Raw genomic sequence first — 141352 nt, forward strand, 5'->3', positions numbered from 1 at the left:
CAGAGCTCAGCACTAGTTGTGCTGTGGCATCAATCAGGGATACTGTTCCTGACAGCTTGTATTCCATCTGTGTGTCGGATGTTTGTGTAGAGAGCCTCTAAATCCATGGAGGCTAGGATGGTGTTTTCTGGAAGATTACCAATGCATTGTAGTTTTCTCAGGAAATCAGTGGTGTCACGGAGATAGCTGGGAGTGCTGGTGGCGTAGGGTCTGAGTAGAGAGTCCACATATCCGGACAGTCCTTCAGTGAGAGTACCAATGCTTGAGATGATGGGGTGTCCAGGATTTCCGGGTTCGTGGATCTTGGGTAATAGATGGAATAACCCCGGTCGGGGCTCTAAGGGTATCTTGATTTGTTCCTGTGTTAGTTTAGGGAGTGTCCTGAGTAGATGGTGCAGTTTCTTAGTGTATTCCTTAGTGTATTTAGTGGGATCTGAGGAAAGTGGCCTGTAGAATTTGGTATTGGAGAGTTGTTTGGCAACCTCCTTTTGGTAGTCAGACCTGTTCATGATGACAACAGCACCTCCTTTATCAGTCTCTTTGATTGTAATGTAAGGGTTGTTTCTGAGGCTGTGGATGGCATTGCGTTCTGCACAACTTAGGTTATGAGGCAAGCAATGTTGTTTTTCCACAATTTCTGCCTGTGCACGTTGGTGGAAGCATTCTTTGTATAGGTCCAGACTGTCATTTCAACCCTCAGGAGGAGTCCATGTGGAGTTCTTCTTCTTGTGCTGTTGGTGGGAGGGTATCTGTGTGTAAGCAGAGTCAGGATGAGCTCCACCCTGCCATCTGGTGGTGAGGTGTGGCAAGTTGTGGAAAAGAACTTCAGGAGCCGATCTCATTTGCATAGGCACACCCACCCCCCCTAGAATGAGGCCATAACTGCCCAAATGGTCACTTTGGCTGTTGTGGGATCCCTAGTGTCTCTGTTATTGGGGCAGGAAGAATAAATTGTTATTACCCTGATTACCAATGGGAACTGTGCTTGGAACTGTACTCGGCCTTTTGTTATGATGGAGGGACTCACCATCAACTAAGTAGCACTCGCTAGGCAAGGGACATGGGTTCCAAAACTCTGTGAATGGAGAGAGGCTTGAGATAGGTATTAGTACCTGATGGTGTGGGCCTCTTTGTGAGGGCCTGAAACACCAATTGCACCTCTGTCTCTCTCCACTGTAGAATGTCAGAGCTAATTTTGGGTCTATTAAGAGTCTTGCTACAGGTACTATGCTGAATTCACTTTGGCCTTATGGTGCACCAGCACTAAGGCTCCCACTACTATGAGCTGAAATCACTGAGAGCTGAAATCACTGAGCACTGTGTCAAGTAGTGGGGAGCCGGAAGATCTAGAGTGCAGTGGTGCTGTTCGTGGATAGGCTGGCGGAGTGTTCGTGAGACGGCAAGGCGAGCTGTGCAGAGTGGAACCGTTCGTGAGACAGCGGAATGTTCGTGAAACAGCGAGGCGAGCTGTGCAGAGCGGAGCTGTTTGTGAGACGGTGAGCTGTGCAGAGCGGAGCTGTTTGTGAGACAGCGGAGCGGAGCCCTGTGGGGCAGTCAGCTTCAGGTCACGTAAGGTGCCCCTTACTTCTTTCCCCCACACACAGGCACGTTTTTAGCCAGACTGGGGAGTAACACTCTGCAGATGAACTTTTGAACTCTGGGGCTGGACTTTTTGGACTTTGGGTGATTTGTGGATTGCTGGACTCAAGAGACGTTTGGGTTCTGGGACTCAAGAACCCGAGGGAAAGGATGTGGCCCAATTTGCTGGGGTGGGTCTTTGCTCATGGTATGGTTAATGAACACTAGTTGTGGTGTTTCCCCAATTTAACACTGATGTCGTTTACCTCATGTTATTAAAGATTCTCTGCTACACCGAGACTCTGTGCTTGCGAGAGGGGAAGTACTGCCTCTTTGAGGCGCCCAGGGGGTGTGTAAGATTTTCCCAGGTCACTGGGTGGGGGCTCGAGCCAGTTTTGCATTTGGTTTGATGAGAGGGAACCCCTGTGAACTGAACCCAGCCCCTGCTGCTATCAACTTGGCCTGGCAGAAGGGTTACATGTGTATCAGTGTGCTGTTCAGTGTTATCTTGAAAGTATTCTTTGAGTCTGAGACTAAAGAGCTGAAGTTACTAAGAGCTGAAATCACTGAGTGCTGTGTTGAGTGGGGGGAGCCCTGAAGACATACTGGGGAGCGGCTAGCTGGACGGCTGGCGGAGAGGCGCATCTCACAGTGAGGACTGCAGCAGAACCCCATGGAGAGGCGTGGCAATTGGCCATCGACCCAAGCAGCGGAGCATGTAAGATGCCCCCATACCTCCCTCCACTTCTACCCAGGCTGGGAGGTAAACTCTGCAGATGAACTTCTGAACTCTGGGGGCTGCACTGACCAAGGACAGAAACTGTGGGAGGGGTGACTGTTGGGTTGCTGGACTCAAGAACCACTCTGGGGCTGCAGTGACCAAGGACAGAAACTGTGAGTGGGGTGACTGTTGGGTTGCTGGACTTAAGACCCTGAGGGGAAAAGGACACTGCCAAACTTACTTGGGGATGGGTCTTTTGCTCATGGTTTGTGTTATGAATCCTATTTGTGGTGTTTCCCCAACAAATTGCTGCATTGTTCCCCTCCTTTATTAGAAGGCTTTTGCTACACTCAGACTCTGTGCTTGCAAGAGGGGAAGTATTGCCTCTGAGAGGTGCCCAGGGGGATGGTATGTAATTGTCCCAGGTCACTGGGTGGGGGCTCGAGCCGGTTTTGCATTGTGTTATTGAAACAGAACCCCTAGATACTGAACCCAGCCTTTGTTGCTCCCAACTCTGATGGACAGAAGGGTTACACAAGCACCGATCCGTTTTGACAGACAGCCACTTAAGAGAACTGCTGCGTGTGAGCACGGCTGAACACAAACCAAACTTCAAGGGAATTGTTGAAAGCAAAGATTGCCAGAAGTCCCACTAAGTAAAAGATTAAGTTGTTATTATTGTTAACTATACATTATAAATGTATAATAAATATACATGATCAACTTATATAATGATTATGTGTGTGTGTGTGTGTATATATATACACACACACACACACACATATACATATACGTATATAATCAGTACATATTACTGTGGCTCTTTTGCAATGTACAATGGTAAATTCTAGCTCCTTCTCAGGCTCAGGTTGGCCACCCCAATATATACATTAACTTGACTGGCATGAGGTACCATTTAAATAGTACCATAAAGAAATTTTCTTTTATTGTGCTACAGACTGAGGTTGCTGGTCCTCTTTTCCAAATCAAACCACATTCCTCTGGGGTAATTTGCTATCCACATCTTTTCCACAGCATGTCATATATAGAAACTTCTTTGTTAGGAAAGCTGTCTGCAAAAATGAATATAAATTTGTTATAATTTTTGTTTCCTAATTGACCAGACTCCATCGCTTCTATTTAAGATAGCTTTCTGTATAAAACAGGTTTTCTAGAAAGTTGAGAAAGATGACGCCTGACTTGGAAGTACTGGTACCAGGGGAGAGTGGGCCAGTTAAAGTTAATTTTGATCTCTAAACAAGTTAGAAAAGTTTCTTTACTGAGTAGCTGGCCAACCATGGGTATTCCATGGTTCTCCTAAACTTTTAAGCTTTCTGGTTCACAATTGGTTTAAGATCTGGATTATTTACATTGGGTGTCTTTGGTGAGGGAAAACAACTGGTTTTATCTCTGGTTCTGTCCCAAACCCATAGAGTAGCTTTTGCTAATGGATGTGTGTAAATGTCTGGAGGGCATGACTTTTTATTAATCCTTGGTAGCCTAGCGATGTTTACATTGAGACAATTTTCTTGTTCAATGAAGACCCAGTGTTTGACTTGGTTGGGAGCACCCCTAATCTACTACTGCTTTCAGCTAGCTGGCTTGATAATACAATAGGGTATTTGGAACAGCTAGCAAGGGTCCTGGAATCTTTGTAGAAGGGGGGGGCACTGGTGCTGGAACTACAGGGGTGGGGTTAGGCCATGTCCCCCACTTTTTAACATGGGCATAGTTTGGGAGGCAGGAGGCAGCGTTGCCCCCCCAAACTGCAAGCGTCAGGTAGGCACAGAGTGGCATCAGCAGGGGCTGCACTTCACGGCAGCATTGCCTCCCCCCACTCCAAACTGCAAAGGTGAGGAGCAGTGCCAGCAGGGGCTGCACTTCGCAGTAGTGTTGCCCCCCAAACTGCAAACCTCAGGCAGGTGTGGAGCAGCACAGTGGGGGGACTGATAACTCATGTCAGGACACTGCACTGTAGGGATTGTTCCAATATAGCCCCCCCCCCCCTTGTCCATCCACCTGTTTCCACAGTGGTCTGCATCTTCCATAGACTAGCCCTCCGCCAGATCACCTCTCAGTCCAGTCCCCTTCTGGGGTTAATAGAAAAGTCCAAAACAGAAAGGACCAGAGTCTAATGGTCTTTGTGCCAGGCCCTTGGCCCTCATCTGGGACTCATCATTCTTGGTGTCTTTTAATCCAGAGGCCTGTACTTCCCCTATTACTTGGAGAGAGGTAGGAGAACTCAGGTCCAATCTCTTCTCTGGGTTCCCACCCAGGACCCCTTGTTAGGCAGCTAAAGACTGTTCTGTCAATCCCTCACCAATTCCCTGGGCTGCTCCTACCTTTTTCCTGCTTGTCAGTGTTTTCCACAGGTCTGCAGACTCTGCTGTTCCCACCCTGGATGTGTGGCTCCTTGCAGCTTCTTCCTAGCCAGTTACTGAGGAACTTCCTCAAAGCTGCTCCTCCAGCCTCTCTGGCACCAGCTGGGCTATATTTCAAATAGTCCTTCTGGTTTCCCTCCTTCAGACAAGAGCCTTCCCCAGTCCTCTTCCTGGAGCTGGGGTTGTATTTCAAATAGTCTCATTGTCTTTCCCCTTAAGGCAACCATCACCAGCCTGTGCTTACAGTGGTCTGAAAAAAAGTATAGGGGGAGGGGCTGAGGATGGGAGATCTATCATAATTTAGGAGCAGCAGCATTGATAAGACAGTGCTTAAAGCCTACCCCTCAACTACCCAGCTAAAAAAATTTTTGGCCATGTCTACAATCGCTTGTGATGCCCCACCATTCCCACTTCAGGCACGGCCCCTAGCTCTACTCCTAAGAGCTGGGGTTTGTGACTTAGACCAGCTGTAGGGCCTTAGCTAGCTCTCCTTCAGCTGACCGCTTTATCACAGTCCTCAGATGATTCAACAGGCAAGCTGTCTGCTGGTGTTTCTTCTACTATAGGGGAGGAGACAGCAAGATGTGCTGGTCTCCTTTCTAAAGCTTATCCCAAATGGCAGAAAGAGAGGAGCCTTGCCCGGCTCACTCTGCAAGGCTGTAGTCCCAGGCACTTATATTAATAGTATCAGGATTTCCTCCCAAACACTACTTATTCCCAGGACCACTTCTTCTCTAACAATATCTCCTAGGTCCTTGTATTTATCAGACTTCCCAAAATCTTAGGGACCATGGCACATGACAGGGGTAGGCTGACCCCTAGGCACCACTACTCTTAAGGGGACAGACTTCCCTGTCACACAATATAGACATAGCCCTTTCATCAGGAGTGAGGATGGAGGTGGCCCTATACCAACAGAGGATCCCTACACAGGGGAATCCTCCCAGGGCCATCTAAGCCAGGGTTTTGGACATATTGCACGGCCAGATCAATGCAAAATGACCACTTAGCACTGAAGAATCAGGACCCCTTGTACTGGATTATGCCTTTTAGCCTTGTTATTGAACCACACATATGAGTGTACTTCCTGTCAGGCAGGCACAGTATGATAATATACACTCTATGGTGAAGGAAAAGGATTATGGAGCAAACTTTCTTCACTGAAAAATGGCATCTCATATCAGGGAGAGTGCAGATCTGGTTCTCCTACAGCCAAAGGAGGATTCAGAATCACTTCTGTAGATTTGTTAGTACACAGGGATTTTCAGTTTTTTGGAGGTCTGCACTTACATCATCCTGGCATAACATTTTAGCTCTGAGTGATGGCTGTGGAAATTTTAAACATCTTAGAATATATCTTGAATATCAAAGTTTTTGCTGGATAATTGAAACTACTGTTCTATTCTTAGGAAACCTAAAACAAGGAATCTCTCAGCCCATCATGTTTGGTTTTCCTTACTGTATTTGAAAGTGAAGTTTTTGCATTGTCACATATTATTTAGTGTACAAAAACTCTAATCAGGATCAATGCTAGGCACTATACCAAAACATACCAAGACACAGCCCTTGCCCCAAGGATCTTATAATCTAAATTCCCAATCCTTCAAAGAGCTCTGCACAGGCAGACCCTTGTGTCTGCACAAAGCCTCTTGCAGGATTGAGGCTTTAGACAAGCAGTGACATATCAAGCGGAGATGGAGAGGGATCCAATCAAATATAAACAATCTTAACATACATTTGCTATTATTATTAATATAAATAAATAAAAATAACTGTGTTCTTCACAGACGCTAAAGGAAAACATATTTGAATACAATAGGACCACCTATTTTATGTATGAAATACATGCAACTATATTGTAAACAAACTTTGCTTCAAGAACATATTTGGCTCTGCTGTGAAATAGTACAACGAGCCTTTGTTATGCTCTCAGCCGAGCTATTTATGTATTACAAGTGACTTGCCTAAGAACTGATTCCTCTGCTGTTGTTCTTCCACACACTCAAAATTTAAACTATATTGATAGAGATGTTTATATGAGCAGAAGTAAGTAAAATTATCTAACAGACAAAGAATTCTGAAGCTAACAGGGGCCTGAGTTGCAAACTTCACATTGAGATCTGTATCAAACTTTCCCCAGTTTTGGAGGGGTGTTCAGCTCCAGGTTCAACTGAAACGGAAAATACAACAAAAAGTTCTGCATAATTCACATTAACTGAAGATGAGTGTAATTAAAGTGAAAATGAGGCTCACAGTCTCTTAAGCAGAAAAAGGAGGTCATGAAACAAAAGAGGGAGATAATTGGATGCTGGGAGGAAAGGGATCCAATGGCAGAAGGGGTTTATGAGCATCTGTCAGTGTCTCATGCAGGATCCTTATGGTGCTGAATAAGGGGAGTGAGCTGCCAACAGCTTCACTTAAATATTCTTAATGCCACTATAGTGAAGAAGTGCTTTCAAAAATCCTCCTTCCAAAAATCCTTGCTGTCACTACCTAGGAAATGAAGGATGGGCCAGTGGCTAAGGTGCAAGTGTTGGACTTGGCACATCTGGGTTCAAAGCCATCCTCTGCCACAGAGTTTGTATGACTTTAGGCAAGTCACTTAGCTTCTCTGTGCCACAGTTTCCCATCTGTAAAATAGGGATAATAGTACTTGCTTACCTGATAGGGATGTTTTGAGGATAAATACATTAAAAGATTGTGGGGTACTCAGTACTGTGATAATAGGGGTAGGTAAGTGCCTAAGGGTATGTCTACAGTACGAAATTAGGTCGATTTTATAGAAGTCGATTTTTAGAGATCGATTTTATACAGTCGATTGTGTATGTCCCCACTAAGCGCATTCAGTCGGCGGAGTGCATCCTCACTATCATGGCCAGCATCAACTCATGGAGCGGTGCACTGTGGGTAGCTAATCCCACAGTTCCCGCAGTCTCTGCTGCCCATTGGAATTCTGGGTTAAGCTCCCAATGCCTGATGGGACAAAAATATTGTCGCGGGTGGTTTTGGGTACATGTCGTCAATCTCCCCTCCCTCCCTCCCTCTGTGAAAGGAACTGCAGACAATCATTTTGCACCTTTTTTCCTGGGTTACCCGTGCAGACGCCATAGCACGGTAAGCATGGAGGCCGCTCAGCTCACCGCTGCTGTTGTGAGCATTGTAAACACCTCGCGCATTATACTGCAGTATGTGCAGAACCTGGCTAAGAGACGGCAGCACAAGGACGATTGTGAGGAGGACATGGACACAGACATTCCTGAAAGCATGGGATGTGGCAGTTGGGACATCATGGCTGCAGAGAGGATGGTTGATACAGTGGAATGTCGATTCTGGGCCCGGCAAACAAGCACAGACTGGTGGGACCACATAGTCTTGCAGGTATGGGATGATTTCCAGTGGCTGCGAAACTTTCGCATGCGTAAGGCCACTTTCATGGAACTCTGTGAGTTGCTTTCCACTGCCCTGACGCGCAGGAATACTAAGATGAGAGCTGCCCTGACAGTTGAGAAGCGAGTGGCAATGGCCCTGTGGAAGCTTGCAGTGTCTGACTGCTACTGGTCAGTCGGGATTCAATTTGGAGAGGGCAAATCTACTGTGGGACCTGCTGTGATTTCAAGTAGCCAATGCAATCACTGACGTTCTGCTATCAAGGGTAGTGACTCTGGGAAATGTGCAGGTCTTAGTGGATGGCTTTGCTGCAATGGGTTTCCCTAACTGTGGTGGGGCGATAGAACACATATCCCTACCTTGGCACCAGACCACCTTGCCAACCAGTATATAAACCGCAAGGGGTACTTCTCAACGGTGCTGCAAGCACTGGTGGATCACAAGGGACGTTTCACCGACATCAACGTGGGATGGCTGGGAAGGGTACATGACACTCGCATATTTAGGAACTCCGGGCTGTTTGAGCAGCTGCAAGAAGGGACTTACTTCCCAGACCAGAAAATTACTGTTGGGGATGTTGAAATGCCAATAGTTATCCTTGGAGACCCAGTCTACCCCTTGCTCCCATGGCTCATGAAGCCGTACACAGGCAGCCTGGACAGTAGTAAGGAGCAGTTCAACTATAGGCTGAACAAGTGCAGAATGCTGATAGAATGTGCCTTTGAACGTTTAAAAGCTCACTGGTTCTGTTTGCTGACTAGGTTAGACCTCAGCGCAACCAATATTCCCATTGCTTGCTGTGTGCTCGATAATATCTGTGAGAGTAAGGGGGAGACATTTATGGTGGGGTGGGATGTGAGGCAAATTGCCTGGCTGCCAATTTTGAACAGCCAGACACCACGGCGATTAGAAGAGCACAGGTACGCATGATGGGCATCAGAGAGGCTTTGAAAACCAGTTTCGTGACAATTGTGTTTCTCCTTGATGCAAACCCGCCCCCTTCGTTGATTTTAATTCCCTGTAAGCCAACCACCCTTCCCACTTCGATCACATCTGGCAAAGGAAATAAAGTCACTATTGTTTTGAAACTATGCATTCTTTCTTTATTAATTTTTGTTAAAAAGGAGATAACTGACAAGGTAGCCCGAGTGGGGTAGGGTGGAGGAGGAGGGAAGGACAAGGGCACATTGCGTATTGTAGCCACACTACAAATCAAACTGTTTGAATGACAGCCTTCTGTTGCTTGGGCCATCCTCTGGAGTGGAGTGGTTGGGTGCCCGGAGCCTCGTCCCCCGCGTTCTTGGGCATCTGCGTGAGGAGGATATGGAACTTGGGGAGGAGGGCAGGCGGTTGTACAGTGGATGCAGCAGCGGTCTGTGCTCTTGTTGGCTTTCCTGCAGCTCCACCAGATGCCTTAGCATGTCCTTTTGCTCCCCCGTGCCTCTTCTCATCGCACTCATGTAATGCTTTCCTGGACTCTACCACTGAATGCCTCCATGCATTCAGCTGTGCCCTATCAGTGCAGGAGGACTGCATGAGCTCAGAAAACATGTCATCACGAGTGCATTTTTTTTCGCCTTCTAATCTGCGATAACCTCAGGGACAGAGATGATAGAGGGAGGATAGAAACATTTGCACCTGCAGGGGGTAAAAAGGGAGAGTAAAATTTAAGATAATACATTTCTGAGAAGAAAAGGAATCAAGCAATTCACAGCAGATAGCACATGTGCTTTAGGTACAAGGTCGCATTTTGCCTTTTATATTGAGCACCTGCCGGTATGGTGACACATCATACAGCTGGGCAACAGAATTTGGTTTCCAGGCAGCCATGGTAAGCCAAAGGGTATGCGGGTTTGGCTTCTAATGCCTTCATAACATGTGGGAATGTTTTCAAACTGCAGCGTCCTCCTTTCCCTTAGCAAGCAATGCTGGTTGGGTTTGCTATTTAAAAGGAGGGACTGCAGTTTTCAGGTGGATGTACAGCACACACCTCCCCCCTACCCCACCGCATGGCTATGGGATGATCCCTTTTAGCCAAGCGCAAACAGCCCAGCATGAACGGGGTCCTTTTACTGTTCCCTTACAAAAATTCCCCTATTTCAACCAGGTGACCATGACTGATATCACTCTCCTGAGGCTAACACAGAAAGATAAAGACCGAATGTTGCTTGAATGAGACCAAAATCCAGGACCCAGGACTTTGTGCTGCAATGATTCCAGACTACTTGCTACTGGGTTGGTGTCGTAAAGTGTCCTACCATGGAGGACGAAATAAGGCAGCCCTTCCCCAGAAACCTTCTGCAAAGGCTTTCAGAGGACCTCCAGGAGAGCTTCATGGAGATGCCCCTGGAGGATCCCCACTCCATCCCCAGACACGTTAACAGACTTTTCCAGTAGCTGTACTGGCCGCAAATGCATCCCAACTCTTCAGGGCAAATCAAACATTTAACACTATTGCTTTTAAACCTTGTACTGTAGTTACAAATGTGCACTCACCAGAGGTGCCTTCTCCGCCTTCAGGGTCAGGGATCCCACCTTGGGAGGGTATTGGCTCCAGGGTGATGAAAAGGTCCTGACTGCCGGGGAGCACGGATTCACCACTTGCCTGCTGCGCATTCTCCTTCTCCTCCTCTTCCTCATCCACAAAATCCTCCTCCCTGTTGCGTGAGACTCCCCCCTTGCAGGTATCCATGGACAGTGGTGGGGTAGTAGTAGGGTCCCCCCCTTGAATGCCATGCAGCTGATCACAGAAGCAGCATGTGTGGGGCTCTGACCCAGAGCAACTGTTTGCCTCCTTTGTCTTTTGGTAGGCTTGCCTGAGCTCCTTGACTTTCACGCAGCACTGCTATGTGTCCCTGTTGTAACCTCTGTCCATAATGCCCTGTGCAATTTTGGCATATATATTAGCATTTCTTCTTTTTGGTCGGAGTTCTGCCTGCACAGATTCTTCTCCCCATACAGCAATCAGATCCAGTGTCTCCCGTTCGCTCCATGCTGGAGCTCTTTTGCGATTCTGGGTGGACTGCATGGTCACCTGTGCTGCTGAGCTCGCCACGCTGACCAAACAGGAAATGAAATTCAAAAGTTCCCAGGGCTTTTCCAGTGTACCTGGCTAGTGCATCGGAGATGAAAGTGCTGTCCAGAGCGCTCACATTGGAGCACTCTGGGATAGCTTCCGGAGGCCAATAACATCAAATTGCATCTGCACTACCCCAAATTCGACCCAGCAAGGTCAATTTTAGTGCTACTCCCCTCGCCAGGGAGGAGTACAGAAATCAATTTTAAGAGCCCTTTAGGTCGACGGAACAGGGTTGCTTGTGTAGATGCATTCATTATAAAATCGACCTAACGCGGCTAAATTCAACCTAATCCTGTAGTGTAGACCAGGGCTAAGAAAGATAGGAGTTTCTCTCCCCAGGATCTTGCTGTAATGGAGCCTACTGAACAAAGACTCTACGCTATACTTATGCGATGGGAGAATCCATCTTGAGAAGCAGAGACTCTGAAAAAGATTTGGGGGTTGTGCTGGATAATAAGTTGAACATGAGCTCCCATTGTGGCCAAAAGAGCTAATGTGATCCTGGGATGGTTAACAGGGGAATGAGGAGTAGAGATTATTTTACCTCTATATTTGGCACTGGTGAAATTGCTTGTTATGGGGCTTATTCATTCACCCACTTACTTCCCTGGTCCTTCTCGCATGAACAGAGAGCAACAATACCCGAAGTCCAAAGGTGCAAACAATTCGATGTTTATTGGGGTGAACTTCCAGCAAGCATGATTCCAGTTTCCTTCCTTAGTGTCCTCCTTCCCAGCTCTGACACCACAGAGCCTTACACCTATGTCCCTGTTCCCATTCCTGCCCTTAGCCAAACATGATTCCAATTTCCTTATTCCCATTCCCTGTTCCCATTTCCCCCTTTAGCAAAACATGATTCCAATTTCCTTACCGCCATTCCCTGTTCCCATTTCCCCCCCACAAACACCCACCCCCACCCCCATTCCCTGTTCCCATTTTCCCCACACACACCCACCCCCCCACTTCCTGATTGACTGCAGACTATATAGTAAAACTTGAGTTCTGCTTAGCTATACCTTAACCAATCACTTTCCTGAAATTTAACTAACCAATCCTAACATATTGTAACATGATTAGCCAACCAATTATATCCCACCACCTTAATTAGTTTACACCCAGCAAAATTAATTATACAGCAGACAGAAACAATCACAGAACCAGACAGAGATTATACAGACAAACAATAGCAAAGTGGGAACTATAATGACAAAACAATACAGAAGTGAGGATTTCACATCCCAGCTATTGGTAAGTGAGTTCTTGCCAGACAGGATGCTATCAAACTAAATTTCCTTTTACATTTTCTAGGCACTTCCCTTTCTCTGGAGGTGATAGACACTATCAGGACAGGATTGTATTCCTAACAGCCCAATAGCACCTTATTTCAATGTGACTAGTTTGGAATGTGAGGATGTGACCGGTTGCTTCCCAGCTTATGGCTGCTTCTGTTGCTTAGCCAAAGGCCTTAGCCTAAAAACAGGGCCTCAGACTGTCACAGTAAGAGAAGGACCTTACACTGGCAGACAGTGATTTTGATTCTTTCTTTTATACCTCTATAACTAGCCAAGTGATAAGAATACACCTAAATTCTTAAAGTACAGGCCTTTGCAGACAGGCCTGAATATCTATATCCTAACATTGCTCCGGGAATATTGCATTGTTCTGGTGTCCACAATTCCAGAAAGATGTTGATAACTTGTAGAGAGTTCAGAGAAGAGCCGCAAGAATGATTAATTAGTAGAGGAAGCAAAAGTGGATGGGAACCTGGGAGGCAGTGACCATGAGATGGTCGAGTTCAGGATCCTGACACAGGGAAGAAAGGAGAGTAGCAGGATACGGACCCTGGACTTCAGAAAAGCAGACTTTGACTCCCTCAGGGAACTGATGGGCAGGATCCCCTGAGAGAATAACATGAGGGGGAAAGGAGTCCAGGAAAGCTGGCTGTATTTTAAAGAATCCTTATTGAGGTTACATGGACAAACCATCCCGATGTGTAGAAAGAATAGTAAATATGGCAGGCGACCAGCTTGGCTTAACAGCGAAATCCTTGCTGATCTTAAATACAAAAAAGAAGCTTACAAAAAGTGGAAGATTAGACAAATGACCAGGGAAGAGTATAAAAATATTGCTCGGGCATGCAGGAGTGAATCAGGAAGGCCAAATCACACCTGGAGTTGCAGCTAGCAAGAGATGTTAAGAGTAACAAGAAGGGTTTCTTCAGATATGTTAGCAACAAGAAGAAAGTCAAGGAAAGTTGGGCCCCTTACTGAATGAGGGAGGCAACCTAGTGACAGAGGATGTGGAAAAAGCTAATGTACTCAATGCTTTTTTTTGCCTCTGTCTTCACGAACAAGGTGAGCTCGCAGACTACTGCACTGGGCAGCACAGCATGGGGAGGAGGTGACCAGCCCTCTGTGGAGAAAGAAGTGGTTCGGGACTATTTAGAAAAGCTGGATGAGCACAAGTCCATGAGGCCGGATGTGCTGCATCCGAGAGTGCCAAAGGAGTTGGCAGATGTGATTGCAGAGCCATTGGCCATTATCTTTGAAAACTCATGGCGATTGGGGGAAGTCCCGGATGACTGGAAAAAGGCTAATGTAGTGCCCATCTTTAAAAAAGGGAAGGAGGAGGATCCTGGGAACTACAGGCCAGTCAGCCTCACCTCAGTCCCTGGAAAAATCATGGAGCAGGTCCTCAAGGAATCAATTCTGAAGCACTTAGAGGAGAGGAAAGTGATCAGGAACAGTCAGCATGGATTCACCAAGGGCAAGTCATGCCTGACTAATCTAATTGCCTTCTATGACAAGATAACTGGTTCTGTGGATGAGGGGAAAGCAGTGGACGTATTGTTCCTTGACTTTAGCAAACATTTTGACACGGTCTCCCACAGTATTCTTGCCAGCAAGTTAAAGAAGTATGGGCTGGATGAATGGACTATAAGGTGGATAGAAAGTTGGCTAGATTGTCGGGCTCAACGAGTAGTGATCAATGGCTCCATGTCTAGTTGGCAACCAGTATCAAGTGGAGTGCCCCAAGGGTCGGTCCTCGGGCTGGTTTTGTTCAATATCTTCATAAATGATCTGGAGGATGGTGTGGATTGCACCCTCAGCAAGTTTGCAGATGACACTAAACTGGGAGGAGAGGTAGATACACTGGAGGGTAGGGATAGGATACAGAGGGCCCTAGACAAATTCGAGGATTGGGCCAAAAGAAATCTGATGAGGTTCAACAAGTTTCGTGACAATTGTGTGTGTTTCTCCTTGATGCAAACCCGCCCCCTTTGTTGATTTGTCCTGCACTTAGGACGGAAGAATCCCATGCACAGCTACAGACTAGGGACCGTATGGCTAGGCAGCAGTTCTGCATAAAAGGACCTAGGTGTTACAGTGGACGAGAAACTGGATAGGAGTCAACAGTGTGCCATTGTTGCCAAGAAGGCCAATAACATTTTGGGATGTATAAGTAGGGGCATTGCCAGCAGATCGAGGGACGTGATCGTTCCCCTCTATTGGACATTGGTGAGGCCTCATCTGGAGTACTGTGTCCAGTTTTGGGCCCCACACTACAAGAAGGATGTGGAAAAATTGGAAAACGTCCAGCAGAGGGCAACAAAAATGATTAGGGGACTGGAACACATGACTTATGAGGAGAGGCTGAGGGAACCGGATTGTTTAGTCTGCGGAAGAGAAGAATGAGGGGGGATTTGATAGCTGCTTTCAACTACCTGAAAGGGGGTTCCAAAGAGGATGGATCTAGACTGTTCTCAGTGGTAGCTGATGATAGAACAAGGAGTAATGGTCTCAAGTTGCAGTGGGGGAGGTTTAGGTTGGATATTAGGAAAAACTTTTTCACTAGGAGGGTGGTGAGACACTGGAATGTGTTACCTAAGGAGGTGGTGGAATCTCCTTCCTTAGAAGTTTTTAAGGTCAGGCTTGACAAAGCCCTGGCTGGGATGATTAGTCCTGCTTTGAGCAGGGGGTTGGACTAGATGACCTCCTGAGATCCCTTCCAACCCTGATATTCTATGATTCTATGATTCTAAAGGATTAGAAAACATGCCTTATAGCGATAGACTCAGGAGCTCAATCTATTTAGCTTAACAAAGAAAAGTTTAAGGGATGACTTGATCACAGTCTGGAAGCACCTACATGGGGAACAAATATTTAATAATGGGGTTGTCAATCTAGCAGAGAAAGGTTTAACATGATCCAGTGGCTGGAAGTTGAAGCTAGACAAATTCAGACTGGAAATAAAGCGTAGATTTTTAATGGTGAGAGTAATAAACCATTGGAACAATTGACCAATGGTCATGGTGAATTCTCCATCACTGACACTGTTTTAATCAATATTGGATGTTTTTCTAAAAAATCCGTTCTAGGAATTATTTTGGGGGATTTCTGTGGCCTGTGCTATACAGGAAGTCAGACTAGATGGTCAACAGTGGCCCCTCCTGGCCTTGGAATGTATTAATTATACTGTATATAATATTTATGGCATTATACTGTATAATTATTATTTATTAATAGCATTATTTTATGTATTTATACATCACCAAAATTGTGCATGGTGCTTTACAGATAAATTGTCCTTCTCCTCAGGAGAATTCATTCTAATGGCTTGCTTGTGCCCATTCTTATGTAACTCTACAAGGTGGAGGGGAGAGTGTAAGAAGTGTTCCTTCATCTCTCGCCCCCCTGTGCAGAGGCTGGGTGCCATGCAGGTGTGGAGCACTGGGTTTGTTCCCTGTCTAAAAAAGGGTGGGGTAAAGTGAGTTAATGACCTTGCCTCCCTCCATGCCAGTCCACAGACATGAATGGAATCCTAGAAGCTCTAGGAAGAATTCTGAGTCAGATGGCCTGATTCTTAGAAGCGCTGAATACCTGCAGCTCTCAATGACTTCAGCTGTTGTTATCAGTGCTGCTCATTGCTAAAAATCAGGCCCTGTATTTCTTCTGTGCACTCCTACCCACACCATTTCCAAGACAGGACATAACTTAAAACCACAATCTGGCCCTAAATTCAACATCACTCAAAAATAGGGGATGACAGACACCAGTTGTGGGGTGTATGTGCCAAGCACAGTACATAACCAAATTAATTTAATAACACTGTTGGTTCTCTATGCTTGTGAGCTTGTTCCTTGACATAATAAATAATTTGAGAATTGATGTATCTATTAAAAAAAGACCACTGGCCCGGGCCTCTGAGTTGAGCATTGTTATTATTTTGCTGATAGATAATATTCTGCTGTTTCTTCCAGAAACCACTGAGGGGCAGCAGGTTTTCACAAAGAAAATATTATTTGCACCTTTCATAAGTAAGAAAACGTTGAATTGTGACTGACAGACTTAATTGTTTTAATGAATTTTGTGCATTAGCTCACAGAAGCTTATAACAAATATGCCATTGTAGGGAGACTCCATAGTAAATGTACATTGTTTTTACTATTTCTATAGTAGCATTGATGTGTATACACTCTATAAACAAGTAAAAAATAAATTGGAAGTATCCTTCAAGAGATGTGTGTGTAAAGCGCCCCTGAATGGCCAGAGGTGTGGTAAGATAGAGTACTTGAGTAAATTTATCAGCTCCCAAACACACAGCTTGGTATTACATTTGGGAATGAAGCCAGGATATTAGGAGACAAGAATAAGAAAAGCTATGATTTATTAACCTGCAGCTAGCCAGATGTGTAATGGAATAGGATGTTACCCACACATTTCTTGAAGCTTTAGATAAATAATTGATTGTTAACGAGTCATTTTATTAAACCAGATATTGTTCTAGATAGATTATTAAACCAAACAATGAATGCATACACAAGTACATAATAGGGAACACCAATGTACCCTGTTCTTAATGTTCCTGCTATAGTTAATTTAGCTATACCTATATATCCTGATTCTCTACTGCCTTGTATCTGTATAGTCTTTTACACCGGTGAAAAGTAGACTGACGTGGCGTACAGGAGTGGAGAATTCTGATTTATGTGCATTTTACATTCACTTTACCAAGTAATAAATAACTATATAAGATGCAAGACAGCAGAGAATCAGACCCATGATTTTTTACTTTTATTTGCAAGATTAAAATAATTAATCAGTTTTGCCCTACAGCTGAGGTTTTCTGTTTGATTCATTCATGAAGGTGAAAATAACATGGACCAGATCCTTGTCTGGCCAACCTGTTTTCTGCACAGGACCCAAAGAGTGGTGTGTTGGGCATTATGACACATATCTGCCTTCTCTTTCCCTATAAAGAGCAGTGACCATCTTCCTGATACAACTTTTCAGCATTGCCTCAGGGCTGCTCTAAATTACATGAGCTGGTAACAGCCTACTAGGGGCCATTCTGCTCGCCCAAGATGATTGGAGTGCAAGGTGTTCTGGCCACACTCCTACACTCTTGGAATACAACCTATGCCAAGAGATGGAGAGGAACAGGTGATATAGAGCCAGCTGTGCCAGTTTTGTGCCCCATGGAGATTCCTTTATATAAGGGGTATCCTTAGCTGACTCTTTAAGTCACCTTTCTGTCCCGTCTGTGCTGCCATAACAGTGCAAAGGGAATGGATCAAATCCATTCATCTCAAACAAGCAAAAGTTAATTGTCTCTCCAGTCAACAATGTGAATATTAATCTACATAATAATATTCCAGAAATGTCACTCTGTGTGTGTGTCACTCTGAAGCCTGTTATGTCTTTAGAGTTAGTGTGAAGCAATGGAAACAGCTGCAAGCGTGGTTGAGGGCTCTTTTGTTCAGACTATCACCATGTTGAATCATCACTGGGTTCCACAGTTTGTTACCATCCAATTTTTAAGCTCTCAGCCATTTTGATTTACAAAGTACACCCATCCAGTGTACAGCTACAGCAAGGCATGTATCTGTGCCATACAGAGAGTCCTGGACCATTGTAATATCAGATAACTCACCCAATCACCACCCTCACTGTACAGCTAATTTGAATGCAACAGGTTCGTTAGTTATATGAAGAACACTGCACAGATGGTAGATTACTTGGCCCAACTGCCACACCTGTGGGCCCAGCTGCCATCCACACAAATCAACACAGATGTCCCAGCACAATCCCCTTAGACACAAATCAACACAACCATCCAGACTCTACAATCAGCACACACAATAGACACAAACACACCTACCCTCTTACCAGAACACATACCTCTCATTCACCACCTGTACAATTATTACAAACATCCCAGCACAATCCCCCCAGACAACAGCATAGTCAGTTTACAGAATAACTCCAAACACATATATCCCTGGAACCAGCAGAACCAGTCATACTAAATATTTAGATGTAGTACAATAATAGTAATAGGGTGGAACAATAATAGTGTGTCTGAGACTAGAAGCCTAACATACATAAAGTCATTAAGAAAGACAGAAGAAGCTTTAAAGAAAATGGTCCTGATTCACTCTGTAGTTCCAGGGGCAGCCAGGGGATTAGGGAGAAATTCCAGTTTCAGGACTCTCCACAGAAAACATACATCACTGCATTCTTACCTCATCACCTTAGTTCTGTCCCATTGTGTGTATGCAGTATGGTACAGTGTTTAATTGTATGATCACATATTATTTTTTCCACAGGACTCAGTGCGCAGACTGAACTCACAAGGGAACAAAATGAAGGTTGTTTGGGCAACCCCTAAATCTTGCATCTACTGACTTCCAAGTACTTGCATTTGCAACCTAAATAATGTTATTTTATTGTAGTTTTTGTTTTATTTATGTAAATAGAGTCTGTTACCCAGTTACCTATTGTTAAAAGATCTTTCACTTCATGTTTTCCCCATTGTCCTCGTCTTTATAATTAAAATCTATTTTTGTAGTGAGTCTGATTGACATATTACGTCTTAGTATTTTTTTTATTTTTTTTGAGAAGTGCTGACTTGACCATGTGGTTTTTCTGAGGCAGGCAAAGTAAGGAGAAAGTAACAACCAAAGGCTTCATGGTTTGGGACTTAGTTACCTATGATAGGTCTTTTAAAGAAAATGCTTCCTTGCACAGAAAAATACATAAGTGATTCTGTTTTCAAATGAAACCTCTTCAATTAAAAAACATTAGTCTCTCTGCCTGCATATGCAAACATGAAAAGCAGTTTGAAATTCATTTTCTTCCCTTTTGTAACCATATAAAAACTCAAGGAGGCAGTGTTGGTTATGTTTTAAAAAACCTTGTGGATGAAAAGAATAACGATATTCAATTTATTGGAAAAAACAGTTTGTGTGGAAATCATGTGATCTGTTTGGGAGGACTTTCAGGAAGTTATACACAAGTGATAATTCTGAAGAAATGCTTTTTAATATTTTAGAAATGCACTAATTACTGCACAGGTAAATGAAAGTAAACTGGACAGTTTGGATCGGGGTTCTTGCTAGGATTGCCAACTATCTACTTGCACAAAACCGAACACACTTGCCCCGCCCCTCCTCCAAGGCCCCGCCCTGCCCTGTCCATTCTCTGAGGCCCTGCCCCCATTCACTCCATTTCCCCCCCCCGCCCCGTCACTCGCTTTCCTGACCCTCACTAACTCGCTCATTTTCACTGGGCTGGGGCAGGGGGTTGGGGGGCAGGGGGATGAGGGCTCCGGCTGGGGGTGCAGGCTCTGGTGTGGGGCTGAGGATGAGGGATTTGGAGTTAAGGAGGGGGCTCCAGACTGGGGCTAAGGGATTTGTGTGCAGGGGGTGTGAGGGCTCTGACTGGGGGGTGCAAATTCCGGGATGGGGCTGTGAATGAGGGGTTTGGGGTACAGGAGAGGAGGGAGCTCTGGGCTGGGATCGAGAGGTTCGGAGGATGGGAGGAGGATCAGGGCTGGGGCAGAGGCCTGGAGCACGGGAGGGGGTGAGGGATGCAGGCTCCGGGTGGTGCTTACCTGAGGCACCTGCCAGAAGCAGCAGCATGTCCCACCTCCAGCTCCTACACAGAGGTGCCCCCTGCCATGAGGTGGCTCTGCACGCTGCCCCGTCTGCAAGCCGCCACCCCCGCAGCTCCCATTGGCCAGCGTTCCTGGCCAATGGGAGCTGCAGAGCTGGCGCTTGGGGCAGGGGCAGCATGCGGAGCTCCCTGGCTGCCCCTATGCGTAGGAGCCGTAGTGGGGACATGCCACTGCTTCCAGGAGCTGCGCAGAGCTCCGCTGCACTGCTGACCAGACTTTTAACAGCCCGGTCAGTGGTGCTGACCGGAGCCGCCAGGGTCCCTTTTTGACGGAGCATTCCAGTCGAAAACCAGACACCTGGCAACCCTAGTTCTCACAACAAATTTTTTGGTGTCCTCAAAGTGTGGCTACCAACTCTTGCTGGTGGCCACACTGACACTTTTCCCTAAAATACTTGATTAACTTTAGGAAAAACAATTAAATAGCACATATACTCATCCACATCATTGTCATTTATTTATGTAGGGGTTTTTTTGCAGACTCAATAGTAAAAATATTACTGTGAAAAGTAATATTTGTAGGTTTGTTAATATCAACCACTTTTCACAGGACACTTAGTAGCTATCTGGAAGACTGTGAAAAGTGATACTTGCATGTTTGTTAATATCAATATGAAGCCCTGGACGTGTGGTGGGGCGGGGGAATGGAGACGGAAGCAGTGGGGGACATGGTGGGTTGGATGTGCGCTGGGGGAGGCAGTGGGGCCCCAGGGCGATGAAGGGGAGATGGGGGGCCAGGAAAGCGGTGAGGTCCAGGGGCGATGGGGAGGGGTACACGGATGCGGGGCCAAGAGAGAGGAGGGTGGGTGGTGAGCCCCGCAGCTGTGCAGCTGGAGCCAAGGGTTGGCGCCCAGGGGTCAGTGGCCCTGCTGTGCGGCCAGGGGTCAGTGCCCACAATCAGAGCAGGAGCTGCGTGGCTGGGGCAGGGAGTTGGGAGCCCAGGGCCACTGCCTCCCACCATGCAGCCAGAACCCAGAGCTGGGTGCTGAAGCCTGGGCCTGTGTGGCTGGATCTGGGGGTCAGTGCCCCCTGCCATGAGGCCAAAGCCAGCACCCATTGCCGCACACCCAGGGCTGGGGATCGGCGCACACCCAGCACCATGGATCAGCGCCTGCTGCTGCGCACTCGGGGCCGGAGATCAGCATCCGTGACCAGTACCTGCTGCTGCATCCCAGGGGTTCGGGCTTGGCACCTGGAGCTGGTGCCGTGTGGCTGGGACTACAGGTCGGTGCTTGGGGTCAGCAGCCAGAACTCGGGGTCGGAGCACGCAGGTGAGGGTTGGTGCCTGGGGCCAGCAGCTGCCAATGGGTTCGGGGCCCGGGGCCGGCGCAGCATGGCCAGAGATGGGGATTGGAGCCTGCCGCCACGTGGCCAGGGGCTGGACCCTGAAATGAAGCCCCATGGCCAAAGGCCAGAGCCGCATGGCCAGAGCTGGGTGTGAGCGCCCGAAACCCTGCAGCCAGAGCTGGGTGTTGACACCTGAAGGGATGCTTTGCCTCCTTCCCCCGCCATCAAAACTCAGGAAGCTGTTGTGGCCGCAGGGAAACCCTCTGGTGGCCGCATGTGGCCACAGTGGCCGCATTTGAGAAACTCTGGTATGGATCATAATAAGTATATCTAGTTGCATAAAATGGAAACAAATTTGGGCTTTGCAAATAATCATGGACTAAAGTCACTTATGCCTAGTCCACACTTACAAGTTTCTCCAGTATAGCGATCCAAGTATCACTATACCACCAAAGCCCTCCTAGTGTAGGGTGAGTGAGCAAAATAAGTGAGTTTGGCAGCTCAGTGAGCAAAATAAGCTATACAAGCAAAAGCACTTTTATGCCACTTTTATGGTTTTATATGTTTGCCATAGGGCTTTTGCTATCATAGAAATCTTGGGGGGTGGGGGAGTCACATGCCTAAATGACATTGCTATGCTGTCCAAAATTTCTAGATTAATCTTGATCAGGATGGACTTTTAACAACAATAATTTGTAATGAATATTTTCACTGTTATAGCACATACCATGGCATCTGAGAATCTCTAAGAACTTTGCAACACTCTGCAAGGCAAGCATTATTCTGTAGATACCAAAGACATTGGATTCCCTCTCCTGGATCTGAGCTTCCAGTATGAGACCAGCCAAGAACTCTCAAAGCTCTGAATGGTGTTTTTTTGTTGATATTTTTAAGGTTTTGGTAGCCGTGTGTCATGCACAGACCAACTGCCAGGTCCACAGGTCACCTTTTCATACCATGGTTGGGTCCTTTCGGCGCAGTCAATGACAGAATTCCCACAGGGACTCGACATCCTCCTCATTGTTCCTGCTCTTCAAAGGTCCTTTGCATTGTTTTCTGGCTTCCCTGTTATGGTTAGTGTCTATTAAAATCTGGCCAAGATTAGGTACTTAAAATGATATTTGAGCACCTGCATAAGTGGCCTGATTTTCAAATGTGCAGAGCACTCAGCAGCTCACATTCACTTCAGTAGCAACTTGTGGTTGCTGAGCCCTTTAGAAAACCAGGCTACTTATTTAGATGCCTATTTAGGATTTAGCAGCCTAGTTGTATGTATTGTTTTTAAGAGGAGAATGTATTTAAATTCCAGTACCCTGGTTTGTTTTTCAGCCAATGTACTGAACACAGTCAGTATGTTCAATATCTTCTTGGGTGATTCCTCAAAGCGCTATTGTTCAGTATATGTGAGTGGTGTACTGACCCTCTTCAAGGTCAGCTGGATTGTCAAGAATTCACTCTTCACTGAGTCCTACTTGGGCTTGAGGTGTGGTTCTCCCACCCTGACTTTGAGTCACTGAGAGATGCATCATTAATGCCAGAAGCTTTGGTCCCATATACATATGAGTCAACACATTTCCATTGAGGCTTTGGCCTCACAACGTTTAAAGTCTTTCCTGTTTGCAGCTACCTCCTTTGTTTGAACTCTAGGCTCTTCTTCCTTGAGCTTTCACATGCACAGATTGTGGTTTATTGAAAACAGTGTTACAGTTGGACCAATCCTGAATTTTTGCCTCAGATCCCAAATGGCCCCCTTAAGGATTGAACTCACAACCCTGAGTTTAGTAGGCCAATGCTCAAACCACTGTTACAGTTGTGATCTCTCACTTTAATTTGGGGTACGGGGAGGGTGTTTCTTGGTCATGTTTGCACACTCAAGGCTTTGTAGGAAGCATGTAATCAGTCTGCAGCCATCCAGCCTAAAGTAAAGTGGGGTGAGTTGTACCTCTCTGTTTTTTAGGGAGCAGCCTACTTTTTTGTTTCTATTTTGGGGTTCTTGTGTGCTATTCTGAATTCTAATAAACAAAGTAGTGTTATGTTGCAACCTTCTAGCAAGAGTATTTATGTTTTTAACCTAACTTCACTGTGTGTTTGCCATGGATATAGAGAAAGCTTCTCTTATTATTTGTTTTGCAGTAGCACCCACATTGTCTTTGATGCTTTCCATTCATATAAGAAAAGGCAGTCCCTGCCACTAAGACATGATTTTATGGACTGAGTCATGCTGGCAGACACTTTGCCTGTGCAGATTCTCACGGAAGTCAATGGGGCTCTGCACAGGCACAAAAGTTTGGTCACACAGATCCAACTGCAGCACCCAATCCTGCAAGAATGTGTGGTGAACGCTGCTGGATTATTTCTTTGACTGATAACTACGAGTCATGCCTTGGAGTGCATACTCCATCATTAGTCGTTACTGGCTGGGATGCAAAGATGTCACTCCAATCTGTCAGCTCCCCAAGATTCAAAAGGGACTCGGATACGTTTGACCCATATGTAGATTTCAACCTTGTTGGAATTGGCAATGACAAGTTCTATGAAGCTGTGGCTTGCTTTACCCAACACCAAGAATTTTTCTGAGTCAGTATGACTCCTGAGCAGGTAGAGTTCCAGGGGCATGGTCAAAGATTCTCTGGTATGACTGCTTCATAGTACTGCCAGTCCAAATTGGCCCTAAGGACAACATAAAAAGCCCAGGGAGCAGCTCTTGGTAAAGTAGTTGCTGCCAGGATTCCCTTATGTCATACCAAACTGACTGTGTTTTTCGGTTCCCTGGCCAGTTTGCAGCTCTTCTAAATCAAAGGCCTCTTAGACAGTTCTGACTTCAACCAGGAAAAGGACCTTGTACAGAGCCTGTAAATGGATCAAGAGAGTGTAAAAGTTGTTTTAAGCCACCACTGCATGTGCACCTAACTTGTGCTGTGTACACTTTAACTGTAGCCAAAGATATGGCCCATGTTGTTTCTAAGTTCTTATGTCCTCCTGGTTTCTGGAGGAAGCCTTTCAGCAGGACTTAAGATGAGAAAGTTTGCAGTGTGGTTCAAATATACCTAAATGTAGGCTTTTAAGTAATCTGCATAAAAACTGTTTGGATACTTTCTTCATCTGTCTGAAGCTGTCTTAAAACAAAATCCTTGTACAGCAGCTATTTCAACCTATTGAAAAACATGCTGAAGGGAGACCAGTTTCTCTGCAGACTCTTATTGCCAGGTGGATGTGGTGCTCAAAGTAGTACCTGAAATTCTCTACTAAAAAGTTTCTCTGAGTTGTAGTCTAGTAATATGATTGTGACTAATGTGATGAAAAGCTTCTTTTGGACTACTCATTCCATGGAAACTCAGGTGTCATTTGTGAAGTGCTGTTTTCCTGGTGGTAGCGATTGTTTGCAGAATGCACTTAATGAGGCTGTAGTGACTCATTCAACTGTCACCATGTTTTACAAGGATAAGTTGGTGCTAGGGCTGCATCCGAAATTGTTTTTGAAGGTGATGATGAACTTTGTCATAATGAGCCAATCATCTTGCTAACACTTCTCCTGGGCTTGCATGCACTCATCCCTACGAGCCCCTTCTCCACTAGTTCAATATCAAAATGTCCTGGTTTTTTTTTTTTTTTGGTTTTTTAAAAAATCTGGAATGGTCTAAAGTTTCCACAGAGCTTTGTTTCTTCTGACATTAACTCATAGAGCTTTGCTACATGACCAAGAAGTCCATTTCTAAATGGCTCTCTGATTGCCACTCTCCCTTCTATGATCTCCTGGGCTTGTTGCTCAAAGGTTATTTAAAGGCATATTTCATTCAGAGGAGAGGCTTTGGCTTCAACCTCATTTGTTTTGGTATAGAGGGTTTCAAAGCAGCTGTACAGGCTCCTCCCACATTTCCAAAACCATACTGCTTGGATTTGGAATCCAGACAGAAATCTGGTTTAATTTTTTGGAGGACTACAGAACCCAATTTCTAACTAGGTTTATCCAAATTTTCCTGCCCCTTGAGTTCTCTATTGGGGGGGGGGGGTGTCTCTACTTGAGAGAGTCACATTGTAAAAACTTTCCATGGAGGTGTTTTATTCCCTCCAAATACAGGACAATTTTCAGAAGTGTCATCTACTAGGGGGAGCTTCAGTTTGAGTGCCACCAAGCTGGAGAGAATTCTGGATCATGGTTTACTGGAGGTATATTATCCCTTCATAGTAATTTTTTTTTAAAAGCTCTTAGTTCATATGGTTTTAGGCATGCTGGGTTAATACCATTACTACTTCTGCCTACTGCACTTTGACATTTTTATTTTGGAAACTGGAGTAAAAAAAGTTTACTTATAATTTTTGTTCTCTGAACATTTAATTAGCACTGTACTCCTTTTAAACCATCATGTTACCAAATAACAGCACTAAACAAACCCTAATGGTAGCTTAATTATTAATATGTCAGCCTTCCCTACCTTGTGTTAAATGAATTTCTAAAGAATCAGAATCACTGTCTGCCTGTGTAGGACCTTTTCTCACTGTGACAGTCTGAGGCCCTGTTCTTAGGCTAAGGCCTTTAGCTAAGCAGCAGAGGCAGCCATAAAGTGGGAAGCAAATGGTCACATCCTTACATTCCAAACTAGTCACACTGAAATAAGGTAGTTTCGGGCAGTTAAAAAGATGATCCAATCTATCACCTCCAGAGAAAGGGAAGAGCCTACAAGATTTAAAGAAAACTTAGTTTGATAGCATCCTGTCCGGCAAGAACTCACTTATCAATAGCGGGGGCATGAAATCCTTATTTCTTTGTTGTTCTATCACTATAATCCCCATTTCCCTATTGTTTGTCTGTATAATCTGTCTGGTTGTGATTGGTTTACACCCAACAAAATTAATTATACAGCAGACAGAAACAATTAAGGTGGTAGGATAATTGGTTAGATAATCATGTTACAATAGGTTAAGATTGGTTAAGGTATGGCTAAGCAGAACTCAAATTTTACTATATAGTCTGTAGTCAATCAGGAAGTAAGGGGGGCGGAAAAATGGGAACAGGAAATGCAGGTGGGGAATTGGAATCATGTTTTGCTAAGCAGGGGGGAATGGGACAGGGACACAGGCAAGGCTCTGTGGCATTAGAGCTGGGAAGGGGGACACTGAGGAAGAAAATTTGAATCATTGCTTGCTGGAAGTTCACTCCAACAAACATTTAATAGTTTGCACCTTCGGTCCTCGGGTATTGTTGCTCTCTGTTCATGTGAGAATGACAAGGGAAGTAAGTGGGTGAAGGAATAAGCACTAGCAGTCTTACAGAAATGTGTTTTATTAAGATTTGATCTCATTTGCAATCAAATTCTGTCTGCATTTAGCTTCTTCCGTTACATATAAATGGATACATGGACATTTGTCTTCACAAGTTATTTTATGTGATGCAAGCACATTTGGAAATTCTCCATACATATTTCAGGCTAATACTTAAGTTACTATATTGGATTTGAACATCTGTTTCTTAAAGAGCTCCTTCAGCTGTTGTTCAGTTGTTGCTTCTTTCTGCTGCATCAGCTCTGCAGCGCCTTTGGTCACTCCCCAGTTATCTGGTTTTGACATTGAAGGACAGTATGGCCTGCCTGAAGCAGGCAACAGATTCTCCCAGTACTCTTTTCTTGCCCTAAAGAAAGAAAAATGTTTAATATTTTTAAGGAATGAGGCTGAGGAAATGTTAAAATATTTTAGACTGTTGTAACAACTAGATCAAAATAGTCAGTGGATTTAATTCATTTGCATAAGTTTCAGCTCAATGTGAGGTCTGGATACAGGAAGAAATTTATGAAGATTGGCGGTGTTAAAAGAAGTGTTTTCTGTTCTTTTAAAGCAACATTTTAAGCCACTTACCAAATAGGTATTAGCATGGTAGTCTATATTAATTCTATATCTTAGAAGTTGCTATGAATAACTTTCATGTTAATCCAAACCAAAACCTATTACAATTCTTTCATTTTAAGGGGCCTCTCTAGTTATATGTTCCCAAAACCAATACAGATGCACTGATTTGTATTAACCAACAACAAATGGGTGGGGGGGGGCACAAATGTCAAGACCAATCCTCAAAGTAGTCTGAGAAGACCCATTGGGCAAACAAATTAAAGCGTAAGAATTTAATTATTTTAACATGCTATAAGGCATTTGTGACATTTCACACCATATTTTTTATGAAAATATGCTTACGATATGACATAACTGAGATGTACTTTATGGAAGATGGGACTTTTAAGATATAATTGGAAAGGTTATAATTTACTGAAATGACAGGTTTCAGAGTAGCCGCCATGTTAGTCTGTATCCGCAAAAAGAAAAGGAGTACTTGTGGCACCTTAGAAGCTAAACAAAGCTCATGAAAGCTTATGCTCAAATTTGTTAGTCTAAGGTACTACAAGTATTCCTTTTCAGTTTACTGAATGTGATTATCCAATGTGTATGCCTGTATTATTTCTGTATCTGAACTTAGGAATATTGACTATGTATCTGTATTTCAACTGTGCTACTTTGGGGGACTCCCACTGCTAACATTTCAGGTACAACAACTGAAAAGCCAGACAAGGGGGATAGTCCATCAGCAAGGACAATGGACTGTGAAAAGACTTAAATCCTATTTAAGGGTGGAAAGGAAGGCAAATGGGACTTCTCCTCTCCATGGCCAGTCTGCCCAAGAAGAAAGACTGCTAAAGCCACCTGAAGGGAGCATATTTAATGTGCCATTTAAGCGAAGTACTATAGTTATTATACATACCTTGCTCTGACCCAGGGTTTGGTATGCATGCTCAAGTTATTACCCCAGCTACCATGTTTCTCAGAAGCCGGTGGCAAAAATCCTCTTTCAGTGGCCAGCTCCTCAGCTATTGCTCTGATGTGATAAGGCTCAAATCCACAGCAGCCTCCAATGTATCGAATCCCTAAGTTATAGGCCTCTCTTGCATATTTTTGCACATCCCATCTCGTGAGAATTCTTGGCTCCAGAGCTACAATGATATGTGTCAGCTTTAACTGTAATACTTAGTTTTAGCAGATATTTAGTAAAATCGCTTTACATTTTCAGCTACAGTTAATTTCGCAAACGTGCAAAGTACAATGTCACAGGCATAATTGGGCTATTGCAGTAAAGATTTAAACACTGTTAATCAGGCTGAACGCTACTGATACAACATTTCATTACATTTCAGCTTTTAGGTGTTGGAATGCTCCTCTGTTGCATACTTGCCAGAAGTTTCCTTGTTCCAGAGGGATAAAGCCTGCCAAATTCTAATCTGACAAAGCCCTAAATCGAGTGCCAGCTACTAGGTGGGTATTTAAGTGTAAATCAGAGGTCACATTTAAAATACAGGCTTTATTCATATATAATTTCTTATTGATCTTTACTGAAAAATGCCAGTACCTCTTAAAATAGTATGAGTGTTTAATTCTACTCAGCTTCTATGTATGTGGAGTAATAGCATCTCAGTGCTTTAAGAAACCCAGTGTTAATGCCTGCACTTCAGAAAAAAAAAAAAAAAAAAAAAAACAAAAAAAAACACACAACCAACCACTTTGTGCCTGGGGAAACAGACTTCAATAACTTTAATCTACTATATCAAAAGGCTATCAACTCACCTGCAACTGGGTGAAACACACCAATAGCCCCTTGCACTTCTCACCTGCTTTTTGAGTGTAAGCTAGGGAACAGCAGATGTGGCCAGCTGCTCTGTCAGATAACAGGCTCAATAGACATTCAATTCCACCTACCACGTGGCAGATGGCCTCTATCCTACCCTTTGTCCCCTCTGCTGCTGCCTGGAGGGGAAGAGAAGACAGCTATACTTCCCTTCTCCCCCAACCGTAAGTTACTTGCAGGGGATCAGAAGTGCCGCATTGAACCAATGTAGATCTAGCTACTGCCTCTTGGGGAGGTGGATTACCTATGCTGATGTGAGAACCCTACCCATCGGTGTAAGTAGTGCCTACATTGAAGCATTAGTACATAAGATAAATTATGACTTGGTGGGATAAATCTCATGACTGGGATATTGGCATAGAGAGGCATAGCTTGTTCAGGAAGCACAGGCAGGATAAAAAGGGACGAGGTGTTGCATTATACATCAAGAATATATACACTTGTTCTGAGATCCAGGTGGAGGTGTGAGGCAGGCCAGTTGAGAGACTCTGGGTAAATACAAAGGGGGTAAAAAAAAAAAAATATTAGGGGTGATATCATGATAAGGGTCAGCCATAGGCCACCAAATCAGGAAGAGAAGGTGGAGGCAATTTGGATGAAAATCATCATGAAATGTTAGATTTAATGATTTTAAAGAAAAAAGGAAGGAGTGAGAGCAGCAGAATAAGGACAACGAACTTAAAAAAAAAAATCTGTCAACTCAGAAGACAGGTAAGGCTCCATGGGAAGAATTTTAAGGGAAACAGGAGTTCAGGAGAGCTGGCAGTTTCTCAAGGAGACAATATTAAAACGGCACAACTGCAAACTATTGCTATACAAAGGGAAAAAAAATGACTAGTTAAAAGCCATTAAGGAGCTTTTTAATGGTCTGAAAAAAAAAATCAAGAAGGAATCCTACAAAAAGTGGAAACATGCATAAATTAGTAATGAGGAATACAAAAGAATAGCACAAGCATGTAGATACAAAATCAGAAAGACTGAGGCACAAAAGGAGTTACACCTAGCAAGTGACATAAAAGAATCTTTTCATATTACCTTTTAATACTTTAGGAGGAGAGACAGGAAAGTGTAGGTCCCTTTACTTAGCAGTGAAGGAGAGCTAATAGCTGAGGACATCAAGAAGGCTGAAGTGTTTAATGTCTATTCTGCTTCAGCCTTCACTAAAAAGGTGACCAGATACTCAACACAATTAATATTAATAATGAGGAAGGAACGCAAGCCAAGATAAGGAAAGTATAGATTAAAGTCTACTTAGACGTGTTAGATGTATTCAAGTCAGAAGGGCCTAATGAAATTCATCCTAGGAACCTTTAGGAACTAGCTGAAGCAATCTGGAAACCATTAGTGATGGTCTTTGAGAATTCATGGAGCACAGGTGAGGTCCCAGAAGCCTGGAGAAGGGCAAACATAGTACCTATCTTTAAAAGGGGGAACAAAGAGGACCCAAGGCATTATATATATCAGGTAGTCTAACTTCAATGCCTGGAAAGATACTGGAATAAATTATCAACCAACTTGTAAAAATCTAGAAAATAAGAGGGTTAGAAAGAATAGCCAGCAAGATCTGGCATAATTTTTTTCTTGACACAACCTACCTAATTTCCTTCTTTGACACAGTTACTGGTCTAATGGATAGAGTTAAGCTGTCAGTGTGATATATCTTGATTTTGGTAAGGGTTTTGACATAAGAAAACTAGGGAAATGTGGTCTAGATGAGATTATTGTAAGGTGAGTGCACAACAAGTTGAAAAACTGTCCCCAAAGACTTGTTACGAATGGTTTGCTGTCAAACTGGGAGGATGTATCTAATGGGTTCCAATTGCGTTAGTCCTCCGTCTGATACTATTCAATATTTTTGATAAATTGAGTGAGTAGGTTTATAAAATTTGCAGATGACACTAAGCTGGGAGGGGTTGCAAGCACTTTGGAGGACAGGATTAGAATTCAAAATGACCTTGATAAATTGGAGAGATTGGTCTTAATTCAAGAAGATGAAATGTAATAAAGATAAATGCAAAGTATTTCTCTTAGGAAGGAAAATATTAGATGCGCAGCTACAAATTGGGGAATAAGTGACTAGGTGGCAGTACTGTGAAGAGGATCTGGGGGTTATAGTAGATCACAAATTGAATTTGAGTTAGTATGATGCAGTGGCTGAAAAGGCTAATATTCTTGGGGGTATTAATAGAAATATTTTATGTAAGACACAGGAGGTAACTGTCCCGTTCTACTCAGTACCTGTGCGGCCTCAACTGGAGTAGTATGTCCAATTCTGGGCACCCCATATTAGGAAGGCTGTAGACAAATTGGAGAGAGTCCAGAGGAGAGCAGCAAAGTGAGAAAAGGTTTAGAAAACCTTAAAAATGAAGATGGGCCGGGGGGGGGGGGGGGGGGGGGGGGAATGACTTGGTAGGTCTTCAAATAAGTTAAGGGCTGTTATAAATAGAAAAAAAAAAAAGGAGAACTCTGATCAATTGTTCTCCATGTCCACTAGAAGTAGGACAAAAAGTAGCGGGGTTAGTCTGCAGCAAGGGAGATTTAGGTTAGACATTAGGAAAAACTTTCTAACTATAAAGGGCAGTTAAGCTTTAAAACAGGCTTCCAAAGGAGACTGAAATCTTCATCATTGGAGGTTAAGAACAGGTTGGACAAACGTCTGCCAGGGATGGTCTAGGATTACTTGGTCCTGCCTCAGTACAGGGGGCTGGATTTGAGGACTTTGAGATCCCTTCCAGCCCAACAGTTCTATAATTCTAAAATTCATTTTGGTTAATATCAACTGCTCTGACTTCCCTTAATTTGAAATTCTGCACAGTAGTGTACGGATTGATGCCACTGCATGCACGGATACCACTGCAGCTTTTTCTTTACTAAACATCACTAATTTAAAAAAAAAAAAAATGGTCTAGGTCTTACCAAAAGGAAATTCTGGAAGATCAATAAAGCCCTGCTTCCCACAGTCAGGGGTATGGAAAGCAAGAGGCTGAGACATCAGATGTGCTTTCAGTTTAGCAGCCTCCAAGCCCTCTTTCATGAGCTTCACAGTTCTCAGGCAAGTCTCTGGATCAAAATGGCAGTTCACTCCAATAATAGAAGCACCTGTGAAGAAGACAACCTTCCAGTTACACGGCTTTCCAGGAACTGGGCAGTGATGTAATAGCAATTAAAATTCTTAGCCTGAGTGCTTTGGAAGCAAAGCATTCAACCTCTATACTACCAGTACGACCACAAGCCAATCAGAGCAAAATCAAGTGGCAGGCAGGAGATAGAGACAATCTGTTAAGATCCTGCATGGTCCCCCCCACAGTATAAGTACACACACACGTTACTTTTCCAGGGAAAAAATTTTCACCAGACAAAAGACTATATAAAAATAAATATATAGTCTTGTCTGGTGAAAATTTTTTCCCTGGAAACCCCCCCTCCCCAACCTCCCCTTTACACTAATTCTTATGGGGAAATTAGATTCGCTTAAAGTTGCATTTTTCAGGCACATAATTACAATGTTAAGCGAGGAGTTACTGTACTCCTAAAAATATATATTTTTAAGGAGTATATGGGGGAGGAAATTTCTTACCAGCCTTTACGAGTTGGACAGCACATTCTCCAGGTGGTACACCATGCAAGTCTCCCTCTGGGCCAATGCACAAGGTAGCTGCGACTGGCTTCCCAGATTCTTTTAAGGTTTCAACAGCCCATGCAGCTTCTTCAACATGTTCAAAATACTGAAAGAAAGTAAATCTAATCTATTTTCTTGTGCATGAGGACCCAGCCTAAGTGTTACACACTCCTTAATCTCTACCCCTCCCACCCAGGTAGATTTCAGGGCCTGAGTCTCCTCATTTACATTGGCGTAACTATTGACTCCAGTAGTTACTCCTGACTTACACTGCTGTAAAGATTAATAGAATCAGACCCTCAGCCTCCGTTACTGGGATTTAGATCACGTTTGTACAATTTGTTCTGTGTAAATGGCTGCGCATAGCACCCCAGAGAAGGAATTATGCCTCGGAGGCATGATTCCTTCCCTGTTCCCCCCTTGCTCCAAGTGGGTGGTCATTTGCTATTGGTTAGTGCCAGAAGCAGATTATTAACCCTCCTATCTCACCAGCTCTGCTGTTCTCTGCCCATTCCTTGTCTCCATTCACTCCCACTTGCCTGCATGGCCCCTGCTTACCCTTCCACACCTGTAGTGGAGATGTGGGGAGATTACACTGGAGCAGAGATAGGAGGAAGGTGTTATGCCTCCTTATGCTCCTGTGTGGCCAGAATCTGGCGCTGAATAATCAAAGATCCTAATTCCACAAGGAATACCAAGAACTGTCATCAGCATCATTTGAAGGATTACGGGCCAAATACTAATGAAGATCTTTCACTTCAATTGAAGTGGACAGGATTGGGAAGTGCTTAGTGCCTCTCTGGATTTAGCTGCAAATGAAGACAAAGGGCTCAATTCTCCATTCTACCTTGTTCTATGGCCCCTTTACACCAGTCTGGCAGCATAAAGGAGCTTTTAAAGGTAGCAGGCCTGCCCAGCAGGGAATGTTGCTGACAGAGTCTTCCCTAGATGGACAAAACTGACAGTTCCACATCATCCCCCTCAGAGGATGTGCTGGAATGTGGCCAGGGGAACGGGACAATGCCTGGAGCACTGCTGCATCCAGCTATTATCAAGGGTCATGGGTAGCAGAGTGCAAGTTAGAACAGTCTTAAGGTTCCTCTAATTTAGAATGGTAGCGGAGAAGGCACACACAGTATGGGGAGGTGCAAAAGTGGGGTAAAGCCCCATCACCCTCCCCTTTCATTTCTGCACAGACCAGAACAGAGATTTGGGGTTAGGATCTCAGTTGCATTCTACACTGCAATGTCTGCCAGTATTGTATTTGGAAAAATATATCTGCTACTATTTTGCATAAGAGCACAGTAGCAAATTTTAAAGGAGGCATCAACATATATGTGAATTCCCAAAAAACTGACTAGAGACTTCAATTCTAAGGAAATTTGATCAGCTGGTAAATTGCATCAACTGAAGGCACTTCGTTTCTTTACAGTTGGATTTACCTCTGCAATTAAGAAGTCCACATTTTTTTTGGCAAAGACATCCAGCTGCTGTCGAAAAATTGCTTTAACTTCAGCTTCATCTTTGCCACTCAGGTATGATGGTGTCTGACTGACTCCTCCACCTACCAAAGCATCTCCTTCTTTAGCCACTTCCTTTGCAATGTCACAAGCAGCTTCATTCACTGTCTGGCCCTAAAATATGAGAACAGACTACATCAGTACTGAATTACTACAGAAATGCCTGCATTTCAGAAGAAAAATGAGTCTTAGGAACCATAATTAGTTTCATGTTTATTTCTAAAACTAATTTAAAATTTTAGACTTTGCTTCATTAAAACATTTTAAAGTACCAACTAATGCAAGGCCATCCTTACCCATACACGAAGTACGCAGTGGCATAGGGCACCAGGAAATTTGGGGCACCTACGCAGCTGCATGCTGCTCCAGCCCCTGCTCCTCCCCCACGCCCCTGAGCTCCGCAGCAGGGCCGGGGCTGCAGTCACCCGTGGTGGGAAGTGCAGAGACCTGGCCGCAGCCGCACCGCAAGTGAATGCTTGGGGGTGGTTCCCCCCTTCCACCCAAGCCAGCCCCCGCACAAAGGCCTGGGGCCCCCCCACAGAGGAGCTGCTTAGGGCCCTAGAATAAAGAGTACCAAGTCTATCTGGTTTCTCACACCTCACAATGGATCATTAAGAAGTCTGTTGGTTAATCTGTTGTACTGAGTACCTGACTGGTTACTCACCAGTCATCACAGTACGGATATTTAAAGGTTGGTTGGGTTTTTTTGGTAAGTTAACTATATATAAAAAGACAACATATTTCCAAGAGATTTTCATCATACTAAGATGTTTTGGATCCCTCATAGTCAAGCCATAATTAAACATAGTTAGTATGTAGACAACACCTCCATCAAGATATTTTATATAGCCACATATAAAAGAACCTCCTATGAATTTTCTGCTTCTAAAATAATGCTTATATAAGCAACTGTTTGGTTTTAAACAGATTCTTTTTTACAGTTCAAAAGACCACCTATAGAGCCTAATATGGATATGTTTATATATATTTTTATAAATTGAGAAGTGTTGCTTGTCTGTGGTTGTTATATTATAATTTGGAAACTCAAATTACTAAACTGGATCTTGTACATACATCTGTGAGAATCAAAATAAATTTTAACTAGTGTAGCATTAATTTTCCCATTGTAAAGATAATAAATCAACAAATTTAAATATATGGTGTGGCAGAGCTCTGACCCTGTCCCTGTGGGTCCTGCGCTTCCAGGTGGTTTATGCTAGCCTCAGAGGCTCACTGTGACCCTCTAGGTAGCCCATCTTTCTCTGGGGCCAGGTACAGTCTACTGAGCACTTTTCATCATAAGCCAGCAAGGAAGTTGGTGAGAGAACTTGCACAGTCTGTTGTCCCTATGGGCTTATTCCAGAACAGTTTAGCCTCCTGTCCTAACAGGGGCCTGTCTTCCCCTCCCAGGAGGCGTTTCTGTAGGGGCAGGTTGGGAGGAACCTGGGCCCACCCTCTACTCCAGGTTCCGGCCCAGGGACCTTAATAGCAACAGCTGTTGGGAGCGGACCTTCCACTGCCAGAGTTGCTACATTTCCCTAGGCCGCTTCCCCACAGCTCTCCTGTTTCCCTCTCAATGCCTTCTTCACCTTTACCGTAGGGCTCCCGTTCCAATGGCTTGAGGGTGTCTTCTTTACCCAGCCCTTCAACCATGCTTCCGCTCCCTGGCTCTCCTCAGCCAGACTGGAGTGAGCCCTTTTATAGTATCAGAGGGGGCCTTAGAATCAGGTGTTCACATTAGTTTAACAGCCTCACCTGACTCTTTGCAGGCTAATTGGAGTCATGTGTCCACCCTAGCCTGGAGCAGCCCCTGCTCCTGTCAGTCAGGGAACAGAAAACTGCTTATCCAGTGGCCATTGTATCTCCCTTCAACTACTCTGCTGTACCCAACTGGCCTGGGTCGATCACAATAGGTGTATAAACGAAAACAGATATCAGTACTTATGGTTGATTAAATCAATGTAGACTGAAAGCCAAGTACCCCATACACCCAAGTTAGCAGTGCAAAGAGAATTTGTGAAAACAGATTAAACTGGGAGGAAAAACAACAATTTGTTTAAAAAGTCATGATTTGGGATTGATTGAACAAATAGCAAGGTTCTCCTTATAGGTATGGAAGCATGTCCAACCAAGAGAAACAGGGATTTAAGTTAAAAAAAAAAAGACTAAAGCATTCATCCTCTTTATGCAAACTCAATCACTTCAATCTGAATGACTTAATAAAAACATAGGTAAATATGGGTCCAATGTTAATGGGGATAGAAGAACTTAAGAAAAAATGTTTATAGCAATGTTAGAAAAAGTCATTTGAAGGCATTCTGGTCATAGAGTAATGTATAGCCACTCTGTTTTGAGAGGGAGTACTTGTGGCACCTTAGAGACTAACCAGTTTATTTGAGCATAAGCTGCTACTCTGAAATCTGTTTTGAGACACTCCCACACTGGGATCTTCTTGTCAAAACAATGCACAGTGCCACAACATGAGTAATGACTCAGGCCTCAATGCTTCCCCCCCTTTTGGGATATAAGCAACTCTTTTAGATCCCACTGGAAATTCTTTGTATCTTCTGGGTAGAATCAGGCTCAGCATATTTATCATTAACTGGATGGAAGTATGAAGTCAGGCTGAATATAAGTTATGACAGTCTAAGTGGGCAAGACCTGATGATGTGGTATAAGAGCAGAACTAAGTATCTCATTCTGATACATGCAGAGGCTTTAGGATAACCTTGATTTGTTAATTAGGCCCCAAATGCTGCCCCAGCACTTAACCTGTTGTTAACGTGTTGTTCCTTGACTTTAGCAAAGCTTTTGACACGGTCTCCCACAGTATTTTTGCCAGCAAGTTAAAGAAGTATGGGCTGGATGAATGGACTATAAGGTGGATAGAAAGTTGGCTAGATTGTCAGGCTCAGCAGGTAGTAATCAATGGCTCCATGTCTAGTTGGCAGCCGGTATCAAGCGGAGTGCCCCAAGGGTCAGTCCTCGGGCCGGTTTTGTTCAATATCTTCATAAATGATCTGGAGGATGGTGTGGATTGCACCCTCAGCAAGTTTGCAGAAGACACTAAACTGGGAGGAGAGGTAGATACGCTGGAGGGTAGGGATAGGATATAGAGGGACCTAGACAAATTCAAGGATTGGGCCAAAAGAAATCTGATGAGGTTCAACAAGGACAAGTGCAGAGTCCTGCACCTAGGACGGAAGAATCCCACGCACCGCTACAGACTAGGGACCGAATGGCTCGGCAGCAGTTCTGCAGAAAAGGACCTAGGGGTTACAGTGGACGAGAAGCTGGATAGGAGTCAACAGTGTGCCCTTGTTGCCAAGAAGGCCATTTTAGGATGTATAAGTAGGGGCATTGCCAGCAGATCGAGGGACGTGATCATTCCCCTCTATCTGACATTGGTGAGGCCTCATCTGGAGTACTGTGTCCAGTTTTGGGCCCCACACTACAAGAAGGATGTGGAAAAATTGGAAAGAGTCCAGCGGAGGGCAATAAAAATGATTAGGGGACTGGAACACATGACTTATGAGGAAAGGCTGAGGGAACTGGACTGTTTAGTCTGCGGAAGAGAAGAATGATGGGGGGGGGGATTTGATAGCTGCTTTCTACTACCTGAAAGGGGGTTCCAAAGAGGATGGATCTAGACTGTTCTCAATGGTAGCAGATGACAGAACGAGGAGTAATGGTCTCAAGTTGCAATGGGGGAGGTTTAGGTTGGATATTAGGAAAACCTTTTTCACTAGGAGGGTGGTGAAACACTGGAATGCGTTACCTAGGGAGGTGGTGGAATCTCCTTCCTTAGATATTTTTAAGGTCAGGCTTGACAAAGCCCTGGCTGGGATGATTTAGTTGGGGATTGGTCCTGCTTTGAGCAGGGGGTTGGACTAGATGACTTCCTGAGGTCCCTTCCAACCCTGATATTCTATGATTCTAACCTGAGTAATTTCTCAGGGCATGGAGATCTCCACAGGGATCAGGGGAGGAATTTCTTCCCCTCATAGAATCCTTTCCACGTACCAAAGGCTTGAGCAGGCAATGTGACCCCCTTCACAGGGAGAAGAATGAGAGGAACCACACAGTGGCAAACCCTCCATTCCCAAAAGACTTGCTATACAGGGCTCTTGCAGAGCCCTGAGCTAGAGTCCACACCCACTCCTATACCCTGGAGGCTCACAGTATCTTTCTCCTCCCCTCTGCAGCACAATCACAGTAGTTCTGCTGTCAGGGCCCCTCTTCACCTAAAGAGGGGGCAAGGTTTACGACCAAAATCAATATTTTGGATCTACTGGTTATTGCTGTGTTGTAGAGGATATGCTCTTAGCACACATTCATTTGTTATCCACATATTTTCTCTGGGATTCGTCATAATTTCTAGGATTGGGTCCTTTCTCCAGATGCTGAAGGATCCTGTTACCACCGATCTTGCTGTTTGTGGATTCAGTCCTTAATGTACCCATGTAAGATAACTCCAGATCAACTAAGTTCTTTAAGTTGAATAAAAATATGACTCAGTATTCTTTCCCCCTCTTCTCACTACTACCCATGATTTTTTTCCCTTTGCCATTGTAAGGCAAAGGTCCTTCCTACCACTTCAAACTATGATATCAAAAGCCACACCCCCCCATTTGATTCGAATTTTTATTTCCATGCCCTTGAATATCACTAAATTAACTCTGACAAGCTGTAAAAAGAAACCTGTGTTCAAACCAGAGAAGAGTGTCCATTTTCCATAGATCACCATTAAAACCAGTGTTTTACTCACAGATATTTTCTCAGCTACGTAGTTGCCCCTATTCTCTAATTTATCTTTGCTGGCATAAAAGGTGAATGTCTGTAAAACATCTGATCCAGCTCTGAGGAATTCCCGATGAAGTTGACGAACTGCAAGATATTAAAAAAAGCAAAAAAAAGTTTGATATGGTTGCTACCATTTTAGCACCTGCTTGCACAGTTACAGGTTTATTGGTTAGGTTATGTTAACTTAGGAAAGGTTCTGAATTAATGGTATTGTAAAAAGACATCTACTTAGTTTTGGAGCAAGTACAGCATCTGCAGCAAACACTGCCACCTTCTCTGTTGATTTACCTCTAAACCTGGGGGGACAATTTATAGGGGAAAGCAGATAATTCAGTCTCCTTAGCCAGTCAAACAGCCTATGCTGAGACTGTCAGTGATCTGTCTGGTCAACCACGGAGGATCTTTTACCCTACAGTTACCCTGCCAGTAAGCTCACTCACTGAATCTTTGGCACCTTGCCTATCTTTTGCTGTACTGCAGACCTCCCAATCTGTAGCCCCCGAATTGACATTTCTGCATGTACCCCAGAACTTGACAGCACTGCAGTCAGCCATTTTGTATGTTCAACCACTGGCAGCTGAAACCCAAACATCACATAACTAGAAATAGTTTTAGGGCCCTGAGAGGCAAAGCCATGCAGCTGCACGTTTGCAGTTTTGCCATCAGAATGGGAGTTTGGGACAGGAAGTTAAGGTTCCCCGAAAAGAGAAGGAATATTTGGACAGCCAACCTCAGTTTTAGGCACTTCTGACATGTAAGTTTTATTGTTTTTCTAATTAGAAATGCTTTTCTGATAAGGAGAATAATGAATTGTTATTGGCTGTTTCTAGGGAAATTGTTAGCCTACCAGGGACTATTTTGAGATATAGGCTTTGTCTGGAGAAAATTTATAAAAAGTTTAATTAGAAAGTGTGCTTTGGAGCAGTCTGAGGAAGTTTTCTTTGGGCAAGGATCTGATAACTAAGTTCCCCAGCAGCTAGACAGAAGGAGGGGCCCCCCAGAAGCCTAGCTGTTGATTCCTCAAGGCCATCTTAACTTTGGTAAATATAAAGTTTAAAGATGCTCTGAACCTACTGTGACAATATTTGCGTGTGCTTAAGATCTAATAAAAAAAGTACTTTTAGGTAAAAGCACTCTGGTTTATATCATATATCAGACAGAGGAACTGTGTCCTCATTGATTTATTCCTGACATCACCTGGAGAGAAACAGTTACGTTACCATTGCTTTGGGTTCTGAAAATCCTGGGTAACAAAGTGTCACTTAGCAGGATTGCTGTAAGGTGGTAAAGTGAATGGGAAAGGAAAGCAGATGTCAGCAAAAGGAAGAGGAAGTATGGAAAGAGATCAGACTAAGAGCATGTCTACACTTCTGGCTAAATCAGCACTGCTGTGATTGATGCAGTGGTGTCAATTTAGTAGGTCCAGTGAAGACACACCAAGTTGATGGCAGAGCACTCTCCCATCGACTTCTGTACTCCACCTCCTTGAGAAACATAAGATAAGTTGGCGGGAGAGTGTCTCCCATCAACACAGTGTTGTGTAGACACCACTGTAAGTCGACCTAAGTAACGTAACTTAGGTTGACTTACAGCTTTAGTGTAGACCAGCCCTTAGATTGGTGTGAGAAAGGGAACACAGCAACTGCCCAGGAAATTAGTCAATACTGAAGATAAGAGAACTGCTCTAGCCTGTGAAAAACAAAATAGTAGTTGTAGCACTGTGGCCACTTATTGCTGCCTGAGTGCCCCTTTTCCCTCTTTCACAGGGCTCCTTAAACTCCACACAGTCTAAAGAAAAATTAGAATATTCTCCACCTGTGGTCCAATTTATTCAGTCCCCAGACACATACTGGCACTCCAAGTCCCAAGCCCAGTTTAGTGTCTCTCTTTCCTTAGTTGGGGGGTTCCTAGGCCTCTTTCCCAGAGCTGGGTCCAAGTTCAATGTCTCTGTAGGAATCAGTCTTGCTCCCTACAGATGCGTCTTCAAGCCAACTACAGCTTCTCTGGTTTCTGTTTCCTGAGCATTTCCCAGCTTACCACCAGGCTTCCTGTGTGAAACAGCCTCTACCACTCTCTCTACCACCCTTTCTCTGCAGCTCCCTGCTGGCTTTTATATCAGAATCACCTGATTCCTCTCAGGTGGGGCTCATCTTGTAATCAGGGCTGGCTTAGCCCCAAACTCTCCAGCACACAGGCAAGCCAGCCTGTCACAGGAATAACTATCAATCTTGGAAATTAAAAAGCACAAAAGCAATATTTTATGTGAAAATGTTAGTGTACTGCCAAGCACCATCCTCTTACAGCCAGCAATTGCTATTCCCCCTTTTCTACCCAAACTTAATACTATTTATTATTTGTACAGTGGTAGCACTCCTGCCCTCAGGAGAGTAGAGTATCTATGTACATGGTCAAGTTTGATTCCACTCAGTATTAAAAAGAAAATCCTGCACTCACACTCTGGAATAACCCAGGAGGCTGCTCTAACAGAACACTGCTTATACCAGCTATTACACGAGAACCAGTCAGGAACATAGCTTATTGCTCAGCTTCAGAGTTCTAAAAGTTCTTCAAAACCTGCATCACCTAGCAGTATCAAGTTTCAATCTCACATCCTTTGAGCAGAGGCAGTCAAAACACTCCAGGTGTGAGCAGCATTTATTTTTAATTATAATTTTAAAAATAGGTCATTCATTCCAAACAAAGGGCTACTTCAGAAAACTTTTAGGATCCACTAGTTTGTTTTTCTATCAGCCGCTTTCCATAAAGGGTCATTGATACAGCTAGTCAGAAAATTGAAAATGCTTTTTACAATTTTCACAATTTTTGTCTAATCTTAAACAATTTCTGGCTAGCTCTCCTTATGGATCCTGTTTCTGCTGTGTGACACTACAGCACACCCTCTTCTAGTGCAGTAATACCCATCATTGTAGTATAGTATGCTGGTGCCTGTGTTACAGGGTAAAATTAGTGCTGTTCCCCTGTGAGCCAGCGGAAGTCGTACCCTACTCTAAAACAGTCAAAACATGTTCAAGACTCACTCCCTTCTGAGGGGTTTGTGTGTGAGCGTGCGCACATATGTGTTAACTTTATTTAAAAAAAAAAAAAAAAAAAATGTATCACAAGAATACAGCCAACCATTCTCTGGCCTTAGAAACTTTAGTTGCAGCTATCTTAGTACAGCTGAGCATTTTGGGATGTATAAGTAGGGCCATTGCCAGTAGATCGAGGGACGTGATCGTTCCCCTCTATTCGACATTGGTGAGGCCTCATCTGGTGTAGTGTGTCCAGTTTTGGGCCCCACACTACAAGGAGGATGTGGAAAAATTGGAGAGAGTCCAGCGGAGGGCAACAAAAATGATTAGGGGACTGGAACACATGACTTATAAGGAGAGGCTGAGGGAACTGGGATTGTTTAGTCTACAGAAGAGAAGAATGAGGGGGGATTTGATAGCTGCTTTCAACTACCTGAAAGGGGGTTCCAAAGAGGATGGATCTAGACTGTTCTCAGTGCTAGCAGATGACAGGACAAGGAGTAATGGTCTCAAGTTGCAGTGGGGGAGATTTAGGTTGGATATTAGGAAAAACTTTTTCACTAGGAGGGTGATGAAACACTGGAATGCGTTACCTAGGGAGGTGGTGGAATCTCCTTCCTTAGAAGTTTTTAAGGTCAGGCTTGACAAAGCCCTGGCTGGGATGATTTAACTGGGGATTGGTCCTGCTTTGAGCAGGGGGTTGGACTAGATGACCTCCTGAGGTCCCTTCCAACCCTGATATTCTAGGATTCTATGAGCTCCAGAACCTAGATTGTGCTAACCACAGGAGCCTTTCCCATGTCTTTTGTATCCTCCATGGGTCAATGGACTGTCAGCAAGGCTGAAATAGCGTCTCCCTGAAGGGTTCCAACTTCTGCTAAGAGTCTGGGTCAATAAGAGAGACCACACATTCTCTTAGAGCTCCTTAATAATGCTTGACTTGTTTTATCTACCTCTCCCCACAGGCTTCGAGTGCTCTTTGCTTATGATTGTGGCATCCCCAGCAGACTACAGTTCACAAAAATCAAGGAATTGGTGATGCAGGTGAACTAATAAAAAAAATTCATGAACATGCAAATTAGATGACTATCCCAAACAACCAGGATCCAAGCAGGATCTTAAATTTGTCAATATTTAGAGAGGAAGGATGGCCTTATGGTTTAGACACTGGCCTGAAACCTCTCAATAACTGGGTTTAATTAATCAATTTTAAGGCCAGAAAGGACCATCACGATCATTTAGTCTGACCTCCTGCATAACAAAGGCCAACAAATTTCACCCAATAATTCCCAGCTGGGCTACAGACTTCCTAGGTGACTTCTGGCATGTCACAATCTCACTGTACATTTTTAAATCTCTTTGTAAAAGTGGGATGTTACTTCCTTTGCCTGTCTTGTCTATTTAGATTGTAAATTCTTTAAAGGCAGTGATTGTTTCTTCCTCTGTGTACAGTGACTAGCACAATAGACCCCATCGTGGTTGGGGCCTCCAGCAACTACAGGAATTTTGACAATAATTTAAAAGTTCTTTGCAGTCATAGTTGAGATGTATTAGCTAAAGATGTGCTGTATTTTTAAAGTGTGTCATTATAGAACTCATTCAACTCACTTTTCATTTCAACCCACCAGGTGGACAAAATCTGACCTCACACATGTGACCAAGCAATAGTATTAGAGATCTTGCAAGGGTTTCAGTACGATGATAGCATTTTAAGTTGTTTACACATCTCACATTGTAGGCATTTAGGGCTCATTTCTGAGCTCTCTAATCTCTGCTCAGGTAACATTTCTCGCCCCTACAAAAAATAAAATAAAACCTTGTCCTCCCTGTCACCTGCCCTGCCTATCTCCTCCTCCCCCCATGTTCTCCTTTTCTTAGTCCTCATCTTTTCCTTCTCTTCCTAGGCTCCCACTTTCTTCCTCAGTTCTTTTTTCTTTCCTGTCCCCTGTCCAGGGCCTCCATCTCTTATGTGCTTTCCTTACAAGGTAGGAGGGATTTGATACTCTGTAGCAGTTCTCATACCAACTGGCCCAGCCAGCTGCTTCCTCCATTTTCCACACCTACTTTCTGTGTAACATGACCATGCAGGGTGGAGGAGCAAAAGTCAGCAGTGCAGAGGAGGCACCACACTGCACAGAAGAGGAAATGTTCATACGTCATATTAATATATTTATAAATAGCATATAAAGTGTTAATAAATGTTATAAGCATCTTATAGACATGAGAAATAGGTTATCAGCACATTAGTAGCAAGTGTCATAGATGGTTTTAAGCCCTGGTTAAAAGACATTGTGAGAAGGCTTCCATATAAAGAAAGAGACTCAAAGAAGACTGGAAGGATTAGAGTGAGGAAATAGGTCTATAAAATAACTAATGTTATAGAGAAGGCTGCTCTGGCACTCCCATTTCCTGTATTCAACTTAAGGACACCACATTTAAAATGTCTCAAAGGAAATACTTTTCTACCCATTGTAAACTGGCTTGTGGAAAATGCTGCCACAGGATGTTATAAAGACTATTAAGTTTTTAAGAAAAGATTGTGTACATAAATAGCATCTACATTACACTTGTTATGCTATAATTTTCAATCCTCATGCTTTGAGGCAGAAGACTGACCTGCTTCTGGGTGTTCTACTGCAGCTTCTGGGGTCCAAGGTCCAGCTTTTACATAACCTCTCTTTTCAAGAGCTATCACAAATCCTCCATCTCCAATCACAATTTCTCCAGCATCTAGACGTTCTAGAATACCCTGAATAACAAAGGAGGAAAGGTTGATGGACTGTAGCTATGTAGTTTTGTAGGCTACACACTTTTCAAGATAGGGACTTGGTCATTCTTTGTTTTTTGGGAACAGCCAAGCATAATTTGGGGGCTACTGCAAACAGCAGCAGCGTCATGTTATTCTGTTTCTTTAAAGCATCTTTCAGGCTTAAACAATGGCAGAAAGTCAGTTGTCAAAAAAAGTAGGATATTATAATAAGCATACATATAGTACCTAGGCTCCCGACTATTATCACAATTTTATTAAAAACTGAAAAATGCACTGTTCCCAAAAATCACAAGTGAAGGGCCCTGTCATGCTCCTGTGAAAGTAAATGGTTAAAATCCCACCCATTATAAGCCCTAAGTGCTCCCAAAAGATTTGTTAACTTTTGGAAGAGAAACACTAGTGCATCAGACTTTTTTAGTAACTCATTTACTCTTCAGCTAAGATAAAAGGTCACCTAGGAAATGCTACAACACAAGTCACTTGTGATACAAAATGATACAATTAAGGTATCATGCCACAGTTAAAAAAGCATGCATGCAACATTTTACTGACACACATATCTCATTTTAGCTTTCTGTGCAAGCTGTTTTCACTTGGTTGGATTTGTTCAGACACATTTGTAAAAATCAAAGAGAATCTTGCGCATTTTGCATAGCCCAGAAGTTTAAAAAGATGCCAGCTTACAAAAAAAATCCAGCTTTTGCATGTTTTTCCCTGCCTCTTGTCTTGAATTGTAAGCTAGTGCAAAGAAAATGTGTATAGTTTTCTTTTTATAATATGAACAATATTGGAGCAAGATAATGTTGTATTGGTTGTATCTGAAAATATTAGATGTCTCAAATTCCTCTCATTGGTTTACGTACCCAAAGACTTCTAATAAGTGTACCACAATTGCACAATATCCCTACATATTAGATTCTGCATTTGGATCTCATATTTGTTTGTATTTTATTGAAAAAAAAAATCAATCAGGTGTCCCCAGACATTTTCACAGTGACTACACAGTCATGGGCGTGTTAAGGCTAGCCACATTACCCTCCATATCTACCCTTTCCAGATGGCATAATACAGTTTATTGTTTTATGCAGTAGTATCTGAGCTCAGGAGGAAAATGAAAGCTTTGTGCAAGTACAGTTGTGTGTGACTTGAAAGCCCTTGGTAGAAGACTTTTTCCACTTTTTAGTCTCCATCCTTTGATAGATTTTCTCTTTGAGAGGTGTAAAGTAAAACCTCTGTAATTAGCACTTCACTAATCCACACACCTCATAAACTGAGTGTACAAAGAAGAGGACCAGTTATTTCTCAGCAGAGCTTTGACAGAGATCTGAGTAAGCTCTCACATTAACTTTGTTCTACAAATTATACTGTAAGAACATTGATTTACATACTATTTGCATAAATATTTCAGACTAAAATGACATTTTCCAAATAAATGAACAAAGTAAATTGAATAATCCAGCGTCCCTGCTATTTAAAAAGAGATTTGCTTTTGCACTGTGAGCCCGATACTGCTCCAGCTAAAATCAGCAATGGAAGTTTTGACATTGATTTCAATGTGAGCAGGAACAGGCCTCAACTTGCAAAATTCAGCAACTCAGAAGGTGTTTCCCAGTCATTAATGTGCATTAGTGAATTTCTGTTGTAACTATGAAAGTTCAGAGCCTTTGTTAAGATTATTGTTTGCAAATGAATAACTGAGTGCCTAGAATGGGCCTGGCCAAGCAAAGAGTAAATCTGCCATGTAGAACAGGGGTGGGCAAACTTTTTGGACTGAGGGCCACACCTCGGTATGGAAATTGTATGAAGGGCCAGCTGGGGCAGGGGATTGGGGAGCATGGGGGCGCACAGGGGGGAATGAGGGCTCTGAGTGGGGGTGCAGACTTTAGGTGGGGCTAGGGATGAGGGGTTTGGGGTGCAGGAGGGTGCTCTGGGCTGGGATGGAGGGGGCTCTTGGCTGGGGAAAGGGTGCACAAGGGCAGGGCTCCGACTGGGAGTGCAGATTCTGGGGTAGGGCTGGGGATGAGGGGTTTGGCATGCAGGAGGGTGCAATGGGCTGGGATCAAAGATTTGGAGGGCAATCAGGGCTGGGGCAGGGTTGGGGCATGGGCGGGGCGCTCAGGGGTGCAGGATCCAGGCGGAACTTACCTGAAACAGCTCCTGGAAACAGTGGCCTCTTCCCACTCTGGAGGCAGGGCCATGCTGCTCTGCCCTATCCACAGGCACCACCCCTGCAGGTACCACTGGCCATGGTTCCCGGCCAATGGGAGCTGCAGAGCTGCTGCTTGCGGTGAGGGCAGCACGCGGAACCCTCTGGCTGCTCCTGCTTCCGGGAGCCATGCGGAGCTGCTGCACTTGCGGAGTGGAGCAAAGCAAGCTCCTGACCCCGCTCCAATTCCGCTTCCCAGCGGGAACTCAAGGGCCAGATTAAAAGGTCTGATGGGGAGGATGCGGCCCATTTTTTGCCCACCCCGATGTAGAAGATCATAATCTGGGTCTCTGTTTCCATGGTCTGCCAAGGAAGCTTTCACCGGGGGAGTTCACTTCAAAAGTTTAATGACGAAGGAGCGGGCTGAAACTTTAAAGGGGAGGAAACAGTGAATGTACGTATCACCTCATGCATTAGTTACGAGCTACTACAAACTACCATGTACACGTTAATATGAAATATGGACACTATGTTTTAATGTGATAAGTTAAATCAAATCATACTCTTTAATGTGAACTTGTAAGCCATTATTCTGTTAAAAATGAATTCAAGGCAGTTTTTCCTGAAGCCAACTGCAGAGGTCCAAACCCCAGCCCCCCAAAACCCACATTTTTATTAAAAAAAATTTTTTTTTCAATCTCTGTGTGTGGCTTTCACCCAGCAAAATCATCATGGAAAACTAACTAAGGCTTTTTAAATTTCCTACCTATGCTACTGTGAGTGGGGGGGTCTGCAGACATTGCTAAGATTTCCAAATGGGTGCAACCCACGTTTGAAATTTTTTAGAGGTCTCCAAATGAAAAAAGTTGAAGAACACGGTCCTCGGAAAGAGCAGGCCTGCAAATTTTGTTACTAAAGGTGACAATGCCTGTTGAACCTGCCAACTATAGAAACTGCTTCTCAGCCTCAAATTCTGGGGCTCTCCTCCCATGCCCCGGGGGGAAAGGGTCTGTGCCTGGAAGGAGGTGGCGGAGCCAGAGCGGTGACTCGTGCTGCTGTTCTCAGAGCAGGATTTAGCCCCACTCAGTTTGCATGACGGTTTTATTTCCCACCCCCTCCCTCAGCCATGCACTAGCAACAGCCCCGAGTGGGAGCAGGGGATGGTGCCCGCCCATGGTAGATCAGCGAAGCGATCTTATTTGTTCTAACACCGCTGCCTCTCCAGACTTTGCAAGTGAGGGGGCTCAAACCCTTAGCGGCAGCGTGAGCTTTGGCGGCCTCTTCTCCTTGGGGCATATCACAGGACAGCTGGAGGAGCCATACGCTGCTACCCCCAAGGGAGCTGCCGGGCCGACCGCTCCAGTCCCCCCAGCGGCTACAGGGAGCCTGCACATGGCACGGACTGGGGACTTCCTGCGCTTTCAGCGGCTCCTAGGCCGGCGCGAGTCCCGGGGCCTTTACCTTCTTCTTGGCGTGCTGGGGGCTCTTCCCGCCAGGCGGCGCCTGCATCTTTCCGGGGCGTTAGGAGCGCTGCCTTTGCACCCAGCTTCTGACTGCCGGCGGCGCTGCGAGACTCGGCGCGCCCCGTCCAGCCCGCCCCTTTATAGCCCCGGCAGAGAGGCGGGATGGGGGGTGGGTCCTGGGTGGCCGGGGCTGCGCCCAACACCCACTGCGGAATAGGCAACACCCTCCCACCCTAGCCCCGCCGCGGGGCTGCCAATGCTGCGTGAGCCGCGGGCGCGCGGCGCTTTGGCCCCTTTCCCCCTCCGACGTGATGTAACTTCACACTCGCTGACAGGGAAGGCAGCAGGGACTTTCTTCGCTGGGGGGTAGCTCTGTGCCGCCGCCGCAAGGCAGCTCTCACCCCCCCCTCGGTCGGTGCGGGGCGGACCCGGCTCCCTCCACTAAGGAGACTGGCCACTGGGGAGGGAGACCGTTTCCATCCCTGCCGAGTGAGCCAGCCCAGCCCAGCGCCTGCGAGGGTCCGACACGCGCCATGCTGCGAGGAGCCCGGAGGCTGCTCTCACCCCAGCTGCGAGGTCGAGAGCTCGCCTTACCGCGCTGGGCGCGCCCCCTTAGCAGCGGCTCCTGCACTGCGGGGCGGTGAGTCCTGCCTGCAGGCTACAGCCTGTGGTGGGGGTGGTTCGCGACGCGCGCTCTCCTCGGGTTTTTCTGGAGGGAAAATGTTGGTGCGAATGGAAGTACTTCGCTAGGCGAGGGCTTCCCTGTGCACAGGCGCTACTCCCCCCGCAGTTGTTGTATGACCCCGAGTGACAGAGGCGAGGGCGGGCGAGCTGACCGAATATAGGTCTTCCCTATCCCTAAACTCTGCCAGAGCCATTCCCTTCATGGTTTTAACAGCTGAATAGCAAGTTAAGTGCTGGAATTCACAGAAAAGAGGCACCCTCGAATCACACTAGTCTGCGGGCTTTGACAGCGAGGAAGCCTTTAAAATACTAGTGAAAAGGCGTCGGACAGTTTTGGCTTCATTACAGGTGAAGAGGGGAATCCATATGAGCAGCTAGTGCTAAAATTAAACCTATTCCTAGCAGCGCTGCATAACTTACACCCCAGAGTCTTAAAGGAGCTAACCAAGGAGCTCTCTGAGCCACTTACTTTTAATTTTTAACAAATCTTAGAAACCTACGGCAATTTCAAAGGATTGGTGGAATGCTAGGGCATATCCAATGCTTAGAAAGGGAACAACAGGCCATTTTAGCCTGAGATCAGTCGTCGGCAAAATAATGGACTGGTTAATCTGGGACTCTTATCAAAGAATTAGAGGCTAAAAATATAATTAATGCCAGTTTAGCATGTTTTTTATGGAAGGTAGGTCTTGTCAAGAGCTACCTTTTTTAAAAGAACAAGATTACAGCAACTATGTACTTGTGGCACCTTAGAGACTAACCAATTTATTTGAGCATAAGCTTTTGTGAGCTATAGCTCACTTCATCGGATGAATAAATAATAAATTGGTTGTCTCTAAGGTGCCACAAGTACTCCTTTTCTTTTTGCAAATACAGACTAACACGGCTGTTACTCTGAACTATGTTGATTTAGTGTACCTGGATTTCTCTGTGGCATTTGGTTTAGTACCAAATGACATTCTGATTTTTAAAACTGCATTAAGTGGAACCATCAGGGTACACCTTAGATGGACAAAAACGATCTCACTAACAGATCCCAAAGTTTAGTTAATGGAGAGATGTTTCTAGAGGGGTCCACCAGGAACTGATTCTTGATCCAACATTATTGAATATTTTTACCGACGATTTAGAGTAGACCATGATATATATATCTTTGCTGATACAGTTTGCAGATTGGTGGGGTAATAAATAACAAGGAGGACTGGCTACTGTTACAGAGTGCTTTGAATTGCTTGGTTAGATGGTCACAATCCAACAAAATGGATTTAACGAAGCTGAATTAAAGGTAATACATTTGGGAACAAAGAATTCAGGTTATACCTACAGGGATACTTGGTTTTGGAAAGCAATGACTCAGAACAGGATTTAGGGGTCATCATAGGTAACCACCTCAACATGAGCTCTCATTTCAAAGCTGTGGTAAAAGGTCTAATGCAATCCTAGGATACATAAAAAGGTGACAGGTTTCAGAGTAGCAGCCATATTAGTCTGTATCTGCAAAAAGAAAAATACTTGTGGCATCTTAGAGACTAAACAAATTTATTTGAGCATAAGCTTTCATGAGCTACAAAAGGTGAATATCAGGTAGAAGTAGGGAAGTGATTTTACTTTTGTACACAGCTTTGATAACGCTGCTACTAATACTGTGCCCAGTATTAATGTCTGCATTTCAAGAAAGATGTAGAAATACTAAAGAAAGTTCAAAGGAGGGCCACAAAAATGATCCAGAAGCTGGGTTTTTTGTTTTGTTTTGTTTTTTGCCTTCCTCTGAAACATCAGAGGGTGGCCACTGTCGTAGATGGGGCACTGGACAGTGTGAACCAGTGTCATACAGACATAGAGTGTGAGGCCAGAAAGGATCACCAGATCATCTAGTGTTATGAGATGGTAAAGAGCAGTGGTGGGCAACCGGTGGTCGCCCCACTGCCCATCAGGGTAATCCGCTGGTGGACCATGAGACAGTTTGTTTACATTGACCATCCGCAGGCACGGCTGCCCGCAGCTCCCAGTGGCCACAGTTTGCCGTTCCAGGCCAATGGGAGCTCTGGGAAGCGGCGCAGGCCGCACGGACTTGCTGGTTGCTGTTTCCCACAGCTCCCATTGGCCGGGTACGGCAAATCGCGGCCACTGGGAGCTGCAGGCGGCCGTGCCTGAGGACGGTCATTGTAAACAAACTGTCTTGCAGCCCGCCAGTGGATTACCCAGTCTGGCCACATGCGGGCTGCAGGTTGCCCACCACTGGTATAGAGGGTCCTCTGCCTTAGATGCCTAGCTGGTGGTCTTGCTCAAATGCTCAGGGTCTTACTGATCTCCAGATCTGGATTCAGGAAGAATTTTTCCCCCAGTTCAGATTGGCAGGGACCTTAGGGTTCTTTCACCTTTCTCTGCATCATAGAGCATGGATTACCAGCTGGTATCATCTGGCATATCGAACCTAATCAGTTACCTGCCATTGCAAGGGCACTGGGCATTGGTAACACCTCAGTCTCTTCTGTTCTCTGCCTGTGTCATATAACTGTTTAGTCTCCTGAGGACTGCAATGCTTAGTCTAAACCAATTTACTGGGCTCAACACAGGGGTGACTGGGTGAAATTTAATGGCATGTGAGATACAGGAGACGAGACTAGATAAAGGTCAATTTTTAAAGGTAACTTTTAACTACTAGCTTAGGTGAGAAGATGAAAGATCAATTTTGTGTCCTGTTTGTGACTTTCTTTTTCCAGGGAAGAAAAGCCATCTTCCTTCTTGGGAACTAAATGGAAAGATACAGCAGAGACAGTGATTATTGGAGGTGGTTGCATTGGTGTAAGTCTTGCTTACCACCTGGCCAAGGCTGGCATGAAGGATGTCATTCTGCTCGAAAAATCTGAACTGACGGCTGGATCTACTTGGCATGCAGTAAGAAAAATCTTGTTAATCACTAAGATCTCAAATACTAAAAGAGATTTCAGATGACTTGTAAAACCTGACAGTAGAGCAAAGATTTTATTTCCCCCACCCCATGGCCTTCCAGAAAATCAGTTTCTCTATTATTTATCTAGATACAAAGGATAGCACTGGATTCTGTTCCTAGATCTATGATAGACTCACTGTCTGACCTTTGAAGAGTCACTTAGGGTATATCTAGACTGCAGTCACTTCTGTGATTGCAGTTTGAGCCAAGACACTTGAGCTACCTTTAATTAAGCTAGATGGGCAGTGCAACAGTGCAGCTCTGGCAGCGTGAGCTTCTGTGTGGGCTAGCCCAATGAGAAATAACCGAGGGTTCTGGGAGGATTTTTACAGCCTGCGCTGAAGCTCGTACTGGCACAGCTTTACTGTTCTGGCTCCCAAGATAGCTAGATTAAAGCTTTCTTGAGTATGTTGACTGTGATTGCATCCTGTGATTGCAGTGTAGACGTACCCTTAAACTACCCATGCTCCCCATCTGTAAAGTAGGATAAGTGTTGGTAAAGTGTTTTAAATCCAGGATATGCCCACACCTTGAATACTGCATGCAGTTCTGGTTGCCCCATTTCAAAAACGATGTATTAGACTTGGAAAAAGTACAGAGAAGGAAAACAAAAAATATTGGGGTATGGAGCAGCTTGCATATGCAGTCCCCGGATTAAAAAGACTAGGACTGTTCAGTTTAGAAAAAAGATGACTAAGTGGGGATATGATCAAAGTCTATTAAATCGTGAGTGGAGTGGTGAAAGTGACTAAGGAAGAGTTATTTACCACTTCACATAACACAAGAACCAATAAAAGATATTACCTCGTCTCACAAGAACCGGGAATCACCCAATGAAATTAATAGGCAGCAGATTTAAAACAAACATAAGAAAGTACTTCTTCACTCAGTGAACAGTCCACTTGTGGAACTCATTGACAAGGGATGTTATAGCCGAAAGTATAACTGGATTAAAAAAAGAATTAGATAAGTTCATGGAGGATAGGTCTATCAACAGCTATTAGTCAAGATGGTCATGGATGTTACTCCTTGCTCTGGGAGTCCCAAAGTCTCTTACTGCCAGAAGCTGGGACTGGACAGCAGGGAATGGATTGCTCCATAATTGCCCTATTCCATTTATTTGCTCTGAAGCATCCAGTACCGGTCACTGTCAGAAGACAGGATACTGGGCTAGATGGACCATTGGTTTGATCCAGCATATTCTTATGAGATTCTTGGAGGGATGATGCCACAGAAGTGAAAATAATTGTTAAAATTTATTATAGAAATGTGGCTATAGTTTGGGTTTTTAAACTTTAATTTTTACTTCTAAAGGAGATTTGTTATACTTAAAACAGCAATGCAAGAGAGCACTATAAATTAGAAGAACAGCTTTTTTCTTAAGTTGAACAAAAATATTGTTGTCCTTCCGTCCAAACCTAATGTCCCATTCTGACACCAGCATTGGCCCTCTGTCAAGTGGTAATATAACACATATGCTTGTACTGTAGCAATACTTTATTGTACATATTTTTTTTTTAGCCTAAGGAGGGGAGAGAAGCAGTGAGGAGGTGACATGGATTTCTTCTTGAATCCTCTGTTTCTGGCATCTGCATATGTGCAGAGAACAAAGCAGGACACAGAGGCCTGGTCTGTATTAGAAAATTAAGTAGGCTTAACTGTGTCGCTCAGGAGGTGTGAAAAATCCCTGAGGGGCATAGTTAAGCCAACCTTACCCCCTGTGTAGACAGTGCTAAGCCGACAGAAGACTGCTTTCATCGACTTAGATACTGCCTCTCAGGGAGGGGCTGTAGCATTTCAAGTGTAGACAAGCCCTTAGAGAAGGGCCCAGAAGTATCTCAGGGTGGGATGTGTGGTAGTTACTGGGCATGCTCAGTAAGCAGTCTCTGAAGCTATGCAGAGGGTTTCCATTAAGGGCTAGAAGTCTAACAGATTCCATACAAATCAGTGTCTGAAAGCTGAGTCAGTCAGAGCTCAGTAGGGAAAGGTTATAAATAAGAGGATTTGGAGAATGCTCTGTGGACTCAGTGGCTGAACAGTACAGGACTAAGATGTGTCTATTGTGAGAGCTGGGTCCCAGAGCCTCTGCCACATTGGATCCAGACTCTCTATCTTGCTGAAAGCGGAGGAGATGACCAACTATGGACACCAGGACTGCAATTACTGCTGGCCATGGGGCTCTTCGGACTGTTGTTGCTGAATTGATTCTGAGGAGATGGTTGAAGAACTAGGTCTGAGGAGTCCAGCTGACACACATACACTTTTGGTGCCACAGTGCAAAATCTTAATTGTTAAATGAGTACCTGGCTTTATGGAAAGCTTATTTGATCTCAGTGAGGGTTTTCCCAAGGAGGAGAATCAGTTGAGAATGGTGGTCTCCCTGTAGAGAGTAAAGGCTGTTCCTCTCAACCTAGCTCCAGGGAGGAGAACTGGGGGGTTTCTTTGTATAAGAATAATAGAAGACTGGTGAAAGCTGAGTACCAGCTTCAGGAAGGAGGGTGGGGGTTCTTTGCATAATGCTGTTGAAAAGACTGCTGTATCACAGCTCCTGGCAGAGAGCTGGGAGTTCCTCACTTTAAAGGAAGTTTCAGAGACTGTTTAGAATAAAGTGTCAACTCGGGAAACGAGAGTGGGGCCAGAGCCCTAAGTGAAGGGGTTTCTTTTCTTGCTTGGTGGACTCTTTATTGAATAAAGGGGTGTTCTCTAATATGAAGCCTATGTTGAATTTATTGCTAGTCCCAGAGAGGGAGGGACTAAAATGGAGTGTCTACAATGTCATGACTGACCACTAGGGGCCAGCAGCAAGCAAGATGTGAGTCTGTTACTAGTCCTCTCTCTCCGTGATTTAACTTTGTATAATATTTTTATAAAAAGAAATCATGAGAGGACTGAGCTCTGGCCTATACTTTAGCCTACTTCTCCGCTGAAGTGCAGGGAAAGGGGAGTATATTAATTACATATATTACCTCAGGACCTGCTAACCCATTGCAGAATATTGGTGTAAGGCTCTGTGGCACTAGAACCCTGGTCTGTGGATCCTAGGTTGGCTGATATTCCCAAATTGCCACTGGGAGAGTGTGACGGTGCCCCCCATAATGTTTTATGGAAATATGCTTATGAATATATATGACATAACTGGAATATGTTTTATGCTGCATCTGCCATGTCACATATCTCTGTAAAGGTTATGATCTACTGAATCTATTAATCCCATTTGTATGCATGTATCATTGTTGTATTTGAAGTTATGAATATTGGCTATGTACTGGCTTGATTTCTAAGTAGCCTTAGTAGAGCATTTGGTCAGCTTCTTGAGAAAGGAATGTGCAAATTAGGTGCCCAATCAAGAAACACTTAAAGGGCAATGAATCTTGTAAGGCTCCAATCCACATAAGAAGTCTACCTGAGGACGTTTAAGGAAGCATGTGAACCATGGCTGCTACCTGTAAGTTCTGAGTCATGCATGGACATGTGACTTGCCCATGTGACTCCAAAACTCTGTCTTGGAGCTGGACTTTGCATAGGAGAGAGGAGGGGGTCTCCACCCACAAGAGAGAGTCTATTTAAGCCTGTGGGAGACCCCTCCTATTGGTCTTCAGCTGGCTCAAGAGATAGCCTCTCCACCCCCAGGGATACCTGAAAAAAACTGGAACAAAGGACAGTAACTACAGGGGGTGTGAGTGATTGCTGGACCCAGACTAGAAGGAGACTAGTCTGTAAAAGGAAGCTTACTGGGTGAGGTTTTTATCTGTATTCAGTTTTCTTAGACATAGACTTGCGTGTTCTGTTTTATTTTGCTTAGTAATTCACGTTGTTCTATCTGTTACTACTTGGAACCACTTAAATCCTACTTTCTGTATTTAATAAAATCACTTTTTACTTATTAATTACCCAAGAGGATGTATTAATACCTGGGGGGGGGGGAACAGCTGTGCATATCTCTCTATCAGTGATATAGAGGGCGAATAATTTATGAGTTTACCCTGTATAAGCTTTATACAAGGTAAAACGGATTTATTTGGGGTTTGGACCCCACTGGGAGTTGGGCACCTGAGTGTTAAAGACAGGAACACTTCTTAAGTTGCTTTCAGTTAAGTCTGCAGCTTTGGGGTATGTGAGAAAAATGCCATTATCTGCAAGACAGTAAAGGACAGAACTATTAAGATGGCCAGAAATGTAACCAGCCAGCAGGTTAGTGACATTAGATCAGCACCAGGTTTTTCTGTTGCCTGCAATGAGACATGCATTGTGGATGACATTTCTCAGGTTGCCTTACTCGGCAGATACGTTAATGATCAAGGTCCTCAAGAAGAGTTGATTGTGTTGTTGCCACTCAAAGGACAAACTCGGGGTGAAGATACTGCATCTGCTGTCACTGAAAGTCTGAAACAGAAAGATATTGACATCAACAGAATAATTTCTGTTGCTTCAGATGGAGCACCGAGCATGAAGGGGGCACACAATGGTTTCTTTTCTTTTCTTTTCTTTGAAAAAGTATGGAGCACGATGTAATTTCATTTTGTTGCATAATCCACCAGGAGGCGCTGTGTGCACAAACCTTTCCAGAGGAAATCTCAAAAGTAATGGAAATGGTCATGCAGCTTGTTAACAAAATAATGGCAAGCGCTCTCAATCATCGGCAGTTTTGTGAGCGTCCTCGAGAAGTCAACAGCCAATATTCTGATATTCTCTTCTATAACAAGGTAAAATGGCTTTCCAGAGGTACAGTCCTGGTGAGGTTTGCATCATGTCTTGAGGGAATTAGGGTGTTCCTCCAAGAAAAGGGCCTTAAATATGCAGCGCTAACGGATCCTCACTGGTTGCAGAAATTCAATTTCATGGAAAAGGAAATACTGCAATTTTGCTTTTGGAAGAAGTTCTTTCATTTGAACGAAAGCTGTCTTTGTTTGTTAGGGACATTGAGATGGGCATGTTAGTGCATGTCCCAACACTGAAGCAATACAAACAAACAAATGACTATGACATTGATGTTAGGTTCCTTGCGGAAACAGTCATCAAAATGCAAGCTGCATTTGCTGACTGATTTCACGAGTTCAGAAGGGAAAAGGCCACTTTGTCATTACTGTTGAAACCGCTTGAAGCTGACACTTCTGCACTGAATTTTTCAGCATATGCAGGAATCGATAGAATGCAATTTGAACTTGAATTAGCAGACTTGCAAGACAGGGATTTATGGAATTCAAAATTGAAAGATCTTGTCACTGAACTTGAAAATCTGGAAAGGCAGAAATCGTCCCTGGGGCTACAACACAAATGGTCTGAAATGGGCGACCTTAAACGGCAAGACCAGATTATATTCAACGTTTGGAATTGTCTACCGGATACGTACAGTCAGCCGAAGAAATACACATTTGGGCTTCTCTCAATGTTCGGTTCAACGTACTTCTGTGAACAAGTGTTTTCCCACATGAATTTTGTCAAAAACAAACTGAGGAGCCAACTGCAAGATGTTTGTCTTGAGTCCTGCTTGAAAATGAATATCACGGCATATTCACCAAACATTGAGCAACTCTCTAAAGATGTGCAACAACAGAAGTTGCATTAAAAGTATTGGTGAGTAGTAATAACTTTAATATGTTCAATTATTATTAGTTGATAAATTCTAACTCTACAAGTAGCTTCACGTGTGATGCAGCTCTCGAAATATTTTGATCAAAGACGCACACAAAAAAAGGCTCTTCTTTGAAAGGTTGCCAACCCCTGCTCTAGCCAATTAAGCCACCGTTCTCAGGTCTCCTCCAAGTTCCTAAACATTTTACATACAATGTACCTGTGACTCATCTTTGTACAACCCTCCATTTGAATTGTTTGTCTCGTAGTCTGGGTCCAGAGTCTCAAACAAAACTTGGGTCAACGATTTGGCCTTGTGTTTCTCCTCCGCATTGTCCTTGTGATCACATTCAACAGCAGCAATCTCTGTTGCCCTGCTCCCAAGGCACATCTCAAATTCTTATGTGTCAACAGTATACTTGTTTCTTTAGTTCCCGTAACCTCGCCTGTATGATGTCTCTTCATGAACTGCTTGTTCTGGGGCTTTTAGGCACTTCCATCTTTAATCAACAGGGCTGTAACCACTCGTCCTTTTTTATGCTGCAACTGTGTAATACTCTCTTAGCCAATAGTTTAGGACTAATGTTTCAAAAGTCCATTGGTCTGTCTCCCTAAGCATGGAGGAATTTTTGTTTAAGGGCACAGGATGACATGGGCTATTGAACCCTGAGCTTTGTATTACTTTTATATTTTTCCTGAGGTAGTTCTCTTACAAAATTTAAAACTCAAATCAAAACAAGTGATATGATAAATAGGTAGTCTAATTTAAAATGGTTAATGTTTTTTCCTATGATTTAAGTGTGTGAAAACTGAAAAAAAAAATTGTAATTAAATCCTAAAAAGCTATAGACTTACTGGACTGTAATCTGCTTTGGGCTGAACAGGCTAAATCTGGCCTCTCTGGTATTCACTAGACAGCCATAAACAAGGCAAAAGAAAACCCTCTGTATTTCCTTGCTAGCCATCGTGTAAATGCTGGGATGCAGCACAGAATTAGTGACTGCCCAGGCAATGAATCAATCAGCCTTGCATAAAATGGCGCACTCTCCATCTATGAGCAACACAATAAACAACAAGGAGTCCTTGTGGCCATAAGCTTTCGTGGGCTAAAACCCATTTCATCAGATGCACTCCAACACGGCTACCCTTCAGAATAAACAATGGAGCCCATCAGACGATGAATACACTGACTACAATCACAAATGTCCGAAACAGTACCATCAGTCTCTTCGAGTTGTTATGCTTAGTGACATTACGACTACAGGACTTTACCAGTGTCTAAATATGCACATAAAGGATGGTTGTCACCAAAACAGTAATAAAGATAATTATGCAAAATACAACATGTTTCTTGGAATAAAGAGGAAATATTGTTGATCAGTCTGCTGAGTTATTGTTATTATTCCAGCCGAGGATTGGCAAGGTACCCAGGGAAACCAAGATAAGCCAACATGTTCTAATAAGTAGGAAAAACCCTGTACTTGCATCATAAGACCTCCTTTTAATCATACCTCTCGATGGCTATGGGTAACAAACTAAAAGTGGAAGCTCCTAGGGCTACAAACATACTGCCTTCCCTAATAAACCACATCATGTAGAACAGGCTCAAAGTTTTCTTTCCAGACATAAGAATGTTTACTTTGTAAACTATTCCAGTTAACAAATCACAAATTACCAATAAAAAAGTACACCCAGTTGTGAAATTTGTTTTTCCAAGGGTGATCAATACCATCAAGTCCACCACAACTATGAGATTACATATAATCAACAATGCAACTTTTTAAAGTCCATGCAATCCGTTTCCTTTTCTCGTAGAATAAGTTTTTGTGTATAATTATAGATTAGCAGTATCAGAAAATCAGCCTCTTCATTTCCTTGAGGGGTGAAAATAGGCACTTCCATCTTCAATCAACAGATCTGTTCAAATGGCTCATCCTCTTTTACGCAATTGTTGTGCAATACTTTCTTAGCCAATAATCTAGGGTTGATACTTCAAAATACCATTGGCCTCTCTTCTTAGGTGGAGGAGAAACTTCATAGTATATTGCGGTGAGGGGGTTGTGAAAAGGGAAGTAGGTTGCACCCTTAGTATTGAATTATACTGTTGTTAGGTTACAGTTTGTCAACAAGAAAAGGCATATGCATGTCCTGTCCCCCTTGTGTTTGTGCATGTGTGTTTAGGAATATAGGCAGTAGCTCATGTGGGCCATCGCAAAGTAGCCCCTGCACCCTTCTTAAATTGTGCCCTCTGCCACTTGGGCTGTGCCTTTTAATTTCCCCCAGGCACTCTGCAATAGGGCTTTAGTTGTCATAACACCTCTGTTTTCTCACTATTTAATGCTGTAAAACATCTAGGGTTACAGCTTATATAAAAGTAAAATGTAAAGTCTTATCTGAAAACATAAAAATAATTCTTTACGGCCCTTTGAATGTAATGATAAACAAAAACAAAAAAAATGTAATTGTTGCTTTGATGGTGCTGCTACAAAATATCTCCATGCCTGTAGCCCCTCAAAATGTTTTTGTTAATTTTATTTTATTTATTGTTTCTGATAGTCCATTGTATGTGGGGAAATAATGCCTCATAAAGTTTCTGTATGACAAATGCTTGCTGATGCTAAAGCATGATAGCCAACAAAGAATGGCTACCTACAAAACTATTTCACAAAAAAGGTGTCTGTTATCACTATTCCCTTGAAATCCAGAACAGCTCTCTTATCCCTCTGGTCTGTAGTTCATGGTAAACTTTTAAAAGTTTATTTGATAAGATTAAAAACTGTGTGTTTAGCAAAAGAACGTGACAGTTTTAAATCAAGGTGGGGAAAGTCAGGAAAGGACGAGGAAGTGGGCTTGGAGCTGTTTCTTCAGATTACCATGTTAGAGGCTATGGCCTTATCTGTGAACTTCATGCAATGACAAAGCTATGCTGTTGTCTTTTTAAAAAAAATTTTTTTTAATTGTAAAACCCATACAAATTTTAAAGCTTTCTTTACAGTTTACAAGTAGAACAGGTTTTGTTTGTTTCTTTTTCCTGCACTTTTAAAATTATTTCTGTTCTCTTCCTTTTTCTGCAATTTTAAAACTTTCTTTCTGTCAGCCTTTCTCTCTCAAATCTGCTTTATTTTATAAATTATTTTAAAAGGGCTTATTCTCTGTCTACTGAACTTTACTTAAAATGTGTAAAAAACCTGTTTTCTTCTGAATATCTTCCAACTGTAACACATGAAAAAACTCACAAATCGTTCAAATGAACCCAATAAAGAAAAATATTAAAAAATTTCAAAATTGCTACTGGGCCAAAAGTGTACATGTCCAAAAATGGGACAGGAGGGCAGGACCTAAATGAAAAAAGGGTCATGGAAACTTGTCAAAATGTATATGATGAATAAAGGTACAACAGTTAAACTACTTGCCAGCACTTTGGTCTTGATGGGTTGTAGTGGAGTTTCAAGGTGAAGAATTCTGTAGTAAGAGGGCAGACAAAATGGAAGAAAAAGCTCCCACAACAGGATGATTGTCATATTGTGAAGATTGTGATTGTCATATAGTCAACAGCTCTTGTCATATTGTGAAGATTGTGATTGTCATATAGTCAACAGTTCTTGCTGCAACAGAATTTGGTGGTATTACAGTAAGACAATAAAATAGTCTGCTTCAGAACATCGTGTTGTGATACAGGTTCAAAAGGGAATGCCTATTATGTAAAACTTCAAAGTGACATAGTTGAAAAAGAGAGGGATCAAAGTTATTGTCAGTAGTTATGGCTCATGTCATCTAGATACTGGCTCATATAACAACTGTTTTGCCTGTAGTAATGCCACATTAGGCAGCACTTAAAATATATTTATTTATTTTATTTAGCACGGTACATTTTCATAACAGTTTTACAGACAATATAGCAATATATTGCTCCTGCCCCAAGGAGCTTACATTTTAATTCAGACAATATACTGCTTCAGATTTTCTCTTTCATAGTCCAGCCAGCATTGCTAGAACTAAGGGTCACAGTTTAAATCCATTGTATTTCTGTTGTTTCTCAGTGCTGAAACTTAGCTTGCAAGTTCTCAGCTCTGGAACAGTGTTACAAAATTTCAGATAAATTGTGTTAGCTGTTTTAGGCACAGTACTGTGAAAAAGTTGCTTGACTTTCATTTTATTTAAATAAAGACAATACAGAAAGCATGGATTTTACTCTAACATTAATAGGAGACACAACTATCAGGCCAAATTCTGCTAATATTTACACCCATCTAACCACCTTTGAAACAAGTGGTGGTTGCCTGGGTAGAAATGGGAGCAAAATTGAGCCTTTGACAGGTTCATAGATCTTTTCAAGCCCTATTCTACCCTGAATCACTGCAATCCCACCGAAGTCATTAGGGTTGCACAAGGAGTAAGTCAGTCTAGACAGAATTTGACTCTTTGTTTTTAATTTGAACAGTAGTTTTCTAAAGCAGTGCTTACCATGTATCATCCCAAAAAACCCTTTATGTAATATTCTTACCATGCAAAATTCAATGTAGTATGCTGTTTAATTATTACAGAATACCTAATAGATCACAGCACAAAGAAAATAAAGTCATAGTAAGGTGTTCAGGTCAAATCTGTAAGGGGACAGATTGTGTGAATATGTGATGAAAGAAATAATGCCAGTTTCCATCAGAATGCTGCTGTGATAATGGGTGCAGTATAAAATCCAGAATAGAACAGAACTAAAATACAAGAAACTAAACATATAATAGGATTCTTCTGTAATTTTTATAAGGATGGATTTTGGCAATATCTGTTTTGATTTTTATATGCAAATGGTCACCACATCTAGATCTGCAAGACAGTTACCTTCTCAAATCAGACATATATAAAGGAACAATCTCCATCTGGCAAAGATAGAGCAAACTCTTCTTGGAATTGTAATCCTAAAGCAGGTTGGTCAGGTTATAATTGGCTCTAAATAGCACTCTTGAAACCAATAACATTCTTTATCTACAGCCAAATAGCACTCCAAAAAGTGTGAAATTCCTTCCTACATTTAAAAAGGTCAAAGATATTACTTCCAACTTGATCCTTGTAACTAAATGCCCATGGGTATGGGTATTATTGTGTGGTGAACACATCAGAGCCACTAGCAAATGGTTTTGGAAAGTAATTTGTGGCCCATATAACTAAATTATTATTACCAACAGTGATCACTACAACTGAATTTCACTGTATATAGAAGATTATTAAATACATCCAGGGGAGGAACAAAAGACTGATCAGGCAATGTTTGTACAAATAAAGGAACACAGTACAAAGATTATGATATGAATTGAGAGCAAGCGAAATACATGTAAATAGCTAGAGAAAAATGAGTGTTTTAAGAGTTAAGATATAATTTATTTATTTCTTCATTTTATTGAGCAAAACAGTAGATTAGACCTTGAGGACCTAATTTTTAAGAAGTGATCAAGACATATATGCATTGCAAAAACTGCAATAAAATTGCACTAGGTTCCGGCTCAAAACAATTAAAACAAAGACTTTCAGATTGTGAACAATATGGAAGATACTTATGGATCCAAGCCTTAGTAACAAAAATAATTCACAGTAACCACAACTGTAATATTTATGTTTAGGTGAATGGTTTTAATAGGTTAGATTGTTTTCCACGGGTCTCTTTTTGGGGATAAGGGTTTATACTGTTGTATAAGTTTTAAAATACCAAAAAAGAGAAAATCCTCATAATGAAAATTGGGAAACTACCGTTCCTTCAAAGTCATTGAATCTATCCCCCTGCAAGGGCAGAATAAAGTCCCTGGACAGAGCAATTCTAAGATATTGTTGAACTATTACCACTTTTGATCTTAGTGATGCTATATATGCTTCTTATGGCAAAGTACAAATTGTTATAGGAATAGCATTAAAATTAAATTCAATACAAACAGAAAGATGTTTTTAAATAAAACCAAACCTGCTAGCCTTATTCATTTGAGTCCCATTGATTTGAAAACTTAAAGGCTTAAGAAAAATATACAATGCAAAGTAACTAGAAATGGCAAACTGAAAAATGTCAAAACCAAAAGTAGTTTTACGTATGTGCTTATTTGGAAAATGTAAAGTGAAGCTGTCCGCATTCTTGAAAAAATTATAAGAGGACTTTTAGGAAGACAGGATGTAATCACCTATATTAGGATTCAGCCAGGATACCAGTGTTTATATCCCTCCTCTTGAAAACTCCATGATCTTTTTTATTATTTGTTTATATTTTATTGATTTTTTTCCTTCCAAAAATAAGAGAACAGACAAAAGAACAAAAAAGTGAAGGAAGGGAAGCAAGAAAAAGGACAAAAAGTGGTAGGCATAGGAAAGAAGAGCAACATCTCAGTTTCCAGCTAGCAGACATTAATCAAAGGTTTCTAAAAAGTTAGATCAAATCTTATCAAATGTGTCTGAGGTCCCTCTTCTCTTAAACATTAGCTGTTTTTTAGCTGCTAGGTCAGCCAGCTTCTTGTGCCAAGCTTCTGTTCCTGGCGGCAGTCTGCTCTTCCACGTAAGCAGTGTAAGTCATTTGGCTGCAAGCACTGCTCTACAGATCCAAGCTTTCTGTGAGTTGGAAAGTTTCTAAGATGATGGAATATATCCCAAAACACAGTTCTGAGAAGTAATTTTTCAGGAGGGATCCGTTATTATATTATTCCTCTTGCCTTCTTCTAACCAAAAGGATTGTATCCTGGGATTGTCCCAAAATATGAGCCAGTGTGGCTCCGGGGGACCCACATCCCAGCAGCAGTATATTTTGGCAAGGCCCATGTACTGTAGCCTATATGAAAGAATCTAGAGGATTTTTAGAAACCACAGCTAGTTGGGAACTCAGTTTTATGTCTCATTCAAAAGATTTATGTAGAAAAATGAATAGTTTAAGCAAGGAATGAAACTATAGTAGAGAACAAGTACCACGGAAATATTGTGACTTGACAAACTGATGAGAGAAGACGGAAGAACATCTGTGCATGGAAGGAGAGTGCTGGTAAACTACGAAACAATTTTTTTATAAATAAATTAATTAAATAAAAAGAACTGTTGGCTCCAGCCATGTGTTGCTTTTCTTTGTACAGCCATGTGTTGCTTTTCTTGACAGTTCCTTTTGAATAACATCTGGAAAAAAAGCTGCCTAGAAAGGGGGAGAGAAAACAATGCATTTCCAGAAATACTCATATGTTGTTTTTTGTTTCTTATTCAAGGCTGGGTTAACAACTTACTTTCATCCTGGAATAAATCTGAAGAAAATCCATTACTACAGCATCAAACTCTATGAAAAATTGGAGGAGGAGACTGGGCAGGTGAATTAAACACTTTAAAAATGTTAATTCAAATCAATATTAGTCATGCTAAAAAAAAAACTATGGGAAGATTTAGAATGGATACATTGTGTGTGTGTGTGTGCACGCGCGCGCATGCATATAAAGGGAGCTCTCATACCACAAGGGCTCACTTTGTCTGAATGTAGTTTGCTATTTGTATGTCTATCCTACATTCATTTTCTAGCATTTAACTCCAGAGTATTGTAGATGCTCCCCCACAATCCTTCTAACTCTTAAATAGAAAACAGATTTCAAAATTAAAACACTTATAACTGAGAAACCAAGCAGGCAAAGAGACTGCAGTATCATCTTTCTATTTGAGTTAAAACAGCATTCAGGAATGAGCAATCTGTCAATTAGGCATTCCTGGTTTTAATTTAAATGATTTAATGCTGTCCGTAATTGAGAAGATTGCTGTAGTTCATCGAATCCATTTCAGAGCTGTGCTTCGCTTTGGTGACTATATCATTTTCTCAAGCCAACATTTTCCCTCCTTCATGTTTGACACTGCAACAAACACAGTGATTCTCTCTCACTTTGCTAATCTGCCAATTTGATAATTCTCACAAAAAACCCTGTGGCCTTACCCTACTTTTCAGCAAGATTAAAGATGTTATCAGAATGCCAGAGTGAATTCTGCTATTACTAGATCTAATGTGGTACATGCACTCATATACTGGGAGGTATTAAAGCACAAATAGTTTAAACTAGGGCTGTCAGTTAATCATACTTAACTCATGCAATTTAATAAAAAAAATTAATTGTGATTAAAAAATTAATGGTGATGAATCACAGTTTTAATCCACTATTAAACAATAATAGAATACCAATTGACATTTATTAAATATTTTTGGATGTTTTTCTACATTTTCCAATATATTGATTTCAATTACAACACAGAATACAAAGTGTACAGTTCTCACTTTATATTATTATTTTTATTACAAATATTTGCACTGTAAAAATGATAAATAAAAGAAATAGTATTTTTCAATTCACCTCATACAAGTACTGTAGTGCAATAGCTTTATAATGACAGTGAAACTTAGAAATGTAGAATTTTTTTTGTTCTATAACTGCATTCAAAAATAAAACAATTTAATACTTTAGAATCTATGAGTCCACTAAGTTCTTCTTCTTGTTTAGCCAATTGCTCAGACAAACAAGTTTTTTTTATATTTATAGGAGGTAATGCTGTCTGCTTCTTGTTTACAATGTCACCTGAAAGTGAGGACAGGCCCTTTTGTAGCTGGTGTTGCAAGGTATTTATGTGCCGAATATGCTAAACATTTGTATACCCCTTCATGCTTCGATCACCATCATCAGAGGACATGCTTCCTGTTGATGACACTCCTTAAAAACATAATGCGTTAATTAAATTTGTGACTGAACTCCTCAGGGAAGAATTGTATGTCTTCTGCTCTGTTTTACCCACATTCTGCCATATAGCTCATGTTATAGCAGTCTTGGACACAGCAAATGTTCTTCATTTTAAGAACACTTTCACTGCAGATTTAACAAAACACAAAGAAGGTACCAATGTGAGACTTCTAAAGACAGATACAGCACTAGACCCAAGGTTTCAGAATTTGAAGTGCCTTCCAAAATCTGAGCGGGATGAGGTGTGGAGCATGCTTTCAGAAGTCTTAAAAGAGCCACACTCCGATACAGAAACTAAAGAACCTGAACAACCGAAAAAGGAAATCAACCTTCTGCTGGTGGCATCTGAATCAGATGATGAAAATGCACATGCATTGATCCTCACTGCTTTGGATCGTTATTGAGCAAAACCCGTCATCGTCCTATGGAATGGTGGTTAAAGCATGAAGGGACCTCTGAATCTTTAGCGCATCTGGCACGTAAATATCTTGCGACACCAGCTACAACAGTGCCATGCGAATGCCTGTTGTCACTTTCTGGTGACATTGTAAACAAGAAGCGGGCAGCATTATCTCCTGCAAATGTAAACAAACTTGTTTGTCTGAGCGTTTGGCTGAACAAGAAGTAGGACAGAGTAGACTTGTAGACTCTAAAGTTTTACATTGTTTTATTTTTGAGTGCAGTTATTTTTTTGTACATAATTCTACATTTGTAAGTTCAACTTTCATGATAAAGAGATTGCATTACAGTACTTGTATTAGGTGAATTGAAAAAAACAATTTCTTTTCTTTTTTACAGTGCAAATATTTGTAATAAAAATAATATAAAGTGAGCACTGTACACTTTGTATTCTGTGTTGCAATTGAAATCAATATATTTTAAAATGTAGAAAACATCCAAAATATTTAAATACACGGTATTCTATTATTAACAGTGCGATTAATTATTTTAATCATTGACAGCCCTAGTTTAAACTACACTTGACAAAATAAATGAACAAAAGCATGTTCCGTCGTATAATAGACTTCCTTTTTATTTCTGTTTCTTTGGTTATTCTCTAATTTTGCAGAAATTGGTAAATGGAAGTGAGTCCTTTACACTTACGAGGCCCTATCATGCACCCATAACCTGTGCAAAGTGAGGGTCCTTCACACATGAATCACACCTCTCATGCACAGAAAGAAGGGTCAATCACCTCTGCAACAGCACCCACCCACCTTGCCCTGTATTCTGTGGAAGGCACTCAATTGATACAGGAGTCATCTATATATGGAGGAGCTGGGCAGTGGGCAGGTTGAGTGTGGGGCAGGAGAGACGTGCATTGTGCCTCCACTGGTCCCTCAGAGATTCTTCATGAAAGCTAATATCACTCCAAGTTGTATTAACTTTCTGCAGCCCCTTCTATGCAGTGGAGGTACCCCTTAGAGTGGGAGGATTCCTCAATCAGTCACCAGCTCAATAATCTTTAGTGGTGCAGCTCCAATGGAGCCTTGCTGCAACAGAATGGAGAGGATAACTATTGCAGGGTCACAGAGTCGCCATGTGGATTGCCATCGCGTCCCAGTAGTCGCTCAGCCTGTTTGCAAGGGGGTTAGCTCCATTTCCTAACAGAACAATTAGAAGAAGAAATATTTGTGATGTGGGGTGGGGGTGATCGGGCCACAGTCAGTAATGTGAACAGGCACTTTCTAACTGGATTTAATTAATTATACTTCATTAAAATATCTTTATTTTTTCAGTAAAGATGTGTGGTCAGTTAACTTTTTATTTTTTATTTTGTAATATTGTCAATGTTTAAAATGCTGATTCTTATCCCTTTTGACCCAACTAGTTAGCCAAATTTAGGGCCCTGTGGGTTAGGAGGAGAAATTGATGATGGAGTCAGGTATCTTTGTACACTGTTAGCAAATAAACAGGACTGCATCAAAGTCCTGTTTCTTTGAACACTGTAGGAATCAGCCGCAGCAGACAGTTTCTCTGCTCACAGCTCTAGCCAAGCCCCCTTCAGCCAGCACATAGTGCAAAAGCTCTGTCTGGGCTTTTCACAAGGCCATGTTCTAATTGCTTATTCAAGCAGTCTCTGGTTCTTCATTGCTGCCTTTTCTCTCATTTTCTCTGGTCTTTCTAGTTTCTCTCTGAGACATGCAAACCTTCACAAAACAGTAGCCAGTGAAACCCCTTCGCCCACATTTGCCTTACACATGCCTTTAATTTGGCTGGTGACATGTGCTTGTGTTTGATGTAAATTGTTTCATAAAGGAGATTAATGGCTTCTTACAACTATCTTAAATGAAGGACAGTGGTTACATCCTCTGGTTTCAGAAAAGTTTACCCAGCTCATAATACTGACACTGAGATTATATTTGTATAATATACTAAACATTTACTTTTAAATTTATCTGATCTATTTTTGAAAATGTATAAATAGGTGGGATAAAGCCCACAAAGTTGGCTCATTAATCCAATCTTAGAGGTTCAAAATTAATAGAGAATGATGAAATACGATACAGAGAATCTTTTTTTTTTTCTTTTTTTTTTACAGCTTATTTTGAAGGTAGTGTACATTTAAGTAATATGCTCGCTCAGCTTAGTTAGGCTTTTATGTGGTTACAAATTGTTCCTTACTCCCCCCAATTCTACATTTGAGGCCTGATCCTTCAAGGGGATTTAGGGCTTGTGGTCACCAAAGTCAATGGCAAAACTCCCATTGACTTCACTGGTGTAGGATCAGGCATTCAGACAGGGATGAGACAAAGTCCTAATGATAACTCATTCATTTATTTTTGCTATCCATGTTTTAGGCTGTGGGATTTCATCAGCCAGGCAGCATCAGAATTGCTTCCACCCCTACTAGAGTGGATGAATTCAAGTACCAAATGACGCGAGCTGGTTGGCATCCAACAGAGCAGTATCTTATTGGGCCTGAGAGAATACAAGAGCTGTTTCCCATATTGAACATGGAGAAGGTAAAGAATAACCTTTTGTGAAAACAACATTCGTTGCGGTTAAATGTTGGACTTTCAAAGACATACTGTAAATCCAGGGCCTGATTCTCTTGTGCACTAAGGCCCTTAGTATAAAGGGTTTCGGCTCAAGCAGTGTAAAGGGGCTTAGTGTAAACGAGAATGAGCCACCTCCCCATGTGATTCTATTAAGGCAACTTTAACAGGATCCTCTGGGGGAGTTTCTATTGCGTGGGAGAGTAAATTCGGGAAGAAAGAGAAACACAGAGCCTGTTCAGGACACAGAGCCGAGACTCAGATCCAAGTATTCTAGGAAGCTCAGCAAAGGCAAATATGAAGGTTAAGGTTGGCATATTGTTTCTATTCTAAACCCCCTTGTTTAGTAGCTCAGAATTAGGTTTGGCAGAATTTGATTTTTACTTTTTTATAATTTTGCTGGGTAATATGAATATTTATTTTTAAGCAATTTTTATTTTTATCAATTTAAATTTTCACAGTTGCAGGAAATTGGGACGCATCAGACAGTTGGGGGCATCTGACAGTTAGGGGTAGCTGACAACAGACACTGAGATTTAAAAAGTGACAGCTTTATAACTGAAAACACAAATTGTCAACATCACATGTCAAAATATACAAAGTAAATATCCTTAAATCAAATTTTAATAAGTTCTCAAGCAGCACTTTCTTTCTTTGCCATCTGTACGTTTCTGTTATCATAAATGGAAATATTTTTTCATTGGTTTGTATGTGTATGGTGAAATCCGTGTTTACTAACATTTACTGATAAAAAATCTAATCCTCCCAAGCCTACTCATAATGAAGCAGTGCTGTCATGGAGTAGGATATGAGATTGATACTGGAGACCAAGAGCCAGAGTGGAGGCACAGGGCTTCTGTGTGGATGATGGCTCCCTTCAGGTACCTTGGGATTTGCATAGATCCTAGGGATTCACTGGACTTGTGAGCAAGAACTGCAGCCCATTCTGTAGAAGCAAAATCATTTTTCTAGTGGAACAATTCAAGGGAACTCCATGAGGTGAAATTTGCAAAGATTTCCTCCCATTAACTTCCTCCTCGCTGGTTTTCCCATGAGAGGGGGTTATCAGGGCCATTATTTTAATTTTTAAAATGTGGTAAATGTTTTAAAAGCTATCATAGATTTTCATGGGATGAGAAATGATCATACTAATTTTAAAATGTGCAAATGATCTAAACCTTCTGAATGTTACTACTTATGTTGAATTGTCTGAAACCCTTTATGAGATTTTTGGAAGACATTTGACACATTCTGTTCATTTGGGTTTCTTTCTGAAATCTTCAGCCTTGGCCTCTATCTCTATGATCACAGATAGATTCTGATGCTGGAGAATCACACTTCTATAAGACAATTAAGTTAGCCCGTTGAAGTCTTGATAATATAATATACTTTTAAAATTTGTTTTCAGTTGACTCAGGAAATTCAATTTAATATGAGATGCAATGAAAGCAGCAAATTTAATTTGAATTAATCTTGTGTGGTCCACTTAGGTTTTAGCTGGCCTGTATAACCCCGGAGATGGTCATATTGATCCCTATTCTCTCACTATGGCCTTGGCTGCAGGAGCCAGGAAATATGGTGCCCTGTTAAATTACCCAGTCCAAGTGACAAATCTGAGCCCTAGATCAGACGGGACCTGGGAAGTTGAAACTCCAAATGGAATAATTAGAACAAACAGAATTGTGAATACAGCAGGTAAGAATTAAAAAATACTTTGATACCTTTTAAAGTTTAAAAACTAACTGGTATAAGATCAAGAAACTCAGACTAAGCAGTAGTACTCTACTATTTGTCTTGTAGTAACATGTGCAATATGTTTTCTAGTAACTCTCTAGTTCCTGGTGAACCCATAAAACCCATGATTTGGTATCAGGCTGTCCTGATTTTTTTTAATGGGCTCTTGCTTCTCAATAGCATTGTGGAAACTGAGTGCTTAGTGGAAGAAATACCTTTCAATTATCCCTGACTAGACATTATTATTTATTATTTGTATGGAACAAAGACATTAATAACATTTTTTCTCTCTCTCTTTCTCCTGTGTGTCTCCAACAAAATACTACGGGTCAGACTATCCCATTAGCTTTTACAAGACAATCTGGTGGTCTGGGTTGGGGTGGGTGGAAGGGATAAAATGCTACCTCTGCAGTATTGTCCCCTCTCCTTAAAATTATGGAATCCCACATGGGTGCTCCTTGGGAAACAAGCTGGAATGATCAGATGGGGGTGTGGCAGGGAGTGAAGGGCTGGCTGCTCTCCATTATATCTTTCCTCAGAGACCTATTGGGGTGCAGCAAATAAGATAATACTGATCCTTTCAGTTTTATCTTACTCTGTGTTGCCCTCAGATGTGAAATTGCACTCCCATATCTTGGAGGGGGAGGATTTTTACTGTTTATTTGACTGGTAGGTTAAATGTCCCCTTTTTAACAATATATTTTTATGCTCCAGAAATATTAAGTTAAAATGATTTGTATTTATTTTCCTCTGTATGTAACTTCTAACCTTCACTGTATTAAGTATTACTTATTCGATATTAAGCAGTATGTGTAAAACTCTCCTTATTATATGTGGGTAGTAACACTGCATTTTTTAGTATGATTGCCCTATACTTGCCATTATAAGACCCTATGTTCGGTTGCTTCTAACTTTGCCAAACGTTAATCTTTGGGCTGAAATTTTCCATGCCTGGTGGCTGTTTCAGGTTGATTTTTTTTAAAAAAAATTTCTGCCAAAACTGTTCAGCCATTTCAAAGAACGAGTCTAGGAAAAAATAAATTTTTTTGACCATGTTAAATTCTTGAGACCTTTTCTTTGAACAGTTCTAGTGCCCCCATGCTTTGGAGAAGAAACTTTAAATTTGGCAGGGAGTGGCCTCTGTGTCAGGGATGTGCCTTTTGCCTGTGAAAATCCACCCAAATTTGGCCAAGTTATAAGCCTTTGAAAAATGTTCGGTAGAGGCATAGCAGAGTTTAACAGGTAAAATCTCCAAAGATTTCATCCTCAGAGTGTGCCTGAACCTCTCACAGGTCCTAGTGTTGACCAGACTGCATATGCATCAGCCTAAGGCTATGGGGACTCAGAAGGACTGCTTCCAGCTGCTCCAGGCTAGGGTGACCATATGCCCGTTTTGGCCGGGACAGTCCCCTTTTTAAGCCCTGTCCCGACCGTCCCAACTCTTTTGGCAGAAGTGGGCATTCGTCCTGTTTGCTCTTGCCCACGTGATCAGTTGACAAGAGCAAACAGATAAATACCCACTTTTGCCAAAAAAGCGGGGTGTGGTTCGGAGGGGGTGAGCAGGTATGCCAGCCCCTTGCAGGGAGGGGAGGGAGGGCTCCAGCACGGGGCAGGTAGGGTTTCAGCAACTAGCAATCCCAGCCCATCGGGGGATGGGCCTCAAGCAAGTGGCTCAGTCCGGCAGTGTGACAGCCCCGTGGGGGTAGGGTGGGGGGGGGCAGGGCTTGGGCCAGCCCTGTGCGGTGACATATGGTCATCCTAGGCCGGGCATCAGCACTGGGAGAAGGGAGTGAGTCCCCACAACCCCCCAGGCCACGTGAAGGAGGAAGCTCTCTGATTCACATACAGAAGGGGACAAAAGCTGAACCAAGAGGGAGGGAGAGAAGTAAATGGGAATAAGGACTCTGGTGGGACTGCAGTGGGGGAGAAACTGAGCAGGAGCTGGACAGGAGAGACTGGTACTGGTTGGGCAAGGAGATGGAGACTGGGAGCTGAAGGTGAGGAAGAAGGGAGGCTGGAACTGGGAGTCAGAGGGTGGGAAGGGGAGGCTGGGGCTTTTTGGGCAAAGAGACTGGGCCTGGGTGCTATATAGTCAGCTGACTGGGTGTGTGAGCCAGTGAGTTGGCTGTGGGGAGCACCGATATTGCAGGAGCAAGTGGCACGGGGCCGGTGGGAGGGGGAGAAGACTGGGACTGTCTGGACAGGAAAACGGACTAGGAACCAATGGGGGGCAAAGGGGATGGGGGAAGGAGAGACAGATCTGACATGGAGATGGAGTGTGGATGAAGAACTGGGACTGGCTTGGCAAGGCACTGGGACAAGAAGGAGGTGGAGTGGGAGACTGAGATTGTATGAGAAACTTGGGATGGAAGACTGGAAGTCAGTGGAGGTGGGGGGAGAGGCAGATAGGATGAGGAGCCAGGAACAGGGGAGTTGGCATTGACTAAGTAAGGAGACTGTGAACAAGGTGTTGGGGCAGGAGGGAGGAAGAGGGACAGGGTGTGGAGAGAGCCTGGGAGTGGCAGGGAGATTGAGGCTCAGACAATGAGCCCAGAGGGGAAAAGTAGGAGGGGCTGTGGCTGTGCAAGGAGACTGCGACTGAGATGAGAAGCCTGAGGAGCGAAGATTGGGATTGAATGAGCAAGGAGAATGGAACTGGGAGAAGGAGCCAAGGATGAGAAAGAGACAAGGAACAAGTTAGAGGGGATGGGGCAGGAGGGGTTAAGCTTGGTGAAAATAGGCAGCAGTGTCTGTGTCCGCTACAGAGCTTGGAATGGAATTCAAGATTCCTGAGTCCGCTGTCAGCAAATTCCTCTGCTGTCAGCAAATATCTGTGAAGACCAGTGGTAAAGTGTATGTTTCATCCCCCTCTAGTGCTTGTCCGCACAGAGGATGACAAATGATATTGCTATCAATTACTCCCTTAGCTTAAGCAGCAGAGGTTTGTGTGGTGGATCTAAAAGGTTCCAACCCCGCTGATGGCTGAGGTGGATGTCATATGATGCCACATGATGGAATTTCTGTTTTTTCTATTTTTAAAAAATCCTATGCAAGTATATACAAGAAAACTGCATTAAAAGAACATTATTAAGGTTGCAAAGTCAAGCACTCAAAAGTTTGGATATGCCAGAATTAAGGTGGTTCTTCCAACTGCTGTTAGGCCCCCTTGTGCACATGCACTGTAATAATCTTTAATTCCATTACTGCCTGCTATACTGCAGAGGACCGTGGACCTGCTCTGGGGGTGAATCAGAGTTGTATAGTAAATGGGACTTTTTTGGTAGGACTCCAGCCTCATTTGTTGCAGAAGTTGGAAACTGAAATGAATGAAGCAGGGGACTGCAGGAAAAGAAAGGATAGTCGCATAAATAAGAACACTTAGTGCTGTCCTGGGAACTGGATTCTGTCCCTGCCTCTGCCATAGAATTCCTGTGTGATGCTGAGCAAGTCACTTAAGCCAAACTTCTTAGACCTGGTCACTATTTGTATGTTCCTCATTTTCTGGTAGCCCAGCTTGAGACCCTGGGGCTTTGTTTGCAGAAGTGCTGAGCTCCCACATCTGCACTGAAGTAAATGGGAGCTGTGCTTGAATATATGAAGTTCTATACAGTGCCAAGTATTCTGCAAAATCAGGTCCTAGATAGCTCAGTTTGGACACAAAATTGTTAATTTTTTTTGCCTTAGTCAGACTGTGCATCAGATCTCCATTTATAAAATGGGGATAATACCACACCTCCTCTTCACAGTGGTGTTGGGAAGATAGGTTAATTAATGTGTGTGAAGCACTCAGATACTATAACGATGACCACGACAGAAAAACCGATGAGGTAATTAATTCTGTATTTAGAGCAGGGTTTGAATTCATGTAGTAAAGAAAGCCAATGGCCACACTTTGAACAATGAGAAAAAATATTGGAAGCTGCTCATTAGTAGAGCTCCATCCATCTTGTGTGTAGTATCTCACTGATGAGCATACCAATGCCAAGGCAAACCCTATATTATGAACAGGACTATGCATAGCAAGGAGGTAACAAATTTCCTACTGATCTGCATAGCTGCAGCCTATGACTCTCCTGTCCTGGGAGGCTTTGTTTCTGCCCCAGCAGGAGGTGTGACATGGGAAACCAAAGACTGCATCTACAGCGTACAGGAATTGTGGTATCTCTACACTTCCTAGAGGACTTAGTCTATGCACACTGTGTGCTGAATAAGATGGGACCAGTAAAAAAAAAGTTTCTGATCATTTAATTAGAGACTGTATCATATTTAAGGTTCCACAGACAACCTTGATACTGGTATTTTCTATTTTTTGAGCACTTGACTTTGCAACCGTAATAACATTCTTTTAACATAGTTTTCAGTGTAATTGTGTATGGAGTGATGGGACTGCCTACAACGGCATGTGGCCCATCAGCAATTGCTAGTAGCAAAAATCCCCAATGGCCGGAGATGGAAACACTAAGTCGGGAGAGCTCTGAGTGTCAGAGAATTTTTTCCCAGGTATCTGCCTGGTGGGTCTAACTCAGTGGTTCTCAGCTATTCCAGACTACTGTACAGGAGTTGGATTTGCCTTGCATACCCCCAAGTTTCACCTCACTTAAAAACTACTTGCTTACAAAATCAGACACAAAAATACAAAAGTGTCACAGCACACTATTACTGAAAAATTGCTTACTTTCTCATTTTGTCTGTATGAAATTTTAGTTTGCACTAACTTCACTAATGTTTTTTATGTAGCCTGTTGTAAAACTAGGCAAATATCTAGATAAGTTGATGTACCCCCTGGAAGACCTCTATGTACCCCCAGGGGTACACATACCCCTGGTTGAGAGCCAATGGTCTAACTGATCACCATATTTGGGGTCGGGAAGAAATTTTCACCCAAGTCAGATTGGCAGAGACCTTGAGGGTTTTTTTCCTTGCTATGCAGCATGGGGCATGGATCACTTGCAGGTTTAAACTAGTATAAATGGTGAATTCTCTGTAACTTGAAGTCTTTAAACCATGATTTGAGGACTTCAGTAACTCAGCCAGAGGTTAGGGGTCTATTTCAGGAGTGGGTGGTTGAGGTTCTGTGGCATGCAGTGTGCAGGAGGTCAGACTAGATGATCACAATGGTCCCTTCTGACCTTAAAGTCGTCTATGAGTAAGTAAACACACATAACTTTATAACCTTGTGCATGTTTTATCTTATGTCAAGTATCAAGAACACTGGGAATGAAGGGTTTTTCAGGCCTCTGACAAGTTCTGTCCCTCCCTGTCATCCTGTTCTTCCTCCCTTTATCTCTCACGGTCTTCCTTAGAGGATACCATGTTTTCTTCCCTCCCATTCTGTGCTTTTCCAGGTCATACAGTTCTGCTTCAAAATGGTTTTACTCTTTCTTAATCAAACACATGCAGCCTGGCACTAGAACTGGATGAAACATGGGATTTCCAGTTTATGGGAAATACTGCTATTTCAAAATTTGAATATGGTCTGAATTGGGCTAAAACCAAATTTATCAAAATTTCCTGCTAACTGGAACTTTCCCAAAAAATTCATTTCAGAAACACTGACATAGTATTGTATTTCCAAAACTAAATATGCTCCCCTGACCCCAACAGCTGCTGAGTGAGACTGTCATTCTTGGGAAATTGTCATTATTGCCCAGGCAAGTGGCAGGAAACCCTTCTGCTGGAGTCCTGCCTTTGATTTGCCAAAAGTTCGCTGGACCCGAGATGTTTCCATGAAACCTGTCGGGTGTTCTACAAATCGTTATTTTCCAGTAGAACTCTGTTTTATTGGAAAACTTCTGACCAGCTCTTCCTGGCACCTTTGGATCTCTGATATGCTCCAGAATCTTTTCCCCTGGCTGTCAAGTTCCAGACTTCCCTTGTCATCATTCTCAGAAGTTTTGAAGGCAGTGGGAGCTGCTGGGTGCTCAGCATTTTGGCAATCGGACCACTTACATGTCAAACTTCAGGCACCCATTTTCTGAAAACTTGGCATTAGAGCATATTGATGAAGTTTGCACATTTAATAACTTTCCTTATATTTTATAGTGTGATTGGCATCCTTTTGGTTGTGTTGTCAATTGTCATTATATACAGCTTTCCTCACAACTGCTTTCCAGAGGTTATCATTATTTGTAAAGCCAATCTGCAGCCTTGTGAAATCTCTTAGGCTTTTTCATTTGCTTTGATAACTTATTAATCCAAAGATATGCTTGGCTAAGCCTAATTCTAATATACAGCTAAGTGTTCAGCCAAACGCTGAACATTTAAAGTTGATATTGCTTAACATTCTACGTCAGGGTATGCAACCACTACTATGACCAGTGTATGCTATTAACTTTCTTTCAGCCACCATTCACTCTTCATTTCAACCCCAGCCCTTCAAATCATTACTGTTAATTTTGATGCCGGCCATGGCTAGACTCATGTTGCTAACTCGAAGCACAGCAGGGTTAATCAGAGAGCTATCTGCTCTTTTTTTGGGCACAGTCAACATTTGCTGTGGAACTGGAATGAACAAGTTTAAACCAACTTGAAGCTGTTCCACTTGTGAGTTTTCTATTTTTAAATAAGCAGGCCCCTAATGAATAATCCCTGACATAAACTAACTGGTGTTGAACTTGCTGAGGAGGCTAGCAGTGTATTTATAATAGAGTTATTAATAAAACCTTAAGAAATGGTGATTTTATTTTAGATATGCATACTGCATGTACAGATATTTGACCTCACAGCAGTTGTTCCATTTTACAACAGTTTGGGAATGTACTTAGAAATGGAACATTTAGTTTTTTTTAATTGAGTTATTTTTTCTTTTACAATATCTTACCAGACTACCTGCTATCTAAATTTGCCAAACAATACTAACGCTAAATATTTCACTCTGAGATGTTTTTAATCACTTTCATGTAGAAAAATTCTAAAGGTATAAATTATGCTTTTGCTTTAGCTGTCTCTCCCATGAGAGGGGGAGTTTGACATCTGCTTCCAGTTAGAATTTTTTTTCTGAGAGCACACTCTTTCTTTAAGACTTTTTTTTTTTTTTTTTGCACACGGTTCAGAATTTTTAGGCACAGAACCAGTGATGGATCCCAGCTGTTGCCCTGGGCTAATTAAGTAAGCAACAATTCAATACTGCAGTACTGAATCCTGTAGTCAACATAAAAAATAGTTAAGTATAATACCTGTATAAGTGGATTTAAAAAGTGGTGTTGAATAACACTGGAGGTTCTGCTTATGATTAACTCCATATTGGTTGTCGTCAAAAATCTAACATGAGATCATATACAGACAGCTGCACTATAGTAATATATTTCAGGAAATATCTTCAATTTTAAGAAGCTGTTTACGGCATCTTATAGTGCACATTTTGAAAGGAACACAGTTAAGACTAGTAAACCTAAAATTAAATCTACCAGTTTTGTTTGTTTGCAGAGGAGGATATACATGTTGTGCCATCCATTCACCCTTCTTGTTCTGTTTTTTTGTGAGCAAGTAAAATAATAAAAATTATTATAGTCCTGTTCTTGGAACATCAGTATGTCTTATTCCAGGGTGAGGCCAGACCAATGAGAGGCTATGTCACCACTTTCCCCATAACCTTGGGTGTTTCACAATGCTATGCTATTGTAGCTCCCAACCTAGGCTGCTCACAAACAGCCGAACAGCAGGCAGATCACACCCTGAGTGTCTTTGTATAGCAGCAGCCCTGGTCCAGCAGCTCTGATCCCCAGCAGCCTTCCAGCAACACACCAGTCACACTCTGGCTTCCACCAGCCTTGGTTACTGTGTGCAGGGTGCCCTAAAACACTCTCAGGCCTGAATTTTCCCAAAACGTGTTCTGCACTTACCAGCCCTCTCCTGGACAGTTCAGATATTAAGGTTTGTTGCTCCTGTACAGAGTCAGTATTCAACAGTTTGCTACCTTACATGGAGTTACCAAACAGTTCAGTTTAAACACAGCACTGGGTTGGTTTAGATTAAAAAATAAAAAAAGTTTATTAACAAAAGAAGATAGGATTTTAAGTGAATTCAAGTATAGGAGATAAAGTTAGAAATGGTTACAAGCAAATAAAAGTGAAAACGCATCTAAAAGTCTAAAACTTAATTTAGCAAGTGTTGGTTCTAGCATTTGTTTAAGACAGTCTTTCTGACCTACAGTCTTCCAGGAAGATGACGACTGACTTTTTCCTTCGTCAGGATCGCTCCCAGAGTCCCAAAGATGCTAGTGCCTTTGTCTTCTTAGGTGAAAGAGAGAGAAAGCATGGAGTTTTCTGCCCCTTCGATTTATAGTCCAGTGTACCCTTGAAATAGATTCTTCTGAAGATTATCCCTCAAAGCAAAGTTTATTCAATCAGTAAAGAAAGTGACATGGAGTCTGGTGGTAAATGAGGCTCCATGCTCTTTCTTACCACCTGTGTTTGCTAAAATGCAAATTTGCTTGGTCTCCTGCCGTCTCCTCCCTCTGCTGTCTTGAGTACCCTGTTTACTACTTATATTTAAATTGAGGTAAAAACACATTTCTTTATTTAGGATAGATATGTTTAACAACCTTTTCCTAGGCTGGGTTGTGTGGTTTTGTATATGTGATAACATCATACAGGGGGATTTCATAACTTTATATGTAATACTGCTACATACATATCACCATGGTATTATTGACCAGCACATTATTAGTTTTTAAATGATACATCATAAGGCATATTTTGTACAAAGATTATCACAGTAGTGTAGGGTGACCAGACAGCAAGTGTGAAAAATCAGAACATATAACTGTGTATGTTTATATCTCATATAACTGTGTATGTTTTCATTACCCATATAAATGTCTAACCCTCTTTTGATTCCTATTAAGGTCGGGGCTCAATTGTATCTTGTGGCAATGAGTTGCAGAGGTCTATTATGTATTCTGTAAAGAAAATATTTCCATTCATGAATTTTAAATTTGTTGCCTTGTTCTTGTATTATGAAGAGGATATAAGTAGGCACAACTGATTTATCTCTTGTGTACCATTCCTTATTCTGAATATCTTTTTTGTTTCCTCTCTTATTTATTCTTCTCTAAACAGTGGTAGTCTTTTCAATCTTTTCTCCACAAAAGTATTCTATGCCTCTAACCGCTTTTGCTACTTGTCTTTGGATGCCTTTTTTTCTCCCTTTACATTTTTAAAAAAGAGAGGGTGAGCGGAATTGAACAAATTATTCCAAGTGAGGATGTACCGCTGGTTTATATAAAGGCAGTATAATATCCTCTTTATTAATTTCTATCACATCCTTGTGCATACTAACATTACTTTCTCTTTTGACTTCCTGTGTGCACTGTTCAAAGATTTTCATTGCGCTGTCCTCACAAGTGCCCAGGCCTTTTTCTGAAGTGGTTACAGTTAACTTAGAACACTGTATGAATAGTACAGATTATTCTTTCCAATGTGCATTATCTTGCATTTGTCAGCAATGAATTACATCTGTCAATCTGCTGCTCATCCACATACCATGTAGCTTCTCCAGCCCACTGGGAAGATCTGCATGGTCTTCTGTATTCTTAACAAACATAAAAAATGTTGAACTCCAATGATCCCTAACCATCAGAAGGCAAAGGAGTCTTGTGGCTGCTTTAAGTTGTACCAAGGGCCCTAGAAACCCCAAGAATCAAGGGAGTATAAAGATGGCATAGCCACCTTTGATGAATCCCTTGGGTTGTAGGCATATTTGCAGTATTTTGGGGTGCACATTGTTGGGATTCCCTCCAAGACCTTTTCCACTAGGCTTATCCAGAACATCTTGTCCAGTTCTGGGAGAACACTTCATCCAGCCCTCTAGGATCCAAAGCACTCAGTTCAACTCCCCATTTTGTCACTCAAGTTCCTTTATTTGGCATACAGCAATGTAATGCTGAGTTGATCAGACTCAAATGCAGGGGATGGATGAAGGGTACATCACAGCTCCAAAGTTACACAGAAACCCTCTCTCTCTCTTTACATACATTTACACATCTCATTGAATTTACTGTACATTACATCACACATTTTTGGATTGCAGGAACCAAATCCCAGCACAGCTTGGTTCCTTTGCAGGAACCAATCCCAGCACAGCATGCTCTGTCCATGCATTGTCCATGTTCGATCTATTCTTTATCTCATGTCTGCTGTCACGCTGTCCGGAGTGGCTCATGACTGTGAGGGCCCATCTCAGGGTGGACTGTCAAAAACAGGGCAGACACCCCAAACTAGTGGTATGTTCTATAATAAGATTTCACCAAGCCAGTAACAAATGTGAACTCCTGGATCCCTAATATCAGCCTTACCATGGAGTCACAGACAGTCCCCTTAGACTCTTCAGTCTATCTTGCCACCCAAGCAAGCTGGATTTAGTGATAAATGGTCACCTACACCAAAAACCACAAAATATTCAGGTTGCTTCCAATCCCAAGAGACCAGTCACTTACTCCACATCAGTGGGTACCCTAGATCTTACACCACAGACAATGCCTGTAGCCAATCCCTGTAATAAAATATCTAAAGGTTTATTAACAAGGAAAAAGAAATGAGAGTTATTTATATATTAAAGTAAGCAAATACATCCACACAGATCTAAATCCCAAGAGTGACAGAGTTGTAGTAATCTGTCAATTCAAAATGGCTTTCAGGGCATACGCAGGGTTAACCTTTATTTTGAGTCTGATCAGCTCAGCGTAGCATTGCTATATGGCAAATAAAGGTTACCTGGGTGACAAAATCCATTCACTGAAATTGTTTGCGTATTAGCATAGTTGTTTATTGTGTTTCTTAGGCTTCTGGGCTCGTGAAATAGGCAGAATGATTGGACTGCACCATCCCCTCATACCTGTTCACCATCAGTATGTTGTCACATCAACTATTCCTGAAGTGAAAGTCCTGAAAACGGAATTGCCTGTGCTTCGTGACTTAGAAGGATCATATTATCTAAGACAGGAAAGGGATGGGCTTTTATTTGGTCCATATGAAAGTCAGGAGAAAATGAAACTACAGGAGTCCTGGGTAACAAATGGAGTCCCACCAGGTAATTTTAAAAAATTACATATATCTTCAAAGCTTGATAAACTATAGAAAATAGTTAATAATATAAAGCACAGCAGCATATTTCCCTTTATAACACTTTCTTGTATGATGAGACGTGGAAGCTATTGAAAATTTAGTTGCAACATATACTTTTTTTGCGTATCTTTCAAAATATGACTACAGCCTCTGTGAGAGACTGAACAGAAATAACACTCTGAACACGAAGACAGACTATTGTATATATGAATGAAATAGATCCATAAACACAAAGGGCTTTGACCAGCATTAGAGAAGTCTCCTGTGCCTGTCCATCTCTTTCCTGCTTCAGTGTTGAGACTTTGTGTCGTTAATGATAATAATCATACCTAGCTCTTACATAGTGCTTCTCATCAGTAGATCTCAAAATGCTTTACCATTGCAGGTAACATCATTATCCCCATTTCACAGGTGGGGAAACTGAGACTCAGATAAGTAAATGACTTGCCCAAGGTCATCCAAAAGGTCAGTGACAGAGCCAAGAATAGAGTCCAAGGCCAAGTCTACACTACAGACCTATATTGGTATGTCTGCATCGCTCAGGGGTATGAAAAATCCACACCCTTGAGAGACATACTTATACCGACCTAACCCCTGGGGCAGACAGAGCTACGTCAACAGGAGAAGCTCTGACAGAGGTAGATTAACTACGCCAACAGGAGAAGTTCTCCTGTCAGCATAGTAGTGTCTTTGCTACAGCAGCGCAGCTGCACTGGTGCAGCTGTGCTGCTATAGCACTGTACTTGAAGACAAGCCCCAAGTCTCTTGAGTCCTAGTGCAGTGCCTGAGCTGCTAGGCTGCACTGCTTCCCCTTAGATCAAGAGAAATAAAATGAAAGCTGACTTAAATCCAGTTGCCCTCAGTTTGTGCTCTTCTTACAGGGAAATGGGGTTTTGTGAGGTAAAGATAGAAAAGGTGTGGATATACAGACTGATGAATTACATACTGCTATTGCTTATATATATATATATTGTATGCATATATTTAAAACAAATATTTACAGTTTATTACAAACATATAATATGTATCAAATATTTGTGCAGGTTTTGGAAAGGAACTTTTTGAGTCTGATTTAGACAGAATAATGGATCATATTGAGGCTGCAATGACAATGGTCCCAGTCCTGAAACAAGCAGACATCATTAACACAGTTGCTGGTCCTATCACATATTCTCCAGACATTCTTCCTATGGTGGGACCGCATCAAGGTGTCAGGAATTACTGGGTAGCAATTGGCTTTGGGTGAGTAAATTCATCACACCATTAACTTCTGTCCATCGTGTATTAAAGTAAAGCTAATTACAATTGCATTCAATTTCAGCATCACTGACCTTGTTTTTTTAAAGTATACTGCACACTACCCTGTGCCTGCAAGTGGCCTCAACCATCTGATCATGTGCATCTCCTTATATTCGGCGATATATTTGTCACCACTCCCACCCATCCTGTGGCTCTTTCTCACCAGCTCTTTTTCTGTTCTTGCTCCTCTTCTTCTGCAGCATGGAACAGTTAACCTCAAGGCCAATGTCATGAAATCAGTAGTATTTAAAATTTTGTGTGTACCAAGATAGAATCTGATAGAACCAAGATACTGTTTCTTAGAGTACATCTTTCAGTTTATTTGTGCAAATAACTTTGGGCCATACTGGGCCACACAATTAAACACCCACAGCTGACTCAGGTCAACTGATTCGGCCTCCTGGGGCTTGTGCTGTGGGGCTGTAAAATTGTCATGTAGACATTCAGGCTTGGGCTGGAGCCTGAGCTCTGGGACCCCATAAGGGGGGAGTGTCCCAGAGCTAGCTCCAGCCTGACCCCAAACATCTGCACAGCAATTTTTAGCCCTGCGGCCCGAGCCCCATAAGCCCAAATCAGCTGACCCAAGCCAGCTGCAGCCATGCCACAGCTCTTTTATTCCAGTGTAGATGTATCCATTGTCTTCTCCATGGGCTATTTTGCAGCTGCAAAGGATTGTGCAATTCCAGTTGTGGCAAGGATGAGTAGAACAAAGGAAGCTTAACATTTGAGGTGCTAAATGGAATGTTGTATGTTTTGTGGAGAGGGGTGAAGAAGTACGAAGCAGAGGGTACTAAAAGAGTATTGGGAGTATTGGCTGTTGTGGAAGGGGTGTGCCAGATGAGAGTACTAGGGGTGCCAGAGGTTGAGAAGATGGATACTGTAGGTGAGTGTTGTTGGATGTTAGAGGTAAGTGGTAGATACTGGGGAAGGTACTGTTTGAGGAGATCAGGTGCTGCTCATTCTGTCTCATTGTGATATTCTTATATTAACATTTTCGTTAATCATGGTCTACAACGTATTCACCCTAAATTCCTTGCCACATTCCGTTACCTCAGCTGATCATTGCTCCAAGATGAATGGATAATTGCCTGATCATCAGATCAGAATCCAGTAAGGCCTTATCCACTTTTTCTTCACTTTACAAACCCTCATATATAAAACTATATAAGAGATTAAGATGCTTTCCCAGGCTCCCAAAATAAAATAGTTTGATCATTTTGAATTGAATGATTAAGTACACTTGCTATTTGAATTCAAGAGGTTTTAAAAATTTCACCTTTTAACTACACACTTAATATTCTTATCTAAAGCACTGGGTTCCAGAAAAGACTGCTTTATTACATTAATTGCACTGCCTGTGGGCCCTTTTCTCCTCCCACTGAAGTGACTTCAGTGGGAATAGGATTAAGGTCCATATCGAACTGACTGAAGACAGCAGAGAGGGTTTTATTCCTATTATAAACTTAATTTTTTTAAACAAGTATACATTTGTTTAGCTTCTGAATGTTGGGACCCAACGTTTAATGGGGATATTGGTGAGACAGGGGTATCTGTATTTCAGGGGTCATTTACACTCAGAACACTATAGAAGCAGATGTTTCCATGTATGTTGTAATTTTGTGTGTACATTGGTAGTCTTTATCTTAGAGTTCCCGGTCAGAACAGTGTGTTTGAAGTCTAAGTGAATGTGTGTGGTTTTTTTGTAATAATTTATTATTTGTGTGACGCCAACAGCTTGCTGCGCACTTTAGTGTGTAGACAGGTTAATAATTATTATGGGTGGGACTGGTATTGCTACATATTATTAAGGTTGCCAGACACTTCCCATTATAAGACCTAGTTTTCAGTTGTTTATAACTTTGCCAAACTTTAACCAGATAGCCTTGAAATTTTCTGTGATGGGTGTCTGCCTTAGGCCGAATAAGTTTCAGCTAAAACATTTCATCTGTTTCTGAGAATAAGGCTCAGGAAAAATATATTGTTTGGCCCATGTTAAAAAACTTCTGGTGCTCTTTTGTTTGAAAAGATCTAGAGTCTCCATGCTTTGGAATAGGGACTTGAAATATGGCAGAGGGGTGGCCTTTATGTCAGGGATGTGCCTTTTGTCATCTCTGTGAAAATCCATCTAAACTTGTCCAAGTTATTAGCCTGAGAAAAATCACTGATCACATATGCTTAGTAGAGAATTGTCGGACCTTCATTACAGAAATCTCTGAAGACTCCATCCATATAGGCATGCTCCAGCCTTAGGCTGAGGTGGACTCTCCCTGCAATTGCAGTTCTGGGAGGCTGCGGGCAGGGTTGAGTCCAGGCGCTGGAAGTGAGAGCAGGGAGCTTGTCTCTCCTGTGTTTTCAACTGTTATCCAGGCAGTGTGATGAGGAAGCTGCCTGATTCAAGTTCAAGGGTGACAAGAGCTGGATGGGGAAGTGGATTGGGACAAGAGTCTGTGGAAGAGAGGTTAGGGGTATGTGGACTGAGACTGGAGGCTGGGAGGGAAGAGGGAAATTGGAACGGGGAGTTGAGGGAAGAAATGGGACAAGTTGGGCAAGGAGACTGAGACTGGGAACCACCAGACAGAGGAGACTGGAGCTGCTTGGGGAAGCAGACTAAGATTGGAAACCAATGGGGTGGGAGAAGGGGAACGGAGAGGAGACACCTCTGATAAGGAGCAGAGATTTCAGGGGAGAACTGACACTGGCTGTGCAAAAACACTGGGATAAGGGGACAGGGTGACGGTTTTTCTCTGTCTCTGGGGAGGGCAATAAAACAATCAGAATAGAACTGCTTCCTGTAACCTCAAAGTGCCATCTATTAGAGGCAGCTAACTTGGTTGCTGAAAATGGAAATAACAGTGGCTTTGAGTAATTCCTAGACAAAACATTATCAAACAGTGCAAAGAGAATTTGTAATAATTGATGCCTTTTTGAAAAATTATTTCAAATGACTCAATATTGGAGGATTTGTTTCTGTTTTAAAGATATGGCATTATCCATGCTGGAGGTGTAGGAAAGTATCTCAGTGATTGGATCCTAGGTGGGGAGCCTCCTTTTGACCTAATAGAATTAGATCCCAATCGCTATGGAAAATGGATCACCACCCAATATACAGCAACAAAAGCAAGAGAGTCTTATGGATTTAACAACATTGGTAAGAAGATAATTTATAAAGCATTTTTCATATCCTGAAATATAGGACTTTGCACTTGTGTAAAACACCTCCTTTCTTTTGTTGTGGATTAATAGAAAGATGAAGCCTGATGCCCCACTGCCTTGCAACTAGTGTAGTCACTTAGGCCTACATGCGCAAAAGGAATTAAGTGCCTAAGTCCTATGGGAACTACTCCAATGCACAAAACTGCAGCCAAACCCGGTAGGCGCCTAAATTTTCCAGGTAAAAGTTCCCTGGGTGCCTAAGTGTCTACCTCTGGGTATGCTCACTGCTGCCTCACTCCAGGCATCTCTCCTGCCTGGGCCTCAGAATGCATCACAAAGCAGGGGAAGATAGGCATTTGGCTGGCTAAGTCATATCTGGGGCCCAATCCAGTAGGAGCCCTGTGAGCACATCTACCGGACCCTCCCATCTTACAGGTCATATAGCCTAGGCTCCAGCCCAAGCCAGAACGTTTACATCACAATGAAACAGCCCCTTAGCTCATGTCCTGTGAGCCTGAGTCAGCTGGCATAGGACAGCTGTGGGTTTTTAATTGCAGTGTAGACATACCCTAAGCTGTCTCTCTCTCCCCATTCATTGTACAGGGAGGCTAGGCACCTAACTCAGGTGCCTAAAAGTTAGGCACTGTGACATTCAGCATCGCAACACCTGACTCCCTTTGTTCATGCAGACTTTGCAGTTGTGCAAAGTGAATGGAAAATGAATAGAAAACATTACCCTTCTGATTTGGTAGCATGATACCAAATACCTCTACAGAGGTTCTCAAACTGTGGTCCAGGGACCACCAGCAGTCCACGAGCTCCATTCAGGTGGTCCACAGATAGTTCTCTCTAAGGTGCACACCTGGACGGCCACACACAAGAGAATGAAGGGCCACCCACCTAATTACTGGAGCTGTGCAGGCATGGCTCCACTAATTAGGTGCCTGGACCCTGGAGAAGACGCACATGTAAGGTGAGGTGGTGGCCTTGGGGGGAATATAGGGTAGGTGCGAGGGGGCAGTGGGGTGAGAAGAGGGGGTGGGGGGAATTTGGGATGTGCAGGGCTGTGGCGGCCAGAGAAAGAGGTGACTTTCCCAGCTCCAGGGCTGCGGCTGCCGGGGAGAGATGGCCCTCCTTCCCAGCCCCAGCTTGGGGGCTGCTGCAGCAGGGAAGAGAGGGCATATCCACCACATTAGAAAGGTAAGACTACTGATATTAAAATATGAGTTGTGTGCTTTTATTTGTAGAACAAAAAAATGTTAACTATTATTAAGATTTTTTGTATATAGTGGTTTTATCCAAAGCGCTTTACAGTAGTTAGCTAATGGTACACACAACATTTAGAAAGATCATGAAGTGGTCTGCCGAGACCTTCAGCAATTTTCAAGTGGTCCGCGAAAAAAAGTTTGAGAACCACTGCTCTAGAAATTTGCTTTGTAGCTATATTAGAAATATTTATTTTAGGTATGCAGTTGCTGACTTCTTTTTAACATGTTTTGCTTTCTTGGTGTACGATATCCAGTGTCCCTCTTTTCTTTTTTCCGTTCTAGTTGGTTATCCTAAAGAAGAAAGGTTTGCTGGGAGACCTACAGAGAGAGTCAGTGGGCTTTATGAAGTGCTTAAATCTAAATGCTCAATGGGTTTCCATGCTGGATGGGAGCAACCTCATTGGTTCTACAAACCTGGAGATGAGATTGGATACAAGTAAATGAACAATTACCAATTTTGTATTGGTCTATTGTCCTGAAGGCAAGAGTTGATTGAATTAGGATTGAATTAGGATTTTCAGTCAGTTTAGCCAAAGAAGGTCTCAGAAGCAACTCTTCTGTTATTTTTTTGGTTGGTCTGATTTTGTTATCTATATTTTAAAATCTATTTAATTCTAAAGATACATAAATTCTAAAGCACACACATAGAATTACACTGTAACCTTACTAACCACAGCATGCAGCTGCACTGGCCGGGAGCAGACTAGAGAACAAACTGTAACTATAAAGTCACATTTCCTCCCTTACTCCCCACTTGTTCTGCAGGGAATAAATTATTTCACCTCTTTTCATGGAACTAACTTACTCCCTCTGTGCAACCGGTGAGTAAAGGTGGCGGGGCCCAGGATCCTCCCCACCTTTTTCTGCTCTCCGCTCCCTGCCTGTTTGCTTCGAGTGGGAGGTATCAGGCAAGAAGCCCTGTTTTCCCATCCTCAGCTGTAGTCACAATTTGAGCAAGGCTCAGCTGTGGAGTAAGGGGAGCCCTACTCTTCCCTGTGCAGCTAGGTGGGAGAAGCCTTCAACAATCTAACCCATAATAAAGGACTCAGCAAATTCAGCAGTAAATTTACCCAGGGTTAATTAATGAAGAAGTAGAAATTTTTTCGTACACTTTAACAATTCAAACTGTTACATAGTTTATTGTTGCCAATTTTGTTTTTGACTCTCATGTTAAATGAATTAATATTTAACCCATTGTTACACTGAGGAAAATAATGGATAAACTACCTAAAATAAGAGAGACTAGGTTCTAATGCTTTTGAATGACTTGCAAAACAAAGAATTTTGGGAATATGTTTTGCTGAATAGATCACAAAATGGCTAGACTGTAATAACCAGATGTGTATTCTGTTTTTTATGTGCGTAAATACTCTGTTTCAGACCCAGTTTTTGGCGCACAAACTGGTTTGAACCTGTGGGTCGTGAATATAAGCAGGTTATGGAAAAAGTTGGTGTGATTGACCTGACACCATTTGGCAAGTTTATTGTCAAAGGGAATGATTCGGTTAAACTGTTGGATCACCTGTTTGCAAATGTCATTCCAAAGGTAAATAGAACTGTGATAATGTTATTAATTTAGGTCACGCTGGAAGAGTTTCAGAAATGGGAGACAGGGAAGCAGAGGCATAATAATGTGATCATCTCTGTATTTCATCTCACAGAAAAAACACTAAAGAGGAATCCTCTGGAAATCCTTTTGTGTCAAATGAGACTTTTTGCTAGATCAAGACTATACACAGCGGAGATTATATTGGATTAACTCAGAGTTGTAAACACCTCTTAGACACCTTTGGCAGGCTCGTGGCATGCTCATCCTTTTGGTACCAATTCCTGCATGCCTTAGTCACATGACTCAAGGGGAACAATTGTGTGAATAAGGCAAGCACAATTTTTGGCTTTGATGAACAGCAAACTTAAGAAAAAAAAATTGGGATGTTAGATGGGGTGGGATCTGAGTTACTACAGAGAATTCTTTCCTGGGTATCTGGCTGGTGAATCTTGCCCATATGCTCAGGGTTCAGCTGATCGCCATATTTGGCGTCGGGAAGGAATTTTCCTCCAGGGCAGATTGGAAGAGGCCCTGGAGGTTTTTCACCTTCCTCTGTAGCATGGGTCACTTGCTGGAGGATTCTCTGCACCTTGAAGTCTCTAAACCATGATCTGAGGACTTCAATAGCTCAGACACAGGTGAGAGGTTTATTGCAGGAGTGGGTGGGTGAGATTCTGTGGCCTGCATTGTGCAGGAGGTCAGACTAGATGATCATAATGGTCCTTTCTGACCTTAATATCTATGAATCTATGACTGAATTTGCGTTGGAAATCTATTCTTCAATCAGTTTTGGCTTGAGAAAGTCTTCTGTAACATACACATAACAAATATTTATAAAGACCTTGACCAAACCTTTATTTCAAGCAACTCATTTTTAATTTCTTTCATATGAAAAATGTGAAATTTCCATTATAAATCATAATCCTGAGCAATAGGACATTAATCTTCTACTAATGAGGTTAAAAACAGAAGAAAGAGAGAGAGAGTCATACTTTCTAATATAAGTGATATGGTTAAAGATTTTTGTATAACTAATGTACACAAGCATTTTGTTTTCACATTTTGCACCAAGGACCTGCAAGAGCTCAAAGGATTTATTTTGCAAATGAAATTATTATATGTTCTACTATGTAGATGGGTGCTACAAATATAAGTCACATGTTAACACCGAGAGGCCAAGTCTATGCTGAGCTAACCGTGTCTCACCTGTCTCCAGGGGAGTTTTTGCTGGTGACTGGTTCTGGGTCAGAGCTCCATGATCTGAGGTAAGTGTGTATATAGGTAAATACACTACACAGATAGATACATCTGTGAGTGATGCCTTATTCTGTGATTTGTTCTATTGGAATCAGTGGGAATACTTGCATATTTAGGTACTAAACTTGAATAAGAGTGGCAGAACTGGCTCAATGTATTTATTTGTAAAGAACTTAAACAGTTTTGTTTGGTCCCCCAACTATGCGTTGGGATTTCTTAAGAAAACTTATCAGACTATATACTATAAGATTTTGAATACTACCTTCTTTATTTATTTTGTGAACTTTATGAGAGACTTGGTTGTTAAGAGTTAAAGCTGAACTTTTCACTAACAATTTAAATAATCTGAGGCATCTACAGTGTATGATTATGTCAGGAATGTGTATCTGTTTTAAGAGATTTCTTATGCTCACTGTGTTTACTGCTTGCTCTTCTTTGTTGCCTTTGTGGTTACACATATTTTGGATCTAAAGGCATATCCATTTTAAGTCCTAAGATGCTTTCGACCCTCTACTCTAGGACTGCTGTTTCCCCTTTTAAAACCTCTCCTCTAACTCTGTACTAAACTGCCTCAATTATTGCACTTATCTATTGCACTTATCCTACATCTAAAAAAACTTATTTTACACCAGTTATTAACCTGCCTTTGTGATGAAGTATACACTGCAGTTGGGTCTCAAGAGGGTTCAGGGGTCCTGGAAAGAAACATACTCATAAATCCCTCCCTTTCCCATGCTCTTCTGCAGACTCAGGGATCAGGGAGGAAAGGGTAGAGGGCCTGCCAGGTCCAGCTGCTTCATATACCAAGGAAGAAAGGGAAGAAGGGGGAAGTATACTGGGGAAGAGACTGCCCTGAAAACAGTAGAATGTGGGTTGTGCTGTTCAAAGCAAATAGGCTTTCTGATTATTTTGGGACTGTTTGTGCCCCAGAAGAGAAGAACTGGGTCTGGAAGAGAGAATCTGGTGAAATGTGGTACAAGAAGTAGGATCCAGAATCCCCTTTTAGTTGTTGAAGCTGGGGAGTAATAGCAGCACTTGCAAGCCTTACTGCTCCAGCTATTATCATAGCAGTGGAAGCAACAGGAGCAAGAGCAGAAGGTTCTTGTCTGCAAATCAACAGCAGCGGCAGTAGCAGTTTCAGTAGCTCCTCATTTGCATGAACACTTTATTCTTTTTAGGGCCTCCACAGGTCATGATGGTGGTGTGGCTGATCACTATGCCCTCTTTCACACTGCCCTGACTATTCTCCGGCTCAGTCAGGTTGGTGTGGAGCTCCCCTCCCTGGGAATAGGCCTTAGGATTTGGCCCATCATGATTAATAATAAATAAATATTAGTAATTGCCAGATTAATGGGTTAAAGCAGGTAGTTTGGTCAATATGTCTGGCGGCTGCCTCATACCCATGACTTCCATATTGTTTTGTCTTTTCAAGCACTGCTGAATACTTATATGGCAATCTGTTTGGGCTCTTCATTATTTGTGTGTGTGTACATCGCCTAGCACAGTAGAGCTCTGATCTTTGGTTGGGGCCTCTAGGCGCTACCACAAGTGCACAAGTTTTAATTATCATCATCGTACAGAACACTTACTTTGAATGTTACAATAAATCTATGGACTATGGCCCCAGGAACAAATGCTAAAATTGTTACCTTGAATGAGAATGTTAATAAAAATCTTGTCTTTCACATGCAGATGGATAGAAGAGGAGGCACTGAAGGGTGGATACAATGTTGAGATTAAAAATATTACAGATGAGATGGGAGTACTTGGCATAGCAGGTCCATTTGCCCGAAAGGTTCTCCAGAAACTGACCACTGAGGATCTTAGTGATTCTGCATTTAAATTTCTTCAGTCCAGACATATTAAACTTTCTGATATTGCTGCTACTGCTATTAGGATATCCTATACAGGTAAGAGGTAGGGAAAACAGACTATCAGAATAATTGGGCAGCCAGGAAAATAACTGGTATGACTAAAATTATGTTGAGAAATGAAACTGATGATGTGTTCGAAAGCATTAGATTAATCAAATTAAAAATAGACATAAATGAGAGAGAAACGGTACTTTGGTTGTCAAACATTTTCTGGTTAGGAACTAAGAAGGATTTCCAAGATCTTTCAAACAAAAAAATACACCAAAGTGTGTGTGTATATATGTATATATATATATGTATATTTTTTTTTTTTACAGAACTAAAGGCCAGTTTTGAAAACTGTAATCTTTGGTGGGAAATCAGTGTTAAAGAATGATTTTGAATTACTACTAAATTAGTATCTGTAAAGTGCCTTGAAAACAGAAAGCATAAGTGCTAATTTTTTATTATTTCCCCTTTTTTCTGTGCCAGTCACTTTTTATTTTCATTTGTCTCTATGTCCATCTCTACCATACTGAGCCAAATTCAGAGCTCAGTCTGAGGCAGTCCATGGTTGTGTAACTGACATCTTCCAGTTTATATATTACACCAGTGTAGACTTAGACTTGAGTAATTTACCAATTGATAATTTACATGTCCCTTAAACATCATCTCTGACTTTGGCCTTCTTTCCTGTCCTCTTCTTACTGAATCGTTTATTTCCCAGGTTTGGGTCATCAGTTTAAATTATAGTAATAGTGCCATTGTTTATGTACTGAGGCACAATTCTTTCAGGAGCTCCTGTGGGGAAGGGAAATTTCTGCACTCCCTTACTAATGTGTTCTGTGTAATAGGGAAATTTGGCCCTAATTTTCATAGCATTTATCTCTGGAGTAATAATGCTAGCACTAAATATATTGGGATTATTTAATTCTAGATTTGATTAGTCTGTTAACCTTTGTTTTATAACAGGTGAACTGGGTTGGGAACTCTACCATAGAAAAGAAGATTCTGCAGCTCTATACAATGCCATCATGGAAGCAGGCCAGGAAGAAGGAATCGATGACTTTGGAACTTATGCTCTGAATGCCTTAAGGCTGGAAAAAGCTTTCCGGGCTTGGGGGGCAGAGGTTTGAAAACACAGTTATTTTTACAATTCAGTTTTTTTTAAATATGGGTTTTAGTCACAACTAGATAGAAAGAGCTACATTTTGTTCTGGGTTTCTCAATCTGCAACGGAGAGAAATCAGACGGATTTTATTTTAGTCAGGGGAAACTACTATTATGATGAACTGTGCCTTTCCCACGTAAAAATAACTACTATACTCATTAAATTTCTGGCAGAGAAATATCTATTAGGGATGCACCTCAGTTGTTCATGGTTGTGTTGATTTCATTTTATTTTGACAAGATGTCTCATTTCTTATTGAGTTGTAGTTTTATTGTGTATGTTAAAACATGCTCCATTTTGTATTATGGATAGCATTAGGTACTCTGCTTAAAATTACACACGTGCAGCTCTCGGTGAATTGCACCTGGCTAACAGAAGAATTTAACCCACTATACATAAAAAATAAAAAGGATTAAATGGAAAACTAGAAACAAAAGAAGTGAAAACAACGGGGGAACCTGCGGGGCCATCACTTATGGATTAAATATTTATTTTTCTAACAGATGAACTGTGACACTAATCCTCTGGAAGCTGGACTGGACTATTTTATCAAGTTAAACAAGGTATGTCTGTATTATTTTAAAAGTTATGTTATCTGGAAGGTTCTTTCCATAAGTGTTTTAAAAGAAAAAGCAATTTTCTATGCATTGCAAATACAGATATTTGTAAATGGGTGAAGCAAAGTCTTAGTGTTACGCTAAAGTAATGGCTTTATTATAAGTAGCTTTTTTGCAAAAAAGGTTTAACATTTTTCTCCACGTTTGTTTTTGCCAAAATTATATATTAGATCAGACAGTTTTAAATGTACCATCTATGTACATACGTACAAATACGAGTATGTACATCTTTTTAACATATTAAAATAATAGCATTATCAGTAGATTGGATATTTGAAGACCCTCAAGGCAAGTATCATTTTTAAAGCAGACTAATGTACTAATTGCACTGCTACGTTTGTTTTATAGCGAATCGGAAATGTTTCAATATGCCTTCTGTTATTTTATGAGTTATTCAATGCAGCAGTATTTTCTCTGATCTCATGTGATATTTATTCTGGTATAGTAAATATTGGCTTGGGCAATAAATATTTCAAAAGAATTGCTCAATGCGAATTTGATGAATTAGACACAATAAGCTAAATCAGCGTTAGCGTAAAACTTAGTTATAAAGCCACTGAAGAGATGGCATCAGCAAAATGGATTGTTGCATAATTCGAAATGTAGGGAGAGGGACTGGGCTCAGGGCATAATATTGGTTGTATTTAAATATAAACTACAGGAATTAACACAAGTTATACTTCTCTTTACTGACATAATTGTTTGGGGATAATTCATTGGCAAATTTTATACTGCATCAAACTTTATGTTCAAAATAATAGATGTAGTTATTGCTTTTAATGGGCCTTTCAAACTGTCTAACAATTAAAATAGTATAGGTTAGACTCTGCTTTGAATTATATCATGTGAGTCACTCCAGCTTTAAATTGGTGCAAATGAAATCAGAATTTGGCACAACTTGCCCGTTGTATCTACCCTAGTTATATAGATAATAGATCAATTTTTTTCTTGGGGTTACACTTTGCAATCTGATTGAAGTCTACAGAATTTCTCCAGATGTACACTGATGCAAATGGTCATCCAAGAGCCTGAAATATGTATGCAAAGATGTTTAATAATTATTAGAGTCTATTTCTGAAGTAATAGTTAATTTTCTTTTAAGCAGTAACAGAGAATTGGCAGTGCATTAAAAGAGCACCACGGTCAAATGTTGCTATCCAAAGGAAAGGTTCAGTGATAGCCATAAAATTATAAAGTCCAGTTTGTACAGAAAAATAAATGTGACAGAACATTGTCATTATTTAGCAGTGCATATAATGGGCATGACAGTGACATCTGAAGGTTCCAGTTGTATCCAGAGTTTTAAAGCCATTTTATGACAAAGTATATCTCAAGTTTCACAGGGTGTAATATTCAAGTTCACAGATGGTATCAAGAATAACCTAATACTCAGCACCAGGGTTAAAGCCCCTGCCTTACTTTCAGCTGTAAATGTCTTGTCGGTGCTGTCTCCCCTCTGTGCAAACATGATGGGTTCGTGCCAAAGCACCCCTGGGGACGCGCGTCCTCTGATGTCGGCAGGCATGTCTGCAGTACTTTGTGACAGTGCATCCAATTGTATCTGTGATCTCTGACAGTCCACCAAAATTGCAACTTGGATTGTTGCAACTCTTCACAGGCGTGGTCATCATGTTGCTGTCTCACGCGACTGTCTTGGTACATCAATCGCAGGACTAACAGAAGCAAGGCCGATAGATCACGGACATCATGAGGTGGAAGATTCTTTACTTCTGTATTCTGGTGGCCCCAACATTTATATGGGGTAGCACTTCTACTGCAAAGCGAGGCCAAGTCCTCCCTGACAACCTGGATACCCATGTCTCCTCATTTACTTACTGCATGTCTTAAACATTGGCACGGTTACCTCACTGTCATAGTAGTCTACACGCCGACAGAGGAATCTGTTGACTCAGTTAAAGATCATTTCTATGATCAATTGGAACATCTAGTATGCACAGTCGCTCCACATGATAATCTCATAACATAAGTGAGTGACATAAATGTAGTTACAGGCTCCCTGCGAACTGGGTTTGAACAGGTCATTATGGTTCAGGCACACCCAATGATAACTCTCGTTGCTTGCTTACATTCTGTGCCTCCCAGAATTTTTCCATTCTTGGGTCATAGTTCAAGCAGTGACGCATACACCAGATGTCATGGATCTCTCATGATGGCGTCACTCGGAAGGAATTGGACCACATCATTACATGCGATAGGTGTCTCTTCGCCTCCTGTAGAGTATATCGTGGTGCAGAATTCGCGGTGAACACAGATCACCATCTAGTGGTCACCCGTATGGTGTTGATGCTCCAACGAGCAGGTAAGCCCTCTGCGATGATGAAGAAGTTTGACATCGGCATACTGTGTGTGCCAGGTTTAGCCAACAGGTTTTGTATTGATGTCAGCAACAGATTCTCAGGTCTAGCTAATCTGCCAGATGATGTGGAGGTTGCCTGGTCCCTGTTCACCTCTACCCTCAACCAATCTGCTGAGCAGATGATTGGCTACAGGCATTCAGCATGCCAACCATGGCTATCGGAGGAGGCCTTCCAGATCATTAAATTGAAAGCCGCAGCCCGCCAGCATGGTGATAAGCGCACTCGTAATCAGCTGAAGCAAAAATTTAACACCCTGACACTCCGATATCACAAGGCATATTATAACAAAGTGGCGGATGATGTCAAATTTGGCTTAGCCAGGGGCAACTTGAAGCCAGCATTCCGCACCATTCGCAACCTCAGCGGTCAAGAGGTAGTTACTACAAACGGCATCCTGAACGACAGCCAAGGCCATCCATATAAATCGGATAATGACATTCTCTCACGCTGGGTGGAACATTATCACAGTGTCCTGAACCATCCTCCAGCTGCTGCTTGTTCAGAGCTGGATGATGTGGCAGTCACTGCAGTTCCGGATCCAGACATTTGTACTAATGAACCAACGTTGAACTGTGCCATCTCTAAACTGAAAAATGTACATGCAGCCGGTGCTGATGGCACCCTCTCAGTGCTGCTAAAGTGTGCTATTGATCTTGTAGCAGAATCACTTCTGGCCATCTTTCATCTGGTATGGAACTCTGCCAACCTCCTAGAAAGACGATATTGTGATCTCACTCTACAGGGGCAAGGGACCATGCAGCAAATGTAAGAGCTACAGGCCGATCACCTTGCTCTCCGTTCCAGGGAAGGTGTTTGCGCATGTTTTGCTGGCACGCCTGGAGCCTTTGCTACATTGGAAGCACTGTCCCCAACAGTCAGGCTTTACAAGGAACGTGTCTACAATAGATGCCATTTTGGCCCTTCGCTTGTTGTCGGAGATACAGCGCGAGTTCAGGAAGCCCCTGCATGTAGCGTAGGTTAATCTTAAGGCTGCATTTGATTCAGTAGACCATGTTGTGTTATGGAAGGCCTTAAAGGGTGTAGGTGTCCCTACCACTCTGCTGGACTTGATTAGAGAGCTGCATAATGGAACCACTGCCCGTATTCATCAGGGGAGCTGGATGTCAGTGCCTTTTAAATCAATATCTGGTGATAGGCAGGGTTGCGTTCTGGCCCCTGCACACTTTTGTCAGGCAATTGATTTAATAATGCAGCATTCCATCATAGCTTTGAGATTGGTGATCTCTCACTCACAGACCTTGACTACATTGGTGACATTGTTCCTTTAGTACAGAGCCCCGACAAGTTTCATGAGGCACTCCAGCATATGGAAGAGGAGTCAGCTAAGATTTGTCTCCATGTTTCATGGTCAAAGATGAAACTGCAAAATCTAGGACCAGGCCCACCTGCGACTCCAATCTCTTTGAACAGCGAAACTGTTGAATCAGTTTCCAGCTTTTGCTATCTGGGTTCTATACTTACCAGCTCCTCCAATTCTCACACGGAGGTTCTCCATCGGATTGGCATTGCAGCATCTGCCATGGGCCGTTTACAAAGGATATGGAATCAACATCATCTTAGTATGACAACCAAGTTCAGGATTTATTCAAGCTGTATCCTTCCCATACTGTTGTACGGCTGCAAAACATGGACACTACACTGCAAGACTGGACAAAGCTGGAGGCTTTCCACACAAAATGTCAACATCGTATACTGGGCATAAAGTGGAATGACTTCATCTGTAATGCAGATGTTTATGGTCGCTCGGGTCTACAGACTACTGGATCCATTGTCCACAGGCTGCGCCTTACGCTTTTCAGACATGTCACAAGGATGCCACAAGACGTTCCACCGAGCGCCGTTCTCCAGGTGGCTTGTAACATCCAGGATAAAATTCCACCAACCGAGGGATGGAGGCCGTCCAGAGGCAGACCCCCTATTATGTGGGTTCATCAAGTCTGTTCCGATGTTGGACTCTCAGGCCATCAAACCTTTGCGGTTGTGCAGGAACAGACCAAATGGCGAATGATCACTACGGCCAACTGTCTGGCTAAGCGTTGAAGAAGAAGAGAACGAAGCTGGAGGTTTTGGCAGCTGGGGGAGGACCATTGGATTTTTTGAGATTTTACAGTAAGCACATTAGCTGGGTGTTTCTCCTAAACTGATCTGTTGTGAAATAGTTAACAATGTTGTTATTTGTATTGTCATCTTTAGATTTTAGAATTAACAACCCATTCCCATGAATTGGGCAACTACCATCTCTCAAAGGTATTGTTTAAGGCAGTCTGTAGGCCCAGGAAGACACCACTACTTCAGTTTATACTTGGTTCACATTTTCATGGTTATCTTTGGAACAGTAAGGGCTAGAAACATTTTTTTTAAACAAAAGCTAAGATTGTGAAGCATAATTCTTTGGCAAGGGGGGAATTCCAAGGCAAATTTCAGGACTTAGAATCACAGAATACATTGGGCCTTATATATGCAGAGGCATAAAATTTCTATATTCCTGTTGAATATTGTACTTGTATGTTATAAATGTGAAGGCATTATACAGGACTGTAAAGCACTCATTCACATAAAATGGTTGATTATGACAAAATAATACAACATTCTCAACAATAATTTATGGTTGTAATGACCCGATATTCAGTAAGTCATTTCTGAGCATTTATGGACATTACATTTGCCATGATTAAGAGAAGATACATTGGGAGGAGGTGGCAGGAGGACCAGTGCTTATTGGTAAAATTTCTAAAAGGGATGAGGCCCCACAAAAGGTCTCAAGGGCAAAGAGCGAAGTACATAGTGTGTTGTAATTAGCAAAAATGCGGTGTACAAAAAAAATAGAAGAATGAAAAATTCATTCCCTGGCTGGGAAGTTATTGGACTTTTAGAATCAGGGGAAAGATCATTTTGAAGGGGAAACTTTCTCTGGCTGCTGCTTCTTCACCTGTATATAAATCACAGAGACGTCTTTCTAATGGGATAATTATTGAGAAGCTTTGCAAAGTGTTTTCAGTTAAACACTCAAAGATTAAAATGATACTTTATCTGTGAAACACTAAGCAAAATCACAGGTCATTTTTCCATTAGGAACACTCAACCAGCCTCACATTATAGTGAAAAATTTCCATATTACTTCAAATAGCTTTCAGAAATGAACTTCCTTCAGAAAGATTTTCCATGTTTCCCAATGGCAAGATGAATGCAATATTGCCACTAGCCATCAAGAATACAACGATACAAAATTACTTACAGAACTGAATTTTCAGTTTTTCCTTTAAGCTATACACAACAGTGCCATCATCTGGACACCAGTTGCAATAACTGGGTAAAAAGAAAAGGAGTACTTGTGGCACCTTAGAGACTAACCAATTTATTTGAGCATAAGCTTTCGTGAGCTACAGCTCACTTCATCAGATAACTTAGTTTGTGGGAAGATAATTCTAGATAATGAGACACTCTGCGTTTCTACTGTCAACCTTTTTGACCCGTGTTGTTAGCCAATATTTGAAGTGTTGCAGGTTATTTCTGTTAGTAGGAGAAATTGATGAAGGTGTTAGGTATTTCTTTGATGCAATCCTGTTTATTTACAAAGAATGTATAGTCCTGTTTCCCTGAACATAAACACAGACATAGTATTATTTATGAATAAATAGTATTATTTATTAATATAGCATCTTAGCCTTAGGCCATAGTGTACAAAAATAAATACATATTTAAAAATTAACACATTACAGTAAAACAAGCATGTTTAAAATACAAAAACTAAAAACACAAAATCAACCCTTCTCCTAAGTTCAATTAAACTTTTAAAATCACTCCCCATAAAAACAATATGCAAAAATAAAATAATAAAGGTTAGAAATACATTATTTCATGTACGTCACAAAGAACCTTTCTTTCATATTCTTTTTTCTTGGTTTTGCAGCTGACCAGGCAAATAGAGCAACCACCGTATTAATTAAACATTTTCATTACATGGCAAGTATTCTAGTTGTCGATCCCATGCAATAACAGGCATTTGAGCCAAGAATGGGGTTAACCATTTGTTTCTCAGGTAACAGTATAAGCTGCAAGAAAGTAAATAATTCAACCTGGCCAGAACTGTATGGACAAAAACAATTTGCTGTCTATGCCAGCATAACTCCCATCCAAATAGGCTGACAGTGTGGCTTGAAAGCAGAGAGCCATGAAGGCCCTCCCTAACGCACTATTGTTAAAAATATTGTATTTCTTGTAACCCTGGATACTCTTTAGATGAGAAAGCCAAGGATATGTATTTATTGCACAGACAACTGCTATATCCAATTGGTTGCGAATATTTTCCAATCTAAACATAAGGATTTCACATTCTTGACTCTAGTTCCAGCCCGAGCCTATGCCCCCAGCCAGAGCGCCCCCTCTGCACCCAAATTCCTTCCCGGAGCCCGCACCCTGAACCCCCTCCCGCATCCCAACCCCCTGCCCCATTCCTGAGCCCCCTTCTGCACCTAAACTCCCTGCACCCCCTCCTGCACTCTGAATCCCTTGGCCCCAGCCCGGTGAAAATGAGCAACTGAGCAAGGGTGTGGGAGAGCAAGCAATGGAGGGAGTCCTACTGCACCATCTGCTGCGAAGGCAAGGAGCTGCTGATGTGTAGCAATGCATTACCACGTCTGCCAGCAGCATCCAGGAGACGTACAGTGATAGTGAGCTGAGCGGCCTCCATGCTTGCCGTGGTATGGCGTTTGCATGGGTAACCCAGGAAAAAAGGCACAAAACGATTGTCTGCCGTTGCCTGATGACATGTACCCAAAACCACCCGCGACAATGTTTTTGCCCCATCAGGCATTGGGAGCTTAACCCAGAATTCCAGTGGGCAGTGGAGACTGCAGGAACTGTGGGATAGCTACCCACAGTGCACCACTTTGTAAGTCGATGCTAGCCACGGTGGTGAGGATGCACTCTGCCGACTTAATGCGCTTAGTGTGGACATACAGAATCGACTGTATAAAATCAGTTTCTAAAAATCGACTTCTATAAAATCAATCTAATTTCGTAGCGTAGAAGGCCACACACACTACTCATTGCAAGGTGCTGAAGGTAATGAAATGTGGCAGGAAAGAAAACAAACATTGGATCTGATTCTCTAGTGCCTTACATCATATGTAGTCATTTACAGCTGTGCAAAGTGGGTGTAAAATTCTACTGTTCTGATATGGTATATTTTACACTCACTCTGCATTTACTTTTGACAGGTATAAGTGGCTACACAAGCACTACAGCAGTGAAGAGTCAAGTCCATAGAGTGGTTGAGCAGCAGTGTTCCCTCTAATTTTTAACAGGCCGTGTGCACAAAAAAAGTCTTCTGTGCCGCTGCTGAAGAAAAAAAAGAAAGAAAGCTGCTGCCGAAGTCGGAGTGCACGCGGTGTTTTGCCGTGTGTGCAAGGTTTAAGATCTGTGTGCGCGCACACACACGCACAGCTTAGAGGGAACAGTGTTGAGCAGTAGCTTCACAGCATGCTGCTCCTTGAACCAAAGACACATTGAGAGAGCCTTTTTTACTGGGAAAGGCTCAATAGTTTCACAGACATGGGGTCAGGGTGGGGTGAGAAGAAGCTGCAGAACAACCTGTCTGCAAAAGTAGCTGTGGCCCTTTGTTTACATTTTTCAGTACTTAAATTTACCCCTACTGTGATAAGGACAGTTGTACTGAACAATGTGTTAGCTCGTTGTGGTTAACCCTCAGGGGTATTCTAGGGTTAATTACAACCTGCTAACACATAATTAAGTATGACTCTTTGTGTACATGTGTTTAATATTGTCTTATTTAAAACTTGCTATTTAACAAGCGTTCTGACATGATGCTTTGCCCAGGGCAGATGTGGCCAATATGCTTTACAAACTTAAGTTAATTTAGTCACATTTCTTCTCAGAAGCTTTATGTTCCTATTTTACAATTTAGGAAACTGAGGCAAAGAGCAGGTAAGTGGCTTGCCTTTGCAGAGGAGGCTCCTAGAAGGATGGCACAGAGCTGGCTCTGAGCCTATTAGAGAAGCCTATACTACTAAGGATATTCCTTGGTGCAGTTTTACTGCCTTTTTTTCACCAACATTTGCAATAATCTTTATTGTGCTTAAAATGACTTAATGAATTAATCTCACCTGACTCTTAGGGCTTGTCTTCACTAGGAAAAAAGGTGTGTTCTTACCTTGTGTCATCTAACATGTGGTACTAACACAAGGTAAAATCCTAATGAAGACAAGGCAGTTTGTAGTTTCAACCTGTGTTAGCAGGTCAGTCTAAACTCTAAGTTCCTTCCTGCGAACATGTGAAAACTCCAACTACCTTGTCTTCACTAGGATTTTGCCTTGTGTTAGTTGCCATGTGTTAGCTAACACGAGGTAACAGCACACCTTTTAATGAAGATGCACCCATAGTCAAGTCAGTGGATAAGTAGATAAATATGAGGTGAATACTGTGCTTATCTTGCTCTTTAAAAGGATTTTAGATTGGTCGTTAGCTTAAAGTCAGGATGTTTGGTTAGCATTATGCCTACCTCACATGCAATGCCTATGGAAGCTCCTGCTGGGGCAGCATATCTTCTACTTTAGATCTAACCAAACTACAATACTCCTGTGATTATAGGTACAGACTGTCATTATCCCATCTTACTAATGGAGACATTGAGAAAGAGAGGTTACATATGTTGCTCAAGGTCACAGAGGGAATAAGCATCGGAGCTAAACAGCTCCTGTGTCCTCAGCTAAGCCTACCAGGTCACACTTTACTCTGCACAGCTAAAACCTTCATGCTGGCTAAATAGTTAAGCTCCCTAGAAAATAATCTTTTCCAATTCCAACTCCAATTACCTGAAAAGCTTAGAGTGAATATTCTTTTAAAACTGAGAAAAGATAGAACCAGGTTTAAATTTACCATGACCTTAGAATTTTTTATCACCATTCCCCCACATATAATTCAACTTTATTCCATTTTTCCTGTTTTTGTTCTTATTCACTTATATTGAGTTATAATGTACCTTTTAAGTGGAATTTTATGTTACATTATACATTTAGAGTGACAAACTAAATGGAATAGTTGCAATATACTGACTAATTTTCCTAATAAGAATAGGAAGCAGTTGTTACCAAGTATAGCCAGACATGGTTAGACTGAATCAGTTTCCTAAATCTTAATTTTATTTCAGTGGACAAAATCTAAAACCAAACCAAAGGTGCATAAATGCTGGAAGTTTTTTACCATAAAAATCAGAGGCCATTTTAATCCAGCCCTGCAGTTCCCATTGGCCAATGGGAGCTGCAGGGTCAGCGCAGCAGAGCCGCCTAGCTGAACCTCCGGGTAGGAGCTGGAGCGGGGGAACATGCTGCTGCTTCCAGGAGCCACTTGAGGTAAGCGCCGCCCAGAGCCTGCACCCCTGAGCCAGTCCCCCATGCCCCAACCCCTGCCCCAGCCCTGATCCCCCTCCCACCCTCTGAACCCCTCGGTCCCAGCCCAGAGCCCCCTCCTACACCCCAAACCCCTCATCCCCAGCCCTACCCCGGAGCCTTCACCCCACCCCGCACCCCACCCTGCCCCGCCCCAGCCTGGAACACCCACATCCTGAACTCCTCATTTCTGGCCCCACCCCTGAGCCCACACCCCCAGCCGGTGTTCGCACCCCAACCCCAATTTCGTGAGCATTCATGGCCCGCCATACAATTTCTGTACCCAGGTGTGGCCCTCAGGCCAAAAAGTTTGCCCACCCCTGATACAAGTGATTTGCATACCCAATTATTTTAGAAATCACAAGTCTGGATTAGTTTTGGTGAAAATTTCTTAAGATATAGTTTGTTGTTTATTTGTTTTTAAAAAGCATCGCAGTGTATTTTTTCAGCAGAGTACAGGAATCCTAGAGTGGATCATTCCTTGTCCACTCTTCCAGACAAGAACATACAGTATAGCAAGAAGCAGGGATCGTCAGAGTGTTATTTCCAGAGGAGTTGCATAGGATATGTCAGTGCAGAATGTGGCTATTATATGAAAATGCCAAAACCAGGTCCTCCTTGGTACTTGGAATTGGAAGTGCACCTTTTTTAAGCAGGCCTAAGCTTGACCTCATTAAAATTAATGGGAGAAAGATTTAGCCTTATATGTGTAATGAAAATAACAGTGAATGTGCTAGAAACATCTAGAATTTATATCTTGCAAACTGCCTGCTCTAATTGTTTTTGTACATTTCTCAAACTGATTAATTAAAAGGTGGAAGTCAAAAAAATTTAGCAGTCATCCTTAGTGTGCCAGTGATTTGTATACTCAGTAGAGTTAACTGTCATCTATACAGTTAATCTGGAAGTGACCCGTTAAAACAATGCACATCTGTTATCAGGTCATACTCAAGGCTCTGATTATGCTTGCTGCATTAACCTTCATGCAAACTGTTTTTCCATTTATAAATGATTAATTTTTGGGAGTGTAGATTCCTCTGTAATTTTGAGTAGAAAGCACTGTGGAAATGAGAAATATTTAAATGAGTGGGTTTCTTCTTTCTTCATCCCTATTCCACCTACAAGTAACTGAAGGGGAGTAATAGAAGCACCATGATAAATACTCCAGAAAAGAGAAGGGTGAAATGACGTGAGTTGAGTTCACCACAATAGGCACCATTTCAGTGCTATGTGATACTGTATTCCTCTGTGATGGACCGCAACCTTGTCGTGGTGGAGAGGCTTGCGTGGGCTAAAGACCCTCAGAGCTACATCATCTGGAGCTTTCATACTCCTGGTAGGGCCCCCTTTGGCAAGCAGATCTGTGGCGGGGCTCCTGACTAACCGCAGTCCAAACTTCACAAGACCCGAACAGTGGATGAGGCGCATACAGAGGACCTTTTAGTACTCTGTGGCTGTGAAGGTGGATGAGGGCTTCAGCAAGAGGCAGGACCCTGGTTGTCTTGCATCTCCTTACTACTGGGTCAGGGTTTTCCTCCTGTCAACTGCCTGCGCACCAGTTTCCCTACGTTAAAAGATTTCACGCGCAGGTCTCTGCCAAAGGGCTTGCACCTGCCCACACAAAGCCCTGCGGCGACGGATGAGTGGGGTGAAGACAGGAGCAGTGATTTCTGGGAATCTTTAGTCACAAATCTGCATGCAGGCGGCAGCTGTGTGACAGTCGTCTTGTGCTTGGATGAGAAAGAAGTTCATTTCAGTAGCAGCAGCTGTGACTGAGCAGGCCTTTTTAGGATCCCCTCTGCTCATCCCTAATGGGGAGGGGGCTAGAAAAGGTGCCTGACACAGGCTGTCTCACACTCTTCTGACTCGATGGCCGCATCCAGTGGGATCACTCAATTCCGTGGCCGAAACAAGAGATATAAGGCGATGAATTTCGCCACCTGGAATGTCCACACCCTTATGGACTCTCAGCACAGTGAATGCCCAGTGAACTGCCATAATTGCCAGAGAACTGGCAAGACTCAACATTGACATTGCAGCTGTTAGTGAGACCCTCCGGGCCAATTAAAAGAGGATGGAGGTGGCTACACCTTCTTTTGGAAAGGAAAGTCACCTGAAGAGACATGCAGATTCACGGGATTGGCTTTGCCATAAAAAATAAGATTGTCAGTCAGATTTTGGAGCTTCCCATGGTGATCAATGAGTATCTCATGACTCTTTGGCTCAAGCTCAGCAACAACCAATCTGCCACAGTCATCAGTGCATACACCCAACACTTGATGATGAGGAAGACGACAAGGAGCAGTTTTATAGCACTCTTGATGCAGTCCTCGCAGACAAACCCATCCTCCTGGGAGATTTCAATGCCAGAGTCGGACCGGACTTCCAACTTTGGAGCAGCACATTAGGCAAAGAAGGGGTGGGAAATGTAAACCCCAATGGCATTCTCCTCATCAGCAAATGTGTGGAGCATGATCTGCTCATCAGAAATACCATCTTTAGGCAGAGTAACAAATCTGACACCACCTGGAAACATCTTCAGTCCAAACACTGGTACCTTCTTGACTATGTTATAGTCAGTGCCTGAGATTACGCTGATGTCTGTATAACATAAGCCATGAGAGGTACAGATCACTGTTGGACAGGCCATCGATTAATAAGATCACTCTTGTATCTGCAGCTCGCTCCACCACACCACAAACACCCAAAGACTAAGCGAAAGCAGTACAACATGAAAGCACTTCAAGACCAAGCCAGCTGCGAGATGTTACAGCAACATCTATCAGAGAAACTCTCTGACTTGCCTGATAACATCATTGACATTCAAGAACACTGGGATCAACTTAAAAATACCATTCACAGTGTATGTGCTTAAACTATAGGATATTCCACTCATTAGCACCAAGACTCGGACGAAAACAACAAGGAAATCCTAGCATTAATTCAACAGAAAAGAACTACATTCTGTAACTGGCAAAATGATTCCTCTAACCAACGAAAACATGAGGCTTATCATCTGCTCAAAGCTGAAGTCCAAAGGAGGCTACGTGACATCAAAAATAAGTGGTGGCAAGAGAAGGCCTCTGAGATCCAGGGTTTCATAGACCAGGATGACATGAGAAGCTTCTTTCAAGCAACAAAAGCTATATATGGGCGAAGCTCCAAAGGTCCAACCCTCTTATGTTCCCAGGATGGTTCCACCCGCCTCAAAGACAGTGAGGCCATTAAGCAACACTGGAAGGAGCACTTTGAGAGCCTACTAAACTGCGAATCCACGGTCTCTGAAGATACCATTCAGTCTATTCCACAACGCTCAGCGATGGAATGCTTTGCTGATCCCCCATCTTCTGAAGAAGTCCGGTATGCCATCACCGAGACAAAAAATCACAAGGCTCCAGGCCCAGATGGCATCCCAGCTGAGGTTTTTAAAGCTGGTGGAACAATGCTCCACTACAAACGTTGCCAACTCCTCAACAAAATCTGAACCTGCGAAGAAATTCCACCTGACTTTAAGAACACCCACATTGTTACAGTATTCAAGAAAGGGGACAAATCTTTGTGCGGGAACTACAGAGGCATTGCCCTTCTTTCCATTGGAGGGAAGATCCTTGCCTGGATCCTATTAAACCACCTTCTGCCCCTTGCTGAGGAACTCCTCCCCAAATCACAGTGTGGCTTCAGGCCATCCCAAGACACAACTGACATGATCTTTGTGGCATGACAGATTCAGAAGTGCAGAGAGTACTCCTGAGGGCGTTCTGCGCCAAAAAATTAAAAATTCTGCGCACATTTTAAAATTCTGCAAATTTTATTTATCAAATAAATGTGGAGGCTCCAGCATGGCACTGGGGAGCACAGGCCACTGGCTGCGCAGAGGTGGGAGATCACTGTCCAGCTCCTCCCACCAGGACACGGACTCAGTGGTTTGGCTGCACCCAACCCTAAGGACCAAGTCAGCCCCAGAAACACCCCGGGGTCCTGCCCCTCTGTGCCAGGTGCACCAGGAGTGGGCAGGCAGACTCAGCAAGGCAGGATCCAAGTGTAGAGGGGGTTAGTGTGAGGGGATACAGGTGTGGGTTGAGAGGGTTCTGTGTGGGCTAGTCTGGGTGTAGTGGCTCAGTGGGGGATCCAGGTGCAGGGAGGGTCTTATTGTAGGTTCTGGATATAATGGTAATGGGACTCTGCAGGGGGGTCCAAGTGAAGGTGGTTGGGTCTCAGCAGGGGAGGGGGTCTGGATGTCGGGGGGGATAGAGCTCAGCAGGGGGGTGCGGGTGTGGGAGGCTCAGTGTGGGGTCCAGATGCTGAGGGAGCGGGGCTCAGTGAGGTGGGGATCCAAGTGAAGCTGGTTGGGGCTCAGTGAGGTGGGGATCAGGTGCAGGTGGCTTATCAAATTGATCTAGTGCAGAGGGAGTGGGGCTCATCAGGGGGTTCTGAGTGCGGAGGGGTGAGGCTCGGTGAGAGGGTCTGGGCATGAGGGGTTCTAGATGCATGGGGTTGGGCAGATGGGGGAGCAGATCCCTGTACAGGGATCCCGCCCCCGGCAGCTGAGGAGCAATGAGAGCAGGAAGCAGTGGGGAGGGAGTTTGCAGAGCTTCCTGCAGCCAGGGGAGAAATTCGGGGGTGGGTCTGACCCAGCCCCGGATGCCATGCAGAGGAAGAGGAAGCCCCGTCCTCCCCAACCCAGCCAGGACTAGCAGCTGAGCCCAGCACAGGGTAGGAACCACCATTCGGGTCTTCCCCAGTCCCACTCCCTTCCCCACAGTGATTTACCTCTCTGCCAGCTGACCTGGGCACCCGAAACATACTGCTGGGGAAGGTTGCATGACCACTCTTGTGGCTTCCCTTTGCTTCCCTGTCAGAAAGTCATTTTTCTGTAGGAAAGCAAAGAAATCTGCGGGGGGACATAAATTCTGTATATGCGCAGAATTCCCCCAGGAGTAGGAGAGCAACACCAGGAACTGTTCATGGCATTCATTGATCTAACCAAGGCCTTTGACTCTTATCAATCATGATGCCTTATGGAAGGTGCTGTGTAGGTTTGGCTGTCCACAGAAATTCATTTCCATCATCAGACTACTCCATGATGGGATGACTGCCACCATTCTGTGCACTGGCTCAGAGACCAAACCATTCATCATTCGCACTGGTGTCAAGTAGGGCTGTGTCATTGCTCCAACACTCTTCTACATTTACCTTGCCCTGATCCTGATTCTCATGTGACTGCCTTCCTGATGGAATTGGGATTGAGTATCATATGGATGGTCAACTCCTGAATCTCCGATGTTTCCAAACAAAATCTAAGATCATGAGAATTGGCATCACTGATCCTTCAGTATGAAGATGACTGTGTCATTCTTGCACACACAGATGCCAACCTGGAAAGTACCGTCAATTTTTTTGCCGATGCCTATCACAGCCTGGGTCTCTCTCTCAACATTGGGAAAACCAAGGTACTCTATCAGCCCTCACATGCACAAATTACTCTTCGTACTCCACAAATCACCATCAGGGGAGAATCCCTGGAAAATGTGGACCATTTGCCATACCTCAGCATCCACCTCTACTGAACACCCAGCATTGGCACAGAAGTTGAATACAGAATCCACTGTGCCAGCGCATCCTTTGGAAGACTACTCAAACAGGTCTTCCATGATAGGGACCTGCAAACAGGCACCAAGATCTTGGTTTACAAGGCAGTTGTCATCCCCACCCTTCTATATGGGTGTGAGACCTGGATAACCTATAGATGACATCTCAAGCAGCTGGAGTGGTTTCAACAAGCTACCTCAGGAGGATTCTCAGGATCATCTGTGAAGACTGACACACTAACATCAGCCTTCTCTCTGCAGCCAACATCAGCAATATAGAAGCACAAGTCATGAAACACTAATTCCACTGGTCTGGCCACTGTGTACATATGCCTGATACTTGTCTCCTGAAGAAGTACTCGTCTCTCTGTTAAGTCAGGGAAGAAGGGCTCTCGGAGGGCAGTGGACGAGCTTCACACACATACGGAAAGTACATCTTTAAAAGGGAGGCATTAACCCAACAAACTGGGAGGACGCAGCACAGAACAGAACACAGTGGGACCACACCATACAGCTCACTTTGAGGAGAACAGTTGTGCTCATGAGACAGAGAAGTGACAAAGGAGGAAAGAAAGGGAACAACAGTCCAGCCAACAACTATGTCTCCTCCAAGAGTACACCTGTCACTTCTGTGGGAAAATCTGCAGGACACGAATTGGGCTCCTCAGCCACTTAAAAACCCACCAATGAGCCCCCTTTACAGACATCATCCTCACATCGAGGGATAGCCAAAGATACTGTATTCCTCCAAACTGTGGGTCACAGTTCTCTCATGGGAAATTTAAAGGTGATTCAGCAAAGAAGATGGTCGCAGTGGGGGTGATTTGGTGTTCACATAGTTTAGCGCTGGCAGATTCCCATCTTTGTGTCATTATTTTATTACATGGAGATCTAAAGATATGAATTTTTGATCTATTTTAATAAAACAGATGGAACTTTTCTTTGTCAGTTTTCAGTCTGAACATCCAGTAATACATCAGCATGGGCAGGAAAGGCTTGATTCTGTAAAGTTATGTTTATTTATTCAGCCATTACATATTTCTGTGTGGTGTATAGGATTTTGGTCAGTGTGTGGTCCCAGGTAACAAGGGAGACAAAGTTGGCACTGAAACTAGTTGGCTTGTGTTAGCTACGGAGCTGTAGCCATTTTCTTTAATAAATGTGTCCCATGTAATTGGGACTGTGATTCCATATAGCATGACATCTTTTATCTACAATAACTTATATAAAACACAAACCCCACCATATTATCCAACCCCTTTCATTATAAAAACATTGTGAACATGTAAATGAAATATGTTGCAGTCTGAATGGAAAGGAGGGGTAGGTTGAATATACAGGCTCTTGTTTGAGGAGTTACGCAGAAATTATTGCAATACTACTGAAACAGTCATTTACTCTGATTTGTCCTCTTGTTTCCTTATTTCCCTGGGCAGGACTCTCCTCTCTACAGAGATCTTCAAAGCTGGGATTCAATCTGAATCTCTTTTGTTATCATCTCTAAATGCTCCAATTTACCCAGTAACATGGGAAAGTCCCCCCAGTCATATTCAAGGCTAAGTTGTGTGTCTGTGCACCAGCTTACCTGCACCTTCTCTTTCTCACATTGACCCTTCCACTCTCTTCCTAGCTTCATTCACACATATATTGCCAGAGTGGTACTGCTGGTCTGTCACTCAAGCAGAAGACTGCCTCCTCCAGGAGGCTGCCAGAAGGGCTCCTCCGTTCCCACAGGATATTTTCCCTGATCTACTTGTGAGAATCCGGGGAGCTGCTGTTCCGCTTTAGCGAGGCTGAGGAAGAGGGCTTCAGATGATACTGGGTAGGATGTGGCAGTGGAGGTGCTACGCTATCCCATGAAGTATTAGATCCTGTGGGGAGGAGAACACACCCTGACACAGAACACCTTAGTGGGTAGGGAGGAAAATGCCACCTCCACATGTTGGAGCAGAGGGACCAAAGAGGAATGTGGTGGACTACTGTCACTCTTGCAGATGGCTTTTGTGTCCAAGCAGGATATAGGATCCCAGTGAGAGGCAGGGCCACAGAGGTCTGTGTAATGATGTGCCAATGGTCTAGATTATTTCATTGCATCTTGAGAGAAGTAATGGCATCCTGGCTCAGACTACTGATGGGGCCAGTTTAAACAGCCACTTCTGCAGTATACTGGATTTTATTGCACATGTAATTCTCCTGTCATTGGAATACTGGGTCTTATAGGTCTCAGATCTAGACAAAAAAAGAGGAAAAAATATCTGATTGTTTCATGTTTGTGGACAAGAAATAATATTTGCCAAAAGGTTTGATTTAATCTGTATTTTTATATAATGTTTAATTGACAAGAAAACAAGTGAAGACACATTTAAATACTTGCATCTATAACCTTGTCGCAGAGCTTGTATAATCATTCATCATCATTATCTTTCACTTTTTCAGCCAGCAGACTTCATAGGAAAGCAAGCACTGAAGCAGATTAAAGAAAAGGGGCTTAAACGGCGACTGGTGTATCTCACCTTGGAAACAGCTGACGTTGATCCAGAGGGAAATGAAAGTGTGTGGCATAATGGCAGAGTAAGTACTATACATCACTTTACAAGAAACTAAAATTCATTCTCTAGGACTGGAATCCCACTTTGTGTTTCAGGTTACTTTTACTGGAACAGGACAGTTTGGGACAATAATATAATTTTTGAATTTCCATGTACCATGGCAGGTTCTAATTGTACACAAGAGTTTGAAATATAGAATCTCTAAATTAGAAATGGAAAAACCTCCAGTATTAGGTCACCTATTCTATCCTCTTGCAAGTACAGGATTCTACTTACAGTATATTTCAAAATTATTTGCATAAAAGAAAAGAACAAAACCACAAACCAAAGTTTAGGCCACCAGGCCATCTAAGTACAGAGTAGATGATGAAACAGCCATTAATAGTTAATAAAAATATTCAGCATGAATATAAAATGTAAATAGCATTTGTTTCAGGTGAGATCTTAATCAAATATAATAGGAATTTAGCATCCTGTTGGTAATTTTTCCAGTGGTTCTTTGGGAGTAAGAAATTCCTAACTTACCTGATAGCACCAAAAATGGAGAATGCTATGAACTGTATGACACAAATGAGACAGTGTATATTTGACTGTTGATGTTAGGGACACAAAAATATTTAAAGCATTCAAAATAGTGTAAGGTGTATTTTTAAAAGTAGAAGTTAGTATGGTACAAAACCCATTGAGTGTTGGAAATAAGGATAAATGTTTTGTTTTTTTTTCAGGTTGTTGGCAACACCACATCTGGAAATTACAGCTACAGTACCCGGCAGAGTCTGGCTTTTGCATATGTCCCCACAGAACTCAGCAAAGTTGGACAGAAGCTGGAAGTTGAACTGCTAGGAAAAAATTATTCAGCAACTGTTGTAGAGGAACCACTGGTTCTGACCGAACAAACAAGAACACGCCTTCAGAAAAAGGGTGGGAGTGTCAAGGTGTAAACCCAGAGGGCAGTTACAGTAAATTCTCCAATATCAATTGGTTTGACTTACAACCATGAAATACAAAGGAGTCAAACTACTCTGGTTCCCAATCATTAAGGGTGAGATTCTCATTTGCCCTATACATCCATGTAGGGGATTAAGGGGATTTAAGATGGCCCCTTGATTCATTGAGTGGACTACCCACATCACTGCTCTGAGCACAGGGGAGGAGAGCAGGCTCCTGTGGACACGTGCTCCCCCATCCTCCCAATGCTTGTGGACAGGAAGCGGGTAAAGAATCAACGGTCATTACTCAGCTTCTCCACACTCTCGCAAGCAGAACTGAGCTGGTGCAAGGGGGAAGTAGTCTGCTGTTAGTATGAGCCAACAGCAAATTATTTCCCTTCTTTCAGGGTCACTTTTCTTTCCCTGGTATGCTCCTGGGGCAGTGCAGCTACACATTGCCCTTTCCCTGTAGTCTTGGCAAAGTCCCAGCCTTGTCCCCAAAGGAATAGTTACTTAGTTCCACATGGACACATTCTGAACAAAACTGAAGTTGCTCTTGAACATTGGCTTTAGAAATTATTTTTTTAAAATTCAAACTGAGTAGATAATATTTTTTCTCCAGCTGTGTTATTCTGGAAGAACTTTTGGTGGAAGATAGAAATTCAGTCCTTCCTAATCAAGAAATTCTAGAAAGGCCACTCTTCCTATTGATTGAGTATTTTGCCATGGATCAGCTAGTAGACCATATGCAACATTATTCAACATACACAATATTACTGCCCAATTTCTGGACACAATCAAAACGTACGAACTCTTGCACCATTTTTTGTTTAGTTCTTCCTTTCTCGGTTAAAAATTAAGCGATGGTGACAATGTGTTGTCATATACAAATAATAAGTGAACATATGTATTTAAACTGCAGTATTTCATTCAGTGTTGTTTTTGATCATCTCAATAAGCAAGATTTTGGATACTGTAGGAGAATATAAACATTGGAAATGTATTAAATTATTATAATAAACTTGTTAATTCCATAAAATATTCAGCATCTACTGAGACACAACATGACCATAATAATGCTGTCCTAAAAAACCTTTTTAAAGGCTAGAATATTTGTTCAGATAGCACTCAACATTAGGCTGTTGATAGTCCTTTTCAAAGATCATTGACACAGAAAAAGGGCCCAAAAGTGCATAGCCTTCCAAAGGAATTGGAACCTTCTAAACCTTCAGCAAAGAAGCAGAGGATAAATAGAATATGCCAGTGGAAACACTGTTTGAATAATGAGCACCTACATTTGTAAAAGATTTAATGCAAGTTGACATTACATTTTGCAGTTCAGAATATCCTTTTACAAAGCAGGTCAAACTAAAGTATAAGAGCTGACAGGCTTGCACATAGAGCTATCTTGAGTGAAAAATCCATTTGGAAATTATTCTCTGTTATATATTCATAAGTGATTTAGGGCCATTTCGCTGAACGAATCAGAGATTTTTTTTTCCTAAAGGTGACATTATTTGTAACTGAACACTTTGTATACGTTACTTTGCAACTTTTTCCCCCCTCTGGTCTTTAAAGAAAACTAGAATACAAAACAAAGCACTGCGATTTTATTTAGTGCAAGGGAAAACACCCCTAGGAACACAGGGTATTTCTCAAGAACGTCCAAATTCACTGTTCACTGATATGCTGGAATGTAGAGTACAGTAATTACTTTAAAAAGAAAAGGAGGACTTGTGGCACCTTAGAGACTAACAAATTTATTTGAGCATAAGCTTTCATGAGCTACAGCACACTTCATCAGCTGGATACAGTGGAAAATACAGACTGAATGTATCCAATGAAGTGAGCTGTAGCTCACGAAAGCTTATGCTCAAATAAATTTGTTAGTCTCTAAGTTGCCACAATTCCTCCTTTTCTTTTTGCGGATACAGACTAACACAGCTGCTACTCTGAAACCAGAATTACTTTGAGGCTCACACTTTTATCTTCCTTATAGGCTACAGTACACAGAAACATTTATCAAACAATTGTGGAAGTCACCTCTGCTTCAGCAGTGACTTCCTCATTTACATGTTGAAGCTAGATGCAGGGTTGCAGTTTCCTGGCTGGCTTGGGAAAAGGTGCTCTGAACAATGTGTGGACCAGCCAGTTGGAATGCAGGAGCTGGAGAATGCCACTAGCTTCTTTCACTACCTTTTAAGGCCTGGGCAAGAGCTAACCAATTGCAATCCATGTGCTCAGAGAAGTTCAGAGACTGTTCACTGCATGCATGTCTGGGGATGCATAGTACTCCAACTGGGGTGAGGAGATGAGGCAGGTCTGTAGACCAGCTGCACTGCAGGGATCCATCCTATGATGCAACATTCATGTTCTGCCTTCTGCACTGTGTATTCAGCTATACATCTGCACTATCCTGTACTTGGATAAATGGCTAAAAAGCCCCAACTCAGTAAACACTTAAATGTGAGCTTAAGTTTAAGCATGTACTTAAGTCCATCCCTGTTCAGCAAAGAACTTAAATATACACTAAGTGCTTTGCTGAATTGGGAGCCAAGACCCAAAATTTGCCCTTCAGGATCCTGGAGCACAGAAAGATCCAGCAAGCTCTAAAGACTGTGAGGATTTACACTCTAAAGAGGGAACTAGCCCAATACTGCAGAAAGTAAATACTGATCACTTCCCCTTCCTGGATGCTTTCCATTGTCAGCCAACAGGTCTTGAGTTTTGTCTGGATTGTTTCTCAGCCAGTTAACTCTCATCTATTTTTAAGTCTGAGGCAAAGGATGGGGGAACAGAACAACTGTGGGAAAAGATATAAAGTAGAGTATTATCTCAGCATACTGGTGATAGGCCAAAACATCTCAATGTCCCTCATTGGCCTTTACTGTGACAAATGGGATACCGTAGGGAGCTCGCTGCAAGGATAAGTAGCTACAACACCACTCCTTGGCATCTTCCAGAGGAAAGAGTGGAACTACCATGTTGCGTCCATACTGTAACTCCCACTTGTAAGTCAGTGACTCATAATCAATTATGTGAAAGGCTGTTGATAGTAGTGTTTAACATGGAACAAAACAAAAGAGGAACTCACTCATTTTGGTGGCTGTCATCACTTGTCTAGATATGTAGTGTTGTATCATCTTGTGGTCACAGGATGCAGCAAGAGGACGTGAATGGGAACAAAACTGTATCTGAAACACATTTTTGTTCCAAGCAGATTAATTAAACAAGTGTATATAGATGGAAAGATTGTAATGGCTTTCTGCACCCCTATTTCTAGCAATGCCACCATTTAAACTTAAGTGGGGTAGAAAATTTGTAATAATGTAAAAAGAGACAAGACTTGGAGGGCCAGAGATTCTTTAGAAATACCCAATTAAATATCCTGCATATGAAAAGATTAAGGTATTTTTGAGAGACAGACTTTGTAATAATATAGTATGTGTTATTTACCTTTTTTTATACCAGTATTAATATCCAGAGAAACTTTTGGACATTACTCATATACCTGAATTACTGTACTCAGCTCTTATATACCAGGATGAGATGTGCCTTAGAAATACTTTATACAGAATTAGAAAAAATATGGATTCCATAATTTTGTCCATCTCTATAATGATTTCATTACCATGGATCTCAGTGTAGTATTTATTATATGGTATCTGTCTGAAATCAGCTTGACCAGAAGGACACAGAAAATATATGTTGGCCCAGAGTTGTCTTCAGCACTGCCATTTCCAGTCCCTGTTGATGTCTACGGTCTTGTAGAAAATTCTCTGATCTTGATAATATTTTCTCCGGATCTTTCAAGTGGAAAGAGAACTAGCAGGTTACTGACAGTAGCACTATCCAGCCCTTGACTGTGCAGAATAAACTGTTTGCTATGTACGTTTTAGTCAATTTAATTTGGTGTTTGAACTTCTGTGTTATCAGAAGATTCAGACAAGAGAGCAGAGACTTTTGGAGGAGTGGGATAAATAATTAACAACTTAATAAACTCTCCTAATGGAGGATGTTTACTCAGCTACATCTGAGGGAAGGGAAGAGAGTGGAGACCTTTTGAAAAGAGACAGAGGTATTATGAATTCTTTATATCTAAGCTATGTTTTCAACAAAACCGCACACAGGTTCAAAATAATTAATTGTAATGAACAAGAGTTCTTTGCAATAGGTAAATCTTGCAAATAATGACATTCAACCCGTTAGTAAAAAGATAGCTAACTCAGCAATGCAATGAACTAAAGATGAAGGCAGGCAAAAGTCAGAAGTTCCCAAACTTTTTTTATAATGTGGACCACATGTTAACAAAGAGAAAGTCTTGTGGGTTCCTCCACTCCCATTCATGGTCAAATAACGCTGTGTCAACTACAGCATTACAAGGAAAAGGAATATTAAGAAAGTATTGTTGCCCATTTTTCCAATAGTGGTGGTGTAGTCTGACATTAGCATCTCCTTTCTGCTGAGCGCTAGCAGATGTCCAAGGCTTTGCAGGTCAACTTTGCAGTGGAGGAGAAATCAGCGACATAAAGTCAGGGTAGAGTCTAAGTGTGACTTTTTTATTTTCACATCATACCTGAAACAAAGGTGGCCAAACAGCATGCAGTCAATCCCTTCTTCCCAGAATCTCAGCCCAACACCAATGTCTGGTTCCCAGAGAGCACTGCTACCTCAGGAATTGACTCTAACCTGTGACCAAGGCAGAAAACAAACACCCCAGCTGCTTGCCCAGAACCCTCTCCAGCAGCCACTGCTTCCAACAAAACCTGCATAACAAAAACTAATGCAGCACATCTTCCCAAGACCGAACATTTGCTGACATGAGAAGAAAAACTTGTGACTATGTAAAACAGTGCCAACTGCTGCAACAGCATTTATGTATTCTTAATTGTCTTTAATGTCAAACAAGTTTAATCACACTGTCTGATTTTGCTTTTAAATTCATCTCCTCCTCCCTTCTGTTCCATTCCTCTCTCCTCTGAACATCTAGTCCTCTTCTCCCTGCCCTGGCCTGGCTAGCTGATTCTCTTTTCTTCTGGACACTTCTCTCCTATGCCTCTTGTTAGCTTGTTTAAAGTTGCTTATATAGGGCTCCAGTTTCTACCAGCTGTGTAAGCAGCTAGAAGCAATAAGGACAGTCAGCACCAGGTGCCCAGCTACACATCACAGTCCACCCCTAGTCCACAGACCACACTTTGAGAACCAGAGAGATAAGTCTGAACATGCTAATAAAGATATATTACTGCCTTATGCTGACTTCTTCAAATGACTATAAATCATGGATCTCTCAATTACACAGAAAGATGCTAGCCATGGAAGGAGACTGACAAGGTATTTGACCCTAACAGAGATATCTTTTCCTACAACTTCATGATAACATTTCATTGAACTTTTTGTCTTTCAGTGTCACTGTATTTTTATGCTACTGGGGCTCTACACACACTGCTTATTGTCATATATAAATTAATTAAAAATGTGGTGTCAGAAGGCACTACCATAATCTTCAAACCAGAAGGAAATCCCTTGGGATTTGTATATATACATTCTGGAAACTTTGTGCACCTGGCCAATGGGACCTTATTCACAGGAACAGCAATTTGCCTTTTACAGAGGGTTGCTGGTCAGGGAGGGGGAAAAAAAATCAGGTTACAGTCTGTCAAACTCAATTTTCTTCTTAGTTTTACTGATTAATTTTATTTTTCAATATGGATTTTCCTCTTTTACCCACTGGCTGTACTGGCTTGGGAGTTTACACGTGCACAGTTTCAGCTAATTGTCAAACACATGACTGTTTGATCCGTAAATGGAAACTGAAATTCTTGAACAAACGATAAATTAAGCAGAGGTTGTAGCTATTTCTGCTCTTTCACAGAACCCACAATGTTGGCTTTTACATCAAGATGATAATTTGGTAAATAAAGTCAGCAGTAATTTATTATATTTACTCAGGTTGCCTGAGAAGATTTTCCTGCCTGAAAAAATAACTCTGTTGACATAGCTGTTATTTCTGCTGCTGGGTTGCTTCACTTCCCACACATTAACAGTCACAAGTAATACGTTATAGCAATGAAACTGGCTGAGCTTCCTTCATTGTGCATGTGGACACAGCATTAAATAATGGCCCAGATACCCCTACCCAGGGATTACATCATGCCATCCATTTAAAGGAGAATTCTGCCATTTACTTGCATGGAGACAAAAAAAGCTCTTTGAAACAGAACCTTGAAAACAGTTTGTGGGGAATGTAGCTTAAAATAGATGGTATGATTTGGCCCACAATTTTTAATTTTTACTATTGTGTTAAATAAACATTCAAATTGTTAAGTAAAAAGAGATAGTCCACACAAATCAGTAACTTCTTTAAACCTTCCACTGAAAAAATAAAAGGTAAAGAACATATCAAACCAAATATACTTCTCTTTCTTATCCTAATAGCATCATGAGCTTTGTCTGTATATATATCTATCTGCATTGCTAATGTGCCCACCTCTGTAGTGCCAAGGTGTTATCTACACAAATAAAGACATCCCTACAACCAGTTAGATTAAATTCATACAGTTTTAGAATAGTAAAACTTAGGGAAAGCAACAAACAAAACTTTTACAGTTCCCAGCAAAGAACAGTTGTGAACCCAATGTGGCAGAGGAGAGCTTGACATGGAGAGACTCATTCTATGCCAGTGATGAAAATATGAAGTAATCCAAGAAATATATTTCTTTAAATTGTTAGAAATGCTGAAAGACTTTCCATTAAAGAGTGAAGAAGCAAAATTGTTTGTATATGTTGATGAAAAAGAAAACTTGTGCATAACCCTGTGGGCAAGGAAAGAGTGGTAGAAATAACAGGCTTCAGCCTGTAGCAACCTGCTCCCAGATCAGGAATAAACAGCAATAACAAATAGGGGATGACTCCCAAATGCATTCTGAAGCATTATTCAAAGCAGATGCTTAATATAGTTTATCCACCTCTGGCAGAGACCTGAGATTTCTATCCAAAATATTTCTGTAGTTCCGAAACTGTGGTCAATGGAGTACTTTCTGGTGGTCCACAGAAAGCAGTTTGGACACATAGGCCCAGATCCTCCAAAGTATTTAGGCACCTAACTCCTAATTAAATCAACCTTTGAGGATCTGGGTCATAGTGATGGCTCTCTTCCTTGTTTCCAACTTTTGTATCACATTTAAAGAAGCTAAAGTTAGATTAAGTACTTTCTTCATATTTTTTTTCCATTAGAAGCCACAGGGATGTTATTAGATTGCAAATGGGAGGAGAGGTAGTCTACCCACCCACTCATGAACGCGAGGGGAATTGGTCATGAGATAATCTCTCTATTAAGATGTAGTAGTCTGCACTATGAAAATGTTTGAGAACCCATGCTTTATTTGTATCATGAGTGTTGTCAAAGTGTAACAGGGAACAAAATGCCTCATATATCTCTGTCATATCTCCTTGAAGGGTTATGCACTGTCTCCTCATCACTTTTTAATGGAAAATCTTTTATCATTTCTGGAAATTTGACAAAATACTTGTCTCACACTTTGGGACATTGGATTAGAAAGTGTCTCTCCATCTCAATCTCTTTTCTGTCACATTGGTTGCACATTGGTTACTCTCTGAGTTTGCACTGTACTCTGTGTCTCTCAATTTCTAACAGTTTATAATCACCCACTTTGTATTTGAAGAGAGACTGCTAACGTGATGGCTCTGTATAGAGATCTGTAGCCATCTGTCTTTTTATTTTTGATTTGTTCTTCCCAGAGATTAGCACATTTGGTGTTTTTTTAAGTTTTTGAGCTAATTATTTTACCATCACTCAGTTTCAAGTGGGATTGTCTGTTGATCTGGAGGGATAGCATGTTAAGGCCTGGGAATGATATAGTTGAGTGGATTATTGTGAGGGGGTAGTCTACCCTTAAAGGTAGTAGGACCTAGTGGTTAGCCCACCCTGACACTTGGTATGGCCTTTTAAGAATTTGAAATGTCCAATAGAAACATATGAAGACCTAAAGGGGGATAGACATTGAGAGGAAGAGGTCCTAGGAAGGAGTAGAAGAAGTTAGAAGAAATACAGCTACCAGGAGCCTGGCAGAGCAGGTGAGGCTAGGCTCACCTCTTCCCCCAACTAATTGGGTATAACTGTGGGAAGAGGAGCAGCATAAAGGCTGCCTCCTGCCTCAGAATAGGGTAGGGCTAGGGGATTGGGATTGGGCTGGGCTGGGGCTGGATGGGGAGGCTGTGCTAGCTGAGCTATACTTTGAGGGGAGATGGAAGATATAATGGAGAATACTGAAACCAGTCTAGAAAATTATGCAGGAAATCATGGAGAGGAAGACAGGTCACAGGTTAGGAAAAAGAAAAGGGTGGACATGCCAGAGCTAGAAGAAGCAACAGCAGGCAGAAAGACAGAAAAGAAAAAAGAGAAAAATCTGTTATAATAATTAAATCACTAGTCAAGGATGTGAAGATAGGGGATATAAACCCTCTGAAAGTGGTAGAGTGGATTTAAAAAGTGCTGGAGACATAGAAAGAGCTAGAAAACTGCCAAGAGGAGGCCTATTAATCAAATGCAAAAACAAGGAACAAGTGGGAAAGACTAAAATGCTAGGGAAACTGAAAGTGAGCGGCCAACTGCCTAACTATCTGACAGAGACAAGAGAAGTTGTATATCTATCAAAATGGCTGAAGAGGAAGTAAAACAAGGCATAGGGGATGATAAGGTTCTATGTGTTGAGGGGCTAGGAGGGGAAAGAAAGCCATCCACAGCTGTGCTAGTTGCATTTAAAGGAGAAACCCTCCTGGAGAGGATATCAGATTTTTTGGACAAATCCATATATCCCACTCCCAGTCAGATGCTACAGATGCCAAAGGTTTGGACATATGGCAAATGTATGTAAAGGGAAAATTAGATGCAGTAAATGTGGAGGGGAGCTCTCCTACAACAATTGTGTGGAAAAGTCAGAATTAAAGCTTAACAACTTCTTGTAGCAACCAGACAAGGTACTAACAAACTTAAACAGGACTTTATTTTTAAAGTGGAAACCTCTTTTCCAAGCAGCTGCTGCACCCTCGGTAGCTCTCACTCCGCCTCCTCAACTTCGCCCCCCCTCCTGTTTCCTGTCCTTTCAGACTCCCAACAGCCAGTGCTCCCAGTTCTGATAATTACAAGCAGCATCTAAACACCACATTCCCTCCTCTCTTAAGAAACTCTCCCAATTAAAATAAACATTTTTGTACTAACCACAGGAACAAATATGAAACAAGACGCTATACTGTTGGCAGAAATATTACACTGAAAACACTGTAGATACTACGTAACATAGTCTCTAGTCCAGACACGTGGTCGTCTGGGTCTGACAGGTGTCTCTCAAGCCCTGGTTCCAGTGCCATGTCTTGTTGTGTTGATACTACGGTGAAGTCATCCAGTGCAGACTGGGTGTTGGCATAATCTCCTCTTGGTGCATAGGCAGGTGCAAGATAAGAAGCATTCCATACCCGCTTCTTATCTTGCACCTGCCTATGCACCAAGATAGGTGTAAGGTCCCTTCTTCTCTATGATTTTAGGAGGAGCTGTGAATTTATGGTCCCCTTTGCATAAAATACCAGGTTTTCATATTCTAACGAAGGAACCACAATCAAACTTTGGTTCCTTAGCACCCTGCCGCTTGTCTGTGAAAGCCTTATGCTTTGCTTGGTTCTGTTCAACTGTTTTTCTCATATCATCCTCGGTTGGGGCATCAGGTCATACCTTTAACAATCCAGCAATGTTCAGTTTAGTATTCATCTGTTTCCCATGCAGTAACTCTGCGGGTGACCTTTGCGTTGTGGCATGTCATGTAGCCCGGTATGCTTGCAAGAAATCGGTAGTGAAGGTTATCCACAATCGCCCTTCCAGTTTAGCCATTTGCAACCTCTCTTTCAAACGTCTGTTAAGTCGTTCGATTTCCCCATTGGCTTGAGGGTAATATAGGGATGACCTTCTGTGTAAAATGTTCCTCTCTGCTTGAAAAGTTTCAAACTCCAGGGAAGTAAATTGGCTACCATTATCTGAAACCAGTTCTTTGGGGTTACCTTCCCTGCTAAAAACTGGAGAGAAACTTAATTACTGTAGCAGAAGAGATTTGCTATGTAAACGCCACCTCAGGCCATTTACTGAAATAGTCTATTAAAGTGATGGCATAACAGCAGTCAATTGGAGCAGTATCAAAGCGTCTTACAATGTCAATTGCCACTTTTTCCCAATCAGATTCAGGAAGAGGAACTGGCTGTAATGGAGGGGTACATGTCACTGCTGTCTTATCATGCATTTGGCAAGTGACACAGGATTTTATGAGTGCTTCAGTTTGAGAGTCCATCCCTGGCCACCAATACAGATCCCGTAGTCATTGTTTGGTTCTGACAATTCCTTGATGAGTATCATGTGCCAGGTGTATGAGTTTTGACTGTAATTCTTCTGGCACAAGTAGCCGGTGTGTACCTCATAGCACACAGCCATCAAGCAAAGTAAGTTCATCCCGAACTCTAAAATAAGGCAGCAAAACTGGGTCAAGGCTTTTAGGGTTACTGGGCCATCTCTTTGTCAGAAATTCCCATATTTTTTGTTGAATTGGACACTCAAAACAAGCAGCTTGAAATTGTTCATTTGTAACTGCAGTTAGAGTGCTTGTAATAAGCACAACTACTACATCCTCATCCTCCAGTGGACCACCTGGTGAAGGCAAAGGCAGGCAAGAAAGGCAATCAGCTACCACATTTTGGTTTCCAGGCTTATATTCCAGTTCATAATTGAAAGAGTAGTCTTGCAGACCATCTAGCAATACAATATCCTGCTCTTCCCAGTCCTTTCATGGTGAGCAATGTCATCAAAGAGCTGTGGTCTGTGTGCAACTTGAACGTGCGGCCCCACAGGTAAGTTCTCCATTTTTCAGTAGCCCAGACGCAAGCAAATGCTTCTTTTTCTACTGTAGAATATTTCCTTTCAGCATTACTTAGTGTCCTTGAAGCAAATGCAACAGTCCTCTCTGTGTTGTCCTCATGAAGTTGTGTGAGGACAGCCCCAAGTCCATAATCAGAAGCAACAGTAGTTACAATTGTGAGCAATGCAGGAGTGAATAGTGTAAGTACTGGACTATGTACAATCAAGTCTTTCACCGTTTCGAAACTAGTTTGTGCATCTGTTGTCCACACTAAGGTTGAACTTCTCTGTAGTAATCCCCATAACGGTTCAATGACAGAAGCATAATTGGGAATGAATTTTGCATACCAGGAGGTAAGACCCAAGACAGAACGTAAGGTTTGCATATCTGTTGGAGGCGGAGCATTTGAAATTGCCAGGATATGATCTGGATCAGGTTTTAGTCCAGCCTGTGAAACTGTATGCCTCAGAAAGGAGAGTTCAGTTTGTCTAAATTTGCATTTGGACCTATTGAGCTGGAGGCCTGCTGTGCTGATGCAGTTTAGTACAGACTGCAGGTTATTGTCATGCTCCTCAGAAGTATTTCCAAACATGATAATATCATCCAGATAGCACTGAACTCCATGTTGATTCTTCAGAATTAATGACATCATTTTTTGGAAGGCACTTGGGGCAGATGCGAGACTGTATGGAACACGGTTAAAACGAAATAGTCCCTCATGTGTAATAAATGCTGCGAGGTCTCTGCTATCTTCATGCAACATAACCTGGTAGTATGCGGTCTGCAAATCAAGAGTAGAAAATATCTTTGCTCCACGGAGTTCTGCAAATACTTCTATGTGAGGAAGAGGATGGCTGTCAATCACAATAGCTTTATTTGGCTCCCTTCAGTCCACACAAAGGCGAATGCCTCCACCCTTCTTCTGCATCACTACTATAGGTGAAACCCATTCCGAGGAGTCAATCTCTTCAATAATGTCCTTTTGAACAAGTTTTCTAAGTTCCTCTGAAACAGCTTCCCTGACTGAATATGGTAAGCGCCGTGACTTCTGTCATACAGGCATCACATTATTCCACATTTTAACTTCATGCAGAAACCCAAAAGCACAGCCGAGTTTCTCCTCAACCTGGTGTTGGGTCCCAGCTGAAACTGGTGTGCGTACCGCAAAAGTACTTTGCTGAGGAAGATAAATTTGTACATTAACTACCCTGAGATTTAAAGCAGCCCATAAATCTCTGCCAAGGATAGGAGTGCCTTTGTGGACAATGTAGAACTCTGCAGTTACACAGCAATCACCAAAAGTAACTACTGCTGGCAGGCAGCCACGTACTGGAATATGGTTTTTCAAATAGCACACCAAGTGAAGTTTGGGTTCAGTAAGCGGCACATGGATAAAGTAATGCAAGTAGATGGAATCAGGTAATATAGATACTGCTGAGCCAGTGTCCAACATTAGGTGAATAGAGTGTGATTTGCCTGAGGGTATGGCAGAAATGTTTACAGTGCACTTTATTTGTTCTGGAATATGTGCAGTAGTGATTTTGTCCATGCTCAGCACATTAAAATCTGGTATTGTAACTGCATGCACGTGTTGATTGAACTGGCTGCTGCGACATACTTTAGCAAAATGCCCAGTCTTTTTGCAGTGATTGCACTGAGCTACTTTTGCCAGACATCCTGTGTAGCTTTCAAGGTATTGTGGGGATCCACAGGGAAAGCATGCTTTTACTGTATTTTGAATTTGCTGATTTGGTGCTTTTCCATTAGTTTTCCTCTTGTAATCATTTGTCTGCAGCGATAGTGAACTTTTCTGCAAAGGAGTCACAGCCTGGACTGTGCCTCCTGTATCCATGCTCATTATTTTGGCTTCAGCAGTAGCTGACTCAATCTGAGTAGCAATGGTTATTGCTTTTTTTAAGTGTAAGTTGTGGTTCTAGAAGTAAGTGTTCTCTTACACGAAGCATGGTTGTTTTCTCAATGAGCTGATCTCTAATCATCTCATCTGCCATATTCCCAAAGTCACAAGTTACAGTCAGACTCCTTAGGGAAGCAATATACTGTATTATAGTCTCCCCTGTTTTCTGCTCCCACTGGCAAAATCTGTAGCGATTAGCTACTACATTCACTTTTGGCACAAAAAAGTTCTTTAATGCAGTGAATGCAGTCTCATATTTATCATCTGCAAGGGGAAAAGTGTAAAATATACGCTGCCCTTTTGCTCCAAGGCAGTGGATTAGCAGAGCACGCTTTCTTACTTCAGAAATCTCTGTAGCAGTGATTGCAAGCAGATAAGTCTCAAACATATGAATCCAGGCAGTAAAAGCAATTGGAGGCTCACCTGGGCTTTGCAGAAAGGGTGCAGGTGGATTCAGAGGCAGAAGATCCATCCTCGTCGCCAAAATGTTGTAGCAACCACGCAAGGTACTAACAAACTTAAACAGCACTTTATTTTTAAAGTGGAAACCTCTTTACCAAGCTGCTGCTGCACCCTCAGTAGCTCTCACTCTGCCTCCTCAACTTCCCCCCTTCCTGTTTCCTGTGCTTTCAGACTCCCAACAGCCAGTGCTGCCAGTTCTAATAATTACAAGCAGCATCTAAACACCACACAACTGTGAAAGAAAGTGCAGTGCAGCATACAGAGGCTGCACAACTTCACAGCAAACAAGAGAAATATTAAAAAAAAGTTAAAATGGCATATCATATGCAGAAGTTACTGGAAGACAATCTAAGACTGTAAGAGGAAAGGAAACTCAGTAAGATGAAAGAGAGAAACACACAACAGAATAAATCAAACGATATAGTGAGTGATACAGGGAAAATAGAAGATGTATTATGTATAGCCAAAGATCGAAGTAATAAATTGCACATCAAAGACAGGGGAAAAACAGAGCAAATTAAAATTATAGTTAAGTCCCTACATGTTAGCAACTTATCAGTAGAATGACTCCTTGCTCCAAGTGAAGGAAATACTGAAGGATAAATAGAATGGTATGGTACAATTTACTGTTGAAATGCTCAGAGCCTAATAGCACATGGACAGGAACTAAAGAAAATTATCCTTGATAAGGCTACTAAAGCTGGTATCATTTGCATACAAGAAACAGGGTTAATAGGAAAACTAAATTTCAGAATCCTGGGATATGGCATCTAAAGGCAAAACAGAGAAGTGGGAAGGTGATGAGGAGTATATACATTCATTAAGGAAAACTTAAGTTATCTTGAAATTAAGGTTAAGAAACTAAATATAAAGTATAATACTATTGAGATCCCAATGCAAAATAAATCTGCACCTTTGAGAAAACCAGAGATTAAGGATTTGACAGAGATAGTTGAAGATGCAACAGACTCATATATTATATGTGGAGAGCAAAACTGCCATAACTGCCATTGTGGGGACGTGGAAAAATGATAAGAACAGCAAATGTCTAGAACAATTCATTGATGAAAATAATGAATTCACTGAATGATGGTACACTCATTAAGTTTAATACAGCCAATGGAAATCTCTCCCATTTAGACCTGGGAATTGTGTCCCCAGTGCAGCTGGAAAGTCAACAAAGAGGAGGGAATGGGAAGTGATCACTTCCCTGTACTTATAGTATATCACAGTAAAGGCAATGTTGAGGATGGAGGAATATTTAATACTTGGAATATTAAAAAATAGCAAACTGGGACCTGTTTAAAAACAAAGTAGTGAAAATATTAATGAACAATGTATAAGTGATGACACTGCAGAGTCTGGTAGCCATAAGGGAGTCATGATGGCCGCAAAGTTACCTATACCTAAGATTTCAAGTCACCCTAAAGGTAGAAACAATGTACCATAAGATAACGAGGAGTGTAAAAAGCAACTAAAGAAAGGAACAAGGCATATAAGAAAGTGAAACATACAAGGAATTGTGTGGACTTAATGAAATATAAAAGAAACAAGGCAAGTGCACAAAGCGTTATTAGAAAGGGGGGGGGAAGGAAGCTGGAAAGAGTTCTGTGAGAAAAATGCCACTCACCTGCCTCAACAGTTGGGGGAACTTGATGGGGCCAGTGGTGAAAGGGAGACAGTCACAAAAGACAATAGGTAACTCCTCCCCCCAGGAGTCTCTGGGACCTATTGGCTCGCTGAGGGAGAAGGGTGCTGATTGGCCAGCATTCCCCAGCTCCGAGGATTTAATCTTGTGCAGGGGCCATGTGAAGCCTCTTTCAGTTCCATTCCAGCAGCCCCACCTCATCTAGGAATGGGAATCCAGCCAGAAAGATGCTGCAGGTCTAGCCAATCACCTGTTTTGGGGGTCAGGAAGCAATTTTTTCTCCCATGGGCCTATTGGCAGAAGACCAGGGAGTTTTTTGCTTTCCTTATAGCACCTTCCCCCACAGTAAGTTAAGTAGGAGTGTGCTTAGTACCTAATTGAGGTACTGGGGTTGAGCTGTTTATTTGTCGCAACTTGTGGCCAGTTTCCTGTGTGGTTAAAAGAATACAATTAATGTTTGCAGAGGTAAAAGCGGGGGCGGGGAGGGTGCTAGGATTCACAGAAAGCTGAGTTGTGAGGGGGTAGGCTGGGGAAAGCCTATCCCCGAGTTATGGATTATATGGTAAGGAATTGGGGAGGGATAGCTCAGTGGTTTGAGCATTGGCCTACTAAGCCTAGGGTTGTGTGTTCAATCCTTGAGGGGGCCGCTTAGGGATTTGGGCCAAAAATTTGGGATTGGTCCTGCTTCCAGCAGGTGGTTAGACTAGATGATCTCCTGAGATCCCTTCAAAGCCTGATATTCTATGAGTCCTGTAACCCCTGCATTTGAACAAATGAAATGCTATAGGAGAGAATGGGCAGGTAGTGCCTCTCCCCTGTGTTAAAGTTTAATAAAAGCTGCAGCCTACCGCTTAATTCTATGCATGTATCTGTCATCATTTTGCCACTGTGTTCACATCAATAAAAAACAATTCTAAAACTTCAGAGGTATATAGGCAGATTAAGACAATGAACGGAATACCAAGTAAGAGCAATTCTATAACAGGCCTCATTATAGAAGGCTAAGGGATAAAAAGCTCTAATGAAGAAAAAGCGGAAGTCCTAGGCAGAAATATTCCGCAACAATAGTTGTGGTGAAAATCAGGTTATACAAATCCATGTGAGAGGAAAAAAAATCATTAAAGAGACTCATGAGCACTCGAGGAGGTGTCAGGAAGATGAGGACCCAATATTAAATGAGGGAACTTCAAAGAGCTATAACTAAAAGCAAAAATTCTGCACCAGACAAGGATGGCATATTCAAAGAAATGCTAAAACATCTGGATGAAGTGAATTTGAAAATACTGCTAAAACTGTACAACAGTATATGGGGGAAAGGGTGAGCTACCAAAGGAGTGGAAACATGTTTGTAGTTGCAGTGTGCAAACCAGGTAAACTGCGAACAAGACCTGATGCATCAGGCCAATTGCCCTTACATCATGTATGGATAAAGCCATGGAGAAAATGGTGTCTGAAAGATTAACAACATATCTAGAGAGAAATGGATTTATAGGCAATGTGCAAAGTAGGTTCAGGAGGGGAATGAGTACAGTTGATCATATAGTAAGATTAGAAACAGAAGCACAAAAATGTTTGAGAAATAAAGAATACAAGATGGTAGCTTTCCTGGATATGAAAGCAGCATATAATACATTATGGAGAGGGCTTATTGCATCAATAGCACTCTTGGGCATAAACAAAAGAATATGTAAGTGGATAAAGGATTTCTTAAGTAAAAGAACTATGCAGGTTAGAGTGAAGCAAGCTTCTCTGGCAAATATACAATCACAAATGGCAATCCACAAGGGAGTGTCATCATCCCTACCCTATTCAACATAATGATAAACAATCTCCCGAACAGGATGAGTGCAGGAATAAGCATTCCCTTGTTTGTAGATTTCTGCACCATATGGATAAAAACAGAAATAGTTGAGAAGCAAATCAATGAAATACTTAGGAAAAGTGTGGAACAGAGCAATGTGGGGCTTTAAATGTTCAATTCTCAAAACTAAAGGAATTATATTCACTAAAAAGGAATATTAAATAAGATTGTAAGCTGTCTCTATAAGGACAGCAAATAGGTGTAGTTAAAACTATGAATGTCTGGGTGTGCCATTTGATAGCAAGCTAACATGGAAATATTGTTGATAAATGTGCAGGTAAAATCACACAGGTCTAGAACCCAGATCTGTACAGCTACTAGGCACCTGACAGCACCAGGCTGCCATTCAGCAGCTGTAAGTACAGTCTCTTCCATTTCCCATGATCCACTCTGGACACAGACCAAAAGTTTGACAGACGGCAGACTTATGGCACCTGGTTGGCTCCCCACACTATATAAACCCAATAGGCATTCTAGAAAGTGTCCAGGTAATAGTGCGGATCTTCTGTAGCTGCCATGTTCATTGCTGCTTCTTTGTCTTGAATTCTTGGCTTGATTTGGACTTTGCCTTCTGACTCAGACCCTGGAACCCCAGTTGGACTGTGATCCATGGTATTGACCCTGGCCTGAACCTAGGGTTACCAACGCTCTGATTGCAGAAAATGGAACACCCTTGCCCTGCCCTGAGGCCCTGCCCCTTTTCCAAGGCCTTGCCCCTGCTCACTCCATTCCCTCCTTCCTCCCTTGCTCTCCCCCCTCACTCTCTCATTTTCACCAGGCAAGGGGATTGGAGTGTGGAAGAGGGTGCGGGCTCTGGGATGGGGCTGGGGATGAGAGTTATGGAGTGCAGGAGGGGGCTGTGGGTTGGGATGGGGGTTAGGGTGCAGGGGTGGGTGCAGGCTCTGGGAGGGAGTTTCAGTATGGGAGGGGGCTGAGGCAGGGGGCTGGGGTGGTGAAGGCTCCAGCTGGAGGTATGGGCTCTGGGATGGGGCCAGAGATGAGGGGTTTGGGATGCAGGAAAGGGTTCTGGGCTGGGGCAGGGGGTTGGGATATGGGAGGTGGTGTGGGGCTCAGGCTCTAGGAGGGAATTTGGGTGCAGGAGGGGACTCAGGGCTGGGACATGGGTTGGGGTGCAGGAGGGGGTAAGGGCTCTGGATGGGGGTATGGGATATAGGGTGGATCCAGGGATGCTGGGTTTGGGGTGTAGGAGGGGGCTCCGGGCTGGGGGATGGGGATGAGGGGCTTGGAATACAGGAGGGGGTATGGGGTGTGGGCTCTGGGAGGGAGTTAGGGTGCAGGAGAGGGGGTCAGGGCTGGAGCAGGAGATTGGGGTGCGGGAGGGAGTTTGGGGTGTGGGCTCCAGGCAGCACGTACCTTAGGCGGCTCCTGGAAGCAGCCGGCATGTCCCTGCAGCCCCTAGGCACAGGTATGGCCAGGCAGCTCTACATGCTGCCTGCACTTGCAGGCCCCAACCCCACAGCTCCTATTGGCCGCAGTTCCCAGCCAATGGGAGCTGTGGAGCCGGCGCTCAGGGCGGGAACAGTGCATGGAGCCTCCCTGGCCACCCCTGCATCTAGGGGCCGCAAGGACATGCCGGCCACTTCTGGGAGCCACGCAGAGCCAGGGCACGCAGGGAGCCTGCCTGCCTTATCCCTGCTGCACTGCAGACTGGAATTTTAATGGCCCAGTCAGCAATGCTGACTGGAGCCGCCAGGGTCCCTTTTCAACCAGACATTCCGGTCGAAAACCTGACGCCTGGCACCCCTACCTGAACCTGACTATGAATGTCTCTGCTACTCCTAGCCTTAGGCTTGCCCCTGCTTTGACCCTTGGTGCTTTTTGCCCTCATTGGGACCCTGATAAATCAATCTACTTAAAAGGATTTCTGGAATCACCTTGGGTGTTGATAAGAAAGCAACGCTAATACTTTATAATGCATTAATAAGACCAATCGTTGAGGACGGACGCCAAGCATTTGGTTCAGCATGAAAAACAAACCTAAAGAAGCTAGACTCCATCCAAGCTGAGGCATTATGCATTGCTTGTGGTGCCTTCATCATGACCTCTTTGTGTGTAATGCAGATAGCTGCTGGTGAAGTGGCTGGAAACTGTTAAAATGAAATGATTGCACTTAACTTTTTTGGCAAAAGTCATAGGAAACAGGGAAGCTGGAAACACTAAATAAATATATGAAGAATGCTGGTAATTCAGTGAACAATATGGGGCGGGGAAACCAAAAATGCTTCATGTTAATAGGCTTAAAGTGTGGACAAAGAAACTAAGAGAAAAGAAATACCTAAAAGAAATGAGCCTTGGGGACAATGCATTATAGGTGGAAAATCACCTCCTCCCCCATATAAACGTGGAACTACATAATGAAATTAAAAGGGGGAAAGGAGAGGTAAATGTATTAAACACTGCAAATTGGTATATATGTGATAAAGGGGCAACCATATCTAAATATTTATGGATGGGTCTAAAGAAGTGTCAAAGTTTGACTCAGACTCACAATTTATCAGACCACTCTGTTTTATTAGCAAAGCTGCTCTGCTAATACATTTAGAAGTGAGCCCCCCGAGTGGGGCTTGTGTCTCTTAATTTATACAGTTTTTTGGAGAACAAGTTACAGAGAAGTTACAGACAAAAGAAGAAAAAGATTTTTAGTCACCACCCTTCGAGATCCCTGAGACCAGTCACGTATCTTCAATTACCTGCCACCCTTAACAATCTCCTTTAACAGCTTCCAGTTAACTTAACTAATTGCCCTTCACACCTTCCATTCTGATGCCTGCTTCTTAGACATGCTGGCTCTATCTTAATTGCTTCTCCATTCAAAAGCTAACTGTCCCTACGTGTGCTCCCTCAGATACTTTGTAACATGTTTTGGCATGCCCTCTCATATACAATGTATCCAGCATGTCCCCTTATACAACGTTATACTTATACAATGTTATACTTCCACAGAAGAGAAAGCATTCTATGTTCCAATACTTGAAATAAAGAAATCCATCAGACTATCAATTTTTGTAGTCACTATGATGACCATGTTAGCAGGGATACTGTTGCTGTTATATTGGATACTGGATGTGTGACCTACGTCCAGGGATTTGGAGCAATCAAATTTTTGAATTGCTCCACTCCAGCTCCGCTCCGGCACCAATAGTGACTGCTCCAGCTCCGCTCCGACTCCGCTCCGCGCTCCAACTCAAATTAATTTTTAACTAAATAAAAAAGTGCATACTGTAATTTTGAAAAAACATTTTTATTCAGACTTTTAAAACAATTTAAATGTCATCAACAATGATACAAACTAGAATCATTCATAATTCAGTCTGTAAAAAATTATTGCAGCAATCAAGTCATCTTTCATAGCCTGCCGCAAATCATTTAAAATGAACTTTAAAGCAGAAAACAGTTGTTCTACACTAGCTTGAGTTGTTGGCATGCTCAAAGCAATTCTACAGGCAGCCTGAATGTGGTGTGGGTAGCTGTGAATGGCCTCAAAAACAGACTTAACTTTTAGCCTACCAATAGACTCCATCACCTCACAATCTTCCCGAAAGTTTCTCTCGAATAATGCTTCATTACAATTATGAATCACAGAAGCTCGCAGGCATCTTTCTTGTTTATCCAATTCCTTTTCAAAGGCATCATCTTCTGAAGAATTGGTGCTTGAATTATCTCCATTTCCTTGTGATGGTTGAAGACGTCTCAGGGATGGAGGCTCGAACAAGTTCAGAGTGGAGATGGAACAGCCTGCTATTTCTGAAGGATGTGAACTTTCCAAAACCGCAAATTCGATTGTTGATGACTTCTTTTGTTGTGTTTTGTTTTCTTCAACCTGTTTCGCCGAATTCAAATGTAGCAATAGATTTTGTTTTTCGAGTCATCGAGCAATATCAAGGAGCCCTTCCTTTGCCATTGGTATTTCCTTTGAGGTAAGAAGAATCCGATACCATGGGTCAACGTAAACTCCAGCAAGGAAATGAATATTGTCAAAAAGCTTCTCTTCGCTTTTCTGCATGGAGGATAGAATTCCTTCTGCAATTTGTCCACCATTTTCTTGCAAGAATTTTGACAGTTTTCACCATTCCTTCATTAAAACTCCTGGGGTTACATCGACAGCTTGAAGATTCACGGTTGTTTGCTTTGGCTTTGCCAAGAGGTCTCACAGGTTCTTCACTTCGTCCCATTCAGCTTTTGTTAACTTGAGTTCTCTTGTTCCAGCAGCAGCCACTTGTTCACAGTAAGATTGAAAAATGAGAAGCCGATCAATCATAGCAAATGTTGAACCCCAGCGAGTCACAGTATCCAATGATTGAGTTACCCCATGTAGATCAAGCAGAACACTTCGAAACTTGGGGTTCGTAGTTTTATAATGACTTGTCAAATTTTTGCCAGAAATTTCTTCGCATGTTCTTGTTGAGTCCATCCCAGATTGCCAACTGAAGGGTGTGAATACCACACCTCATCAGCTGGACTTTTGAGTCGTCCTCATGAAGCCATGTTGGAAGTATGAGGCTAGGGTCATTAACCCATTGAGCAGTGGCATCCATGTTGAGTTCAATTTCATCCATTCCTTTAGTTCCTTCATCAGGCAAAATAGCTTCAGTTCTGTCCACATCCCCGTTCTCAGAGGTAGAAATGGTTTCATTGTCCTCGCTGAAATTTTTGATGGCACACGTCATGTTTGCTGGATTGTCAACACAGATGCTCAGCACTTACATTTCGCTGATCCCAAATTTTTCTAAAATAGCTTTTACTTGACTTTTCACATACGAAGAATTGTGATGCCCTTCAGTGTCGATTATGTCCAAGGTTTTTACCACAGCTTTATCTTTTCCTTCTTCGTAGTACTGAGCATTGATTGCAAGGAAATTTCTGTTTCCACAGGTTGCCGCATCCATTTTCAGGTAGCACAATTTTTGCTCCAAAGCTTTCTTGAGCTCTTCGCAACCAGACTCAACTGTCCTGACAACTAAATGACGAACCGCATCATGCCCTGTCAAAACGCCAAGCTGCTGACCCATTTCACCTGCAATTTTTTGAAATCCTTTGTTCTTTATCCTGAAGTTAGTGAGCAGTGTTGAACTCAAGCAAACCACTTCTATCAGCCCTTCACAGAAAGTATTGGCATCCATGGTGACTGTAACCTTGAGGACTTCAAATATGAGTCAAGTTTTGTTTGCTCAATTTTGGGTTTCTTTTCAGATGAAGCTCCGCAAAAAATCTTTTCTTCAGGAGTTTTCAAAGAGCCAGATGAACATCGTTTAGCCGCATCAGCTTTCTGTTTTGCCTCATCTTCCTAGTCCTTTTTTTGTAGGCAGAGCCGCATAGTTTTCAGGATGGTTACGTTTTACATGCCATTTCATGGCACTTACTTCACTTGTCTTGAAGCTACATGGTTTGAGCTCGCCATTCACTTCCTTTTCCACCATGCACGTTGCCGATTTCTTCTTTGCTTTTCCCAAAAGCCCAAATTTGGGCTTTTCAAATTCAAAAGTAAAGACACCATTGAGATCCTTTTCCGTAAATTGGCTGTCAATCATGGGGGGCAGATTTGATTTTTTTTGTTGAAGCCATGGCCATATCTTCTTGTGCTGCTACTGCATCCAAGTGTTTCTTGTTATGATCTCCGAAAAGCAATGAACAAAAGCATTACATTTTTTTATAATGTACCTGCTTGTGATGTCTTAACCACTTAAGGTACTTCGAATTTATTTTGGATTTTCTGGACAAAAATGATCTCATTTTCTTTTTACACAAGATTATTATTGAAGTATATTTTAATATTTAACATGTTTCTTGCAGTTTTAATGAAGTAAGAAGTATTTTTGATATACATAATTAATATAATTTTTATTTATAAATTGCAAGTTAGTTTTTCTTATGAAATTTTGTGGTTAAAATATTCAAAATATTTTCCAAGTTTTTAATTAATATCTCAAAAACGTTTTAATATAGATATATCAATGAAATTCGGTATGTGCCATAGCGTTAGTACGTGCTATCGCTGTTCTACAACATTAATTGTTGGGAAGTAACGAGGCTACACGTTACAAGGTTGAAAATAAACTTTAACAGGAAAGTGGATTCAAATTGCAAGCACAGTCCTTTTAGTAAAGAGAGCAAATTTTTGGAAATATGGTTTTGCTTCATCAGCCTGAATAGATTATACAAGATAGAACCTGTTATTTGCTCTATCTTGTATAATGTTTCCAGCCCGTTGAAGGAAAAACATATTTCCGAAAATTTGCTCTCTTTACTAAAAGGACTGTGCTTGCAATTTGAATCCGCTTTCCCATTAAAGTTTATTTCCAACGTTCTATCGTACAACATCATTCAAATAAAATTATTTAAACTACAGGCGTCATGAACAGCGGGGACTGGGCCAATTTTATTTAATATTTTTTAAATCTTCGACTATTTAACAGATACGACCCTGGAATATGATTTAATGCTAAAACATGCATTAAAATGGTACTCTTAATTTATTTTGTATAATTAACCGTTTCTGAGAAAACTGTTTCAAAATTTTAATCTGCTTAGATGCTTAGAATGATACAAACAATTTTATTTATTACTTATTTTTCAACTTTGGAACCATAAATTTTAAATGTAATAATAAAAAATAACCAAAATTATTAACTTATTATGGAACATAATATTATCGCTCATAGCCAGAGGCAGTCGACGACAAGCCTTTCTTGAAATATGAAATAAAAATGACTAACCGCCAGTTCAGGACACCTATGATTTAAATAATTTTGGATAATGTAATATGGTAGCACATACTAACGCTAAGACACAGACATAATTTCATTACTTTATATTAAAGCGTTTTTGAGATGTTAATCAGAAATTAACTTTTCATCGCCTCCTTGAAGGGACTGTAGCTCCCTTAGGAAGAATTTTAGGGCACGTATTCACAGAAACGTTTTTTCTTAAAATGACCTAAGGATTCACCCCCAAAGTTGTGTTGGACATTTTCCAATCACTCTGGATATATCACAAAAATCACTCCTAATTCATGCAAAAATGTTTCCTGTATATTTATATGCCTGCTGCATGTGACTTTTTCAGTAAATTTAAAATTACAAACAACGCTACCAAAAGACCGTTGAACAGATGACATATAAAATAAGTCTGCCAGAGTGATATGGGAGCATGTACAAATGAACAAACATACTGGTAATGGGAGCCCGTGTGAGAAATGAGTTTAAGTGGTTAATATCTCTTGCGATATCTTAATATATCAATAAACAAAAACATTATTTTTTTTCCAATACACCTGTTGGTGATATCTTAAATGTTGTGTCTTGTGTCACACTTTTCCGTAATTGCAGCACTCAGTGTGTCTCACTGATCAACGCTTACAAAAGAAGTATCAACACATACTAATCTAACTATCTAACTAATCTATGCGAGTACGTACTTGCCTAACCTTGGCACAAGGTTGGGAGCAGTCTGCAGTGTTGCCGGATATCTGATAATTATCTGATTCTTTAATAAAACATATCTCCAAACAACTTTGTAATTTTGTATCTGTACATTAAATCTTGATTTTGGGCAAAGTGAGAATAACTGTGACATATTACGTAAAGTGGTAAAGTAGATGTTAATATCAATTGTTATACAAGCTGAAACTTTTTGGCACCTTTAGGACTTTCTTCCTAAATATCATTCATTTTGGATTGAAAATGAAAAAAAAAAAACTGGAGCAGTGGAGCAGTCAAGATTTTCTGTGCTCCAGTTCCGCACCAGCTCTGGGCAAAAACCTGCAGCTCCACTGTACCGCACTCCAGCTCCAGGCTCTGCTCCAAAGCCCTGCCTACCTCCATTGTCATCTTGTCAGATTTACTATCAGGACTACTGGCAGACAAAAATTGGAATTCAGATGGCAGAAATGATATAATTAAGGAAATATTGTTATTAACAAAAGTGTCACAGATGGGAGTATCCATCTGAAATAGCATGGATCCCATCGCATGTTGGGATTGCAGGAAAAGAGAGGGCAGTCAAACATAAGAACATAAGAACGGCCATAGAAGGTCAGACCAAAGGTCCATCAAGCCCAGTATCCTGTCCTCTGACAGTGGCCAATGGCAGGTGCCCCAAAGGGAATGAACAGACAGTTATCATCAATCTGATCCGTGCCCGGTCACCCAATCCCAGTTTCTGGCAAACAGAGGCTAGGGACACCATTCCTGCCCATCCTAGCTAATAGCCATTGATGGACCTATCTTCCATGAATCTATCTAGCTCCCTTTTGAACCCCGTTATAGTACTTCACAACACCCTCTGGCAAGGAGTTCCAGAGGTTGACAGTGCGTTGCGTGAAAAAATACTTTCTTGTGTTTGTTTTAAACCTGCTACCTATTAATTTAATTTGGTGGCCCCTTGTTCTTGTATTATCAGAAGGAGTAAATAACACTTCCTTATTTACTTTCTCTATACCACTCATGATTTTACAGATCTCTATCATATCCCCACTTAGTCACCTCTTTTGCAAGCGGAAAAGTCCCAATTTTATTAATCTCTTGTCATATGGAAGCCATTCTATACCCCTAATAATTTTTGTTGCCTTTTTCTGAACCTTTTCCAATTCCAATAATTTTTTTTGAGATGGAGCAATCACATCTGCACAGAGCATTCAAGGTATGGGCGTACCATGGATTTGTGTAGAGGCAATATGATATTTTCTGTCTTATTATCTATCCCTTTCTTGATGATTCCCAACAAAAGTAGCAAAAAATGCTGTAACAAATGGAAAAATTTATACAGAGATCCTCTAAGCAGGAGTTTAAAAATCTGATTAAAAATGAACTAAGAGGTGTGGCAGGAAGCAAAGACAAAAGAAACAAGGGGGGAAGATTTCATAAAGCATTCCCTAGAATTGAAAATGCTGACCTACTGCAAGAACCTGAGAGAGAGTGAGGTAGCTCTACTCTAAATACTTGCAGGATACTAGCTTAAACAGTAACTTGGCCTTTATTAATAAACACAAAGATGGGCTGTGTGAGACATACAAGGGCAAAGAAATGGCTGATCACATTCTCTAGGAGTGTAAAAAGTGCAATGTTGATGGGGGATTTTATATGATCAACTCAGGCACCTAAAAATGACAAATTTTACACTAAAATACCTAATAAGAACATCAGGAGAATGGGGTACCATAAAGAAAGCAATATTAATGTTTTCTAAAATACTGGGGAAAGAGGGACAGTAACTATATATCATAAAATCCAGCAGCTGGTGGGTATCCACTCAGAATGTCAGTCTGCTACACCATAAAATACAAGAAGAAGAACAGAGTAGACACTGGCTGGGGGGCTGCCATGCTGAACTTTTTTGACAGTTCAATTAGAAAGGAAAAGGAGTACTTGTGGCACCTTAGAGACTAACCAGTTTATTTGAGCATGAGCTTTCGTGAGCTACAGCTCACTTCATCGGATGCATAGCATATCGTGGAAACTGCAGAAGACATTATATACACACAGAGACCATGAAACAAAACTTCCTCCCACCTCACTCCCCCGCTGGCAACAGCTTATCTAAAGTGATCCTCAAGTAGAGCCATTTCCAGCACAAATCCAGGTTTTCTCACCCTCCCCCCCCCCCACACACACACATACAAACTCACTCTCCTGCTGGCAACAGCCCATCCCCCTTTGAAACCCCTCTTTATAATGCGCATGATAATCAAGGTGGGTCACCTGCAGCACTAATCCAGGTTTTCTCACCCCCCCCTTTTTTTTTTCCAAAAACCACACACACAAACTCATTCTCCTGCTGGCAACAGCTCATCTTACAATGTGCATAGCAATAATCCAAGTTTAACCAGAACGTCTTGGGGGGGGTTTTGCAGGAAAAAAACAAGGGGAGACAGGCTACCTTGCATAATGACTTAGCCACTCCCAGTCTCTATTCAAGCCCAAATTAATAGTATCCAATTTGCAAATGAATTCCAATTCAGCAGTTTCTCGCTGGAGTCTGGATTTGAAGTTTTTTTGCTTTAAGATAGCGACCCTCATGTCTGTGATTGCGTGACCAGAGAGATTGAAGTGTTCTCCGACTGGTTTATGAATGTTATAATTCTTGACATCTGATTTGTGTCCATTTATTCTTTTACGTAGAGACTGTCCAGTTTGACCAATGTACATGGCAGAGGGGCATTGCTGGCACATGATGGCATATATCACATTGGTGGATGTGCAGGTGAACGAGCCTCTGATAGTGTGGCTGATGTTGTTAGGCCCTGTGATGGTGTCCCCTGAATAGATATGTGGGCACAGTTGGCAACGGGCTTTGTTGCAAGGATAGGTTCCTGGGCTAGTGGTTCTGTTGTGTGGTATGTGGTTGTTGGTGAGTATTCGCTTCAGGTTGGGGGGCTGTCTGTAGGCAAGGACTGGCCTTTCTCCCAAGATTTGTGAGAGTGTTGGGTCATCCTTCAGGATAGGTTGTAGATCCTTAATAATGCGTTGGAGGGGTTTTAGTTGGGGGCTGAAGGTGACGGCTAGTGGCGTTCTGTTATTTTCTTTGTTAGGCCTGTCCTGTAGTAGGTGACTTCTGGGAACTCTTCTGGCTCTATCAATCTGTTTCTTCACTTCCGCAGGTGGGTATTGTAGTTGTAAGAATGCTTGATAGAGATCTTGTAGGTGTTTGTCTCTGTCTGAGGGGTTGGAGCAAATGCGGTTGTATCGCAGAGCTTGGCTGTAGACGATGGATCGTGTGGTGTGGTCAGGGTGAAAGCTGGAGGCATGTAGGTAGGAATAGCGGTCAGTAGGTTTCCGGTATAGGGTGGTGTTGATGTGACCATCGTTTATTAGCACTGTAGTGTCCAGGAAGTGGATCTCTTGTGTGGACTGGACCAGGCTGAGGTTGATGGTGGGATGGAAATTGTTGAAATCATGGTGGAATTCCTCAAGGGCTTCTTTTCCATGGGTCCAGATGATGAAGATGTCATCAATATAGCGCAAGTAAAGTAGGGGCGTTAGGGGACGAGATCTGAGGAAGCATTGTTCTAAGTCAGCCCTAAAAATGTTGGCATACTGTGGGGCCATGCGGGTACCCATAGCAGTGCCGCTGATCTGAAGGTATACATTGTCCCCAAATGTAAAATAGTTATGGGTAAGGACAAAGTCACAAAGTTCAGCCACCAGGTTAGCCGTAACATTATCGGGGATAGTGTTCTTGATGGCTTGTAGTCCATCTTTGTGTGGAATGTTGGTGTAGAGGGCTTCTACATCCATAGTGGCCAGGATGGTGTTATCAGGAAGATCACCAATGGATTGTAGTTTCCTCAGGAAGTCAGTGGTGTCTCGAAGGTAGCTGGGAGTGCTGGTAGCGTAGGGCCTGAGGAGTGAGTCTACATAGCCGGACAAT

The 141352-nt window shown here is 42.3% G+C and overlaps 2 protein-coding genes and 1 pseudogene across 3 annotated transcripts; 1 reads left to right on the forward strand and 2 right to left on the reverse strand.

Annotated features, from left to right (window-relative positions):
* Window positions 1-26655: 26655 nt before the first annotated feature.
* LOC102947612 (betaine--homocysteine S-methyltransferase 1) lies at window positions 26656-48554 on the reverse strand. The gene is made up of 8 exons (XM_037902956.2): window positions 48405-48554; window positions 44644-44776; window positions 38961-39079; window positions 34115-34306; window positions 32631-32778; window positions 31970-32152; window positions 28136-28364; window positions 26656-27016 (listed from the first exon to the last, which is right to left on the reverse strand). The coding sequence occupies exons 1-8, from the start codon at window positions 48450-48452 to the stop codon at window positions 26824-26826; spliced, it is 1245 nt and encodes a 414-aa protein (XP_037758884.1). The 5' UTR covers window positions 48453-48554; the 3' UTR covers window positions 26656-26823.
* A 360-nt stretch (window positions 48555-48914) lies between these two features.
* Window positions 48915-114207, forward strand: DMGDH (dimethylglycine dehydrogenase). 2 transcript variants are annotated; one of them, XM_007066693.4, is made up of 16 exons: window positions 48915-49046; window positions 51814-51988; window positions 64835-64933; window positions 69136-69300; window positions 70824-71028; window positions 81847-82095; window positions 83174-83372; window positions 86408-86577; window positions 88133-88286; window positions 89231-89396; window positions 90534-90664; window positions 92349-92566; window positions 93482-93639; window positions 94184-94243; window positions 112127-112261; window positions 112965-114207. In XM_007066693.4, exons 1-16 carry the CDS (start codon window positions 48940-48942, stop codon window positions 113178-113180), a joined length of 2607 nt encoding a protein of 868 aa, XP_007066755.2. In that variant the 5' UTR covers window positions 48915-48939; the 3' UTR covers window positions 113181-114207. The 2 variants fall into 2 exon arrangements, with proteins under 2 accessions (XP_007066755.2, XP_043402334.1); XM_043546399.1 differs by lacking the exon at window positions 48915-49046 and adding an exon at window positions 49273-49438.
* Window positions 56316-62088, reverse strand: LOC114021077 (annotated as a pseudogene).
* Window positions 114208-141352: the final 27145 nt, after the last annotated feature.

The sequence above is a fragment of the Chelonia mydas genome, chromosome 5 (genome assembly GCF_015237465.2).
Source record: "Chelonia mydas isolate rCheMyd1 chromosome 5, rCheMyd1.pri.v2, whole genome shotgun sequence".
Taxonomy (NCBI): Eukaryota; Metazoa; Chordata; order Testudines; family Cheloniidae; genus Chelonia; species Chelonia mydas.

What these genes read in the sequence shown, in the direction of transcription:
- LOC102947612 (XM_037902956.2), bottom strand. Translation starts at nt 48,452, where the DNA reads ATGCAGGCGCCGCCTGGCGGGAAGAGCCCCCAGCACGCCAAGAAGAAG. An exon ending in TGTCCAACTCGTAAAGGCTG is followed by an intron (nt 32,153 to 32,630) that starts GTAAGAAATTTC and finishes TCTTCTTCACAG; the next exon opens with GTGCTTCTATTATTGGAGTG. An exon ending in TCTTCCAGAATTTCCTTTTG is followed by an intron (nt 28,365 to 31,969) that starts GTAAGACCTAGA and finishes ATATCATTGTAG; the next exon opens with CTCTGGAGCCAAGAATTCTC.
- DMGDH (XM_007066693.4), top strand. Translation starts at nt 48,940, where the DNA reads ATGCTGCGAGGAGCCCGGAGGCTGCTCTCACCCCAGCTGCGAGGTCGA. An exon ending in TTGCAAATGTCATTCCAAAG is followed by an intron (nt 89,397 to 90,533) that starts GTAAATAGAACT and finishes TCTACTATGTAG; the next exon opens with ATGGGTGCTACAAATATAAG. An exon ending in TCAGAGCTCCATGATCTGAG is followed by an intron (nt 90,665 to 92,348) that starts GTAAGTGTGTAT and finishes TTTCACATGCAG; the next exon opens with ATGGATAGAAGAGGAGGCAC.